This window comes from Anser brachyrhynchus (genome assembly GCF_964034855.1).
Source record: "Anser brachyrhynchus genome assembly, chromosome: 1".
NCBI lineage: Eukaryota > Metazoa > Chordata > Aves > Anseriformes > Anatidae > Anser > Anser brachyrhynchus.
The window spans coordinates 156,307,955-156,452,133 of NC_137694.1; the positions used below are offsets into that span (position 1 = coordinate 156,307,955).

A 144,179-nucleotide genomic window follows, 5' to 3' on the forward strand; every position below is an offset into this window, starting at 1 on the left:
TGTCTCTAAGCTTGCTGTGTGATCTCCTGGGCACGTAACTCCTCTGCTGTGCTGCTCTCCCAGGAGGAACGAGTACCTAACGGGGATGACCTGTCAGTATGAAACCCTCCGAGACGTGGGCACGACAAGAGGACGGGGCATAATGCAGTCCCCCCTGGTGGTTACCCGTCTGTGAGCCGCCCCAGCAGGCAGGTGCAGGCAGAAAGGGCACGAAATGACTGTTTGGGGCTAAATCCATGCCCAAACCTCTGCTCTGAGCGGGGTGCATGCAGTGGGCACGGATGCTGGTACTGCGGTCAGCGGGTTCGCGGCCTGCAGCAGGAGAAGAGCATGGGCTCCCTCATCAAACACCGGCGTGTCGTGAACCAAGGGACCACACTTAGCCAGTGGTTTCTTGAACATGCAACTAAGTAAAAAGATAAAAATGATAACAATAAAAAATTACAAGTTTTTAAAAGACTACCTCTGTTTCTTTTGGCCGTTTTTGTAGCCCCATGTTGTCAGAGTCACGTCACAAGAAAGGAAAGGCCCGACTCGTCTTTCACTTTAAAATGCTTCTTTTTATTTCAGTGGTTGTACATTGGGTGAATGAATTTTAACGTCACAACAGAAATAGAATGGCTATTTAACAGACCACTAGTAGTTATATGCTGGAAAAGAGCAAATGGAGGGGTTTCTCCAACGGTTACCGAAGTATTCATTGTAAGCGTTGTCAATTATACTGTATGAGAGAGGCAAACAAAAAGGTATTTTGGTGAGGTGCTGTATCATTTGAAGAAAATAAACACTGAGGCATCTCAAGTAACTTGAAACTACGCCTCAGCTACAGTATTCACTGTCTCTGTGTTGGCCCATCTCATGGTTCTTTTAGGGGGGTTTATTTGTGTGTTTTTTGTGTGTTTTTTTATTTTTTTTTAATTAAACAAAGCATTTAAAATTTAACCATTTTCATTAGACTTTTTTAAAATATAAACAAAGTTTTGGCAAATAATATTTATACAGAAAAATAGTTTTAGATCTTCCCAAATTTTGAAATAGTCTATAAAATTACTTTATAAATAAATAAAATGCAGAATCTGTTGTACACGTATTTGCACATCTCTGTAATTGCCTCCTTACTGTTAGCATAGGTTTGTACTTGTACAGTTTTTAGGAATATTACAAAGTCATAAAGTCGGAAAGTGGATCTCTTATTAAAAATACATTTTCTCTTTTTGTCTGTCAGTTTATCTGGATGAAAGACCTGATGTATCTGAAGCTTCGTCATCCATGGGCAAAAAATAGTAGTATTGGATTAATTGTAAAAAACATAGAATAACAGTTATTTTGAAACATAAAAAGTTCACACAAAACAATGTCTTGAAGAGTTATCTACATAAAATATTTAAACAACATGGATAATTTACCATTTAGTATTGTACAATAAGCTACCCAAATGCCTAAATTAACTATTATAAAAAAATAAAAACAACTTTGACAGATATAGGCAAGTTGCAGTGTCAACTACCTAGTTATAATGACTGAGAAAGTCTACAAATATTAGTGTTTTAATAGTATATCATGGTGATACCTTAACTGCTAAAGTAACAAGTTAAGATACATTATTTTTCCACAAATTAAAACTAACGCAACGTTACAAGCACTATGTTAATTTTACAATCGAATTGTGATTATTTTTTTTCTGTCGGATGATCAAATCTCCAGCTTTATATATAAATAGATAGTAATTAGACATTGGACAAACAAGATTTAGCCTGGAAAATAATTTCCAAGACAAATAATTATATGGTTAGTGCCTTCAGTCGTTCAGAACAGGCAGTGCTGCCAAAGTTTAAAATAGTTTACAATCAATCTGAAGAGGTTAAGTTAAAATACTGCAATCACTAATAATGTCCACATAGAAAACTTATGCTGCAAACAATTATACATAATATCCACTTACAACAGCTGTCTTGTTTTTTAAACAATAATTTAAAAACTATGTAATTTCTGTGATACATGTGCAACATATAAAATGTGAAATATGAAATATTTGGTACAATAGTGCTTGAAACAAATCTCAAATCAAACAAATGAAATTTTAATTATACATATATAATTACCTTGTAAATCAACAAAGTATTTAAAAAAGTAAACAACATTAAAATCTGCTTCATCCATATATATGTATGTATGTATATATAATATGTATATAATTGTATTAAAGATATCTTCATACTTTTGTGACATAAAATATGTTTTTAAAGAAAAAACAATTAAAAGAACTATTTTTTCTCCATTCTAATCTGGTTACAATCTTATAATCCAATTAAAAAAAATGCAAATACAGTAATGATTTATTAAACTGAATCTCATTCTACATTCTTAGTGTTCAGTTAATAACCTAGATTAAAGTCACTTATGAAGTCTCAGTGACTAAACTGAATTTTAATTAAATTAGAGTATCATACAAATCTCTTCACCTACATCCTTCTTCTTCTCCTTTTCTTTTGTTAGTTTGGTCTTTTCGTTTGATTTTTACATTTATAGAAGTTACTTCTTAAGAGCTCGGATCTTTTTGGTAACGTGACTATGAGTTTGAGAAATTATTCGCTTCCGGTAAGATTGACTGTTGGCATCAGGCTCACTTTCATCAAGTCTGATGTGACAAAATTTAGGCACTTCTGCAAAGTTTCTTTTAAAAACATTATAAATATACTTGTAAAATAATATTTTCAAGACTTTGTTCTTTTGGGGACTGAAAGGGGTATGAAGCTCATACTGTGCAAAATTTTTAACTTTTTTTTTTCTGCTATTCTGCTATGACTCAAATGCAACTTCTCCATACAAGTCAAACACCAACTATGTGCATCTAAAGAATTTGTGCTTTACTTTGGATTTCTGGCTAAAAATTTTAGACTGGCAGGGTGATGTGCAGGATACCGGGCTTTGTTTCACTTCCTTTGTCTTGGAGTTAACTTGCTGCGGGAGCAAAACCAAGATTTTTTAACCAAGAAGAAAAACCCCAATCGTAATCTGGGTTAAAATCAAACCTGCAACTGGCATAAGTTTTTAGCCAATACAAATTAATTATTGCTGAGCTTGAAAGATTCATGAACACTGAATCTCCCAAGACTAACTTAATTGGACCATTTCCATTAGGTATAGTTATGGAGAAAAGACAATATTTGCAAGAATTAAACTATGTTTTTAAAAATCTTCAAAACTAAATGTTACCCTTTATGTCTTGAAACATCACAGCTGGTATCAGGTAGTTAACTATTTTAGGTCGGAGTATAGTAAGCATACCATATTTAATATTCATATATGACATAGCAGCACTAGCTTTTTAGAGTTTGTGATTTGTCCGTAAGAACAAATTCTTTACTTAGCATGCAGTTTGTGGCAATTCTAGAGAGGAGGAGACAGGATAGTATGTACAGTAGCCGTGCTTGGCCATCCGCAGGGAGGCTTCTTGACACTCCGTCCCATTCCTGCTGATTACTTCAGGATTATCTGTGGAGAGAAAGGAAAGTGTGATGGTGCTTCCAGGCGGCACTTCGAAGAGCGGGTCACCGGAACGGGTGGCACCGGCCTGACTAAATCCACCTCGTACGAGACGGCCTCCCGTATCCTTAACGCTGGGCGGGAGGCCTGTGCGTTTCACAAACCTGCTCGTCACATCCTCCAGTGTGTGAGGACACACGAAGGGGACGTTTTAGGTATCAAAATATCAGAAGGGGGCCACCACGCCAGCTGGAGGACGGCCCTGTGAGGTGCCCCTGCCTCCCCGGCTCGGTGCCTCGTGAGGAGGCTGGGGAGGGCATCGGGGCCTGCTGCCCTTCGGCAGCCCCCATCCCCAGTCAGGGACAGCAAGGGGCAGAGGTGGAGGCAGGGCCACTCACCGCTATCAAGCCAAAAAAAAAATAAAAATACATATATATTTATGTGTGTACTGGGCTGGATGTTTTCAACACGCTAAAGTGCCTTTTTAACGCGTTTTTAGCGACTGCTAATTTCCTAACAAATTATCTTCAGGTCAGCGAGCCGAGAGCTTCTTCATGCTTCCTTACAGCAGGAGGTCCAGGGGGATGGTCGTAATGGCACCTCTGCGCGCCCGGCTGGTCACTAACCTTGCTGGTTTGCCTCCGCCGTGTCTGAAACTAAGGGTGAGGCAACCATTTTGCAGCTGCAAGCTCTCTCGCTTCCAATGCTGCGATGGTTAAATGCAGGATGTGCCCAGCACTCTTCCAAAACGTGAAGGCAACTGACTCAACCAGCTGGCAGTTTTGGGAAATGACCTGCATTTCCATCATCTGCCATACAAATGGCTATCAGTGGAAGGGATGTCAGAGACAAGGGGTGTGATCTTTTACCGTGCCATTGCTAATCTGTACTCCAGACCTAAGCACAAGTCAAGGAATTGGAGTGCATCGCTTGCTCTTCCTGTTTAATTTGGCACTTGACACATTTTTGAGCTGTATTTGCAGGTAGTATGCAAGGCAGGCATGACAGCACTTTGACCTACTTGTGTATTATGCAGACAGACCGCTGCTCAATGCAATATTTATTTTAAAAGGAGAAGAAAAAAAAAATGATGTTTTGAAAATAACTTCAGCAACATACTACCTCTGACATACAGAAAAGAAACACGCTCAGCGCTGCGTGGAAGGCACTTGCTGTAGGCACCCCCGCGACCACATCGAACGCACCTCACAACCCCTGCACCAGCGAGGAGGGCTTCGCTTTCGGTACAGCACCTAAAGCCGTAGCCCCCTCCATCACTACGTGCTCTCTGTACTCAGCTCCCTGACCCCATATGACTTGCTGGCATGCCTAAAAGTAATCTTTGATTGCTGCTGATAATCCGGTGACACTCGAAGCCCCATTGTAATGATACTGTACAAACACCTGCCAGCTCCAAGGGGCTGAACGCCTAAATACGCCATTCATACGACAAGGACATAGATTTTTAATGACTTCCACTCATTGTGGGTTTGTTGGCTTATCGTCTATCTTCTGTTTCCTTTTGAAATAACAAAGAAATACCTTTGCTGAAATAATAAAGCCCTGCCTGTGATAATCCTGGTCCATCTACAGCACTGTGATTTGGCAGTGAGTACAAAGAACAGAGCCGTGCTGGAAACAAGAAGTGACCAACGTTATCAGCACTGGTATTTTTAGCATGTTACAGCCCAACACGTCAATGTAATTAATAAAGCAGCTTTATCTATACTGGGTTAGCCATAATCACACAAATGTGTTCAAGGGATCCTAACATCGGTTTTAATGGAACATAACCTGAACTCTACTCAGTTTAAAAAAAAAATAGGATTTCAGATACTGCAGCTGCCTACCTCTCCTGACAATTTTTGAGGGGACAGGACTTGTATTTTTCTATAACTTTTTTCTCCTTGTTTCAGAAATACTCAGAGAAAAGATAGAGAGAGATCCTTGCGGTTTGTAGAGAGATGTCCTGAAAGGTCAAACAAGCCTGATGCTCCCAGCTCCTCCAAAATATGGGACAGATGAGGCAGAGGGCTGTAACCTGGGAGAAGGGCTGGGCTGTCCCTGGCAGTGTGATTGACCTGGGTGCAATTCACGGGGGGCTCTCGGCAGTGCGAAAGAGCAGGGACCCCTTCCCTGCACCACTCGGGGAAGTAGCAGAGACCAGGCAAGGACTTCCACCATCGCCTCCCTACTCCTGCCATTTCTCCCCATCTCTCAACACTCAGGGAACAGCGAAGACAAGATGAACACTTTCCTTTTGTGTCCTGCTTATGTGGTGGTGGGTGCAGGAGGAGCAGACAGCAGCTGGAGCCCTCCCCACCGCGCTCCTCTGCAGCCCGTTCCTACCACGTCTTCCTCGCCGCCCCACCACACACGCAGGGGATGTAACTAGGGCATGTTGCACCTTGGCTATTTCTAGTGCACGTAGGAGTCCTCCTAGGAAAAAAACTCAAGTCTCTCCTTCAGAAGAAGCTTCTCCAGCACAGGGACGCAGAATAGAGGAGCTACGTTTCTTTTTTAACCTTAGCCACAAAGTGTAAAATGCATCCCATAGTCTTTAATTATATCTTCACACCCTATTTCTCTAAAGATATCACAACTCCACCACAGCTACATACACGTGTAGCAGCTTCTGCAACTGTTTTTTTATTCTTCCTTCTTTTTTTTTCCACCGTGTCTGACAGAGAAACATAAAATGCTAAGCTACTTTACATGGAAAATACACTGTGAACCTCTCCCGTTTAATCTACAAACGAAGTAATAAACTGTGATGGAACATGTAAGCTATCTAAGTCTGCATCACTGCTAATTGCTCCATGCTAATTGCACGCTGAAAAAGAAGAAATTGTACAGACCACACCAACCAAAGGACATCCCTGCAAACACTTATTACAGACTCTCTACTCATTACTCGCAAGGAGATCCAACAACCTTCATGCTCCCTGTTTGAAGGATTACGTCTCATGTGCACATCCACACGACTCACTACCTTTGCTGTGATACTACTAGATTCATTAAACTTCACAGCAACTTGATAGAGTGCATCTGACCATAGTAAATGTAAACAACAACAAAAAACCTGAAAAATAAAGACTACACAATGAGCGCGTTTGTGTGTGTGCACGCCACGCTCCATGTACAAAGGTCTACAAGCCAAGCGTGGGAAGCACTTTGTCATGGATAAGACATATCAATGTCTGCAGGACTGGGTACAGACGTGCCAGAAAACAGACTTTCTGCGACTGCAGTAACAGAGCTAATCACTATTTCTAGCAAAAGCAGAATGGCCCGGCACTTACAATCTGGAATAGTAATGCACAGAAGATTTAATAACAGCAAAGGGCATTTTTTTCTGAGGCAACTGCAGACACAGAGTACTCTCTGCACTGCCTTCTCACTTGGTACCTGCTTGAAGTGCCAGAAAGATTGCCTCTCTGTAGACTAAAATCACTAACACAGCACCAGTGTTAGTTACTAGACCTCGCTGAAATGAGTATATACAGAGGGTGAACCTAAATTTCTGCTTTCTAACTAAGGAAGGGTTTGCTTTTCCAAAATTTCCAGCTGTAAAAAGTGTCTTTTTCACCTCCCAAATGTCAAGACTTTCTTTCTCTCTTTTCTATTATTATTATTTTTAATGTTTATAGACCTTCGGGAGCTCTGAATGGCCACAGCGGTCACTGAGCCCACTGTGCAGTACACAACACCCATAAATTCAGCCAGGGCAACCCTGGTTACTCCCAAGGGTGATACACTCCTGCCGTGTGCTCCATGGGAATGGCAACCAGGAGTTGTTACTGCCAGTGGCCTCAGCTTCTCGCCAAAGCGCTGGCCCACAGCTCCACGTCAGCGGGCAGTTCCCTCAGAACCCCGCAGAGAAGGCTGTGACTGGTTACTGTTTCAAGATTTACAGGGTAAAACTGAGAATTCGTTTTAAATTAAGGTGGCAATTCCACCTTTGTGAACTCTTTTCTGACCCCTAGGTTACTCTGTGCACTGTGCCACTTGGCACGGCTCACATAATTACCTGAATTCCCGAGAACCACGACTGGGTACTACTGATTTCATGCACACAACTCATGGAATTTCTCTCTGTGTTAAATTGTTTCCAGTTCCGGATTTATCATGAAATGATGAACACAGAAAATTTACCTTTCTGCATGATTTCGGAGTACAAGAATCTTGTTCAATTTAGAGACCTGTCACAGTGGATCAGCTTGAAAACGAGACTTGGCATCAGTCTTCGAAATTTTGCTCTTTAAGGAGTTTTGAGGCAATTTCTCCAAATTACACTTTGCTCTGTAAGCGTTAATACATTCTAAGGTGGGATTTAAGATCATACGTGACCTCCACATTGCAAAGTGTTTATCCCTCTAAAAATGAACTCGTAATGTAGTAACATTTTTAGACTACTCAGCCTTTCATTTTTAGAGCAATGTAGTATTAGGAGTTCTTTGTAGGCAAGACTCATCTCAGATGATTTCAGACATGGCAAGCCTCAGCTGGTCACCCTGTTTTACATCTTGCTAGCCTACCTCAGGCAACTTATCTTAGCATGAGACAAATTATAAACTCGTGATGCTTCTTGTCCTCCACCCAATGTTAAGAGTCTGTGGCAAGCAGTTCACACCGAGGTATTTAACTCGTAGACACCTGCGTCAGGGCAGATGACTCCTACCACGGTGACATTTTGTATTTTCATGTTTTTCACACTAGTAGCAGAATGGTCAGATATAAGTAGGGTATACATTAAAAACGACAGATATTTTCAGACAGCCTGCTCATATCAGGCTGTCTTATAACTTCTCTCACTTTCTAAAAATAAAGCTAACACCTAGTATTTCTTCCCTTTGACGTGAAACCCAAGACTATTTATATTTCTCCGCGCCTTTGGGAAGTGCCACCATCTCTTTATTTTTCATTTTCTCTTAGAATGCTCTTTTGTGGTATGTGCCTTGTTCTTTGTCTTCCAAATGAATGTCTCTTTTTTTCTCAACCAAAAGTGGAAACGGAAGAGTTTCAGCCTGACTGGCTGAAAAGATTCAGACATTTACTGAGAGTAATCCCCATCGTATCAGTTATGCTTGGTCATGTATAATTTTTATGTAACCTTGTAGATGGATTTTTTTTTTTTACCTCTTATTTCTCCATGGCTGCAGCAGCAGCACCTCCAGGGAGCACCAAATGGAGCCATTCAATGCCCCGCTCCGGGACTCCCACCAGTGCTCCCCATGGGCTGTAATCCCCCGTGGGAAGTCTCTTCCTGACTTACTGTCTGGATGTCATAGCTCTTGTCACTGTCACGAGAGCATCCGTTCCTTGTCTCGACCAAATACATCTATGTACATGCTGATGCATCCGTCTAACCTCAGGCTTGCCTCGCTGACCTGTCCATTTTCAAGCCTACACATTCTCTCCAATGGGAAATTTACCATCCAGCGCAGAGAAAACTGCACATTGTCACAGCCAGAATGAAAAAACACAGACCACACATCCCTGCAAGCCAGTTCTGTCCAGTTCCTTTGGGTAAGATAACATGGCAATGCTTTTTCAGTGTGAATTCAAAGGGTCAGATACGGCGACAAACATAAGCTTTGTTCTTACGGCTCCAGAAGGAGTAAGGAAAACATGTTATGAGCTTCTCAAATCTGCATACTTATTATATTTAGTTCCTTTTGTAAGGAAAAACAGGAGTTGACTCTTATAAATAGTAAAGATCAATTTCTCATTAAAACAAGATTACAGGTTTTCACTTTTTTATTCCTGATTTATGCATTTTGGGCAAAAAATGTGAACTCTCTTATAGTTGCTAATAGGCCTTTGGAAGCAGCAGAGGGTCAGATGTCCATGCTGAGGTGAACACAACTGCTAGCATATTTTCACTCCAACAGGGACAAGCTGTTGGTCATCGGGGTGTTACAAAGCTGACAAAGACTTTGTCTGAACTTAGCTTTTCATGATGCTCTAAAGAAAAGATCAAGGCAACTATGGGATCCCCAAAGGGCTCAAGGGTTCAGCAGCATCATTCCTCTCATTTAATACTCAGTCCAAAAGGAGAGTCCAAACACACCGGTGCTGCCAACTTCTTAGCATGCTTATGAGCTTTGATAGGTATTTATTCAAATAATACTTTATAATATTTAAGTACAACAAAATAGGTATTTACTCACTTCAGTGAAATAGGACTAGTTGCTTTTAAAATGAAAGCAATCTGGTTTTATTTATTCTTCTTTAAAGTAATTAATAATGCAGTACTTGAAATTGATCCTAACACACTCTTAACACATTCTACCAAAATCTATTTTAACTAATCATGCAGGCAACAGACAGACTACCTAGAAAATGAGAAAATTACTGCTGTAATATTTTAGGAGCCCCCATAGAGTGACTGTTTTGAATGGCCACTCAATGCTACCCTTTAGCAGACCTGAGCTACTGCAATCATTTGTGTTTTTCACTTCCTATTTTTAGGTCATTGTCCTTATCTTCTCGATCTTTAGAAACTGTCATAATGGGCTTGCACAGAGGAACTGAGAGCACAAAGGAGTGAAAGACCAAACGAAGCTGTGAGAAATGCGCACTATGGGATGTGCACGTTCCTCTTGTAGGAATATGGGCACCCTTCTTCAAACCTGTGTTTTCTTAGTTGTCCTCATCCAGCAATTCTTTTTTTTTTTTACTTTTTTTTTTTTTTACAGAACCTGCTTTATATTTTCCTCCTACATGCCATGCATGCCCATGTCACCCAAGATGAGCCTACCACTACAAGGCGAACACTGCCACAGCAGGCAGAGCTGGGCTAGCCCTTCTCCAGGCTCCTCAGCAGTAAAAGCTGGCGTTCGATTCAGATTCCCTTCAAAGCAAGAGATGCTCCACTGCTACATCCAGAACTTCTCTTGAACACAGAAAGGCATCAAATTCACATTTTCTTCATCAAGGTTCCTGACAAGACATGACACTTATAATAGGATATATATATTTCAGTTACTGAACTTTTTGTTGGTTTTATAAAACTCGCTATAGTTATCTCTGAGGAGAACGTTCCTGACTTTTGCCTACTTAGAGTCTCCTTAATTCTTTTTCTTATCTGAATACTCTCATATTTCCCTGTCCACGGCAGGGAGGTTGGAACTAGATGATCTTTAGAGGTTCCTTCCAACACAAACCATTCTATGATTCTACACAAACATACCTACATATTCTTGTGTGGCACTGCACGTAATATTGTGCCAAAAGTGAAGGCTGTCAAAGTTAACCAACCTCTGCCTGTAGCCAAAAGACATGGCAGGTACAATAAATAAATAAGTAACTAAGTAAGTAAATAAATAAATAAAGTCAAGCAATGTTTCCACTGCAGTTATGTGGGCAGCCTCCTGCACACTCAAAGCCAAAAAGTGGCATTTCTGGTGTGCAAAATGCTCATCCAATAAATCACATGCTAAGATAAAAATATGGTATTAGTATATTTCAAGGGCAAATAGCTGCAGCAGCTGTAGATGTACAGGCACAATTATTTCAAAGAGCAGAATCCCAAGCAAGTAGTACATCTGGAGCTCTGCACTGCACTGTCTTGTTAAAATTTTATGATGGAAAAAAACAGACTCACAAGAGCTGTGCATACATGCTAAGAACAATGAGACTAACTCATTTTTTCCCCAAATGCCTACAAAATCACTTGACCTCAGAAAAAAAATTTCCTATGTTTAAATAATAAATAGATGCCCCAAAAGACTTTTACTCAACTTGTCAAAGTATCATTTGTTGAATTATTAAAAGAAAGAGCACAAAGGAAAGTTATATCAAATGTAACTCCATTGTATTAATTTCAATACTATGAAAGTTAAAACAGTCTATAACAGGAAAGGGAACTATGTCTAGATTTTTGTTATATAAAAGAAATGTGTTCGCCTTTGCTTAATGCTCACGTTATGTGATACTGCCATCTAGCAGGCGACCAGGGGAAGCCAGGCTTCAGTCTCTACAGCGGTGGGAGGGAATTACTGAAAAAAACAAATCGATTTTTCATGTCTTCCCACTTGTTTCTTGTGTATGAGCATGTGATATAAAACTCTGCGAGTAAGACTGCCAGAAGTCTTCATTATCTACACAGAACAGCAGTCTATCCAAACTGAGGAGACAAAAAAAATATTAAAAGTAAAATGAAGACTTGGTTAAATTTTGCATGAGATTTAAAAAAGAGTTCCTTTAAATTTTCCAAGGTAAATTTTTGCGTTTGCTTCTTTGCTGACTTATGGTTTAAGAAAACATATTTTGCCACATATTTTGTAATGTCAGTTGTTTCAAGGCAATTCAAAGGGTCTTTTCTTGACGCTGCTTGAGATTTGTTGCGGGTTTTAAGATTGAAAACTCTCACTTCTTGAGTCTGAAAACTGTTCATTCTTGAAGTTACAGCTACTTATATGTAACTTGGTCTTCAGACATTAAAACTTGATCGAATTGAGGCTTGTGATTCTTGGGTGTCTAGCATGAAATAGGCAGCAGCAGTTTCAATTTGCCTTTCATACTGTGACACAATATTGCTATTCCAATACCTTCCCTGGAGAAATTACTCTTCAATATCTTCATGTTCAATGATAGTTTAGGAAAAAACAAATCTCCCTGCAAACCACTAAATGCACCTGTTGCTGCTACACATCAGAAAGGAAAGAAATGGAAAATTTTAACCATTCCCCCCAAATGTGTTTGGGATCAGGACTTGTTCCTGTGCCACTCCAGACGCAGCCAACCCAGCCGAGTTAATTGGTCAGCCTTCAAGAGCGTGATTTCAGCAGATGCTCAGAGTGCAGCACGCTCGGTGTTGCCCACTTAAATTTCAAAGCTGGAGTGCTTGGAGCAGCATTTTGGAACCATCTTCACACTTTCTGGAGGCTCATTTTGCCAGCCAGGTGTGGGCACTCAGTGCCCTTTCACATGCAGCCTGAGGGCCAGGTGAGATGTCCATCCTGCATCCCAGATGCTAAAGCTCGCTGGTACCTCCACGTAGGCTCACCAGAAGCCCAGCGCTGTTCTGACCAGGGCTCACTCGCTGCAAGCATCTCCTCTGATAATGAGGCTGAGAAAAGAACCTGCTCTTCTGCCTCTGTGGGTTTTTTTTGGACTTTTTCATGCCCAAATGGCCCTTTATGCTGTTAGAGCAGAATTTTTTATGGGAACATTTAACTTGGGACTTTCTGGAATTTTTAGACCAAAACTTTCAGCCAAAAAATTTTTAGATACCACTACTTCATAGTGACTCTCAGTTGCAATGTTATATCCTGGCACTAAAGATGTAAATAAAATCTGTTTCCCCTTCCCACCTTCCTTCTTAAAGTTTGCTTTTAACAATCAAAAAAAGGACGTTTCCAGATTTCCAACTCACTTTTCCCACCATATTGTTGCTCTTCTCCTTGTTTACACATTCAGCAGGTCTCCACAAGGAGCGAAGGGAACAGGAGACAGAAAAAGACAGAAAAAGCCTTTTCACTCCTCAGCAGCTCTGACGACAGCCATCTGCCCCACCAGGCTGCTTCCTGGGGTGAAATGCGCAGCCTGGAGAAAACACCCTTTTTGGGGACACAGGGCTCTATTTGCAAGAGGGAGCAACTGCCACTCCGTGCTTTGCTCTACGCAGAGGAAGAAATTTGCTTGCATGGGGCTGAGTAGGTGCCACAGGATATTTTGGTCTAATGGCAATCTGCCTTTTCGGGCAGCCCCACACCAATCCTGGCCAAGAGAGGTGTTTTCATGCTGTACTTCCCTGCTCCCCTCGTGCCCAAGAGAGCTGCCGCTCAGGGCTCCTCAAATCCCCACAAAATATTTGGCACATTAGCACAGTGTTAATGACTTTTTGAATCTAGGCAAACATTTTAATTGTTCTCGTTTGCGGTACTTGAATGTAACATAACCATTTTTATTTTCGCTTCTTTGTATTTTTACAGATTTTCACAAAACTGAAGGCCACCAAACGATTTCATAATTAATATTTGCATAATTGCCACCTAATTTAGTGTGAACACTGATGCATAATTTAAAACAGCTGTGCTAGATAATCACAAGCCTTAGCATGAGACAGCCTGTTGATCTTGTAATTCTTTTCAGACATGGCTTATAAGTATTTAGTTTTTCTACTAGATCTACCTTTTAATTTCTCTTCCTTGGCTAAAGCTCACGTAACCAGCAGAATTGTGACTAAGTAATATCTCTAACCAGTATTCTCTGTAATTCTCTTTTTATATGGTCAGTCTTTGGCCCATTTTCATTGCTGTAGAAAATAAAGGCTTGTTCTGTTCTGTACCAAAGTGATGTGAGCAAAACTATCTTATTTAAAGCAATTTGGAAACTGGTGATCGCCTTGTAGTAACCAGCAACTAAATAAGCACTCACAGAGTTTGAGGACACAGATTAAAACATAAATGCTGGTGTCTAAACTCCCATCACAGTCAATGGTGTGCTACAATCTTGTCAGTCAGTCAGTGGAGCCTGGGGATCACTTCATGTGATCGTCTGCTACAGGCTCAGTTCATTTGCTCACCAGGCTTTGACTACTTTGGGCTAAGGTCTCCTCCCTGTGGTCCAGCTGCATATTCAGAAGCGGGCAGATTTGCCTGTAGGTCCTGTATGGTATCTGCCAAGCCTGTCTTGGATAACCTAGACATTCAAGGTTATCTTAGGACAATCTTAAATGTCAGTAGGCACATGTTTAGGCAAGCGAATCAAGGCCTGTGCACCTTCAGGAGGGTGAGCCAGGCTGTTCTCCAGACTGGGCTGATAATCTTTGCTGCCTACTACAGGCGCTTAAACTTCCAGCTTGCATGTAGACACGTATACTCAGATATCAACTCTTAGCTGTCCTTATTTCAGACTCGATCCTAACCTTTAATCCTTGTAGGACTCAGAAATGTGTGTTTGTAATGTAAATGAAGCAGTAGTAAGGCTTTCTACTTGGAAACTAAAGCAAAACAAACAGAAAACAACAAACCAAACTGAAAGAAAACAAAACAACCAAACAACAACAACAAAACCAGCTGTAAGTATGCTGGCATTATTCAAAACTGGGATTCAGTACCAGAATTTAGTATAGCACTTCTCTCAGGTAATAAATATCAGGACAGATTGTCCTCTTTGGGGTCTGATGGCCACCTGTGAGTGAAGCTGAGCGGGGAACAGTTGATCTGCTTGCTCAGGTACTATCTGGTCCACTGTCTGGTCCCACCATCTACATGAGTAATAATTAAAAGTTTTGTTAAAAATATCTGAAGTGTATATTTACACAGGATTACTGTATTAGTGTTTTAAATAAGGTGTTTACATTTCTCTGCCCACATGCATGCACTAGAGGGAGCTAGTACCAAACCGTCCATTTATGTCCCCTGATGTTACTGAGTTACTCCATAGTTTTTGGAACTTTTTTGGTTCCATCCTGCAAGACAATGCTGTCAACATCCCAAAACACCTAAGTTCATTAAGCCTGAAGTAAGGTGAAGCAGCTTCAGCTTCCAGCACCATTCTGGTGGGAATGGCTGGAGCAGTTGTGTACAGGGGAAGAGGAAAAGGGGAAGGAGTGAGTTACAGAGAGCTCTCCTCTCTAGCTGCTCATACTCCCAGACTCCTCACATAGCTCTCAAAGCCCACCTGCCTTTCTTTGGAAAACCCAAGTGGGGCAGAAGTCCCCGCTCACTCCCCTTTCATCAGTCCTGGCAGCTACAGTAAGTGGGGTGTTCCCTTCATGAGATTCCCACATGCAGTGAGTGGTGACACCAACAGATCTTGTATGAAACGAGTCTGTTTTTTATCAGGACTGAGCCAGAGATTCTCCTCTCCTCTGAAGTACACTAAAAGAAAATTATTTTGGGTTTAAAACATCATTTCTATAATCAGGAAACACGAGAGACTCCCAATTTTTCTGTGTATTCTTAACTGGGTCTCCCTGCATGTATGCATTATGATATAGCTTTTAATTCTACACTGTCTTCTCTTGTGCCTCATCCACACTCATACTGATCACAAAACACAGAGAGCTGCTGGCTGAGAGTGAATGACTGTGAACGGGCCAGCGCAGGCCCGTTTTGCACCCTGTTACTAATGTTATTTTCAGAGAGGAACAATCTATAGAAGACATGAGACACAGCTCATCTTCTTTCAGAGTACAAACTGACAGCATGTACTATATAATTTTCTGGACCCTACAGAGTTGTTAGTTTTTTTCAGCTGTCACCTGAGCAACTCCATGGCGTTTGGGATGTTGATGTTTCCTCCCACTGGTGCTTCTAGGACACCTGGATCATCAGACTCAACACAAGGAAGTACAGCAATCTTTCCCCAGGCTCGAATATTAAGCCAAAAGGTATTAAGCGAAATGATTAATCACTGCTGTGACTCTCCTTTCATGCCTGGCGTTGTGAGGAGAAGCCATGGGAGCAGAAAAGGAATGGTGTGAAGGCTGCAGGTTGATTAAAAAAGTGCAGTAGATATGCTGGAAGGAGGAAACTGTATCCCACAGAGAAGTAAAGAGGCTGCAGTGTGGCGCAGACCAGAAAAGGAAATTTTATCTAGATGGGAATAAAGATGTCCACTTCTGAAATACACAAGAGAATTTAAACCCACACAAGAGGACACAAACAAAGGACATGATGACCATGAACTAAGTCTTAACAGATGAACTCAAGTAAACTACCTGCTGCTTCTGTGTTTCTTGGGCTAGAGAAACACCAAGGGTTAGGAACACAGTTACTACATGGCCTCTCCCAGTGTAGTGTGTTCTTCAACTCTTAGGAAGGTGTAAATAAACAGCAAAGTTGGAGCCTTGCCTCTTATAAAGAAGTAACTACTCCTCCTTTCCCTGCTTTCACATATTTTAAAAGTAGCTTTTAAAGGTTTACAGCGGCTAAAACAAATACAGGAGTGAGAAGAAGAGAGTGATGGCACACTGCAGAAGCCAATAAGAAAACCTGCTGGGGTGGGACTCATCCCCTCTAACTGTGGTGGTGCAGAGCTTCAGTTGCTCATCTAACCTCCTTCCACAGCCAACAGAAAGAGGCAGGACCCTCCAAGGCAACTTATCTTGCTCCAACAAGGACTTTAGAAAAGCAGATGAACTGGATGCCGAGCTTCCAAATGGCTGAAGTCAAACAAGTGGAAACCCATCCCTGTGTTAAACCATCCTTTAATTTCAGCATGGAATTATATGTATACAGAGAGAGAGAGACATACACGCAACTAAATAAATACAAACAGACACTTTTACAACTACTGTTATATTTAAAATGCTCTAATCCACCAACGCAAACAAAATCTGCATTGGGAAAGGAGGGGCTCTGCCTGCTGTCCTGCTAGGTGAGAAAATGCACCGAGGCACACCTCAGTCTCCAGAGCAGCACAAGTTACTCGTGTGAAAGTAACCCCTGTAAAAAGGCCTCCGACTGCTTACTGCTCTTTCTGTAGGTGCCTATATCTTTGACTTCGGCCACAGCCAGCACCTCTGGTGCTCAGAGGGCGCAGGAGTCCGTGGCTGCCTTCCCACCGCCTTCCTTGGACACCTCCTCCACAGCAGTGCATGGTGACTCCCTCCCCCAAAACAGCCCAATTTTCTCATTTTCCATTCCCAAGTGCCACTCTGGGATCATATCACTGCCCTGGGTACCACCAAGCAGACACTGTTCTGTGCTCCCTACCAAGAACCTGTGATCCCACACACCCGCAGGCTCTTTGGCCTACCCAGCCAGAGCGTCGGCCTGCTACGTTACCACACCGCCTGCTACATTACCATACTGCCTGCTACATTACCACACCCTGAAAAGCAGGAGGGAAGGACGGTTAAATGCATCATGTGCCCGATACGCCTTCCTCCTCGTCCTCATCGTGTGCCTTCTTCATTAAAACACGCCAGCTCTCAGAAAGGAGCGCACAAAATGACAACCCTCTCTTGATGAAAACGCTAGAAGCACAAACATCACAGTCGTGGTAAACAAGCCTTTCAAAAAAATGAAGAGAAGAGAAAATGGACCAGTTTGTGTTTCTTTCAGAAAGTAGGGTGTATTTCAGAGGTAGTATATTTTTCCTAGATCATTATAAATTCTTACAGCAAAATCTGTTTTTCTGCGAGATATTTAACCCGTTTTGGGACTTCAAAAAAAGAAAAAATAAATAAACCTGCTAGTATAACATTATTAAGCAAAACATTTTCATGAATTTCCTCATAATTCCTTGGCAGGTGGAGGGAATCACTCAACGGGTGTGCGTTTCTGCTAGGTCTGCAGCAGCATGTTGGTCTGACCGGGAGCAACACAAGGGGAGGCATGCTTGGGACACAGCCCTTTTCTTTCTTTTGGCTTCTTGCTCTCTTTGCAGCTTGACCTCTCCAGACCTGAGGGAAAACGGGGCATCCCAGCTCTTTCGTGGAAGTGCCCGAGTGTGGTCACAAAGCAAGGAAAAAGCCAGGGCTGAGCCTCTGTGGAGTGAAGGGAAGAATCAATGCTGCTCACGGGGAGCAGCAATAGATACACCTCCCTATGGAGCAGGTCCTGCTGGAGGAGGGGGGGAGACCCTAGCGGAATGAAAACTGCCATTAACGTAACAAACCGCAGAAGAAAAGGAGAAAGTATCATCTTGCCTAGTCTGTCTCCGCCAATAATCCTGGGGAATTGCTGAAATAATGTCCTTCCTTAGGGAAATACTATTTCCAGGTCAAAGATATTCTTTCGAACATAAAGCAGACACAGTCATGAATACCTCGAGGATTGTTTTGATCACTAGCATTTACAGAAAACATTCAGGTTTTTTTCCTCTCATTTTTTTTTTTAGCTGCCTTGTTCCGCTTGTTATTTCAGACAGCTTCCATGCTTACGAATTAGTGACTTCCACACACTGCATGGTGAAGGTTACATTAACACACCTGAATATTTGGAATCTGTGATGGTCTTCATTTGAACTTAAAGAGTTAATAACAGACTATTTTAAGCAGTCCAGTACTACTGTGATTCTAACTTCAGCTGGGTTAATTACACAATAATTAGGTACAAACATCGCAACACAAAACACAGCTACATCATTATTTGCAACAAATGTTAACTCTAAATAAGTGCAACCTGTCCCACAAACACTTGCTATAAACGACTTAAAAATAAAAGTAAAAATTTGATGGGGTAAACACAGAGAAAAAAAAAAATTCTCCGGGAGAATTTTTTTTGTTAAAAAAATAAAAGTAAATAAAAATCTCAGCACTCATTTAGAGTTCGGGATCTTGTGAAAGAAAGCTTTAAAAGGAGCAAACCTGATTTGCTGTGGCTGTTGCGGCGAAGGGAACACTTGTTGCAGGAGTTGTTGCTGCAGAGACAGTGGCGGCCGTAGCGTTGTGCATCATGGGTACTTTCAGGAGGGGAACCATGGAAGCAATGAACAGGAGGGTGCAGCATTATGGTAAGAGAAGTGGTATTTTTGGCATGGTGAATATCAAGAGCAGCAAGCCATCGTCATGGGTTAAACCAGCAGATGGCATGCAATCACAGTGCAAAGCGAGAAAGCGTGGCGGAGAAATAAAAAAAAAGGGAAAATAGCTTATTACAAGTACAATTAAAGGAAGGTTGTCAACACAATCGGCGATTCCCAGAAAAAAAAAAGAGCAAGGAACATTGAAAATGCAGATGTTATCTCAAAGAATGGGATAACTTATGTAATAAGCAAGGCCTCTGCCAAAATAGCCTGGTACCTGAGAATTGTTACAGGGATGATTTTTTTTCTCCCCAGTGTTGCCATAATGCACTCCAAACTAAAAGTCTACTAAAAAACGAGAGTGTTTGGAACTGGGAAGGAAAATGGTAACTGTTTATCTTAATTTTTAAACAGAATTAAAACCAAATTATTTTCATGCATCTTCATATTTAAGTAAGCCAGATACTCGCTGTCTTCCTTTATAATCCAATTTATGCATTTTTTTCTACTAGCACTGCATAACTGCTAGACTTTATCAGAGTTAAATTGCCATCTGCTTTGAGGCAAAAATCAGAAGAAGGATAATAATCATTTTCCTGATTTAAATACTATTTTGATCTAAAAAAGCAAGGTCAATTTTGTGAAAGTTGCTGCTTTTGCTCATTTTAAGAATGAATTTTAATCAGCACCTTCATGAGAGAATACTAACTTCATGTTTTAAAGACTTAGTGCTTTAACTGCTTATCTGAGTAGTCCCACAGAAAAAATCACTGGGATCGGGCTACAGAATAGAAGGAAGATTACTCTTCCATCTTAAAGTCTGTTGCGCTGGACTTCAATTTTGCATGCCCCAAATGTTCATTCCAAATGTATTTCAAGGAAGAGTAAGATTCAGATCATGGGTTTCAACAGACCCTTTGTGGATCAAAGCACACATTTCTGGGAAACGCTGATAAAACTTTCTAACACACAGCAAAAAGGAGAAATAGGCACACCACTATGAAACTTTAAAACACTGATGAAACTTGCTGGCTTTTCCAGTATTTTATGATTTTATAGTACTAGACAATATAAAATATAAAGAGAAATAAAACTTTGAAAACTGAAAAGCAGACTGGAATTCATGATATTATGCTTTTGCAGTGTAGTTGTTATAGCAGGTGGTATCACATCTAAACTGCAGCTTCTTCTACAAATCTAAATACTGCACAAAGTCAACCAGAAGGACAAGTGAACCTTTAATTCTAATCATTGTCTAAATCTCGCCTAGGATTTTTGAAACAAGTGAATATACATCATATACATTATAAAAGAGATCAATAAAGAAATTTGGAACCTACCAATACTGGTAGCGGGTGTCATGCACAAAACTGACCCTGCGTGTCATGCAATGATAGGTGAAAAAAGTGGATAAAGGGAAGAAACAGGTTAGCTGTTTAGAGTTAACATTCAAAGTGAGATTCAAGCATAACCACAGATAAGTACGTTAGTTAAATGAAAGTTTAAGGTCATTCATAGTTTTGCTTTAACACTAAAAATGTGATTATGTTCATATTAAATTCCTACTTGGGTATACTATATGATTTTTGGCATGTTTCTGTGTGCACACAAGATACTTCATAAGCTCTTTCATTCAGTACTTTTACCCTTTCGTTTAGTACTACTGCAGCAACAGGTTTTTTGTTTACAGAAACATCTACGATTAAATATCACATTACTTGGCAATTTTAGAACTCACTGCATAATTCAGCGAGCTTAATGCTGCACAGATTCATCGACTTTTTGTGCAGCAGAGAAAAAAGTTAAAATGGAAGTACCCAACATCACTCTGCAGAAACTTTGTCAAATTTACGTTTAATGTTAACATACATGTTCTTAATGCAAGGCATGAAGCAGAGAGGAGTTTCTGACCAGCGAAAACACTACTGGGACAGTCCCCAAGCTAAACACATGTAAGTGTGTATGTACCCTTGCAGCAAAAGGTGGCATAGGCTTTGGTGCTGAGTCCACCTTTAGCCTTTCTAAAAAGACCAAATGAAAAGAAAAATAAAGAATCGATCAAACAAACAAACAAAAAACAACAACGTGTTTTCAGTACAGTGCATATTGCAAGCTGGTGAAGGTGAGGAGGCAAGGAGACTACCACCACATACACACATATTTGATATAAAATCAAATATGCTTCCTGTATTCCTGTTTAATTATTACAGCAGCCTCTTCCCCGCCCATCACAGCAGCAGCAGCGTAACTATGAATGACCTTACCAAAGAACAACCCCCAGAGAACACACACAGTTCCTAGTCTAGCGGCCATAAAAACGCTAACGAACAGCGATGGGAGGAGAGAGAAGATCTGTTGTTTTTGAGATCATTCACCAGACAAGAAGGAGAGGCGATGAAGCAATCAAACTGATGTAAAACATGGGAAGTGCAAAAATTTGGAGGTAAGCCATGCTAAGTGAAGCCCCACACGTTTTATTAGGGGAGCAAGTGGTTAAGAAAGCAGAGAGGTTATATAAAACAATTACGTTTTATATATATTCCAGCAGCAAAACTTGTCTTAAAAGTTAACTTTTTTAACACACACGAACACACACACAAGGAACACATTTGAAAATTATACCAGTTCAGAAAATATCACATCATCATTTAAAACCCAACAGATAATGTCATGCATTGCTCCTTAGGGCCAGGTGACATGACAGGCCTCGCACCCACCAAATCCAACCTCCTCTTGGACTTCCCCGGAAACACGGGAATATTGGATAAAGCGTCTTTAACAAAAAGCACAATACACCCACTCATACAGAGCGGGTTCCCTCTTTCTAGCCTCCTCCCACACCTCTCTCCTCTCTCTAATGCCCTGATGGTGTTCACAAAGAGCAGGAGGTTCAACACCTTGAGAAAGGCTTTCCACCCCGGGCCTGGGCTCCGTCTGCTTTGTTATCCCTCCCTCTCTATCTTTTTGAGCGCTTGTTTTGGGCTTGCCAACAATCCGGCCCTTAAGGTTTGGTTCCAAGATAGACCCTTTCTACCATCAGAAATTTATAAGGTACTACTGTAATTACAGCCATTAGCCAGAAAGAGGGATGGACAATAAATGGCACAAAGAATGAGCTACTTAAGGAAGCACGAGCACTCAAAAAATATGGAAAATATCCAAATGCTATTTCACTGAAAAAAAGTTTAAACTACTTTATTTTGCATAGTTAATTTAAATTCTATGGCAGTTCCTTACAATAGTGATAAGCTCTGAAAGGGAGTGCTTACGAGAAGGAGTAATGCATATCAGTACAAATTGTTAGGGTTATGATATACAATAAATTTCTACATCGTTAAGCACAGGGCAGTCTTCCATTCATGTCCAAATAGGCAGTCTCACAATTTTTTTCAAATACTCCCATAAATGTCTGTATGTTTTCTGCCACAGATATTCTGGTGCACGAGTGTGCTAAAAATACAGCATTCTATAACTTGCTATTATCAACACAGGGGCAGGCTCCAAGGTTGTTACTCAGGCCTTATAGCAAAATCTCATGAAGTCAATGCCATCTGTGTTTGTTTTCATCCTCTGAGACATACGGGGATGCTGATAGATCGGGCAATCCTCGCGTGTTGTGTCTCATTCCGTTATAACCAGCATTATTTCTATAAACTAAAATAACATTGCTGAAATGCTAAGTGCGTTTGCAAACACGTTTTAAAGGATTCTGACCGTTCTCCATGATCACGTTCTGATACCAGAACATGATATTTGTCAACCGCTGACCACATCACATTGTTCCTTAGAGAGGATGTTCAGCTGCAGAAAGTTTGGAGTAGGGGAGACCGACATAATTTAAGAGATTCTGGTGTCACTGTTTATGCAAATACCAAGTGCATTCCTTCTTTCATGGTGTTGAGGAGGAGCCCCAGCACCAGCACCGTGGTGCAGCTCAAGCCTCTGGATGGTCGGATCTCACAGACTTCTGCTCACTGACATGCAAAGCGCGTCCTCTCACCTTTGGCTCGCCCAGACGAAGAACTACAACCTCAGCTATTAGCTGCAAATGCTAGGAAAAGTACTGGTAGCGTGTCAAAAGGAAGGCTATGAAAACAAACCTGATGCCTCCAAGCCCCTTTAGTGCCGAGGCGGGGAGCAATTTGTTTTGAGGCTGCTCCTGTGCAGGTATGAGCAGAAGGCCCGTGCTGGTGCACCCGTTCTCACCCTGCTGCAGAGCAGCAACGGAGGGGCCATGAAGGGACACACGTGGCATCTCCGAAGCCCTACGCTTTTCCCAGCATTTTCCCAGCAGTGTTTTGCCCTCTCATTCCCTGAGAAAGCTCTAGCAGGTGAAGTCAAAATACAGCCAAATCGATGTAAGAAAAAAGGGCGAACTGTGGGCGATGATGAAGGAGGCTATGAAAATGGAAAGCAGCCTAACGGCGTGCCGGGATTTCAGCTTGAACCCTCACACTTTGCAGAAGGAATTAAACCAGCGTGGAAATAACTATGCAGGCCTCATCTCAAGCAGGGCGGGGAGCATAATAAAACCTTTCCTTAAGCGCAACTGGCTGACGTAGAGGCTACCCTACACAACCTGGGGTCAGTGCGGGTGCAACATACCTGTCGGGATAAACGCTGCATGTTGCTGCAACTGAGCATTGGCAAGAGCCTGTTGGTAGTGCAAGACACTGGGATTGAAAACGGCACTGGCACCATTGCTTTTTTCAAGTGCTTGTCTCTTTGGTAAAGGGTGAAGAACACCAGGAGGAAAGGCCTGTGAATAAGAAAGTTAGTTAAAATGGCGTAATTTCTAAGGCATTGTCTGCAACATATACAAAAGTACAAAAACTTATTATTTTTAAAGCGGCTAAAGATGCCTTGCCATGCATATTAACTCAAAGCACAGCAATGTAAAATGAGTGAAATTTTGTTATTGATAGCAAAAGCATGGTACTATTAACCTAAAACTGTAGCAGCACAACTACTGAAAAGAAAGGCCTTTAAAGCAACGAAAATGGCATTTCCTTTAAATAGGCTTTCAAATATTATAGGGAGAAAAAACCACTTGTGTTTCATTGCCAAGTATGTTCTTTTAATTTAAGTATTGTTTCCTATTATTATATAGATTAATGGATTATGTTAAGCGTTTTCAATTACAAAAGCAGTTTTATCTCAATTCGACTTTTTATGAGGAGGTATTTAAAAATGAAACCATGTTAGGAACCAAACTAAATCGTCTGCGTTTATTACGTATGAGAATGAGATGGATAAATACGGTACCGAGTTTCCGGTAAATTAAGAGTATGTGAAATCATTTCCGGTTGATGTTCAAAAGAAAGCGGTACAAATTTCATTAGTTGCTTCTCCGAAAAAAAAAAAAAAAAAAAAAAGAAAAAAAAAAAAAGCTACATGCAAAGCAAAAGGTGAAAGGTCAAAGTACCAGGTCTACAGTTGCTTCGAGAGGTCGCTTCATTGCTTTGGCAGTCGACTGAGTCTTTTAATAACAGGCAGCGAGCACATGATGGCAGTGGGCCAATGGGAGTCAAGCGAATTAACATACAGGTAAACAGCAAGCAGAGGTGCGTCATGGGAACGGCATTGCATTGTGGATAGGTGAGAAGGAAAAAAATATTCTGAATGCAATATACAACATACAAAAAACACTAGGCATGCACAACAACAAAAATGTCTTCTAAAGAAATGAATATTACACTTTCGAATTAGTACTGAAGCAAAAACGCATCTACTATACCTTAGTTAAAAGCATATAAGAGAGTAAAATATAGATGTTTGAAATTCAGGAAAGTTGAGTAAAACAGCAGCTTGCAGACACTATTAAGCATTTATAAACACTTCACAGAGATGCAGAGAGTTTTAAGGATACTCCTACAAGAATTTCTGATAAGTTAGTTGAGTCAAATTTGCGAACAAAATCAATTTCGAACACTGAATTTTCAAATCAAAAGCACTAGGGAAAGTTGTAATGCATTACAAACGCTACCGATGCTTGAGCTTGCAAGGTGAGGGTCTTAGGTAATGAAACCACATAATTCAGTGAGTTTGGGATTCAAAACGAGAGGTTCTCCTCTTCCAATACAGAATATATAATACGTCTTACACTAACTTATCATTAATTCCTTATTTTTTCCCTACAAATGGGTCATTTTTGTAGATTTTTTTTTCCTTGTGACTTACCACATTACATTGAGAGGAAAAAAACAGCCTTTCAAAATTTAAAACATATTTTCTAAATTTCACTACAACCTTCAGTACCAGCTTGGGGAGCAGGGAGTGAAAACACTGCTCCCAGCTTAAAAGTGAACATTAAAGTATGACTTACGATACTAGTTCAACATTATTAAAAATTTTTAGAGAAAATATGTAGGCATAGTGCATAGACATATAAATTTATGTATATTTTCATTGTAAGATTAAACCTATGGCTGATAGGATGACATTCTTTAAATTTTTTTCATATAAAATATTACTTTTGAGTTTTGTAGTGCAAATAATGTTTACAAACCTTCAGAAAGAATGGACAATTTACTTATAAATCAGATTTTTTCATTTTTTTACAAGCATATGCTGATATTTAGCTTTTTTTAGGATACGCCAATTATGTCCATCTTGATATCAGTATGTGGAAATGTGGAACAAAAGTATAAAAAAGAGGACAAGGCACAAAACACCTACAAATAGCTTATGGTCATGGTATTAGCTGGTGCAAAGAGAGTATTTTGCAGGATAGCCCTTGCTTTCCTCATTCACAGCTCTGTTGCAGCTACGTTGCACGAAGGTTCCCTTGGCTCCCTCCTCAACTCTCCTGCAGCACATTTCTGGATTTTATATATCTAATCTACAGGATCTGCCCATCTGTCTGGGTCAAGACCTGGATATAACAAGAAACACCTGATGCCAAGTGAGGATGTGGATAGCCTTCTTGCATCTAAGCATGGTGCTGTGCTGTGCCGCTGACGTGTGGTACCCACCACGGGGGACATCGCTCCGCTAAACTAACACAGCCTCAGACCCACTCTGCATCCACTACCGATGGAAGTCTACATGGAGGTGAAGTATTACAACTGAATTTAGCTTTATGTGATGATGAAGCCCATAAATTCAAACCAACATCAATAAGAGTAGAGCATTTCAGTTAATTACCTTTATTATCCCAAACCAGGTATTATCCGATCTCACTTGTTTACTTATTATCTCTGTATTTCTGATTGGCTTTCTCTACCTCTTCTCCATGCCCTTTTGCCCTTATCTCCCTACCTTGAGGCTTTTTGCTGGCTTTCTTCTCATCTTCCATATCAAGTTCAACCCAAAAGCTTTAAATTGGTCTGTTTCTAGACCTTCAACCTCGTTTCCATGTAGTCTCCCCCTCTTTTCAAGCTTTTAGACTGCCTATCCGCTCCTCTCTCCCACCTTTATGTTTCATCTTGTCCTGATGGTAAAAGCTTCTTTTGATTCTTTCTGTTCTGTCAGCTAAACTCCTCAACATTTAAGCTCCTAGACAACTAACAACCAAAAATAAACAGTTACAGACTGGATAGAAAAATGCTATGGAAAGCAAATAAAGATAATAATAAAAATTATCAAACACTCTGAGGCATAATATTTTTCTGCTGTATGTCACATCTGTATGCTATAATGCATCCTGGAATATGAGCAAGATACACACAACTGCACGGGTGAGGAAGGAGTTTCTAACTAAACTTAAACGTAAAGAAGAGAAGCACACAAGAAGTGAAGAGATGACCCATAGTGGCACTGCCTCAGCATGCAGGGATGGTTTAGGAGAGTCAAATCTCACCTGGAGTTGAATCTGGCAAGAGACATGAAAGATGATAAGAAGGGCTTCTACAGGTACATCAGCAGCAAAAGGAAGACTGAGGAAAATGTAGACTGCTGCTGAATGGGGCAGGTGACCTGGTAGCACAAGACACAGAAAAGGCTGAGGTATGAACGTCTGCTTCACCTCAGTCTTTACTGGTAAGACTGGCCTATGGGAATCACGGGTCCTTGAGAACAGTGCGGAAGTCTGGAGTTAGGAAGATTTACCCTTGTTGGAAGAGGATCAGGTTAGGGAACATTTAAACAAACTGGATGTCCACAGGACCTGATAAGATGTACCTATGGGTGCTGAAGGAGCTGGCCAATGTCACTGAGAGGTCACTCTTAATTATCTTTGAAACGTCATTATGACTGGGGGAAGTTCTGAAAAGTGAAAGAAACTAAAATGACACTCCTATCTGCAAAAAGGGAAAGAAGGGAATGACAGGTCAGTCAGCCTTACCTCAATGTCTGGGAGGGTGATGAAGCAAATCCTCCTGAAAACTATCTCCAAACACATGAAAGCCAAGAAATTGATGGGGACTAGCCAGCACAGATTTATGAAGTGGAAATTGTGCTTAACCAACCTGATAGCCTTCTACGAGACTGGCTTGGTAGATGAGGAGAGAGCAATGCATGTTGTTTATCTTGACTTCGGGAAGGTTTTCTACACTGTCTCCCATTTCAATTTCACAGACAAACTTGTTTAGTACAGGCTAAATAAGTAGAAAGACTGAGGTGGATTGAAAGTTGTCTCAACTGCTTAGGATCAAAGGGTTGTGATCAGCAACATAAAGTCCAGCTTGAGTCCAGTCAACAGTGGTATAAAACTGGGAGGAGTGATTGATATATTAGACGGTTGTGTTGCCATTCAGAGGGACCTGGACAGGTTGGAGAAATGGGCATGGAAGAAACTCATGTTCAATAAAGGGAAATAACACATGAAGCACCTGGGGAAGAACAGCCACAGCCAGCAGTATGTGCTGGGGGCCACCCAGCTGGAAAGCAGCTTAGCAGAAAAGCTCCCTGGGGTCCTGGTGGACACCAAGCTGAACATGAGTCTGCACTGTGTCCTCGCAGAAAAGGCAGCCAACAGTGTTTTGGGCTGCTGTGTCCTGGGCTGCAGCGGGAAGAGCATCACGATCAGGTTATCCTTCCCTTCTACCCAGCTCTGGCGAGGCCACATATGCCTTGCTATGTCCAGGTCTGGGCTCCCAGTGCAAGAAAGAAATGGACATACTAGAAGAAGTCCGGTAGAGGGCCCCAAAGGTGATGGAGGGACTGAAGCATCTCTCATATGAGCAAACGTTGAGAGACCTTGGACTGTTCAGAAGAAAAGATGCAGGGGGGTTTCAACAGCATGTATAATAAAATACAGGAGTAAAGATGGAGCCAGGCTCTTCAGTAGTGCCCAGTGACAAGATAAGAGGCAATGAGAACAAACTGAAATACAGGAGATTTTGTTTTAATATAACTTAAAAAAAAATACTGTAAGCATGATTTTATCATGGAATGTGTTGCCAAAAGAAGTTGTAGAGTCTCCATCCTTGGAGACATTCAAAAGCCAACTAGGCATGATCCTGGACAGTCTGCTCTAGCTCATCCTATTAGAGCTGGGAAGGTGGACTAGACAGTCTCCACAGGTCCCTTCCAACCTCAGCTATCAATTCACATTTTAATTTAGGCTGTACATTATTCTGTGACTTTCCATGCTCTCTGATGCTCCACATGAATACCTGCAGCTCCCTGAGTACAATGATGGATGACTATCTTTTAATGAGCTTCGGATTTACGCTGTATGTGGTTTATAGCCTCTGTCACAGTGTCTTTCTCCTTTCTTTTTAGTTCATATTATGAGGGTCACCTAAGACATCCGAGGAAAATCTCCTAAACTTTAGTGTACAGAAATACAGGCAGGGTATTTTCTGGTACCAGACTGCAAGCTTCATTGACCTTCAATGGTCTTACAAGTTCTGCCTCCAGTGCTGTAACCCTATCCACAATGCTCACCTACAAGAATACCCTCTGGACCAGAGCAATGCAGACAATTCCCCCAGGAAGGAAAACCTCTTAGACACAGTTCATCCTGGGAGCAACCTCCAAGTGAGTCCTATAGCTAAGCATTCATATCTCTGCCTTATTTTTTCGCTCTAGATCCAATTAAGTATTCTTGTTCATTCTTGGGTAGCCTTGGAGGCATGTGTCTTTTCTACCACTTTTTTGTTGTTGTCATTCTGGTGGTTTTTCATTCACTTTATCTGATTGTTTCAAGTCTACATTAAATAAAAAAAAAATAGTTGTATTGAAAAGAATCTTTTCCGTTTCATAGTCTAAATATTCCATGAAAATATTTTGTATATATTTTTCTGCAAAAAGTTACCCTGAATTACAGGTCCCAGTCTTCTTCCTCCATGACATTAGAATGCTAACATTTCAGTTCTGTCTTTCCAAAGATGCTTCATCTTGCTTTGAGGCTAATGCAACTCCAATTATGGCTTATTTAAAATCACAGGATATCTATCCAACCATTACTGAAGCGCAAAAAAAACGAATCCCCTCATCTCTCTCCTTTCTTCTTTAGTATTCTGTCTAGAAATATTACATCCTCTAAATGGTCAATAAATATTGCACAATAGAAGCTAATTAGAATAAAAATACAATCTCCTCTGCTTTAATTTCCAGATGGTATTCAATTTCCGCAAGCACAAGAAAGTTTAACTAAAAATCATCATGTGTGAAACAGTAACTGGGAAACTATACGAGAAAGAATTTACAACTTAAGAAATTTTCTTCTGTTTGGAGGTTTACTTTCTTGCATAACTTATCCTTCGTTCCTCAAAAAGTCTGGTCTTTGCTCATTTGCTAAATACAATAGCTTGGGGTAGTTATATACTGTACTGTATTGTGTTTCTGGTAGGCTCCTTACCCAGAGAATAACTGTATTGTCTGTCACTATTGTATGCACTGCCCACAAGTCCACAAACCACATCTGCTTAATTATTCCTCCAGTGCCAGCAATGAGGACAACGATTCTTTGATTTACTGCCAGCAATTTTGTCTCCCAAGACAAATCCTGCATGCTCGATTTATTTAACTTTATCAATACCACTTTACTTAAATTTAACAACTTTCCTGGTAGCAACCATAAGAGATAACCAATACTGGTAAATGGATGGGCTGACTTGTCTGAACAGCTTTCAGTAAGAGCTTAACATTTCTGAAAATAGAAAAGACCTCAATCTTTTTTTTTTTCTGGCTATACTCTGCTTTTTCTTAACTATTCCCATTTTAGTTACCTGCTTTTTAACACCATTATTCTAATAGAAAATAAAAAGGTATCATAGAGAGATTCAAGTAACTTGCCTTGTCGTGGGAAGGTAAAAAAGGTCTCTTAGCATGAGACTCATCTCCCCTAACCAAAGTTCAAAAAAATACAGTCAACACTTCATAGGCAGTGGGGAAAGATCTACAGAGGACAATCCTTCCTCATCCTGTAGTGGTGGTCAGAATGAACAGCACAGATGAATATACAGGTTTTTCTCCACTGCCTCTGAGGTGGGACCAATGTGTCTGGGTTAGGCTCAGGTATCTAACTGAATGACATCTTAATATAGGTCCCTCTTCTACAAGCAACCTCTGAAGCAAAAAACGTCTCGTTGCTTTTCTTCCTTTTCTTCCGAATTTCCACAACTATATCTGTTTGTATATCTGTTTTCAGAGCTAAACCAGCATATCCGCCCCTGTTTTCCAATGGACACTGAACAATTTTATTTCTGTTTGGAAATACAAGGGGCAAATTTAACATATAATCAAGGCAGAGAACAGAAGTGGTATAGAGTGTCATTTGCTTCACTGTCTTGAATAGAAATACAGCATTCAAATACGGGAATGAAGAAAAAGAGCACTTCCTCCCATCAAGCAATACTAGCAATTTTATCAATTCTTATATTTTTACCAAAAAAAAAAAAAAAGCAAAAGGGAAAAAGAAAGTATAAGCAAACAGCATTAAATTGAAGCAAAATAGGCATCAAAGAGCTTCTGTCAAGAAAAGCAGCCATATATGCCAGCACTTACCATCACAGTCGCAGCTGCCGCAGCTGCCTGGGCTGCCACTGCAGCCTGGTTGGCTTGGTGTTGCGCCGCTTTGATTTTGGCCTGCAAATGTGCAGGAGGGTGAAAATACTTGCATTTCTCCCTCATGCAACGACCTTTTATGTAATCCATACACACGGTTACGGTGTTGTCGTTTGTGTCAATCATTGTGCTGTCTGCCGGATGTGCAAAGCGGCAATCAGTCTCTCCACGCGCACAGTTGCCCCGCTGGAACTCCCTGCACACCTACGTGCAAAACAACACTGGTTGCAACCCGAAACGGCAGGGAGAGCCCATGCCCCCCCAGAAAGGACCATCCCCTTCCCCGGTGACATCAGTGAATCCGATTTAATAAACCCGTTATCTTCTTCTGGGAGAGGGAAATGCATCTATTTTACCCTTGCGCTTTGGGCTCCTCGGGTAGCTTTGTGTTATGGTGGCTAAATGGACATGGAACAGAAACATTCCCAAATGTCTCTCCTTTTCCGGCTTAGAAAACAGCTGGGAAGGATTCTTACTGAAGAAACTGCCCCTGCTAAACTAGCTGAGGCTCACAAAATGTTCAGTCCCTTTCTAACTGTAGTTTATATTCTTGCAACTCCACTGCTAGGGAAGCAGTTCCTCTTGCTGATACTGGGGAAGAGAGTCTACAAACAAAGTGGAGAGCCTCCTTAAAAAAATAATTAAATGGACAGAATGGACAAGCTGATTTTTCTAAGGAGAAATGTCCTGTAGACTACTTGGGCCACAGATTCCACTGAGCTTGGCCATGCAGGGATCCACCAGCTCCAAGGAGGCTCTGCACATCACTGCGGGCTTGCCTGCTCAGTCTGCTCCAGGGTTTGTAACATTCAACACCTCCATCAGTAGCTCAAGGCTAAAAAATTCCCCTATTACTGATTAATAAAAATCAGGACCAAATTAATACTGCAGGACAGAGTTAATACTGCAATGAATATGTGCTTGCTAGGTATTTCACCAAAACATACCTTTACGGGCATGCAAACCTGAGGTGTATTTGAAGAGATGAAGTTTAAGAAAGATGAAACTTCATGTTGATTTCTGTGTATTAAATTTCAGGAAATGCACTACCTTATAAATGTATTTAGTTACCATTGGCTGCAAGTGTAGGAATTCTGTCTAGTTATGATGTCTACACTTTGAGCAACTATATTTAAGCATAGTTTCTAAAATAATGCTTTTTCTCCTCCAGGAGCTTCGCTACAGCCTGACAGAGAATTGCATTTCTAGTCATGGTGGTGCCCACAATACCTCCAGTTTATCAGTCCTGAGGAGTTTCTGAGTAGCAGTTGAACCAGGGACTGAAACCGGTGGACTTCCAGGAACAATGACAGGCGGCGTGGGTAGGATCTCGGTCGGTACTAAGCCAACTCCTGGTGTTACTGGCGTTAGGTAAGGAGCAAAGCTAATAGCCGTGTTCGTTCCTATTGTGGGACCCACTGGAAATGTGGGCTGCAAAATGAAAACACAGACCAAGATGAAAAAACCCTTAATCAAGAGCTTATTAGTTGTCTTTTGCATGTTCTCCCTGGCGCCGATTCATTTTCTTAATCAAAAAATTTCAAGCAGCTGGCAAAACACACAGCATATTCTCTTCTTTTAATCACGTAACACATTCCAGCTGCATACTAGGAACTGCACATTGTAGCTCTGCTGTTGGAAAAGAGGCTGCCATTGCAAAGCAAGTCCCACTGTGAACCTGAATCTCTACGGAGGTCCAGCTTATATTGCAGGCTTATTTACACATCAAAAAGTTGAAACAACATAACTTTATTGCTTTTTCTCAATACCTGCTTTCCTTTGAAAACGGGCTATTTTTTCAAAGTACCAAATTTCACAGGTGAAGCATTATTAACTATATTAAATCAATATTTCTAGTAAGACTATAAATAATGAACTCTTTGGCATGTAACTTCCATCTCTTTGCATACTGTATTCAGCCACCTCCTGCAATTGTAAGAGTTGCTACGGCTCACACATCAAAAAGTCTCACCTTTCCAAATGTTTGTGTGCTCAGCTGTCACCAGTGGCAAGCAGAATAAATATTATAATCTCAGCTGGACACAATATTTAGAAAGGGATTACTCAGCCTTAGCTTGAGTTCATCTTACAAAAAAAAAGGGTTGATTGGAAGGAATGATAAGGGTCTAAAAATCTGTTTCATGCCTCCCTAGAGCAAATCAGTGAAGTCAAAACCAAAAGAAAGAGCACTTGTGTAACGTTAAAACCCAGCCCTACCAAGGCAGAATAGTGGGTTTGTCACCACCAGCTCCAAGGGGGGTGGAAGCAGAACATCACCATGGTCAGACCACGGTCATGACTGGCAAGTGATTTAGTTCTGCAGAGATGATGTTTACTCCAAAGAGTGAAGCTATAATGATAAATAATTATAAATGCAAAACTCTGCAGGAATAGTACAAATCTGACATTAGCTTTGTCACAAATTACGTCCCTGAGTAAGCCAGCAGCTAGAAACGAACCATGGAATAGCTAGAGAAGAACTTATGAAGACTTAAAAACACTTAATGAAAGAGGAAAGTCTTTCTCATCAAGGTGGCCCGCATACCCTTGGCTGGAGAAGGGAAGCCAACAACACAAATTATGCAGAAAATATGCAAGAGAAAGCACACAAGCTAGGAGGTTTACTTCTAGTTTTTGTTTGTTTGTTGTTTTTTTACTAAATTATAACTGAGTTTCAGTTAGTACAAGAAGATGCTTAGAGCAGCACATTAGCCAAGATAGCCAACTGTATGGAAATGGCATCTATTTGCCCTAGAGAGTTAGAAGTGAATAATGCTCTGTTTTTACCAGAGATCAAAACTGCTCAATATCAAATAGCATGGTTTATATGCCAAGTGTGAGCTAAATTATTTCGAGCATAATAATGAAGATTTATATGAAACAATGGTTCAACTATTTTAGGGACAGTATGCGTTATGTAAAATATAAATACCATCTTTGTATCAGATACAATTTTAAGAATAAATCTACATGTCAAATGACTTCTATGGAATTTTCATCTACATTTTATCCATTTGGTCAAGGCTGAGTCATCTTAATCAGGCAATTTATGCATGACAGAGAAATAAAACTCTCCACGTTTATCACAGCCATCAGTACAGAAGGCATTAGTTCAATGAGATTGTAAAGTTCAAATGATAAAATGAGTGAGTAGTAAAAAGCATGATTTTGCCATTTCCAATTTTTATTCATAATACCAAGAAGTGGAATTATTTTATTATTCCATGAAAACTTTTTTTGGTGAAAACTTAAGCAGTAGAAAATCAGGAAATATCAAAACACGTTATGACGATATATCAAGATACATCTTCCATACATACTGAAAGCTGATAAACATGTACCTGAAACTCAGGGACTCCTGACACCCATTTTTGCTCATGCCTTCCACCTTATGGCAGATGCGTCAAGTGTAAAACCAGGCATCTGGGGTCAGTTAATGTGACCAAATACAGATGTCCTAACCTGAGATGCTTATACTTATCTCCTTTGACAGTCCGTGGAAAGACAAAGGCACTTAAAAGAAACCAGACCATATAATCTGAATGCAGATTTCTGAAACAATGTAGATTTCTGAAACAAGTAATTAGAAGTGCCTATTTCTTTTGATAAACTATCAAAGGATTTGGGAAGCCCAGCACAAAATTTGATAGCAATGCTCTAGACGCCTCAAGTTAGAGAAAGAAATCTCACTCCAGTGCCTTACAGTGGGCATTCAATTTGAGAAAATATCATTAGCCACCATATGTGAAAAGTCTTGTTCAGATTTCGTGTCTTTGGAACTCTGGTGCAACGAAGAGCTGAACTGCAAAGGCAGCCCACAGCAATTGATCATTTTCATGTATAGGCCAAAGTCGCTGCTTGTTCCTGCAGGACACTATTGTTATGTCACCTGCTGGATTTGAAGTGTTCCAGGTACCATATGAATTACCTTAAAATAAAACACTGAGTTTGTAGGTGGACGTATCATCAGTTCTTATTTTGGAACACTTCAGATTATAAGAGAGAAAGAAATCATTACCCAGAACGACATTACCCTTTTTTCCTGGTACTGGGATTAAATACTGTTTGAAGCCACTCAAATTCACAGGCTCCTGAGAGAGGAACTCTGCAGTCCTACTCAAATAACTTACTAACAAATTATTATTATACAACTTTACACCTCCAGAGATATTATAGGTAAAATCCTTGCAAGTCTAGACAAAACCTAACAAGAACTGAATGAAGGGAAAAAAAAAAAAAGAGGGAGAAAAAAAAGCAAGTGAGTCTAGGATAAAAAAAGGTATCAAATCTCCAGCAACACTCCTTCATCTCTTCAAATGCAAATATAAATTAAAATATTTCTAGCATCTCAGTAGTTCCCTAAATCAACAGATGGTGATTATTCTTATTGATACTACTTCAGAGAGCTTTTGTGGGTCAATATAGTCTTCTACCTTAACTTACTTACCAATAACACCACCAGAGAAATAAACTTACCACTGGCTGTAGTGGTGTTCCTGGAAACATAAACTGCATTTGCTGGGCAAGCATTGCTGCTGCAGTTTTTTGTTGGATTAAGTTGTTCCTGCCATTGATTTCCAGTTGAGTTTTTAAATGCGTTGGTGGATGAAGGTACTTGCAGTTCTCCCTTGTACAACGACCCTGGAAAAAGAAGTCACACTAATTGGTCTATTGCTTTTGATGATAGCTTAATGCCCTGCAGCACGATATTACACCACAAGCTAAGCGAGCAGTAATGAAATGCAGGGTGTTTCCTGGGAACCGTGTAGCAGGCTGGGAGGAGCTGATGGCCTTGAGCTCTGCCTCAGCCCACTGCCTCTGACTGATTGTTAAGGGTATTAAGCCACGGACAAGGAGAAAGGCTTTGAAAGTTGTTGATGGCGCTTTCATTGTTAAGTACAGATCACTGCTGGACAATTAATAGTCTGAGTATTATCCAGGCTGCCTGAATTGCCTCTCATGGTATCTTGGCTTGGGTACCCAGTGTTACCATACAATAAATGTTTTTATGAATTACATTACATTATGAATAATAAATTTAAACCTCCTTTAAGAGAAATACTTCTTGTAAGTACATTATATTAAAGAATAACTGTGTGGCAACTCTCTGCTTGTGTTCTCTTGTACATTCATGCTTATTACAGTCCACTGCCTTCTGGCCTCCTGTTTTTATTACATCAAATATAACTTTGCCTCCTGTTTTTATTGCATCAAGTAAAACTTTGAACTATTTCCATTCAGGTATAAAATAACAGAAGTCGAGTCGGTATTTTTGGAGCCTAGATTTAGTAGCAGTGCATGGGGCTAAATCTGAAGGTGCACAGCAAAAGGAGACAGCCTGAAGACAGAGGTTTTAGACAGCTATGAGATAGTACAGACAACAGAAGATGGATTATTTTGGAAAGTTGGTGGTGGTGGGCAGCCATCCTTGAGGTGATTCGTGTTGGAGGAGATGGGTGTGGAGCACACCTCCACAAGGACTGACTGCACGCTGGCCAAAGTGTAGGCTGAGCAGCGTTAAGAAGCAGATGCATTTTCCCCCAGAAAGGGAACCGTAGGGTGCACTAGCAGGTTGTGTATCTGCCTCTGCAGCCGCAGGGCCGGACTTAGTGAGATCGGCTCTTTGACAACATGGCTCATAAATTGTCACGAAGTTTTGAGAGCTGTGACCGGAGGACCTAGAGCATTAGTCAAACTCGATGTGACACACTCAACTTGGAGAAACAAGTTTCCAAATTGAGACCTTTTTTAGAAGTGCTTCTTAAACTTTCCATTCTCTGGTATGAGCACTTTGTAATGCGTTGCCAGACAGGAATACCCTCCTATAGCCTCGAGAACATTAAGATCCCTGTGAGAGAACATCACACAGTACACACGTACTCGGATGCCGCGTATGTGTACGCGCACACACACTTTTTCCTACAAAACCCTCAGTATGCTCTGGATGTCCCAGAACGGCAGTATTAATGTCACACTTTCTACTCACACACTGAAATGCTCCTGGTTCCACCTCTAATCTGCGATAAGGACTTAATAGCTACCTGTGCAGGAGAACATTAAACACGTCTAGGAATGCTCTCCAGCACCGAGGCCAAGGGGAATGCAGACAGCTATTTCCACGCCATTAAACCACGGAGAACAGCCCTTACCTGGTGCTAACACCAGAACTACTCCTGGATACTGTCTGTGACTGTGCTGAATGGCAGAGGCCAAAAGGAGTTCGAGAAAGCTAAAAATTTCAGCATATAGACAGCCACGCCTCAGTGCCCAGGAACATTACTCGGTGCTGCTTAGACGTGCTGCTATAGGTGCAGCCATTTTCGGGACAGTGTGCTCTTCCTTCTCACTTCCACGAGTCACTAATTCCGGGGGTTTTAATTATGCACACAAAAGGAAAGTCACTTTGTCAGCTGGCATAAGGAGAACCAAAAGTCGTCACGATTCACCTTGGACAAAGCAAGAGGCAGGCTCTTCCATTCATGGGGTAATAACGCTGTCGCCTCTACAATGTTAAATGGGAACATGCTTACCCGTGAGCGCGGCAACGAGCTTGTGCTTTTATGTTGCCTGATGAGGATTTCCTGATTAAGACATTTTTAACTGAGACCTATTTAACCTTAATCTAATTTGTATGTAACCTTAATCTAATTTGTATGTAAATGGTTCATAGAGCAAATGTGAAAACGAAAACAACAAAATAAAATCACGTAAATCTATCTGATGGAAATATCTACCGATGCAAATGAAAGTGATCCTCAATTAAGGAGTAAGAGTAACTCTCGTCTGCAGTGGCTTTTGAAGTACCTCAACTTTGAAGTAAGCCTGCAATGAGCACACCACTACCAGCTCCGAAAGCACATGGCTAGCATGTACCATCACTTCAAGCTCTGCAAAGCAACCCACAGAGCACAAAAGACTAGTTATTTCAGAAAACTTTCCAAAGTAATCCAAGCACATAAAAATTTACTCTGTTCCCTGAAGTTATTAATGTGTGTGCCCCATTTACTAGTTTTTTCGAGCTCTTGGTTAGCAATGAACTGGTGTAGCCCTGTCACGCTGCTATAGACGCACTGTAAACAGATCAAGCCTTGTTAGAATGAAATGACCCAAAATAAATGGCAATGGAATGAGCACTGAAAATAGTGAGCGGATGAATCCAGTCCTAGCTACCAAAACAAAGTAAATTCTGAGACCCAGGTTGGGGGAAAATGCCTGGAAGTGACTTTTCATTTCTTTGGCGAGAAATGCTCCGTGCCCCTATGAACTGCTGATGGGAACAGTTTCAGAGCAGAACTGGGCTGATTCCCAACAACTGATCAATGCAAGACTGAAAATTCAAACTTGTGGTATCACCTCAGTCAAATGTGACCCTGGGTTTTTTGTTTATTGAAATGCCAAAACCAAAGTCCAACCGAGATGATAGCAACACACCAACCCAACAGCAGAACAAAGCACTGCGCACGAAGTGCTGGAGTATTCAACTTGTTGGGTTTACAATAAAGGCCTACTTCAGATCCTTGCAGAAATATTACTGCAGTAGCAGGCCACCTCAAAACAAATAGAGAGGCAAAACTGAGTGCTTTGACTTCAGGGTGCATCAATACCAAGCCTCTGGAGCGAGGCTTGGTTCATCACAGTAGCTCAGGAGCTGCTCCACAGACTGCCTGGTGCACAGCAGCACTAACTGCGTTTGAAGGATGAGGCAGGCAGGCAGCAGGGAAAATCCTTGCTTCACACAACTTTTAACCCACTCCCACATGAGTCAGAGTTCTGAAACAGGGTGTGCAGACAGATTGATTTGAAACTTGGGCCCTAGAAACTGCTTTCACCCATGAAGTGAAGGTTATCAACATGCACATCACAAGCAGTTGCTCAATTCCCATACAATTTCTCTTGAAAAGCTCACTCGCAGTGAGCTGTCTCCCTACCTGTAATTGATAGTAACGATGAATGGATCTCAGATTAGGTTCCCAGTGCTCTGTTACTCCCTCCCCTCATCCGGGATGCATGGCACCTACCTCTGACCTCCCCTTTTTCTTGCTTGGCTCTCTACAGCTAGCCTAGCTGTACATGACACTTCAGGCAGGTAATGGAAAGTTTTAGCAGAAGCACTACTTTTCTACTGCTAATCACGCGGACCGAGGACATGCTGTGGCTCGTGCCTGGGGCGTGCCACAGGTTTGTTCCCGTAAGGAAGTGGGAGGCAGAAGGGATGCACGTGGGGAGCTGGGAACTCAACAGGGCTCAAAGGGCCCAGGTGCAGCAAGGAGAGACTCTGCTCCCATGGGGTCAATGGTCTTGAGAGCAGCTACCTGCCTGGTTTGGTACCAAACACATGTCCCTTAATGAGCTGTGGCACACCACTGACTTCTTCTGAAATCAATAGATTTCCCTAAAAAGACCAATAGGTAGTTTGCCTAAAACCAGTGGCACAAAATGGCCCAGAGACTGGAGTATATTAAAAAGCCAGGAATTATAATTTTAAAATAAGCAAAAAGAAGTAAGTGCAGAAGTAAACCACCTTAACTGTGCATATTAAAATACCAAGAACCCATTTCCTGTCTGCAGATTGTATAGCCACATCTCTTTATTTAATATTTTATAAATCCGCAGCTTTTTTCAGTATTTTACCCTTGCTTTAATAGTAACAAAAATAATAATAATTCATCCAGGCCCAGGCTGGGAATTGCCTATGCATAATAATGAGTTAGTTTTTACCTACTAAAATTACCTTTATCTCTCATAAAAATAAGATGCTTGAATTTTATTATATATATAAAAAAGGCAAAATAATGTGTCTTTTATCTTTTAAGCTGAGAATCAACTAATACACCCACAAACATTTTGCTTGCCTACTGAAGGCTGCTTTTAAGGCAGGGGTCAGTACATATTCTTAGCATGCTTAGCATAAAAGCCCAGTAGTGAATGGAACAGCCCCAATCTGTACAGTCAATCCAAAACTCCTGTGAGGTACTTTTCTGCAGCATTTTTTTTCTTTTTTTTTTTTTTTTTTTCTAAAGTAGGCCCTAATTCAGGTTGGAACGGACTTTGAGAGGCCCCCAGTCCAAGCTGCTCAGAACAGACAGGGTCAGCCCTGAGGTCAGACCAGTCAGGTCTTGAAAATCTCCATGGATGGAGACTGCACAACCCCTCTGAGCATCCCGCTCAACTGCTTGGCTGTCCTCAAGATGAGGAAGTTTCTCCCTACGTTCAGTCTGAACCTGCTGCGTTTTGGCTTACGTTGAGTGTCCTGCGTCCTGCCACCATGCACGGCTGTAAGGAGCTGGGCTGCACCTTCGTGGTGGTTTTACTCGGGTGGGCGGCCAAGCTCCACCACAACCGCTCTCTCACTCCCCCTCCTCAAAGAGGAACGGGGAGAAAATACGATGAAAAGGGCTCTAGGGTTGACATAAGGACAAGGAGATCGCACAGTAATTATCGTGACGGGCAAAACAGACTCAGCATAGGGAGTCAGTAAGATTTATTACCTATTACTAACAAGCTAGAGAAGTGAGAAACAAAGGAAAGAAACCAAAAGCACCTTCCCCCATCCACCCTCTTCCACCTCCTCCCCCCGAGCAGCGTAGGGGAACGGGGGAATGGGGGCTATGGTCAGTCTGTAGCGCTTCTCTGCCACTCCTTCTCGGTCACTCTCGTCCCCTGTGCTGCGGGGTCCCTCCCACGGGATGCAGTCCTTGCTGAACTGATCCGGCGTGGGCTGCCCACAGGCAGCAGCTCTTCAGAAACTGATCCAGATATGGGTCCGTACCACGGGGTCCATCCCTCAGGAGCAAACTGCTCCAGCCTGGATCCCCCACGGGCAGCAGCTCCTGCCAGGTCACCTGCTCCTGTGTGGTCTCCTCTCCACGGGCTACAGGTCCGGCCCGGAATCTGCTCCAGCAGGGGTCTTCCACAGGCCGCAGCCTCCGTCGCTGCAGGTTCATCTGCTCCACCGTGGTCTCCTCCACGGGCTGCAGCGTGGAACCCTGCTCCGCCGTGGTACTCCATGGGCTGCAGAGGGACAGTCTGCTTCACCATGGTCCTCACCACAGGCCGCAGGGGACTTCTGCTCCGGCGCCTGGAGCACCTCTCCCCCTCCTTCTTCACTGACCTTGGCGCCTGCAAGGCTGTTCCTCACCCCTCTCACTCTCCCAGCTGCTGTGTGGCTCAGCATTTTTTTCCCTGTCTTAAATATGCTCTCATAGAGACGCAAAACAACATCACTTACTGGCTCAGCTCTGGTCAGCAGTGGGGCCCTTACCAAACATGGGGCAGCTTCTAGATCCTTCTCACAGAAGCCACCCCTATGGCCCCCTGCTACCAAAACCTTGCCACGTAAACCCACTACAACCTTCCAGACACCCCCTTGTCAGTACTGAAGGCGCTCTACCAGGAGGAGCATCGTTACACATTCGTTATGTTTAGAAGACAGGCTACCCGACGAGGAGCAGAAACGGGGAGGCCTGCTTTCTTGCAGATCCCTTTTTCCCATCCCTCTCCCCAAGATACGTCCAGTTGCCCCCATATATACCATATCTCCCTAAGCTCCCAGATCCCTTCTGTACCCCACGGCCGTCCCTCCCTTTTTCCCCCTTTCCCCCAGCACCCTCCCACCTCTCCTGACTATAGACTGGCACACAGGTCGCGCAATAAATATAACTTGCTCAAGCTGTGCATGTCCTAAACAGCCAGCCAAAACGTGCATGTGGCTGGCAGGCCACACTCGTGAGCGGCTCAATTTATACTGTAGCCTTTTCCTTAACGGGGCAGTAATTTGGATCCCTGTCTTCCACCCAGACACAGATTTTTGCCTAAGCAGCGAGAACTCTTTCATATCAAGTGATACGTGTTTGAGATGTCTGCTTCTGGCAAAGCGGCCTGAAATTGGCCAGGGTGTTCGAAAGTTATTAGGGTGCAAAGCTGACGCTGACAAAAATACAGAGAGTGCAATTATGCCAGATCTGCTTCCTTAAGAAAATGAGTTCAAACTAACAAATGCAGATGAAATTGTGTGATCTCTAAGGATTAAATATGCAACTTCAAGAAAAAAAATGTTTATGACATTCAAGATGAATGGGTTTAGAAGATATTTGAGCAACTTGTTCTACAAAGGTCAAAAAATTTTCTGGTTTCCAGCTGGACACTCATCGATCCCAACATTTCCTGGAGTTAGAAAAACCACACCAAAAAAAATCAACAAAATCAACCAAGCAAAAAAAAATCTCCTCATGCTACAATCACCTCTCCAACAGAAATAAATAAATAAATAAATATGTAATTCCGTATCGTAAAGCTTCAGCAAACTTTCCACACACTTGTGAAGATCAGATCAAACTCCAACTATATGCATTTGCAACTGTGGGCATGCCAGTCAACAAGACATCACCTGCTCTTGATATTGATATTAGATACCTGAAGATATTACATGCTGTTCAGAGCTTGGCTGAGTAAGAGCTATCACTGGCCCCTGTCTGGGATGGTGGCAGCACATGGCAAGAATAGCCACAGAGACAGCAATGTCAGCAGCTGTGGAGGTACCTAAGCCATAAATACTTCTCTGGAAGAGTTTCTGGTGACAGTAACTTCTTTTCCTTTGGGATTCTTCTTCAGCAGCCCCTTGGCAAATTCTGGTTGGGAATGAGTGTGTCCTCACCCAATCAATTTAACAATTTCACCATTGCATAAATAAGGAAGTTCTCATTTCCAATGATCTTGGGCTCTGTAGGGCCAAACAACAGACCCAGTAAATATGAAGACAGGGTATTTTTAGATGACCAAAATACAGGGGCTTATGCTCCTGTCCACAGACAGTGATATATTCAGTTCAAATGTTATTTTTCAAGTGCAGAAATACCATAAAGGAATAAAAATTAAAACAAAACAAAACAAAACAACAACAAAAAAACAAACAAACAAGGTTTGTATATTCACTGAGGTATGCAGAGAAGGATGATTCCTCTTGTTCTCTAGGACTTGCATTTCCTTATTTCCCCCTATATACTTTACTACATGAGAGCTCAAATACCAACAGCCCATTCAACACTCAAGATCAAGGAAAAATACTAAACTTCAGTTTGGACTGAGTTAAAAAGTATTTTCCATCCAGCATCACAATGTTGGGATTCAATTCTCCTGTGCAGGTTTAGCTGCTTCCCAAGTTCTCAAAGAAAGTAAAAAAACAGACGCCTCATTAAAGTATTCCCTTTTTATCTGCTGTGAATACATACCACCTCACACGATCTATAGGACTTTACATGCCTGCAGAGTTAAGCCTATGTGCAAGGACTTAGGGGATTTAGTTAAGTCTTGGGAGTGAGTAGTCATTGATTTTTAAAGATATAACTTAGCATTTAATTTATTCTTTAATGTATATAAAAAAGCTTCAAATGATTTTTGAATTTTGCATTTCATATTGAAAGTATGTTGACTTGCAAATATGCATGCGTATGAAAACATGATTCCTATAGCCTAAGTAGAATTGTATCTAATTTTCTACAAATAATGGAGATCAGCATAGAATCTTATATTTTGAAAATGAGACATAAGTGAACTATCTGAAAGAAAAAAATTAAAAAGACCAAACTGTGCTAGTAACAGAAATATGAAGCTTTTGATTGAGAGTTCAAACACCTGAAATTTCACTTGTTGCCAATACACCTTAGGACATGGACAAAATTTATTTCAAAAAAACTGAACTAAACAACAACAACAACAAAAAAGCATCTCATATATCACACCTAAAATATCAGAGCTGTTAGATCTGCCCCTCCCAAAAAACCTCAAAATTTTGTAGAGAAATTAATTCCTTATTTCTAAAGCTACCTTGCAAGTCCACCCACCGAAGTTAGTGAGTGTGCATACATATTTATACGCACCTACACATATCCACTTTAAGAAAAAGTAGAAGGCAAATTCAGCTTCTCACTTGAAAGTAGAAAAGGAAATGAATGTAAAAAAATCTCAGGTGACTTTAGCTTGATTCATTTTCCGAAAACTAAAGAAAACCCATTAGCTACTCTTCTAATTACTTCAATTATTTGTAAGAAACTAAAAGCTGGTAGAATAAAAACGATCATTTTATTCATAAAGAGCTAGAACTGCCTGTAACTGACATTAAAAAAAACTCAAGAAAAATTGAGGTCTTATAAAAAGATGGAATGTCTAAATGATGTAAGAGTCCTAACACTGAAGACTTAATAGGAGATATTTATTTAAATGGAAAAAGACAAAATGTTCTACTGGAGAGCACATTTGCAATGCACAAAGAGCTCTGAGTCTCTCAAGATGCTCTTTCAAACACATGTTGAGAAGGATGGCTACAGAGAATGGTTTAATAATTTGCCTTGCAATATCAAGGGAATTGTACTCAATATTAAATTGCTCAGACGCATATGAAATTTTAAGTCGTTTGACAAACATCCTTGAGATTAACAAATAAGACAAAGAAAATTCAGACAAAGAAACAACAGTTTACATTAATAACATTTTATTTCTGTGTTTACTGACTCAAACATGAATTGAGAATAATCAGGAAATAAAGATTATTTCTTCCCCAATTACATAGACTCTTCTTTTTTTTTTTTTTTTCCTCCTTGATTTCCCCCGTTCATTGGCACTCAAAATCTAAACGAGTTATTTTTACCTCAGCTTCATGCTTGGCTACCAGCACTGATGAATATATCACAGGCAACTATGGACAAGCCTTGAAATTCATCTTTGCTCTAATGCACGTAGGCAATGTCCATGGAATACAGACAAGCCAATGTGCAGTACAGGGGAAAACTCCTATGGAACTAGCATCAAGGAAGCAGGTGGAAGTGTAACCTTGTTTAGCTAAAATTTCCCAAATGTACTGCTTTTATTACATCAGTGGCAAGGCTCTTCACAGGATACGAAGCCACCTTGTGTGGGGCTCTTTTCAAAGGCCCTAAACCTTTACGGAGTCTTGGTATCTGCTGAGCAGAGAGCATTACACACACATAACTGATGACCGGGCAGTTCCAGTGCACCCACTCATTACAAAGATCGACTGTTTTTCAGACAGAAAAGAACTGTATAAATCCTGGGTGGGACCACATGGCAATTCAGGGTGACGTGGATTTTTTTTGCTGGCAAACGACATGCTCCACTGTTAAGTTCAACTTGACTGAACTGAACCGAAAATCTCAGGAAGAGGCGATTTTCTTCAACTTTTCTCACTATCTCCAGAGCAGAAACAAATAGCTGTTGCAGAAGTAATGCCAGTAAAGAAAGACAAGTTGTTTGACTGCAGATCATCTGGCAAGAGAAAAGGCAATAGAGGCGTAGAGAAGACTAGCATATATCATGTTCTGACCAAACAAGAAAATGAGCACGGCATGGCGCCGCTCCCTGACAGACCTCCTTCCTCACCTCCTTTACAATCCGCATAAAAGCTTTCAAATAGACGTATGCTTACTTTAACACAATCCTGCTCATATGAACAGGAGTGAGTTTAAACTCCAAGCTGTGCTTTACCTTGGTGTGGAAACACCATTTGGCAGTGAAAATGTAGGCAAAGGTAACTGCAGTACTGACAGCCATCGCCCTGAGACACCTTATTTTTCTCTCAGTGGCCTGTGGAGGAAAGACAAAATGTCTTCAACATTCATACAACGTGCCTTCTGCAATAACCAGGTTAGAAAAGAAAGAGCGAGCAGTCAGTAGCGAGAACAGGGCTTTGCCATCAGGATGGCTGCAAGCCTCAGCAACGTAGCAAGGATCTTAACATGCCTCAGAAAAAGCCATAAAGGCAGTTATATGGCATTTGAAAGGAGCAGGAGAAATACGTCAGCGATGAGGAGTGGTCTGTGACCAGACCACAACAAAATGGGGGGAGAGTGCTGTAAAGCCAACCACCTTACTCACGTACAGTGAGTCACCTGTCCGAGGGAACCTTGAGAAGATGCTTCATTTGGCAGCTGCAGTGAATCACGGAGATTTGGAAAAGGCACATCAGTGTGATTTGGCTCCTACGTACCAAGGGAGTCAGCTGCTGCGTTAGGAAGAAGGATGGGCCCATTGTATATGGAGCAGGCAACAACCTCGGCCACAAAGGTTTCACAGCCCCCAGCTCTCAAACCAGATGACTCCATGGGACCCAGCAGAGTGAGCTGCTAGGTGGGTGACCACCCCCTGGACGCTGATCTACTGCTGATGAGTCCCTCTGCTGCTCGGTACACGGACCGCCTTTCAGCCCAGCTCTGTCACCCCGTGCCACCCCACGGCAGCAGGTCTCCCAGGCAGTGGCTTCCCTACGTGTGCACGTGCACTTACTAACAGGCTGTGGCCCCAAGTCCAGCTGGGGTTTGCTAGGCACTCTGAAGACACAACACGGAAAGCTTCTCTCCCCTTGGGGGTTTCATGCTTTCTTGGCTGATCACTCTACAAACAAAAGGAAAAACCTACAGCCTAGTTAAATATACTGATAGCCTAGCACACATTACATAATTGCAGAGGTGAAAAGTACACTATCTTGTCTCTGTGCAGAAGGAAGAGTGTTTACTAGCCCTTAATGACAGTGCAGGAGCCACAGCTGTGTTATTAATAAATCATAGGCTTCGCTCCTGGGACGCACCAGCGAGGCTGGAACCTGACACAAGTTCCCAGTGCATTGGAAAGCTGCTGAAAACACACTGAAATTTCTTGGTGTTTTAGAAACACCATGTATTTGTATTAAAAAGCACAGATTAAGGAGAAAAGAAAAAAAAAAAAAGAAAAAAACTCCTAAAATTGAAATGGAAATATGCTTGCATTTCCAAAAAAGAATCACACACAAAATCCCTCATACTACCCATCACCACATGAAAAGCCACAAACAAATAATCAAGGTGAGATTAAAAGCCACTGTACTGCCGTAGGACCGCTTACAGAGAACAACTTCCACCAAGTGTGCCTGACCTGAAAAGCAGAAGGTAAGCAGGCGCCTTTCCTAGCCTTTGCCGTACCTAGTCTGTGTTCCTTCTCTTCTTGGAACTGGCTTTCTTAACATCAGTGATAAATTTCCAGCTTTTCTTGAAGTTTGGCACACCTCAGATTTCCGTGTTTAGGGAATGGAGAAACCAGCACTACTAGCAGGAAGGGTAATAAGATCCCTTCCCCTGAAGCAGCAGGGTGCGAGCGTTATTAATGTGAATTACCCAGAGAATCAACGCTCCAGACCAGCTTAAAAATCAGGGGGAGGAGGGTGGCAGGAGGTCCAGAAACTCAAGCAAGAGGCAAGAATGAACCCCTGACATCCCAGTAAATGAAACAAAAACAACAAATCTTTCATTTTTGTCGAAGGGATCCTTGTCCCCTCCTCTCTGTATTAGGAAACTTCCAGAAGATCTAACAAAGCCTAGCAAGAAGTAGAAAGCCGTTGCATTTATCTCAAATGGTAGCTTATAGAATTAGGAGCTAAATCATGGTTATGAGAAAAGATAAGACATATTAGGATGTCTTATTACCTTATTTGAATGTTATATTCATCTAAGTACCAGAATATGTGATTGTGGTCTTGAAAGTGCTTATAACTTCTCAATGCTCTGTTGAAGGAGCAGATAATTACTCTTTTCCTTAAGACAGATTCAGTGACAACTAAATAAAATTCTAGGTTAATCTCAAATTAAAATATTGCCTCTAGGTTTTCCAAAGCATATATCCGTGGCTCTCAGAGGAACGTACACACTACATACCGATCATTATACTGCAACTACATTGTCAGTGTACACTGATGTCGATGGCGTGTTACTTCATCAGTGTCATGAGCAGATGTGGTGATACCAACCTCAATTACATGATCACATCTACTTTTTCACACAGCCTTCTTTCCCATACGCTGAATAGGCAGTCTAATAGTACATATATATATACACATATATATATGTATACTGTAAGTCACATTCGTCTCTCCCTTGTCCTGAATGCAATATATCCATTTCCATAGGGCTGGCCCTAGAGGATCACTTTATGAATGGCTCCGTTAAAATTATTAATGGGTTTCTCGGTCTCCTTGTGAGATTAGACAGCATTACTCCGAGATTAGACTGCATTACTCCCACTCTACACAGAACAAACGGAGACCAAATATGGCTAAAATGCTGAGAAATGTCTGCGGTTTTTGGCTGCGGATCTCTGTCCTCCTTTCGCTTTGCAGTTGTGCCCACTTGGCACGTACAGGTGGCTTCAGCAGACTCCTATGGCGCTTGATTTTTTGGAGTCCAACCCCAATTTTTGGAGTCCAAGCCCAGTTTTGGGCCGTTACTCTCCATCCTCCAGAGGAGCGGTGAACATCTGACCAGGAGGCCACGTCCTCCCACTCTGCCCCTGCCTGCCTCACTCGCTGAGCCGGTGTCCTCTGGATGGACACCTCAGCTTCTCCACACGCCGGCCCCTCTCCAGAAAGCCGTCTGTGATGTGCACGCACCAAGGCAGAGGAGAACACACACTGTTGTTAGGTGAACAACACGTCTCCAACACGTTTTCCTCAACTCTTGGCTCCCACCCACCTCATGTGGGCAAACAGCCGCTGTGCCCCAGCTCTGCCCTTCCTCTGCCTTTCCTCACCGCCAGCCTCCTCTGGCCTCGCTTCTTCCCGGCTTCGTATGCTTGTGTTTTTAATGTCCATGCTTTTCCTTTGCTCTACACAAGGAGGGCAATCACGGGGAGCACCGAGAACAGAGGGGAACAGACGGAGCAAACACAGAGACAGTTGTGCTCGAAGTCCTGCTCTGAAGCAAGCTCAGAGTCTGTCTGATCTGGATGCCAACCCGTACAAAGCCTCTGCTAGGCATACATAAAAAGAGAGTTTTCACACTTGCAAAATGACCAAATTTGGGTGAAATTTCACTAAAATAGCATAAGGCAAATTACTGGTATCAGAACAACCCTTCTGCTGCGAGATCTCATGTTTCTGCTGTAAACAATGGGAAAATAATTTTATTATTGAACTAGTTTTAAGAAACACTTAAGAAGGAAAAACAAGGTATTTACCTCTCAGCTGTTTCTCAAAAATGGTTGAAGTGTTTCACCAAAACTGTAAATAAACACTGAGTCAGCTAATGTTTCAGCCCAGGTGATTACATTCTGACTTACAAACCTCAGAAAAGGAGGATATCATATGGAAAGTGGTGGGCAAGATTAAATCCAGGTGATGACAACGGCACAGCGTTGGTAATAAAACACTCATACGTGCTTTATTAACACACCCAACCAAAGGCTAATGATTGCACGCGCTCCAAGCACTTCTGAGAAACAAAATTATTTAAACATGACTGTAAACAAAACATTTGGTAACATTTTAAAAGTTTAAAAGGACCATTTGTCCAGAAATGCTTTAATGCAAGTAAGCCATTACACATCACAGCTAATGCATTCCATTGACAGAATAATGAGTTGCCAACCAGTGTTCTGAAGAATATAATGCCTTTAAGCATGTAAGCACCATTCCAGTGCAAACTCTCTGATATATTTTAAGTTCCATCTAAAGTTATCACGTACTGGTGCACAAAGTCTTTCCAATGTGAAAGCAAACGGTCTATGCAGCAAGAAAGTCATGACCATTTGACTTAAGCAAGGACTTCTCTGAGTTTCCTTCAACATTTTGTAGATGGTATCTTCACACCCTAACTCTTAACACGTAAAAGCAGTTCAACAAGTATTGACAGGCTGTATTAGGAGATCTGCCAGGAAATGTGCAAACCCACTTGGATAAATGAATCACCTTGGTGACTTGTCCTTCCTTCCCCTTAACGTTTCTACAGGAGACAAGCAGGTTCTCCGTGTGAAGCTGGCAAACTGACAGCTTTCAGTGTCTTCCTCCTGGAAGCCCTCGCAGTTTTGCACCACTCTCATCTGTTTCTTGGGAGAAACTACCACAAGGTCTCAAATACTGTTCTCCAAACAGGAAGTCAGAGGACCACATAATTTATGACTTTTCCTTGTGAGTAAAGTGTTTCCACTGTCTGCACTGTATCTGAGCAGCAGTCACAAGGCGAAGACTCCCATCAAACATCTTTTTGTCAAAATGTTCCCCTTTGGGTGCCAAGGAGGAAGAGACAGATGCAGTCAGAAATGGGGGGGCAGCCAAGGCTCCTGTCAGTGCTTTTTATGTCAAAGTGGCAATAACGACCGAATGAGAAACTCCAGGTGAAGATTACACCGCCTGTGGTTGACCGGCCTTCTCCCCCTTCTGCTCTTGAGCAGGACTGAAGAGGTCAGAAGTACCAAGAACTTTCCCCTCTAGATCAGGCAGGAGAAGACAACAACCGAGGACCTAAAACTGCACACAGAATTTAACAAGTTGTTCGTCTCACCACCTGGCTTCATGGCATGGCCAAACCATGTTTTTTGCATTTGCTGGAGAATCATTCATCACAGCTACATTGTGGTCAGAAAGGACTGCAGCTGAAATACTCTTTATAAATGTCGAAAGGCTGAAGAACACATTAAACTAAAACTCCACAAACCAAAACAAAGTTTTATGGTGGAAAAAATACATAGTGATCTCATGCTTTTCACAAGAGTCGTTCTTTCAAAGCCAGGAACCATGAAGTACTTGTTTCTGTTTTCTATTTTTATTTGTCTGATACGCACATCATAAAGTGATTAAAATTGCTATAGCACTTCAAATTAGATCTGAAGGGCACCCAAGTTAAAATGTAGTATGGTATGAAATGTTAATCATAATTGAAACAATCACGATTCAGATTTTTCCCGAAGCCTTTGTAATTGCAAACAGTCTGGAAAAGAAGTATTTAGATGGCTAAATCAGTGTTTTTTCCCACCCTGCTGCTTTCCGGTGAAGAAAAATTGTGATGGATGAGTACCATTCATCAGGAGAAATAGCCAAAATATGAGATCACTAACCAGCAGCTAGACAGGGTTTAACCAACTCCTTTGTTTAATCACTGGGGATTCAACGTCTGGATGGAGAGAAGGAGCGAGGGAGTTTGGACAACTCAATGAATTTAACACTAGCATATTAAAAAAATAAAAGGTTTTAAACAGCCTGTAGCACCCAGCAACATCTATTGTAGTTTCCCAGCACAGCATAGAGACAACTCTCTCAAAAAACAGTGACTCTGTGATGGTTGGCATAAGTAGCACTGAGAACTTTTTTGCCGTGTTAGGAAGGCAAAGACTATAGTCAGGCTTTCTTTGGCAAATGTAAAACAAAACTATGCCCAAAAGATACAGCTCCTGATACAAGCAGTCATTTACCTCCTACCAGTGATTCACAAGGCAGACTACAAAATATCACTCTTCAGACTATTAAATCCCTACATTATACTGCTTAGGAAATAAATAAAACAATGAAAGCAAAAAGAAAAGTTGACTTTCACATGTATTTTTGCATCTTCAAGCCAGTTGTAATGGGACATATGGTGATTTATAGGGCTAAGTGTCAGGATATCCATAAATACAGTATGGAAACTTAAAACTCATTAGGAATTCTCTGGAAGACCTAAGACCCAGAAGGCAATCAAAGGCAAAGCTCCGTCTCCAACCAAAAGTCAGATAGATAACAAGCACACAGGGAAAAGGTGTGGGTGGTTGGGAGCACTGCACTCATCTTCCCTCATCTGTAGGCAGGCCATATACTACAGGATATGTGGATTATGTATAGGCAGAGCAACTACATACAGAAAGTGAGATTTTTATAAGGGGGCCTCCATACCTTTAAAGACATGGGCTTTGATGCAGAGATTGTTTTGGGGATGAGTTGAACATGAATTGTCATCATTAGCTTTACAATCATTTAATTCTATCTGTTTTTGTAGATTTTTAGACCCCTTATTGCAGATTGATTAGAAATATCTTGCTTTCCTACAGCAGGTCAAGTGGCATATAGTAAATAATCTCCATCTTCCTTGGCAAATAACGTCATTAGAAAGGAACAAACTGCCAATGCGGAAAATGTCTTTTAATGAATTTTAAATAGACACCAAGAATATGTCAATGCTGTTAGCATTTTTAAAGAAAATTGTCTCCTCCAGTAGACGTCACTAGGCTTTTTATGTATTTCACTTTACCATCCCACACTGAAACTCCAGTGTTTCATCAGTAAGTATTTATCTGAGTTCTCAGCAACGTTAGTCCCGGGCTCGAAGTTTCAGTGAATAGAGAATTCCAAATGAGCTTTAAATGTCAGCTCTGGTTTGAGAAGAAGAAATGTAGTGAATTTTAAAGGTACTGAGACCTCAGTAGAAGGTTCATCATATGCACAGCCACTCACCATACTGTAGACCACACTTTATTAGTTTTCCCATGCTGTAATCCTGAGAACAATGAAGCAGAAACAGCAAAAAATAGGGATGCATGCCTCAAGGATTTCCTTGGCTGGTTGTATTTAACAAATAAGTGTTCAGTTTTAACTAGTTAAGGGACATTTGATTAGCATATCATAGCAAAATCAAAGAAAAGGTAAGAACTATGAAAAACCTTTTCAAGCATCAAACAGAAATAAAACAAACTTATAAATAGTGTTGCCTGCAAGCAAACAATTTCTGGAATGTACTGGGGAAAGCAAAGGAAAATCCCACAACAAAAGAGATTGCAAAAGCCAACCCAGTTTAACAAGTGGAATGACCAGTTTGGAGACTACAGGGAAACAATGCAAAAACGAAGGCCTGTTATACAAAGGATTTTTCTCAGCATTTACCAAACAAAACCCCAATATAAAGACCACTCACGAGGTAATTAAATATGGCGCTTTAGAAACACAAAGCCTTAGAGAGTTGTTAACTACTCATGAAATACTAGAATTAATGAGAAACTGAAGGTGTCTCAGAGTAAAGCTGAACGATTTCAGATAGATTTTAATATATTCAACTTGCTGTGAGCGAGTGAGTGAAATTAGACCAGAATCCTAAACAAACTACGCTGGATTGCAGTCGGGAAATGTTAAGCTACTTGAGTACCAGACAACATGTTATATATCATCAAACAGCTGTCTGCCAATTTATCATGTACCACTTGTAGACACACAAAAAGCTGATAACACTATGAAGGCCTCTAAAAACATGGCTCTAATGCTTTAAATCTACCTTTTATGACTGCTATTAAAAACAAACTCACACAAACACTACGAGACCCTAGATTTCTAATGAAGTGTTCTTCTGATCTCTGACTGCAGCTAAGAGGACAACTACAGCCTCGCTACGATGGAAACGTGACGGTTGTCACTGCTCTCCAACAGTCTAAAAATCCTTAACATTGCTAGGGAAGTAAGAGTAAATGAGCATTTGCCTGTCTGGGAATGGCCCAAGCCAACACCATGGCTTGTTGATCCAAGCAGGGAGTTGCCTACAGTGGCTGTGTGAGCACCTGAGCTGATGGCTACCACACCACACTCGACAGCAATATTCAGTGCCCCCAGTTCCATTCCCTTTTCCCAATCGGACTGGGTTGGCTGTGAGTAGCTGTACCATGAGATGTGGGATTGCTGGTGCTGCCTACAAGCCAGTGCCCAGCACTGAGGTCCCAACAGAAAAGACAGCAAAGAACCCAATCCAACCCAATTTAAGGGTCTTCAGATAAATATCGTCTTCCTTTTGGAAAAGTAACGTATACAAAATAAACTGCATCTGATTTTTTTTTTTTTAATTTTTGTTCATGTTCACTAATAGATTAGGGGCTAACACAAGTATTCGTACGTTTCTTTAGCTGCCCTAAATAAATGCATATTCCAGAAGTTTAAATTTTCCTTTGTTTAAAGCTAAAACAAACATGCTGGCATTCCTTAAGATCAAAGTCCTTCAAGGAGAGTGGAGTCAGATAAAAATATATTGCTTGTTGGCTAGTTCACCATTGCTGGAGGAGGGAAAACTGGTGTTCCAAGTATTCCTAAATACTGCTAGGACATATTTAGGACAGATATTCAGCCAACTTTAACTAACTCCTGAGCAACAAGTCAACAAAGCCCAGTAGCTGTAAATGCTCTGCCAATTTAAAATTTAAAAATATGGGTCAAGGTTCTCAAACTTTCTAGATCCCTTTAAAAACATAAAAAGAGTGTACAGTTAGAGGGTGAATGCATCAAATGGCAAAATTAAAAAAAAAAAAAGTATGTGAAACAGTAACCTCAGGGAAAATAATTATATCAGATTATAGTGCATTTAATTATAAAACCAGTTCTGATGATCAATTTAGTAAGTGGGCAAAAGCACAGTAAAAGTAAATTAAAAGTCCACCTTTGATGTCCAAATGTAGAATTTGGTTGAAAATACTGTGAATTCAAATCCTAATACTAAGAAAACAGGAAAGCTTTCACCTTTACGTATGGCCACGTAAGCAGGTAGGATTAATTAATGCCCAGGAACCTTTGAAGACCTCAGTATGAGGTGAACCTTGTAAGCCTATCTTCATTAGTCCACTGTCATTAATAACAGTATTTCTATGATTCCCAGCCAAGCCTGGGCTCCCTGCAGCACACCACAACACTGTTACTGACTTCGGTGGCATATGAAGTACTAAAGAAACAAGCACAGTGAGGCAATTGATTTAAAAACAAAAAACAAAAAACTAACTTTTTTATGCTATGTATTCAAAGGAATAAAATATTCATGGATCAAAATGAATTACTGATAAAATATAGAGAAATTTATTTCTAAAATCTCTACAGTTTTGATACGATATTATGGAATTTGGAAAACTTTCCAGTTCTTCCCTATTTCCTTTCCAGAGCAGTGGCAACAACAGCTACCAAGTCTTGGGCAGACTTTGTTCCCATCTGGCACCCTTTTTTTCCCTCCACAGTGCAAGCTGGGACAGTTTCCCTCTTTGCCTGCTGTTGGAGTCCTCTGGCTATTCTCCTCCTCAAATACGCAGACTTTCTGCAAGTTGCAAACTTCACTGCAACACATGACAACTGACTCTGCGCTCTGCAGAAGGTTACAGTTAGGAACACTTCTGCAATTACTTAGATGAGCTGTTGTACACCTCTGAATTTGGCTTTATATTCTCAAGAGTAAACCACAGACTCCACTTCTTGAGAGCCACTGCAGCTGCATAGAAGTAAATAAATAAAAATCACTTTTTCTGACAAATGATTCAGCATTTAAGAAAATAAAAACAGCTGTACTGTGTTAAACCAAGGGCCATCCAGCCCAGTATCCTGTTTCCAAAAGCAGTCAGCAGCAGATGCCTAGGGAGTAGTATAAGAACAAGGAAACCATTTAATGATATATATTGAAAATATTTTTCACATATCCTTGATGGAAAACAGAGACGGAATTTTGACAGAAAGGGGGAAAAAAAGCAAAAGAAAACAAAGAGCCCAACACACATACCCTTTGCGAAAGCATGAAACATTCCTTTCAAAATAAAAAGAGAATTGAGGGGAAGATAAATCTTATGATTTCTCTTTTTTTTTCTTTTCTTCTTTTTTTTAGAAAAAAAGCCCACAGGAGCAAGGCAAAGCCAAAATCTCACTTGCTGTGCACCGAAACAGTGTAAGCACATACTGATGCACGTTGCTGACCAGATAATTTTTAAGAACCCTTGACTGTGAGTGTTAAAGTCTTTTCTCTTGCAAAATGGTCATCATGGAAACATACAGCCAGGTATTTATGTCACAATATCACAGCTGAGAGTTCCCAGAATATTTAAATCAATGGATTAAAAAAAAATAATGCTTCAAAAAGTACATGCATCAGATGGAGGGAAAGCCTGTTCCACTTAATTCCCCAGACAGTGGAACTGTCAGCATTAAATCAGCATACTGGAAACAGGCAAAATTTAGAAAGGTGCAGAAAATCTGGGGACAGTGAAATGCCCCATGAAATCAATTAGAGGTTTATTATAGGCTTAGTAGGACACAGTATCAGTTCCAGGAGAAGTCATCTGTGAGGGCATAGGCTGGAGGGGCTATGAAGTCACAGATGCAGAAACCAACCACTTTGATTACGCTGTTAAGCTTCATATCTCCGGGACACCAGATCTGTGTTTTTCAGAAGCTCCAGATAAGCTAGCGAAATGTGCTGATGACTCAAACTCTGCTGGCAATAGGAAGATAGAAGAATCAGGGTATGGCAGAAGACGATGACCTTGAAATCTGGATAATAAGAACCAGTATGAAGGAACAAATTATTTCCAACCAGCAGCATGAACTCTGCACATCAGTTCAGACACAAATAGGTAGTTGTCCAGCTGTCACCTGGGGATGGAGTTGGCCGTGCCTGAGGAGAACATCATGGATGCTTTGATCAACCACTGACTGATGGTGGAGACATCAGTGTGACAAAACTGTGAAAAAGGCAAACACAGCCCCAAGGAAATATCAAACAAGGACAGTCTAGGAGAGGCAGCAAGCTTCTGTGGTAAAAGCTTTTTCTCTCATGGTGAATGCCTACTTGCAATGCTGTGCGTGCTTCTGGTCACCAGAGTTCAAGAAAGATGGATCTGGTCTGGAGCAGGCATGGGTAAGGGCTGCCAGTGTGATTCAAGGAAATAAAAGCCTGTCTTACAAGCAAAGAAATAGAGCATGGTGTTTTTTTGGCTTACTAAAACAAGGGCTGAGGAGGGATATGACTGTCTTCAGTGAATGTCCCCAGAGAGGTTGGGATGGCATGGGAGGGATAATGGGAAAAGGCAATGCAGTTGCTTAAGCTACAAATTAACAGTGGCATTCAACTAAACAGAGGTAAACTAGCAGTGAATAAATCCACACTGAAGATGAGAAGAATGCATATGAGGAGTGAGACTCTAGGAAAGTCTTGTGATGGAAGCAGAAAAAATTCCTCCCAAAAAACTCAACCCATTTTTAGGATGGAGATTAGTGATTTACCCACTGAAGAGGTGACATGGCTGCCTGTGATAAAAAATGGCACAGGAATGTCTGACTTACACAGCCCCCTCAGAACTATATTTCTAACCTGTCGCTAATACAGTAGGTATTAGCTAATGTACAGGAATGGTGTCAGGGATTCAGAAGCAGAAGCCCTTGTTCAATAGGGAACTCAAAGCACTGGTCATAAAACACTGCAGCCTCACCTCGAGTTCTGTGTGCAGTTTTGGGTGCTACAATATACAGATGTAAAGCAGACAGAGAGTGTCCAAAGGAGGGCTACAAAGATGGTGAAGGGTCTGGAGGGCAAGATGTATGAGGAGCGGCTGAGGTCCCTTGGTTTGTTCAGCCCAGAGCAGAGCAGGCTGAGGGGAGGCCTCATGGCGGCCTGCAGCTCCCTCACGAGGGGAGCGGAGGGGCAGGCGCTGAGCTCTGCTCTCTGGGGACAGCGACAGGACCCGAGGGAACGGCATGGAGCTGGGACAGGGGAGGGTCAGGCTGGGTGTTAGGGAAAGGTTCTGCACCCAGAGGGTGGTCGGGCACTGGGACAGGCTCCCCAGGGCAGTGGTCATGGCACCGAGCCTGTCGGAGTTCAAGAAGCATTTGGAAAATGCTTTCAGACATAGTTTGATTTTGGGGTGGTCCTGTGTGGAGCCAGGAGTGGGACTTGATGATCCTTGTAGATCACTTCCAACTCAGGATATTCTACTACTCTATGATACTTCATGCCTTTCAAATGACAGTTTTTATAGCTAGAGAAAGCCTCATCAAAGGAGTACACTTCTCCACTCAGAAGTTAAGAGAAGATCACATCAAGCTTCAGCAGATGACCTAATGTGAAAACAAAAATACTGTGTGCTTTACAGGTTTTGAGAATCTCTGGAGTGGTGTTCTTTTCAAAAAAAGCTGGAAACAAAGTCTCATTCCTTATGGGAGCAGGCATTAGTCTCTTCCAGTCTCTTGCCCACTCCTTGCAAAGCCCTTGGGCACAGCGCGTGGCTATCGGTGTGGCTGGAGGCTGCCGGGCAATGTCTCTTGCACAACCTGCCTCCATTTTGGGGAGCCCGAATTTAAACACCAGGACCACCAGGCCAAAAGGGAGAGATTTATCCTTAGGTACTAGGTCTAGAGGACCTAAATAAATGACGCATCTTCCCCCGAGAGTCTGTATCCTCATGTACACTTCAATCACCAAGCTCCTGGAGGTAGACAAAGATCCCTCCGTAATTTTGAGTATAAATTTCTTCTCTGAGCTGCAGAAGAAATCAACACAGCTCTTAATTCCTCTTAATTCTACCACTTCAAACTAATCTAACAGTTTTTTGGGTGTCAGGAACCCACAGGTAAATTGCTATTTGATTTGATAAATTGCCACTGCATTCTGGATCCACCAACACTAGTGCTAAATATTCTGCATGTGTGTGTGTGTGTGTATATATATATATACCTATTTATATAGGTGATGTATGTATTCACAGATTCCTATGTGAACAGTAAGTTGTACTACAGACACAACCTCTCCCAGTTATTTTTAAATGTTAATTTTTTTGACCAGTGAGAATGACAGGTATGATCTGTATTTCCAAGACACTTTATAGTTTTTTATAAATATGACCCAATATTTATAACACCTCTTGTGTGAACAGAAGTTTGTGGTTTTTTTTTTCCAGCTACGTTAGTTATTATTATCTCTCTCTTCTAACCTTGAACAGCTTATTCATTTCTCCTACTTCTAAAAGACAAAAATATAAGTTTAAAAAAAAAAACACAAACAAAAAAAAAACAAAAAAGAAAACAGTTGCATTCCTTTCACAAAGGGGAAAACAAAGGCAAAAATGTGTTAAACAATTTGTGTTAAATAGCACATCAAGTCAGACGCCACCATTTAAATAAACATCTTCTAATATCCAAGGTTATCTATTTGTTATCCAGTAGAGATCTGCTATGAAGCAAGTGGTTACTGTGACTTGTAGCCCCAAGACTGTCATTATTTCAGCTCAGGACAGGCAGACACAAATATTTGGTACATAGTAGTGTGTCTAAATATACATATAAAGATTGCTATCTTGAAAAGATTCTGATTCACCACTCACTAATGTTAAGGTCATAGTAGATCTGTAACTATGAAAAGGTTTTCAAATATTGTAAATTGTACACAGATATTAACAGAGGTCTGCAATGCATTATCAGACAAATGCTGCCTTGTAAAGGTCACAGAAAAAAAACCAAATCGCTTTAGGAAATTTTAACTAAATAAAATAATTAAGTTACTGCATTTATACTGATAAGTTATGGATATCTATTTAAACCAGGGTCTTAACTGCATCCAGTATGCGCATAAAAAATGCAAAGTCAAAACCATATCAAACTAATCCATTCTTATAGTGATCCTACAGGTGCCATATCAGAAAGCTTCAGCCCTGCCTTCAAATCATTTAAGGTCTTTTATTATTTTTCTTTGTCTACAGCTGTACAGCAAATTTTTATTCTGCATGATAATGCTGTTCTCCCAGTCACTCTGAATTAAGCACCCGAGCCAGAGAACACATGATAGTGTCTGAACATCCTCTTAACAATTTTGGCATTCCTGTACTCTCTGTGCCTACTAGTTTTTACCCTCGTTCCAGAAAACAATCAGTTTGGGGGAAGATTCTTCCATGCTTTGCGCAACAACAGCACGCAGTTCTACCCACGTCTTTCCCCTTTCTACATGTTTACATTATTCTTACAAACGCCACTGAAAAATCAGTAGTGTTTTCCACAAGGTGCTGTCCTCTCTGTGGTCTTGTGGTGTCCGCAGCAACGCAGCACACCAGGGTCAGGTGCTCAGCATATGTGCCACCTCGGACGTGCCATTCTCCTCCTTTGGGCTGCTCTGCTCAAATCTCATCTCAAGTCATAAAGCTGTCTACAACCACAAGCATGCTGGGATCAACAAAATCTGCCAGGTATATCAGTTAATTAACTTCTGTTGAACTGAGCTAAAAATCAATTTGCCATCATTTCTCTATGGCCTCTAAAGAAGCAACATATTTATTAACTTCTTGCACCACCTTTCCATTTGATATTTCCAAGTCTATATCAGTAAGTAAACACACTAAATAGAAGTTGGCCATGTATAGGAATATTTTATGAATTTACTGACCTTCACTTGCTGCCTAATTAGCCAGCAATACCGTTTCTCGTTTCACATAAGAAACTGGCTGGCTGTTTTTACACCTCCAATTTTTGTGTGCACCGCCGAGGTAAACAGATGCTTTATAGCAAATCAATGCACACCATGATACAATTGACAGAGATCACAGGAGATCTTTCCGCAACATCCAGGATTTAAAGGCAAATAACAAACTAGAAAGAACAGCCATATTCAAATACCTAATAATAAATTCCTGTGCTCATTAAACACATTACATACATCATAACAGCTGGCATGCTGAAATATCCAATAAAGGAAAACCTGCCTACAGTATTGTTGATGCTTTAGGGAAAGCTGGCTACATGTATTTTTTATAATAGTGCTTGTTTAAAAGACCATCTATGCATGGAAGGACTTTTGCTGCACTGCAGAAATGTCAAGTTTGGGGGAAGAAAGTTGTTACACAAACATCTCTTAGGACAGTCCTGAGTAATGTCAAAGACCAGCTTACACATGCGCTGGGACACAGAAAAAGCCTTTGGGACTGCGGCTCTTAAAACAAAGTAGGATGCTAAGAGCTCAGGACAAAATGGCATATGGTTCTTATATAAAAGTACTGCCACCCCTTCTCCCAGTGCTCCCAGGACACTTTCTTTCTTTCCCTCTCTCTCTTTTTTTTTTTAATCAATTGTCTGCCTAAAGTAAAACTGCACAAAGAAACCTAGCAGTAGAGATAGTCACCACAAACTCCCTCCTCCCAAAGGAGCTCTAACCACTAAATCTATAGAGTTACACCTTCTCTTGCTTTCTCTTGCTGTCTTTTATAAATTCGTGCTTCCTACACAATAGCCAGCTTCAGAGAGGTGCGTTAATGCTGACCTTCCCCACCTACCATATGGGATCCTTTCGTTGCCTTGTACAACCATCTAAAATAAGACCTACGCCTGCCTTCCTAATGGAAATTTCCTTCTTGCAGAAGAAAAAGAAGTAACGGTAAGTACCAATGACTCAATAAGATATATCTGGTATTTGAAAAGGTCAAAAAAGGAAAATACCATGAAAACCACACTTTAAAAGTATGCGGAGGCTAAAGTTTAGAGGGAACAACTGCAAACAGTCCTCTACAACAGCTGCTTCTCAGTAAAAAGGCTCCTAGCATCATTAAACAGGTAGTTCTATGAGTGCCGGGACAAATGATGGCAGGAGTTTTACACCTTTGACTGCAAATCCCCAAACCTGACTCAGTTGTAGTTAACTGAGTTTCAAGGATCTCCTGTACTCTGGAACTTTAAGGACGCTTCCACCAACCCCCTTTCTTTTGTTTGGGATGGTTTACTGGTCTCTCCTTCTCTGTCCCACCTTCTATTTGACTCCCTATTTTCACAGAACTTGTAGGAACTTAATTATTCTTGAGACTATGATCTCTTTGTCAAACTTGGCTGAATTTGGCCACTGGGTTCAAAAGTGAGTGGGGGAGGAGGGAAAGAGAGGCAGTCTGATTGCATAAGCCTCATTTCCTCAAGAATCCAGGCTACAAACAATTATAGCCAGAAGGTTCAATTAAAGAAAGAGAACCGTAGACTTTCCCCGCACTTCTAACACAGACTGGTTCATGCATACTAATCAGCCAACACTGCTCTCACTGAAGCAATGAGAGTTTTGCAGCAAATTAATATTCATATTGATTTATACTGAGGACTGTCGAAGGGAGGAACTTCAACAGCATAAACATGTTTAGCACACTGCACAAAATCACCTTTACACAAGCTCTGTAATTTACAGATGCACAAAGATGCCGTAACTCCGCATCCATATCCACGTACCTCCATCTGTGCACACGCAAATCCCATGTCTTCACTTTTAGTACCACTGACGTACATTGTATGACTAGCACTATGAAGCACATAGGTAGGGCAAGATGCCTGTAGGGAAGAATCTGCATTTTTCGTGACATTATGTAAAACCCCTACCTTAGGAAAATCATCATTAAGATGGTCTTTGAAAAGTAAATAGTTCTTCTTGTTTTGGATTAGAAGCCGGCTATGTGTTGCTACTTCTGATGGTACTTGACACATGGCCACATCGATGACAAACATGAAGTGATGGAAGATTAAGCTTCCAGGGAGTGGGGCTTGTTTTTTTAAGCTTTCTTGATTTTTTAAATGCATAGACCACGTCCTGGTTAATTTCTAGTTTTAAGATCTTCATTAAGAAGAAGTCAATTTAAATTTGCAAAAGATTGCCCATCTTTTTATTTTTAAATAGACTCGAGTTCACTGTCATAAAATCCCTTTGCCTAGAAGGATTTTCCTTCTTGTCATAGATAGCAAACGAGCCTAGTTACATGGGTTACATTTATTTCAAGTTAATGACTTTACATTAGCTGATAGCATTACTAATAGCGAACTATAAAGTACATGCTGAAAACGTTCCTCCCCTGCTTGCTCTCCACGCCAGCATTCTTCTGCTAGAAAAGACGTTTTCTTCTGGGTTTAGCCTATACACTGATTTTCCTCTCAGCCAGGTCATCGCTGTGAAAAATACATTGTCCACCTTTTTACTCAAGGCAGTTGGCAACACAGTCCCCAGTTAGTACAGCAGCTAATGCTGCCTCCTGAGAAGGGCTTCAGTCAGTTGCCATAGAGAAGTCGGCAGGACCATTTGGAGCACCCTGGGACATCCTGGACTTATGCGCAGTGCCAGCAGATATGACACACTCCTCTGACATGTCACTGGAAAGCCACCAAGAACACTCTAGGGCATTGTAAATGGCACGAGATACCCCTGTTTGGGCAACTGAATCAAGCCCAAAGACTCGGGTCCTATCCACTGCAAACAAATATGCGTTAATTTTAAAGTAATGACCTAATCTAGAAAGTGTTCTTAGAAAAAAAACGGCATTAATATCTCTTGACTTTCACATCTAGCTAGGAAAGTCAGCTTTTGTGAAGTTGTTTACTTGGCTGGGGGTGGGTGCCAGGAGAACTGTTTGACAACAGGCACTGGGGCTTATTCTAGTGCCTGACGTGCTGGATTTTCTTTCTTGGCTTGCTGTGAACCAGCAGAGCACATCCCAGCAGCTCAGTTAGCTTCTCAGTCACAGCAAAACTGTTCTTCTCTCCATTAGGTATCGTCACAGATGCCACCAGACTGACACTCGGAAAGACAACACATAAAATGTGGTACATGAACCCATTCAGAGATGGATCTTCACTGGAGAGAGTTCAACTCAAGGTCCCAGTTGAATTTCAAACAAAATAAATAAATCTGTTTTTTATGAAGTTCAAAAGCTGTCTGACCTATGGCACACGGAGGTGAAGTAGAAGCAGCACACCTGATGGGCTGCTAGCCCAAGCCATCCAGCCAGCTGCAATGACAGCGTACACATAGACTCCCTCTCATTTAAGCCACAGGAATCTGGGAGGAAGCGAGGGCTGAGAACTTGTAATGCCTCGTGAGAAAGGGTATATTTACACTGTGGTGACTGCACTCAGCCATCTTTCAGTTAGCAGCATGGCACCACGCAGGGCAGCAGTGTGCTGCAATGTGTGAGCTTGCAGGTTCACAGCTGCCTACAGGAAGCAGGATGGCCCTGTTGGCACGTTGAGCCATCAGTGTTTCACGGATGCAGCTACCTCTGTCATGTGTGCTGTTTTCCACTGATCATCTACTTTTTTTTTTTTCTATTCACAGCTCAATGATTTGTCTTTCCAAGCATTGGGGCCACCTGACTTTTGGGACATTGTTCACAACACCTTGCCCTGTGGCTCCTGGTCAAAGTAGATGAGAAGACTGCTTCTTTTCTCCATTATTATTTTTTTCCTTGTCTTGACCGGTCAAGACCTTGCAGGAATCTAATCCTGCATGGCACAGTATGCTGCCACCCACCAGAAACAACATATCAGTGTGGAAGAAAACAGACACTAACAGCTTCCTCTTGAATTTTAGTTTTGGGACTGGTACCTCACACCAGGCTTTCAGTACTGTGTTCCAACATCTCCAAAACCATAACAGCTTTCCTTTTCTTGCAGTGGGTTTCCAGTGCAATCCACCTCCTCAGAAACAAGGTGCCAGTCTTTGTGTGAGATGTGAGGTGGGAGAGCAGGATGGCTGTCAAATGGACTTGCAGATAAACTAATCAAGTCCTTTCTGAGCGTTTGCTATTAAAAATGTCTTTCCAGCCCTGTGGATGACTTTGACTAATAGGAACATGGGTCTTGACTCTGCTAGGTTTTTACATCATGAAGGTCCCTGCATCTGAACACAACCCTGCCTTTTGTATTCATGATGCAGTCTAAGTATAACAGCTTGGGAAGAACAGCTGATGCCTGAGCTGAGAGAAAGCTGCATACACAGGGCCAAGAGAATTAAAAAAGAGCCTGGAAAGAAAGCAGGACCACCTGCCAGAAAAATAAAGGAGTAGGTGGGAAGACCTGGAGAGAGCAAGCCTGTAGGAACAGTGACCTGAGTTAATAGGGAGCGTGGGGGAGGAGTGGGCAGCAAGCAATTGCTCTTGTGTTCAAAATCCTAGTGATGGGATGAGTCAGAGACTCTGATTGAATTTTGCCTTCACTACACCCACAGACTGGTTATTATAAAGCTTAGGGGAGCATGGGTTGGTGCAGCAACAAAAACTACAGAGAATCGGTGGGCATATGAAGGACCCTCGAGAGCACGAGAATCTGAAGAGCATCTGCCAAATACTGTGCCCTTCCACACAATGTTTCCTGCAGCTCTAACCAGCCTGCCTAGCTGCTCTTCTTCATGCAGACTGAGACTGATAACTGAGTGGCAGCTGTATCTGAGGTAAAGGGATGCAGCACAACTACCTGGGAATGGTCTTTGTGGGTCTCTGCTGGGGCTTCTGGAAGCAGCAAGCTTCAGGAGTTAACTCCACCCAGCGTGGTCAGTGCCCAGGAACTACTAAAAGAGTAACACAGGTCCCTCAGGACAACACGATTCAAGAAGATATATTTGTATTACATCTTTCAGCTACTGTTCTTTAACTGTTTTCTTCGTCTTCAACCATTACTGCTCTTATTGCTCATTCTCCTCCGCAGGCCAGGGGCCAGAGGACCTGCTCAGCAAGTTCTACCACACCGACCGCAGCAAAAAGCTGCTGGTAAACACCCACTCGCTCACTTTGGGCAGCCGTAACGGGCCAAAGGAGGCACGAACTGTTGTGACAGGTCTCCCAAATGCAAAAGGCTTCTGCTCTGATCGCAACAGGGCCCTGCACTGAGCAGCTTGATGGGAAAGAGGGGGCCCCACACCTTCAGAGGGAAGGAGGGTCTGGGTAGCTCAGTTACCAAACACCCAGCTTGGCTGTCCTTTGAGAACAGAACGCATTTCAAGTTGAAGCAAAGTGCCTGAACTTAAAAGTTTGACAGGTTTAGTGGCTACAGAGGGTAATAGTGATGGTCATGATAGCTTCATGCTCACAGCATTGCCACTAGGAGAGCAAACAAGCAAACAAAAGGCCTGAGGGAGACACCCCGTTTTTCTACAGGACAGAAATACTGTCTACACAGTGCACAGGTTCAACATCTCTCTGTTTCCCATAGCTCCAGTCCGGGGCAGCCATTTCATGGCAGAAGCAGTGGTGACAGGCTTGGACTTGCTGCTCCGAGTTGTCGTGCTACTGCTGCCCCTCTGCCCAGGCCTGCACAACAGGCCGGGGCTCCTGCAGGCCGTGGGGCCAAGCTACACCTCTGGACTTTGCTCTGAAGCCAACGAGAAACGTTCCCCTTTCTCTCTCTCCAGGGAGAGAGAGGCAAAGTCTAGCAAAGGAGAGGGCCCCTTCCACAGAGAATGATTGTCCAAGGTGTTTTTTTTAAAAAAAAAAAAAAAAAGAAATGCTAAACACTGTATCACTTCAGGTGAAGGCTTGTTTGAGTCTCTTCTCACCAATTCATGGTCAGCCAAGTTCATGGATCTTTAAGTGTGTCTGCAGAGTGCTTCAGCTCGCTGGGTTTTAACCGTGCCTTTAGTTAAGCCAGCACAGCTAGCACAAACACAGCTAGGTGAACACAGGGGAAGGAGGCAAAGAGAAAAAAAAGGAAGTGTTTAAGGAGCTTGTGTATGCTGGGAGGACTGCAGGAGAAAATAGGAATACAGAGGGTTTTGCAGAAAACAAACAAGAACAGATGATTGACAAGGCAGGAAATAACTGCAAGCCCCTGAACTCAGAGATAAAGGGCACCTCCAGAAAGAGATTTTCCTTTCTTAAACTCCATTGTACTTCAATGACACTAGATTTTGCTGCCTACATTCATAGTTTCACATTACATTTAATGCAGTTCTTCTCATTTCCTATGGACCAGCTCAAACAAGTTGCATGGCTGCATGACTACTTGAACAAAGATTAAGAAAATGGAGTTAGGTGTGATAGGATACAGGACTGGATGTAGCCATCTCTTTCTGTAGCAGCTCACAGTTGCACGGGTTGGGTATAACATGAAGCCATGCCCACAGCATCAGGAAAAAGGGCAACATAATTTCACACAACATTTCATCCCCTGCACTTTATTCCAAGCCATTAAATTCCCATGCCCCCAAAAAGCAGGGCCTTCATGAAGCATACCTGTCCCAGGAAGCAGATTTAAAATAATGTGTCTTCTCTCATTCTTTTGAGCTCACTGGGGAGAAACATGACCCTTCCAGAGGGAAGTCAGGGGGAAAAACTAAATTAGATTAATCCTAAGGATAATTCTCAGCAGGTTCTCTTCTGCTGTTCCAGTACAAGAACTGTGGGTTATCAAGTGAAACCAGGAGGTTTGAGATGAATGGCAGAAGACAGTTTCCACACTGTGTGTAAGGAAGTTATGGAAACCCTTGCTGCAGCATGTTGTGGGTGCTGAAGGTGTGCATGGTTCAAAAAAGAGAGGAAAAACCCAGGGGAAAGATGTTCCCTGAGAGCTATCAGGTACAGCCACATCGTGTCTGGCTGCCAAAGTCTCTGAGCAGCAGCCCACTGGCAGCTAGGACAGCACCCCAGGAAGCCTTGCATGCTTGCACACCTCCTCCTATATATGCACTACTGGCCCTTACTGGACACAGGGTGGTCACAGCTATTCCGACCACAGAGGGAGCCCACAGAATTAATTCTCAGGATGCTAAAACTGGCCATGATCAACACTTTCTCTTCATGCCCACACTTCTCTGCAATTCAGAGACAGGAAAGCTTCTGCCAGGTGTTCCCAGCTACCTGTAGCTTTTTGGGCTTTTAGGAGTGAAAACATTTGTGAACAAGAAGTGATATGACTGAACTCATTGCTCCGCCTTCTATATGGATAACGCATCCATCAGCAGGAATAAGAGACCTGGATTCTGAATCCTCCACCTGAATGGTTTTGGGCTGCAATTTCCACTTCCTCAGATCCTAAATCTACTCCATCCAACCGGAATTAGGTCACTATGCAGCAAAGCAGGCAAAATTCATGGGCCCGTAAGGAACAAGTGATGCTGTCGCCCAGGAGAAATGAGTTTGCCCATTTCAGTCACTCTTCCCCTGTTCCCACCACCTATAGGCACAGCCCTTGAACTCACCTTGTCTTCAAAGAGAGTCACACCACATAACTGTGTGATAGGCAGAAATTCAGCCAGCTAAAACACTACGAACACTCATTTAAATGTCTTCTGGTACAGACAAAATTAGACAGTCCCCTCTGCCTACGGTGCACACTTAGAATCTGTCCAGACTGCCTCAACTGCAAAGTGAGAGCAGGTATCATCGACCCCACAGTGTGATATGATCCTTATTCCTTGACATTTGTAAAACATTTAGAGATCCCCAAAAGAACCACAGAAATGCAAATGACTAGCTAGTGTATCCTAACCCTAAGATCACTCAGCCTGCTCAGTTTACAAGGGCTTTTTTCCCCCCCTTTTTCTAAATAAAACTGGAGTCCATCTTAAACAGATTCTTTTCAGTTCCAGATATTTCAACAAAGTGGATGTTCCTAAAATTTCTTTTTTTTCCTGGAACCCTTTTAACTTGATAAACAGGTCTCTCTGTACAGCTTTCAATTACCTTTTATTCTGTACTGCCAAATGAGACCAGATAGGCATGTTCTTAAAAGGCTTTCATGAAAATGCAAATGAACAGTTCACACTAGTCTGCTGGCTCAATAAATAGAACAGTTCAATGTATTTATACACTAGTAAATAGATTAGAAAAATACAGAAAAATCCATCTTTAGCCATAGAGATGCTTTCATTCTCTTGTCATCACCATGAAATTTGCAATGACAGTATCTTTAAGATACCCCCTCTGTTGTCTATACTAGCTTAGACAATGCATCCTTCTAGTAGCTAACTAGCAGAAAGGATATAAATCTGAGTCAAGAGAAATCAGACCATAATTTAAAAGCTAGACTAGCCTGAGAATGTGAGAATCAGCTCTTGCTGAAATGCACATGAACATATTTTTTTATCTGCCAAGCTTCTCCCCTCTCCCCCTCACAGACATCACTATTCATTTTAATATATGTTTTTTAAATACAGCAAAGTTCTGCATGTTCTTGGCCCTGAGATTAGATTATATATTAATATTCCTTTGAAAGGATTTTGTTCTTTACCACTAGCAAAACTAGAAAGTCCTGAAAACAGGTTTGCTTACAGTGTTGAACTTGGAGGACTCTGCATGTGATATATGAAGTGTTACACATCCAGGTTCTTCACTTTTAAAGAATTATGCTACTTGAACTGAGAGAGAAGTATGAAAACATAAACAGAGGAGTTCCTGAAACTGAAAATTCCCCTTAAACAGGCCTCTTCACAGACCTAAAACCACTGCAGCATCCAAATGGGAACTTGTAAGGGGAAGCAAACAGCCCCAGAAAGGCTTCAGGAAGGTTTAAGGCAGCAGATGAGGCTCTGGTTCTAGCAGTGCTTCCTCACCAGCTCCCTGCTTTCCATCCACCGGCAATGCTCTGGGCTTCGTCATGTAAGTATGCTTTAATCCGTGTCAGGCACAGGCAAATGGATTAGCTGGGAGCCACTTTCATCCTGACATTAAGTTAGCAGGAGCCACTTGCCTGGTTCAATTTCGGGTGTCGCATCGGCTGGCAGAGCTGTGGAGGGCTCCTGTCGGTGGGAGTCCAGGTGCTGGAGGCAACGCTGTGAGGGGTTAATGGGTGCTTATCTGCCAGCTGCTGTATCAGCACCAACAGGATTACCAGGAATGATCCCCTACACACTCCTAACCCCCCAAAGTGCCCTCTTTAAGCCAGGGCAGGCTCTGTCTCTCACCAAGCAGAGGAACAAACACCGAGCCCTATCTCAGAGGTCCATGTGGCAGGACCTGGCATTGGCAAGTTTCTGGCCTGAATTTGAACCAGACTCATTAGTTGTTAGCTATTTCTGTCTAGCCTGGAGCATTGTACAGATGAAGGATAGTCAGAGCCTAGACAGTCTTCAACAGTGAGCATTTTGGATCCTCGAAACTGTAATCGGTTTGAGGGGCTGTTGTTGCAACTTCTGCTGGGTTTAAAGTCAAGTATTACAAGGACAGGTATTCAGAGCCAAAAATCCCTTTTGAGTTAAAAGCAAACACTCTTCATTAAATTTTGTTGACCTTTTACTTGGAACCAGTAGACCTACAAATATACTCCTTTAATACAGGAAAGCTTTGATTCTGATGCAATCACATTACTCTTGAAGCCAGGGACTAAGGCCACAGCACTATCGGTGACAGAAGTAATCCAGTGCTCTGCTGGTCCCCTGTAGCTGCTGCTGCCACACAGCCCTTCTCCCCTCTGTCAGCAGCAACTACAACACCAACAACTTCGTTTTAACCACAATCAATTTCCCAGCCTGGTGTACTGCACAGCCACAAGACGGTGGTGGTAGCCCAAAGGAGGATGTGGTGTGGCACTGAGGCGAGTGGCCCCGACTGGGATTATTTCCTTTCTTAACACTAGCTTTTACTACCTTTGACCGACCATGAGGCTAAGGGCAAAGTCAGAGTAAAGGTGCTTCTGGCAGATAAGGACACCACAATTCCTCTTCTGTCCCAGGAACCCGGAAGGAAGAACACGGCAGAAGGCTGCACGTCCCTCCCCCAAACAGGGACCCTTACGGTATGTGGTTAAAGGAGAGCCAGTCTGAGTGCTCTGTCTTGTGTTTGACTGATTTCTTATGCAGCTGCAGTAACTACTAGGCACCACATAAATGTAATACATACCTCAACATTAGACTTAAAAAAAATCTGCTCCTTCCCTAGGTAGGAAGATGTTTATTCAAGGACCCTTAACTTACTAATTTATTTTTACAGCAGGTACACTGAGCCAAGACAGTAAAAGTGCTAAATCTCCAAAGCTCTAAATATTATGTAAATAAACTCTAAATAATTGTCCACATTAAAGTGTGGTTCAGTGTTCAGCAAGGAAAACAGTTCTTGTTTTCTTTTAATTAAATTCTGATTTTATCTATAACTCCAGACTGTTTGTTTATTTTCATAACTGCTATCCCGCCTGTTGAATTCCAAAGCGTTATTCTGAAACTGTATGATTAACACCAGCACTGCAGAAAGCCACACATCAGACAGATTTATGTGACTAATGACACAAGTCTCTCAACCGGCAGCATAAACGAATTGCGCTACCCGGCCCCGTTCTTGCTGTATATGCACCAATTTCCAAACACCCTTCGGAATAACGCAGATAATGGCTGCAAGGATGTGAGCTGACAGAGCCCTGCACTTGGAACAATTTCTGAAAGCTTTCCGTGTACAGGAGGTCAGGCACCACACGCTGGTGCACAGCTCTGCCTGATGCTCTGGAGACCTTGTCAGCCTGCCCGCAGCAGTCGGTGGAAGGAAACCCGAGCCTCCAACTCTGTGCCTTCAGGCCACAGTTTGGCTTCTTGGTCTGATCTCATCTTTACCTGCAATTTCATCAAATGGACTTGAGAAGCACGGCACAGGAGGCACGGGTACCTGCTCCCTTCTGCCAGCTGCTCGGGGGTGATGCCACGGAGCAGGGGGCAGGACAGGGCTGCTCGGCCTCGGCCACCAACACCAGGTTTGAGAGCGCCAAGCCATCAGAGCTGGCGACCTACTGCACGAGAACAAAGCACACTCGCTTACTTTGACTGCATTTTTTAAATGGTTTTGGACTTCCTCCCGCTGAGCGATGAGGCTGGTTGTCAGTGAGTTACCCACAGAGATCCCTCAGGATCTCTCTTCGCCGCGTTATTAGCTTTGGCTACAACACAAGTTTCGATTCTTGGGTGGTGATCATCCCGGCACAAAAGCCTCCAGCCCGAATAACTGGCACCTCAGCCACAAACATCCTGTGCTGTCAGGGGAGGCAATGGGGACTGGGAGCGGCACTGGCACTGGGGTGAGTCAGGCAGCACTGGCATGCTTCGCCACCTCCACTTCGGCCAGGAAGATGCAGCAGCAGCTTCTTGCCCTACAAACCAGCCGCTTGGCCAACCCTACCACCCCAGGGTGGACTGAGCCCCTTCACCCCGTGTCCAGCCTCCTGCCCAGCAGAGAAAGCAGCACAGCACAACGGGGCTTCTTGTTGCAGCAAAACCTGATGTGAGCAGGGCAGCTTCATAAAACGGGCTCCCTTTCCGCCCCCCTAATAGGAGGGGACATAGACTCAAAGGTTTTATGTTGGCTGGGTTTTTCTCCAGTTCTGTTTGTCTGCATGGCTACTAGGGTGGTTGTACTTCTAGACTTTGAAATTAAGAATTGCTTTGGCAGGGATTTGCCTCGCTGCCAAGTTCTATATTGTTTAAAAACTCTTTTGGTAGGGGAATCGGAAGTGCCTAAGACTGATTTTCCTCTCACATTAATCCCTTGCTTCCAGGGCTATAGGGACGAACCACAAATTCTTGTACTGTGATTGAGGTTTGATGTCAGAAATGAAGGATTAAGCCACAGTCTGACCAATTCAAAATCTAACAGTTCTATCAACAAACAAACAAAGCCTTAGTTTAAAATTAAATCTCTTTGGCAGCCCATAAAGTATTTCTCGAGTCTCTACAAAGGGTAAAAAATTGCATCTGAAAAAATTCTACTGACTTGCTTATTTTCTGTAAAAGCTACTTATTGCCCATTTGCTGCAGATGCTAGCCTGCCTGCTTAAGAAAAAAAAAAATATCCCATTGGCAAGCGACCAATATACTAGAACATCTACAAAGAAGCTGTTACAGTTTATCGTGCAGTAATCCATGGATTAAGGTCATTAATAGCACTCGATGACATACTGTGATGACTCCAAAGGTGCTGTTCTGGCTTGTAGGATATACGGAACGTAAACCCCTCTCAAATATTTCCACTAAGTCACCTTCTTCTAAATCTTTAGAAGAAGAGAAAAAATGAGAAAACCCAGAAAAAAGGAGATGCCTAGTACAGTGTTTTGCACTGCACACACAAAAAAAGAATGTAAAATGAAACTAAAGTAACGTTTTTAAACAGCACAATTTTCTTCTCATTCACACTGATGTTTGCATAATAGGAGTTCTTGGTGAGTAACTTAAATTTTGAATTACAGAGCCAAATTTGAAAAACAGGTCAAGACATTCTCCCGTGACCAAAAGACAAAGCAATTAGTAAAACTTTTAAAATAAAATCTCATATGGTTAACTTTCCCTGTGCATTATTTACATGCAAAAAAAAGTATTTTCCTTCTGTTTACATGAGAATACAAACATTTCTTCACAGAAAACACTGTGTACTCCCCAAATCCCATGGGGTTATTAAAAGTCCTTTCTACAGTACAAAGTATTTTTGCAAAACTTTTTAAATAGTTCTCTAAAGCTTGCTTGATGTCATTAGCAAGTCAGAAGAAGTTGATTGCCTATCAATATAATTGCTAATTTTTCTCCAAGGGAGAGAAACCCCTCACTTTGTTCTGAACTTATGTGGCTACATGCACTATCAATATATGTAATAAGAAATGCTATTCATTTATCTTAGAGTCCACAACACCATGGGTAAACCATCTGTTGTGTCTAAACTGATGGACAGGCTTTTCTTACTTCTGTTGATTTAAATGAAAATGTCCTTTTTTAATATCATTTGCCTCATTAGCACACTGATAATGGCCCAGTACTCTGCCACCATGTATCTTCGTTTGCAGTGAAACAATGGCAATTCATAAAATGTACTCGGGTGACTACAGTTGTCATACAAGCTGTAAGCAATCCTGTATCCCCCAGTTATAGGACATTTTAGTAAACAACATACTGACACTGGAAAAGAAAAATCCTTAGAAAGAAATCTTTTCAAAGCTTCAATAAATAAAAGTTAAGACAAATAACATTTGTATTAACACACCTCTTACCAAGAACAAATTACTTTCTGATTAGCTGTAACTCAATTTCATTTTTTTGCTTTCAACACAATATATTAGTATTTTCACTACACATGCAATTTTCTTCCTTACCTTTAAGGAATCAAAGCAGGCAATAACTCTTCCATTTTCAACCTGGCAACTTTTAGGGGGATGTGCAAATTTGCATTCTTCATCAGAGCGTGAACAAGTTCCCCTCTGAAACTGCCTGCACACTTCTAACGTTAGCCATTTTGTATCTCTTACAGGAGCAACATTCAAAGCCATGATGAAAAGCTGAATTAGAACTTGTAAACTGCTGTCAAGTGAATTATGCCAAAGAAATTTCCAAAACTACTGACGAAAGGAGGGGGAGAAAAAAAAAAACACCAAAAAATAATTCCGATTGAAAAGAAAGTTAAAAAAATAAAGTGGGGGACGATTAATGATGTCCGACTCACACAACACAGAATAAACAGAGAAAGTTTATCAGCAAGCAGTCACTCATCAATCATTAAGTCCCACTTGTAGACTTTTGGCTGCAAATGACCATGCTCAGTAGCATTTCTGTCCGTAAAACGTGTGGGTCTGCTGATTGTATCACTGATGCACCGGTTTCAAGCACAGGTCCTTCAATGCAATGGCACTCCTTGATGGAATACTAGCTTGCTGCAGGTCGCTTGCTGGTATTGATTACACAAGAAAAGCAATGCAGTCATTTGTTTGTGTCCCACTAATAATAATTCTTCTTCCTGTTTTTACGGTGAGTTCAGTTTCCCATCAATTAATTGGCAAATCAAGACAGTTGAGGTATCTTCTGCCACGGGTAAGGTCAAGGCAACGTCTAGCTGGCAAAGACAGTATTTTGAAAACACAGGCGTAGCAGTCCTCTCTCATAAAAGTGACTTCACAAAGGCACTTTTTAAATCACTGACCTGACAAAACAAATACAATATCAGTTCACATTCAGCTCATTCACATCAACATTATGAGATCTATCATCACTTCTTATCAGGTATTATAAATATACTGCCAATACTCGCTTCTATTTCTTTTTCCAGAGAAAATCAGCATCCTTCATGAAGCAGTGCATGACAAGGGAATAGCCAGTTGAAACACGTACTGCAGTAATATTCTAGGCAGCAATCCAAAAGTTGGGAATGATTTAAATAGATGAATGTGGCAGACACAATAATTAGGCATGCTGGTTGTGAAACAATTCAATCTAATGTGCTTAGTCTCCAAAACAATATACAAGAACCAGTTTCCATTAATTTATCATTTGGCCCTTCAGATTGTATTATTATATTAGAAACTGCTACTTTTTATTTGTTCTTCCTTAGAAATGAAGATGGTAATATTCTGTTCAGATTTCTCATCTCTCTCCCTCTGTTTCTCTACAACAAAGAAATCCCAAAGAACTGTCATCCCAAAATTACAGGAAAAAAAAAACACAAAAACTTACACCTCCAGAAAATAGCATGAGTTTCCCTGTTATGCTAAAGGTTGTTTCAGAAAGGCTTCATGAAAGGGCTCACTACTCTAAGTCATCATCCTCTAATGAGTTATTTCTAGTATGAAGCAGCCTCTATCTGAAATTTTCTTTGATTAAATTGGCTTTCATTTACCTTTACAAATACATGGTTCAGCATCAAAATAAAAGGCTTTTAAATATGGAACTTAAGCTATTTTACGACTATAAAATACCCAGGATATTTTACAGCTAAACAGGTTTGAAAATCAAAGGGTTAGATGTTATAAACAATTTTTAATAAATGACTATATTATACGCAGACGGTGAAACCATGGCCATGATGTTTCCTCCTGTTCAGCTTCAAAGGAACACACAAACTTCCCTTTGCAGATACCAGCCAGAAACAGTTGATGGATTATTTTTATGCAAGAAGAATAAAGAAAGAAGGAAGACTGGAATAAGTGATGTTTTAAAATGCAGCAATAAAAATAGCTCTAAAAACACTGACAGCTTTCCCATGCCAGAATAATTACCATCCTGTGCTTGGATTCATCCTATTTAATTGGAGTTGGGATTGCTAGTAATGCGAGTAAGAATTACTCACACACGGTTTCAGGAACAGATCCCAGTTCTGACTTCCAAGTCTTCATATCAAAAGGCTCTTCTATTGCTTAGTAATGCTACCAAAAAGGATTTCACTATGTGACTGATACCTGCAACAGAATTTGCTACTACTATCATTAATACAGGTAAAGCAATGCTAATTGCCTGAAAATTCAGTTTCAAATCAAACATGTAATAAGATGTGTCTGGATGATACTTAGGTAGCCTTAGAATTAGTACATTTTAAATTAGTACGTTTAGAGTTAGTATATTTTAAAAGTTACCCAACTGTAGCACTGTATAGGATATGAATTAAATATTCATTTAATCAAATATTCTATTGATGTTGTCCCACAGCATCGATGAAGAGTGAGGTTAAGCTGAAAATGTACAAAATGGTGAGAAAATACTCCTAAATGATTAAAAGGAAAGAGGGGAGGAAAGAAAAGGAGAGCCTTTCCAAAAAACCCTGTTGAGCAGACGGCTTGCTGGGCCGATGATGTAGCTGGCTAAATGCAAAAGAGAAAATATTCCTTCTAGAGCCACCCATTCAAATTCAGAAATGCCAGCAATGGTTTTCAGTAACATATGTAGGAGACAGACTGAAATTTTAGGAAAAGGGTAAATGTTAAACTGCACACTGCTCACAATCACAAGTAGTAATACTCTGCTGCACTGCATACTACTAAAAATGACAAAGTCATTTCTCACGTAGTAGGTGTGAAGACTGAAGAAAAACAGACTTTACGCATGGTAGCAATGCAAACAGCCTACATTATATAAATGGCCGTAGCCATGGTTTTTAAAAAAATGAGCACAACAGAATCCCATACAAGATTCATGAGACTGCAGCAAGAACTAACACCACAAAGCGTATGGGGTGGGGGAGTAGAGAGGAGAAGAGGAGTGAAGCACAACCTCATCATACTTTCTATCTCCTTAATATATCAACATCCTAATGGAGAATTTCTAAAGAAAGGGGAGCTTGAAAAGTTTTTCTCATAAATTCGTATCTTGTCAAAAATAACGATACTATCTGACATCTAAAGAAGCACTGAGGACGAACAAAGAAGTGCTGCTTGGAAAGCTGGAGTTTGAGAGGGAAGTAATACAAGAAGAAGGGAGAGAATATACAAACTGAAATAAAAACCACTATAGGAGGAAACAAGGAATGTAGGAGTTCCAGACGTGAGGCAAGAGCTCAAGAGGAGGAAAATATGGGAATAGAAAGAATGAAAATAAAATGGTTGGTTATGGAAAGGGGATAGAGAGGGAGGGAGAGGAAGAAAGGGAGGGGCTTTACGGGAAGTGACCAAAAAATGAGATGGGTGTGAATGAAAGATTGAGGGAGAAAAAGGGAGAAGGAATTTTAGAAGGAAGGCAAAAGAGAATATGGTTATGGGGGCAAATCCAGTGGTTTTGGTAAACAGATGGAAGTAAATGAGGGAAAGAAACAGAGGATTTATGAAAGACATTGCAATAAAATAATAATAGTAAAAAAGCCCCCATAAAATACCTCTCAGGCCACAAGCCATTACTAACCTCACAGCCCACTCTGACCATGTGTGTTGCAGAGCCCACCCATATGGAGAACACTGGGGCCCCCAGCAAGTGTGAACTCTGCTGTTCTTTCCACCCCTTCTAACTTTGATTTGCATCCCACAATACCAGCAAAGCCAGCTGTCCTGCTAAAGCAATGGGACCTCACCAGACTACAGACTCAGCAGTAACTGGGTCCCTTACCCAGGCAGAAAGGTTTGCTTTTTTGGTTTGCTCTGGGGTTTCATCTAGTTTTTGTTCGTTTGTTTGTCTGTTAATAAATAATTAAATAATAATAAATTATTAAATAGTTATTTAAGTAATTAAATAAATTCATGGACATTTATTTGGAAAAGCTACATGGCTTTAGATACCTCCTTTCAGATGCCTTTTGCAGAAAGCTATCAAGGTGTAGAAGAGTAGGAGGCTTCTGCCAATCTCATGTTCTGAGACAGCAGGAAAGAGTCTTTTAGACTTCTGTTTTAAATCTCAAAATCCTTTCTCCTTTTCCAAGTAGGCAAAGAAGGCTTCCCAGTAAAATAATAAAATAATACTAATAAAATCCCTTTAAGTATCAGCATGGCAAAGCACTCAGGAGCTAGGAGCCCCCAAAGAAGGTTTTAATTCTGAGCTTGCACACCAAGCAGCCAGCAGCTTTTGGAGTTTCAAGCGAGCACAAAACCCTGCCCTGTTATAAACCAGTGGATCGCTCAGCTGGAAAATAGGAGCTCTTGCTCGACACAAAATATGGGCTGCTCTGGTTTTACTTATCTGACAGATTATGTAGTGATGGATTATGTAGTATCTGTGTAATGGAGAAGCTGAGGCTTCCTGGACATGATATTTTCATGCTTCAGCTGATACTGTGTAGCAACGAGCTAAGACTTCATCTTCAAAGAGTTACCTCTGCAGGTAATTGTCATTTGTAGGCAGCTGCGAACAGGCTGTCGCGTAAAATTAGATGTTAACCATAACCATCACTAACTTCACGCTCCACAATGCAAGTTCGCAAGCTAGCAACAATGTCTAAGCCGCGTATTGCTCTCAGATTCCCATGATGTTCAGTCAGTTCCAGATATTTGTCCGGGACGTAAACTAATCCATAAGAAATAATACCCTCAGCGTAGCCTCCACCTTCAGTTTGGACTTACTAGTTTCAAGCCAGCTATTTTACTTGGGACAGGCGTCCCAGGACATTCCATTAAATCCAAACACAAGCCAAGAGGTTTCTGCCTCCATGAAGCCATTGGCACTGCTGGCCAGCAGCACCTTGCTGCTATGGTCAGCTGCTCCTGCCAACATCAAAGTGCTGTTCTACCAGAAAAGCTTCAAATTCCATTTGAAGAGAGACAAAAAAATGAAATCTGGATGCACACGCACACCCATTCTTTCCCCCTCAAAAAGCCTATGAGTCAAAAAGACTCAAAACCTATGGAAAGATTCCATGTGTAAACCTAATATGTAAGGCAGTCTTCTATATAAAGCAGAACCAGATTGACTTGAATATCTTGTATATTCATAATGGAAATACAGATATTCAAAGTCTGGCAGCTACTGAACGTGACCTCTCACCCTTAAAACCGGGAAAAGGTATCCAAACCCCATGAAGCCATACATCATACTTGCAGCTGCACTGTGGACTCCATTTTCAAAGCACTCAGGACACTGCCACACAGCCAGGGGACACTGGCAGGCACTTCAGTCCAAAGGATGGTGGGACTGCACTTCAGCTTTTCACCTACTCCTCACTGTTACATTCTTTTAAATGTCATTTTTTCCATTATTTGTGCTTTAAATAGCATTCAAGGCCTCCAAACCGAGTAGGAGCTGCATATCAAGTGACCGCCACAAACCCACGAGCACACGCCAGCATCATTTAAATGCCACCTACCTGCTGTTTCCTTGACCCACCCCGAACTGCCTTCTCTTGTTCTCCCTCAGGCTCTCTACCAAGAGGCTCAAGAAAGCAAGGCTGTGCTAAAACTGGACATAAAGCTCCACGCAACAGTGTGCTGGTCTGGTATACTCTCTCAATGAGTTCAAGTTTGTTAATAGCCTTTCAAAAGTTGACTTTGTTCCAGCAGATTTTCCGATAAGTCACCAACTGCCCATTCATACCACTTCACATTACGTGCTGGATCAGCTACGATCTGCCTCCCTAGACAAAGAACAGAGCTGAAAGAGCAGCAAAAAGCAGCCACAAGCCTTGCCTCACCCATGCTGACTAACTCCATAGAAACATGCCCATGCCTCACACCTGCTGGACAACTGGGACAGGGCCGGTGCTGACGGGCCTGGCACCATGGGCTGCATCCCTGCTCCCTTCCCCACACTCCACCTGCCCTATCTGCTGCAGCAGGTCTGGCTCTTAGTTGCAAGGTCGTGTATTTATTTATAAAGCCCTATCAGAAAGAACAGGCTCCCCATCCCTGGAAAGCAAGGCCGATCGAGTCAGCCCACTGGTTTAAGCCTCACTGTGCAAAATCACCCGTTAACCAACAGAGGATCTTATTTCAAAAGATGCTACCGTGAATGGAAGATAGTTATCCTACAGACGAGCAATATGTCAGTCAGCATGCTTGTTAATCACATTTCAATAAATCACATTCTCAACGACAGAACATGCAAGAAATTTTTGTTTGGTAGATAAACTTTTCTCACTCCATTGGCCCACCAGATTAGGAAAGAGGACTAGAAAGTGATAGTCAACACAGAGGTATCATTCATCAGTGAGCACAATGCCAGTTTCGTGTCCTTGCGAACCAATCTCTAACGCCTCATTCATATTTTTGATATGTAACCCAATATTAGAGTATCTAGTAAGACAGGACAATGTATCATAGAGTAATGTCTTAGCATAGGTCAGTAAAATTAAAGTATTAGAAACAGAAGCAGGCTACTGGCTCTTTTCTGAACTATTGTGAAGTCACAGAAATAATATTCACTACATTCAAGAAACAAGAGAAAAAAAAAGAAAAACTTTCATGACACATCATCTGTTCTTTGATGGAAAACATGAATGGAAAACCTTTCTGCCACCATAGCATTTTAAGAAAAAAACATTCAATTATAGCAGAAAGTGATTAAGACGTTTTCTTCAACAAATTTCATATGTTATTTTGAACATTTCTTTAATCATTTACAGTGTTCCCCCCCACACTTTTTTTTTTTTAAGATATTGAGCAGCTTCCATTTTTCATTGAACAAGCCATTATTGCTCAAACGAGGAAGAAAACACAACTGTCCCATCAGGGAGGTAGCCCAGTGCCTTGAGCAGATAGGTGGCTTGGAGCCAAAACCACTAAAACTCTAATGCCAGTTCCTGTATTAATTTGACCTGAACTTTACTGAATCAAATGTGCCCTGACTTACAAAAGACCCATTATTTATGTTATTTGCTTGACTTGGAGATAACTGTTGCAACACCTCTCCTTGTCTGTTATACAACCAGAGATGAACACTCACCAACTGTAATTCAAATGGTAAACCTGCCAAGAGTCGATCCTAACTCTTTTACTTAAGCTGACAGAAGTCCAGGGACAGGTTAGAAAATGTCAGTCTGGTTTATTTGAACTGAGCATGACCTCTAAATATCAGTTTTGCTAAATGAGCCACAATCTCCTCGCCAAGATCACTAATGTGCCGTGTTGATCCTTCTGCTGCGCTGCGGTTCAGGTTTTCAGTGTGCTCCACGCTATTTACAGTATAGCTCTGAGCTTCTTATAAAAACCTGTCGGTGTGCTTTGAAGCTGGCTTTACGATATAACAACACTAATGTCCTTTGTCCTCTGGGAAACAGGTGAGGAAAGTGTGCTGCCAGCTGTGAAACAACAGCCACAGCTCAGGACCTTTTCAGCGGTCCCCTGCACTACTTTGGTAATGGACCATGAAATATTTCTGCTGAAGTTCAAGCCTGTAGGTGACTGGAACCCACGAGAGTATTTTCTAACATCAAAGCGCTTAGAAGTCATGCTGATAAAACTAAAGCTCATTATGCTTCAGTTAGAACGCAATTGCAGAAAACAGTTTTCCCTTCTTCCAGCAAACATTTTTTTGGTTTTTACAATTACTTTCATCCTGCTCCACTGAACCTTCACCTCCCTTCTTGGTCTGCATCTTCTCTCACAGTCCGTAACTTAAACACTTCTTGTTTTCAAGTCCAATGAAAAGTTTTCATCCTCTAGCTGTATGAATTTCATACATAAAATCCTGCTCCCACCTTGACAAGAGGGTTAAAGCAATTTCTGTTTCTGTGCTTCTGTGAGCAGAATTAATCATCCCTGGCAGCAATGACGTTATCACTTGGCCTCTTGTGAACACCAATGTTTTGCTTTTGGCAGAGTGCACCATGTAACAGCTATTAATCAAACCTGATTCCCCAGGGAAGGGTACCCCAGTACATTAGGAGGTCCTGCACACACGGCCACAGACATGCATTACAGTTTTTCAGGACTGTAAAAATATTTATAGAAGAGTGTTTGCATATACTCTGAATTTTTTTTTATAGTCCTGGACTGGCATGGAGGGAATCCATGATCAAGTGACTGTTCTCACCTGCCAAAGGACCAAACAACATGCTGTTACAAAGGAGCACAACTTAAAAGAGCTCAGGCTTCTGTGAGTTTTCTATTTTCTGTACTCCAGTTTCACACTAAGTCCAGAAGACAGAACTTAGGAAGGTATTTATTTATGTGACAAACAGTATCCCTTTCCAGTGAAAGACAGGGACAGTTCTGAATGAACCAATAACTCCATGTAAATTTAGAACCTGCAAGCTGAAAATACATATAAGACTGCCAATAGCATTATTAATAATATATTTCAACAAATTACCCAGCTCTGGAAAGCTGTACGGCACATCCAAACAAAGCTCTGGAGGAGAATGTAGCAAGAGCACTACCTAATGCTATTAACTACGACTGCCTCTTAAGCAGTAAATCCATTGTGATGTACAGATTCCTGCACAACCTCCAGGAAGCACCACTGTCCTTAGATACCTTCATCTCTGGGCCATTTTCTCCATTTCCCTTTTAACTGAGAACAGGACACTAAAGTACATGAGGCTGACTTTTACAGGTCAGTTGAAATATCCATCTAGCGCAATATCTTGTCTCCTACCATGGCCAAATACCAGACATCTACTGAAGATTATGAAAACAGGGCAGGCAAGAGTGTGGTAATTGCCAGGAATATACTCCCACCTCCAGCATCCTAAGACTGATGCCTTTGTATTTCATAGGTCTTGCTTGATTTTTCTTCCATGGATTTGCCCACTCCCTTTTTGAATGCTGCTCTGTTAGCGGTGTCTTTCATCACGTGCATGAGAAGTGGGAGGGAATCTGACTGGTTTGCAACTGTTGACAAAAGATTGGCATCTCTGGAGAGGAGAGTGGATATGGAAGGAAACACATCATCATGTTTGAAAGCAGCAAATGTAGCTGGGGAGTAAGGTGGCTAACAAAAAAAACCCACAACCAACCAACCAACCAACCAAACCCCACCACCACGAACAAAAAACCCTTTACTGTGTTATTACTGTCTTTTTACTACCCCTGAATGTATTAAACCAGAAGAGAAGATGTCCACTTTCCTTCCACCCAAAGTGGAGCTTTGAGAGAAGTGCTTTTAAAACCCATCAGCACAGGAAGAAACACCAAGATCCCTTCCTCTGCATCCCAAGCTCCATAACCTAAAAATAGGCCTAAAAGCAATGCTATGTTAACAATCCAACAGGGAATTGGAGAGAATAAGGAAAACCCAAGAGCATGCCCAAAAGATCCAAAGTTTGGCTCGCTGATTGTGCCCTGCCCTAACCTAAACATTTCACAACAATCTCAAACACGTTTTGAAGGCAACTCATCACAACAGGGAAGTACTTACAGCAGGAAAAATAAATATCATCTGGAGTGTCTTTGCTACTCGAAGGGTTGCCCAGGCAATCCTTTGTCAGCGCCCATTTTAACACAAGTATTCAATTCCCCTTTCTCTCTTCGTTAGTGGCATGCATGTAACAAACAAAGCCAATTTTATTTACTTCCAAAAAATAAAAATAAAAAAATCACAAGGCTGAACAGATGCAAGATTTTTACTTCTTACATATTTCATGGGACAAACTGCATAGATGGATTAAATGTGTATGTCAAAATACTTTACATCTTATGGCAGTTAGAAACACGGAACAGTGACCTAACCTTGATGTCTATGGAGTATCAGACTTATCAAGTACCTTCAAAGGCAATTCTATTATATCTTCTTCAAACAATGAATGTTATGACAACATTCAGACAGTGAAGGTTTTGAATAATCTAAGCTGAAACCTTTCACTTAAAAGCCATTTTTCAAAGACCCCTCCTGGTCAAAAAGAAAAGATTTTTTTTCACATGGGCCCAAAGTATGGGGGGGGAAAAAGTATTAAATAAGTTCATTAGTCTCTTCTGAACGTAGCCTGCCTTTTTTTTTTTTTTTTTTTTAGCATAAAGATTATCTTTGGTCCTCCAGGATGAATAAAGGAAATATCTAATCATGATCAATGTGAAAATGACAGTAAAAGACCTTTTCTTTTCAAAATTCGTGTCATTTATTTGTCCACATTAAAAAATAATCAGAGGCTACCTGTGTTGTATTTGACAATACATAATAGAAATTTACATTTAAATAAATTTGCATTTATGAATTACTACTCTGTTGTCAGTGTATAATGAGTTCAAAGAGAGAATGCTCTTCCTCAAAAATTGGTTTTGCAACTGATAGCAAAGAAACAAAGAAGAGCTTTTCTCAGGGTACTTGCAAGTTCTGGTGAATTTCTGTTTTCCAGGAAATCCTGAAAATCTCTATTTAATCCTGAAGCAAAAGGAAGGAGTTATAACTGGAACAACTGTGCATCAACTGTCTGCAGGTACCACCTCTGATAGTAAACATTTGTCTTTTTTTTTTCTCTGATCTCCAGGATGATGAATTTGGGGGTTGATATGCAGTACTGACCTTCGTTTTTGCCTGAGCTCTGATTAGGAAGTGCTGACCCAATAAAAATGGGTCATTTTGATCTTGGTCCAAAAATCTCATCACCTGTTGGCATTTGAAGACAGTTACTTTTTAACCCAGTTTCATTGTAGGAAAAAAAAAAAGAAAAACAAACAAACAAACATATATATTTACATAAGTAATGGGAGATAAAGTACTTAAAACAATGGACAAGAAGGATACACAGGAGGAAGCTGAGGAAGTTCACTGGCCAGGAACAAAGCCATCAGGTAAATTTGTACTGTTTTCTGCCATGTGCATAGTTTAACTGTCTAAAACAGGAAAGGGGAACACTGTATGAGAAGATGGTGTTTGAGACTGCCTAAGGAACCTGAAGGTGCTGAAGTCCATGGGACTTGATGAGAAGATCCTGAGGGAACTGGCAGATTCAGTTGCTATGCCACTATCCATCATACTCGAGAAGCTGTGGCAGTCTGGTGAAATTGGCAGGGATGCCACCCACTAGATGAGGTTGCCCAGGGCCTCACCCAACCTGGTCTTGAACACCTCCAGGGATGGGGCATCCACAAACTCTCTGGGCAACCACTACCTCTCTGATCTATGTCAGTGACATGGACAGCGGGATCGAGTGCACCCTCAGCAAGTTTGCCAACAACAACATGGACAGGCTTGAGAGGTGGTTCAGTGAGAACCTCATGAATTTCAACAAGGCCAAGTGCAAGGTCTTGCACCTGGGTTGGGGCAATCCCAGGCACAGATACAAGCTGGACAGAGAATGGACTGAAAGCAGCCCTGAGAACGACTCGGGGGTGTTGGTTGATCGGAAACTCAACACAAGCCAGCAACATGCACTTGCAGCCCAGGATATGGTTAGCTTTCTGGGGCGCATCAGAGGTGTGGCCAGCAGCTTTGTGGGAGGTGATTCTCCCCCTCTACTCTGCTCTTGTGAGACCCTACCTGGAGCCCTGTGTTCAGTTCTGGAGCCTCCAACACAAGAAGGACATGGACGTTTCTAGAACAACATGGATTAGAACGAGTCCAGAGGAGGGCCACGAGGATGATCAAAGGGCTGTGGAGCACCTCTCCTACAAAGACAGGCTGAAGGAGCTGAGATTGTTTAGCCTGGAGAAGAAAAGGCTCTGGGATGACCTTATACTGGCCTTCCAGTACCTAAAGGGGTTCTACAGAAAAGACATGGAGGGACTCTTTGTCATGGAGTGTGGTGATGGGACAAGGGAGAATGGCTTTAAACTGAAAGAGGGTAGACTTAGATTAGATTTCAGAAGAAATTCTTCACTGTGAGGGTGGTGAGGCACTGAACAGGCTGCCCAGAGAAGCTGTGGGTGCCCCATCCCTGGAGGTGTTCAAGGCCAGGCTGGATGGGGCTTTGGGCAACCTGGTCTGGTGGGAGGTGTCCCTGCCCATGGCAGGGGGTTGGAACTGGGTGGTCTTTAAGGTGCCTCCCAAAACACACCGTTCTGTGATAAACAACATTAAGATTTCCAAAAGGAAACAAAGCTTGTTGTAAAAACGACTTTAAATGTATAGTCTTCCTTTTCATTTCTGCTGGCTTCCAAGTTGAAACGGGCATGGATACAGGTGGGAGCACTGACTGGATAGGCAGTGCCAATCCTAGGCTATTTAGTTTCTAAACCGTGCTTCAAAACAGATCGCAAATTTTTATCAATATTGAAATGAAAATCCATCTCTATTTTAACTCAGCTATTTTATATGGAAATAGAGCAATAGGAAAAAGTCCTTCCTACTCTAACTAGGATTTGTTGAAAACTTTCCTGAAGGAAGTCTCAGTATCTCAATGCTTCCTTAGACTGAAAGGGGAAAATATCAGGGGAAAAAAGTAAAAGTATTTTTAGCAATATTGAAACAATTCCATCTGAACACTTTATTTTCATATGGCTGAACCATTTTATCGTAACTTAAATGTTATCATGGACAAGCACACAGTTACTCAGGAACACATCATAAATTTTGTTTTGATATGAAAGTTGAATAAGAGTTCTTTCATCCTATCAAAACAAGGAGCTGCAGTATGTTTTCAGTGAAAATTTCCACTGAACACATTTCCCAGAAATGTTTTGATGGAGCACTTTTCCAGACCTTTGCCTACTATCTCTGCTTACCTGTAACTGCAGAGATTTCTCTCTCCTGCTGGGAACTGCTAAGCGCAGCCTGGTGTTCCTGAGTATTTCCGAACAATGGATATGCTACTGACACTAAGTACAAGCAACTGGCTTTTGGCAAGAGCGCGCTTTCTCCTCAAATTGCAGAAGAAGATTTGGACTGTTTAAAATAACTCTAAACAGTTTTGGCCTTTTCAAAGGTTTAATTCGTTTGTTGTACTTCAAACTTAGTCACAAACGGCTATTAAAATCAATATTTTGGTTTACACTCTGTTTTGTACTGCCTTGCATAACTTCTGTGTAAAACTGTAATGCAAAAAAAAAAAAATCCTTTAAACTTGTGTAACTCTCACCTTGATAGACAGCACTGTTTTTAAAAGGTACCATTTTTTCCTAGCATTTCTTTCCCTGAAGAATATTTTCTGTGTGACAAGGTCAACAAATAGCACAAAAAATATTCTGGATTTGGTCAATTAAACAACACCAAAAACATCACTCAGAGATAAAATCCTGTCCATTTATAAACATAAAAAATGGACTGCTGTGATTATGCTTACACATTTCTATCTCAGAAAACAACTTTGCAAAAATGACTTAACAGATTTCTCTCTTGAATGCACTTTATTTTTATGCAATGTTTTCTTAGCTTGTAAATAAGAGATTTTATCTCTTCTAACCTCCAGCCTGTATATACACAGGCCTGTGACACTTGATAGGAGTTCTTCTCATTTCATACACCATTTCCAGGACATAGCAAGTAGGACATAAAATCAAACCAGACCAGGAAAAAAAAAAAAAAAAAGAACAAGTCAACCAGCTCCCTCTCAGTCAAAATTATGCCCTCAAGTAATCCTGTGCAACTTTGTGTGCTGCAAAGTATACATTACCAATATTTGGATTTTACAGAGATAGCTACTCTATTACAACACATAGACTTTAGAAATCCTGAAAAACTATTTGAAGTGTCCTTCTCCAGGTTTATCCCTCTGTCCATCATCTGAAATAGCAGTAACCATGGAACCACTTTACAGGAACTGAACAGAATTGCCCGTCCACTACCAAAAAATAAGCACTATTGTACTTCGAAAAGTCAGAAAAGGTAGAGACTAAAGGTATAATGGTATTATAGTTTCATGTAGCTGGATTTTTTTTTTAGAAATAAAGCTCACTTAATTTATATCTTCAGTTAAGTTTTTTTTTTTAAAATTTATTATAATTTTGTAATGTTAGGTGAAATCCACAATTTAAGGCCTCTCTTTTTTTTTTTTTCCTTCTCTGGCTTTATTATTGCCACATGCTCACTTGATGAGCAAGGTCTCTATGAAAACTCTGAAGAATCTAAATTTCATAAGGGAAGCACTGAAGTCAATAAAGGCACACAAATACAAACGTTTAGTATTTTTAAATGAGAAGAGCAGAAACTTGTCTGCTGTTTCTGAAGTTCTACTTTCAGGCAATCGTTTTTACCTCCAGATGAAGTACTCTAAAGATGAAAACCATCACATTTACCTTCCCCTCCAGCGACAAGTATGTTAACTTTTTGGTGTCTGAAGGCCAAGAAGGCTGAGATACAGCTACGTATCTTTACGAAAGCAGACCATTGCTACTAAGGCAGATTTAATTTCATTTATCTTTAAGAAAATAACTTATATTGATTCCTCTCACAGGAATCCTCAAGTTCAAGGATCTACTATGCTATTCTACTGCAGCATAGCTAACTCTCACCCATTTCACTGGAAGCCTTAAAGCATCGAGTGCATTTCATAAAGCCTTATCACCTACAAACATGTTTACAAGAGCTGTTTTTAATAAAAAGTACAAATCTGACAGCTGTGGGTAAGAGTTAAAAAAACCACAACTCCTAAAAAGCTCAGAATTAAGCAAAATGAAAGCAAATGAGTCTGTCATCTTTGTAACCTGATGATTTTTGTGGGACTTAACTCTCATGATGATATGAATGTTATGGATGTCAAACAAAATTTAATTAAAAGAGGTAGCTAAAAATGCAAAGTACTTGCAGATGGCATGAAGACTGAAGTCAGCAGAAGTTCTGGGTCAATAAACTCTCTGAAAGGCCCCCAAACTCAGCAAGTTCACATGGTTAAATAGCGCCCTTTTACTTATCTGCTACAAGTTTTGTAATGCAGGAGTTTACTAACAGTTGTCCTCCTCTGCTGTGCAATCTATCCATAAACATTGAAAGAGAGTTTGCTGTTAACATTATATACTGTGAAATCGTTCCTGGAGCTAACTGTGAGGAGTTATGAAAGTACCTCATGATAATGAGTACACTCTATGACAAAATGACATAAGAATTTAACATAAGAACAGACAAAATAATGTAGTGGAGGGAAAAAAAAAACACAACAAAAGTAATAAATAACACACATATAACACCAAGTTCAAACAAGACACTACTACAGAGGAAAGATATTGTGGGCTCCCTCATCTCAGAGGGGTGGCAACTGAGATGGGAAAGAGAGGGACAAGATCAACAGCACCGTCAGCATTACGAAAAGGCTACTAAACACAATGGCTCAGATGGAAACTTCTCCTCAGAACGTCCCTAACCCCTGGTGACTAAAAGCTGAAGTCACATGCCTGTCAAGGTATGCATTCCTGTCCTCAACTTACCCCTTTGCCTTCTCCGCTTTGGGACCGCAACTCCTTACACGCAGCCTAGTTCTGCAACTAGGGCTGGCAACAGATCCGTGGGGACACGCTGATCCTCAAGCCCTCCCATGAGAAAGTCAACACTCTCATCTCTTATTTCAAACACAGATTTCAGAGACCGTGGACTCGTGCCACCTATCTTCAGGCACATAAATGCGTCACCGGTGACTGAAAAACACAATATCCTTAGTCGCCCTCGGTGCCAAAGGAGAGGTGGGTACCTCCAAAGAATGATTCAGAGCGTAAAGGCATGGCTTTACCTCCTGGAGGTACCACAAAGCTACAGACCGTCCTTTGCAGAAAAATCCCCACAGGGAATGGCAGCGCGGGCCACATGCTCTGCTCTGCATGGGAAGCACGCAGCAGCTTGGGAAGGCAAAAAACTGGCAGAAGTGGGCATTTGTTCTCAGGCCATGCTCCTTCACCCTTCATCTGTTGGGCCCTGCTCCTCAAGAGACAGGGGAGAGAAGGGAGGACAGACAGAGAGTGGAAAAACAACGGGAGAGAGAGAAGGGGGGCTGGATCCCTCATGGTCTACTAGAGTGCAACCACTTCCAGCTCCATGGGTGAAGCCCAGGTCTGTGAGATGGATTTAATTCCAGGTATCGCTCTCCACCTTCCCCCCACGAGATGGATGCTGTGGCTTCTTACCACTTCGGACGTTTTATACCGAGGATTAAGCTGCTGGCGTGTCCCCTGCCGGCGTTTCCACTTCAAAGAGCTGCGGCTGTGGATTGCAAAGCCTTTGAAAGTGGCCTCACCGCACAAAGTCCTGAGCATTAAATGAGGTCTTAAAAAAAATAAAAGCACAACAAGGTAAAAAGAAAAAAATGCTGGCTTTCTAAACACTTCAGTGTAGCTATTTTCAAAGGCTTTCATGCCTTGCTCGCTGTGGCAAAGAAAATCTCCTTTTTTTTTTTTTTTTGGCATTTCCCTATCCTTCAAAATGATGGAAATAAAGCAACCCAGACTGGAAGCATGCCCCAGGATTAGCAGAGGGGAACTGAAATACACAAGGGACCTGAAAAAATACCCGTGAAGCAAAAAAGTTTTTAAATGCATGTTCTACCGCTCCAGGACAGCGGCGCACCGTGCTGCCGGCGCATGTTTAGCATCTCAATAAGGACTGCAGCACTGCAAGCGGTAGCGCAAGCGGCCCACACACAAGTGTCCTCTGGCACGGAAACCTCACGACGGAGAAAGGTCTGCTCAAAACCACCGTCACCGCCAAGCTCCTGTTCGCCTCGCAGCTCCCCGCCTCGCTCCTCGGGCCGCAGAGAGCAATTCTTCGTCCCCGCTTTGCGATGGCGTTCGGCCAGCAGCCCACCTTCACCGGCTTGGGGACCTCCTGCCTTGGAGCCCCTTTTGGGCTGTGGGTGGAGGGAGGCAAGGTAGGAAAATCAATATTGCTCTTCGCAGAGCAGTAAGAGGCAGGGAAAATGCGCTACCAGTGAACGCAGCTGCCAGGGAAATCCCATAATTGTAATGGCAACCTTTTAAATAAATAAAATGCAAGGCTCTGCTGAAGTCCTGAATCATTAACTGGGCACCCTCGTACACATGTGCCAGCTACCGATGTGGGATGGGAAGGATAGCCATAGGTGTCTGTTTACAAACCAGTGCAGTTGTAGGAGTGAAATATTTATGTAGCTGCTGATAACAGCACCAAAAAAAAACACACCTAAAAAGGGAGAATGAGTAAGGAAACAAAAAATGGACTAAAACTCGGCTTTGGTATTCTACAGGGCAGTCACTTCCCCCACCTCAACGTCAAGCAGAGTCTCCTACTGATTGCTGCCAGCTGAATGCGTTAAAAGCAGAAAACCAACACACTTCAATTCATTTACTGAAAATCATATTCCAAGCTCCTGAAAGTAAGTGGAAATCTTATCTTGCCACTTTCCAATTTAAGGTTAGTTTTGGACTAAGTTCCAGACACTGCCCAAAATAAGTGCCGTATAAAATACTTGCCGTAAAATAAAAAATCACAACAGATTCAGAAAATGGGGGGAAGGGAGGTGCGATTTCAAGACTTTTGGTATACACACCTGAAGCTTGAAAACAGCATTTGAAAAAGGATAAAAATCCTCAGTTTCTGAAGAAAAAAAAAATCAGCCTGGATAGGAGAGAACCTTAGATGGAGGTGAAAAAAATATTTGCTAGACCTATCTCGTAAAAATGATCACACCCAATAAACATTGAAAATTTGCCTTCGGAATCCTCAAAAAGTGGGAAAAAAAAGCACTTCAGAGTCTGAGCTTCCTTACATAAAACTCTAGAGGGAAAACATGTCTGTATTTTTCCTTACCTGTATTCTCTAATTCTTCCTATTGTTCAAAGTGCTGTACTCTCTGCAGGAGGAAAGATTTCACCACCATATGAACCTTCCTACCACTCATGTCTCTGCTTACAAGTTCAAAAATGTGCACTACCCAGACATTCTTCAAATGGCATGCATCATCCACTCAGAAACGTCTAAAAATTATTGATCTAACGCAGATAAAAGAGTAATAGACTCTGATAAAAGCCATCTGTTCCTACTTGATTGATTTCTTCATCCAAGAACCGCAGCAGTAAAACCCTCCTGTCTCATTATGTATTTCTTTGTATTTCAAAAATCACAACAATGTAAGATGATAATTTTATGTGTATTACATGTTTGTTTGCATACATCTACATATGAAAATAGGAGGGAAGGAAAAAAACGTGCGTGTCTCTTTCATTTACCAGAAGTACAGCTGAGCTCTGAATTGTCAGGTTCACGGTGTCACAAGCCCACCAGACCCTTTGCCAGACTTACACCTCCAGGAATCCTACAGGTGTTCCGTAACAGCAGCCAGCTGAACACTGGCATCTCTCAACAGCCTTAGTAAGAAGCGCTAGCACAAAAAGCCCTCTGCGTACTTTGTATTTCTTTGCATTAGTGACAAGGATTTTTACATTTAATCTCCTGGCGGGTACGCTCTTGAATTTTCAGTCCCAAACTTTCCTTTTTTAGCGTGCCCAAAATACTGAACTAAAAATTTTATCTACCTTATTATAGATATAGATACACACACATACATGGGGAGATTAAGACATCGGCAAGTTCTAGGAAGATGATGCGTCATTGCTTTCTCCTCAAGCATCTTCTACCCCAAACAGAGCTGAAAAGTTTGTTTTTAAAAGGAGACTTTGGGCTCCATACATCAATAACCAACAACTGTCACTGCATAATCTGTAAGATTAGTTTAATTAGTCAGGCAGATAATACTACTATTATTTGAACTAGTTTTCACCACTGACACCCTCTTAAAATGAGTTTTATTTTCCTCAGGCTATCGTTTCAGCCTTCACAGACAGGTTACATAGCACTAGTTCACACTAGTTAACCATAACACATTATGCTAAACACAACACATCAAATTAGCTTCGCAACCAAAGGCTGGAAACTGGTTTTAAAAAGCAAACATACTAATAAATTCTAAAGCAAGAGATTATATTCTCTTTTGCTAGGATTGTGTGAAGAGCTGTGTTTTTACTCACAAAGAAAGTAGAAAGTCATTGAGCTTTAAAAAAAAGCATTTCTTCTCTGAAAGATAAAGAGTCCTTAAAGTCAAAGAAATTTCCAGTAACTCTGAGAGCAAGATATCATTAATAGCTGTTATTTGAAATTTAAACCTTAGCAATGTGTCTCGCTAACAATTTAAGAAATAAAACCATATGTGGAATTACTAATGAGGAATTTAATTTGAACACTAAGTCTTTTTCTCATCTCTCAGTACTATAAAAAGTGAACATTTTACAGAGCTTTTTACAAATAAACACAGTGCAGCTTATTCCTGACATACTTGCGAGCAACAGAGAATAACATTCATCCACAGCTGAGATGACTTACCAGACCTGAGTGCCTGAAATTCTATATAATATTAGTAGCTATTTTTCTTGCTCAGAAAAAAATATTTTTAGCATATGGTTATTTTAGAGTTTTGTGAAATACATGCTTACAAGTGAAGAACTTGATCTCCCTTTATAAACAATCTGTAATCACACCCTATACTCCAGGACTAGTAAGTCACTAATAAATACTATCTTAGGAAAATGAAAAAACTAATTTAATACTGAGTAATTTATACCCTGAAAAAAAGACAGACTGAACACAGTAAGATATTACTGCACAAATAGCTCTGATGAAATCCGCAGAGAAATTAAGCAGAAAAGATATTAAATGAAAAGAGGTACCAGAATCTGGCCCAAAATAATTTTATTACCAACTATTTACATAAGAACATAAATTCAGAGTATTTATTACCATCTCTGCCCTCCAAGATGAAAACCCACCATAAAAAAAGCGTACCTTGAACAGGCAAGATTTTTCTTTAAATCCCTTTGTTGACTGATTGTGTATTGCACCTGGTCTGTTGTTACAAGCTGTTTGACTGAGTGATAAATGCAAGTTTTCACTTTGGCAGTTAGACATAAGAATGATAATTCTATATAGTGCCATCTCAAAGACAAAAAAAAAAACAGCCACTTAAATCATCTGAAAAAGGCAGTCTAGAAAAATGAGGCTGAAATTTTTTCTGTGTCAAAGCTGTGCATGAAAATAGTTTTATTTGCAAAAGTAAAAAAAACCTCATACTTCATAACATGAATAAGATTATTTGACTTCTAATTATCAATCTTTGCTTCACATGCGTAGCATACTGTGTACACAAACACTACATTTGAACATTCACAGCAACAGCGAAATGTACATATTCATACTCCATTAATAATAATGTTCTACATCCTGACATATGTTTCTCTTGTTAGCAGCTTGAAATCCTCAGAAGACACACGAGGTTGCTATAACTTAGAAGAGCACGGTGTTTGTAAATTACTGATTCATAAACTGAAGATGTGCCAGCATCCCAGCTCCAGGTCTTCAGCAAGCATTTAGCCAGGTAACAAGGAACTCGAATCAACCTCCTCAGAACAAAGTCATTTGTGAGGAGCTGGGTGACGACATCAGAAGTTTTGAGCCCATGTCCTGTACCTCTCCTTGAAAAGGTGAGGGATGAATGGGGTGGGACAAGGTGGAAACTTGGTCTAGCTATTTAATGCAAGCCATTAAAAATTAGCTTAAATTGAAAGGTTTCTTTTTTTTTTTTTTAAACACCATTTAAAGTTATCTGCTCAGTAAAAGGTTCATTTACCTTATTTCTTCTTGGAGACATTGATCTTCAGTCCTCCTTAGCTCACACACTTGATTTTTTTTTACCCACATCTTATCTGAATACAAATATTTATATATAGTGTTCAAGGGTATTATTGTTTCACCAACTGTTAATCTTCCTAAAGAAGCTTTTCTTTTATTTTTTAAACTTTGTTATGTATTATGATGATACTGCTATCAACACAGCTGAAGACAGCATGGTAATTTGGGTAGCTAATTGGGTGGGATCCTGACTGGTACTGAGCGCCGTCAGTGCATATGGCAGTCTAAGAAAGTTGAAGAGGTTTTAGCACGTCACAGGATGAGGCAATGTCCTCAGACCCTTCCAGCAATACAATGGTAAAGTTTGCTTCCAACACCTAACAAGTAATAACAATGAATAATAATTCTATCCTTCCAAAATTTTATGGACTTCTGTCTAAATAATCCTTTTCCTACTCTCCAGAGCACTTAACATAAATCTTCTCCGTTGCTTCCCGAGGCTCCTCCTCAGCAAGAAAGTTGATGCGTCTCAGCAGTGAAATCATTGCTGCGAAAGCCAGCCTGCTCATTAAATTATTCTGCTAGCTGTGTGTTCTCTCATTAAAAATGCATAAAGATCAGATAATTGCAGTACGTACTATTAACCTTGTTTTCCTTGTTTTCACGTAAAGGTCCTGTTTTGTTGCCGAGACAAAGACCTGGAAATGGCAGGGGAAATGCTCGACTGAACTACAATACGAAAAACTCTAACAGCTTGCCTTCGGGAACACAAGGAATCACTGCGCAGTCTAAAATGCCTAGACTTTTGTAATGGAGTAAAATACTGTAATCTCACCGTGCAGCTCCTTCAAGCCCCAGGCAGACCGTCCTGGCTTTAGTTAAAGCCTCCGATAGGGAATTATTTATAAGAGCCATTCTAATTCACATAAATCTTCAAACATATCTGCTATAAACTTCGCAGATTTCCAAGGTTGACTCATTCTCTTTATTAGAGCTGGCAAGCACTGCCAGGCGGCAGCCCAGCTAAAAATCCAATTAGGGTGCCGTACTTCTGAAACACACTGACCTATTTCTTTATTTTTGCTCGCGTTATTTTTAATATGCATATACTCACAGTCTATTTCTGAAAAGAGCTGCTTATGTTGTGACTGAACTCCCCTGGAAAACAAGTTAGCATAAAATCCGCATACTGCGCCCCGACAGCAGGTATTTGCCGGAGAAATCTTGTTTCCCCGACTCCCCCAGGCAACACATACGGTATGCAGCACACTGCAGCAAACTCTTTAAACATTCAATAAAAGACAATGATCCTCCTACCTTGTTCAGCTCTGTCTATTCGGCACATTTCCAACGGGAACAGAAACCTCTGCTACCAACAAACAGCCGCACCTTTCCCGTTCCATCATTGCGATGAATAATTTTCCCACAAAACGCTTAGCAGTGTCCCCCCCCCCCCCTTTTTTTTTTTTGGCTCTCGGGAAGCCCTGTGCCTTATCGGGGGATTTTTCCCTCAGATGATGAAGCAAAGACACAGCCTAAACTCTGTTGCTGAAGGACTGCAGCCCTTCCTTCTCCCAGAGCCCTCCCAGCATATGGCAGCCAATCACACCCCGCATCGTCAGCCCTGCCGCTCTCGCACCGACTGTATCGGGGTGATTGACACAGCAACACAGCGCTTCCAACGTGTAAAAACAATGCGTCCATACTGATGAACCGGGAATCTCCCTCGCCCAGGAAAGGAGTTGTGCTGGCGAGGAGGTAAAGCGATCCCCTCCATGAAATACCACATGCGGCAAACGCAAGCGACTCCCTTCCCCTCCATCGCCGCGACAGCTCGGCGATGTTTTTGCACGAGGGTTTTAGGAGCTTTTGCTGGGCATAAACGCGTGCACAAACAGCACTGGTGAAATCGTAGAACTGCAGCGATGCTGTTTTGTTTGTAAAGGTTTGCCGTGCATCTCAAGGCAAATAATCCGCCCCTTATTTTAACGTGCAGCCAACACGCACTCCGATTCAGACTGTGATGTTCTCCTTTTAATTCTGCACAACCCTACTGTGCAGTGTCTGCATTTAACGGCGACATATACACAATCGCTTTCATAATATTTGAGACCAATTGTCATGGACCACAGGTATGGGATGCTCCTCGACAAAGACACGATCTATCTGATGACGTTTTAATAGCCTTGGCAGAAAAAACACATAAGCAGCCCCCAAACTGTGGTACATGCTCACAACTGATGTTCGTTAGCATTGAGGTTCAGGCGTAAGGACTATGAAACCAGTTGCCATTTTCAAGCCAAACTGTGGGCAGATCGATACACTCGTTACACAAGGTCTGGTGTCAGTCAATTTGCTCACAGTTTTTGCTGGAGTTTTAACTAAGAGAGCAAGGCAGCAAAGGATTATCGAACAAGAGTTGCAATTAAGAAAAAATACAAAAATGAGCTTAACCAGAAAGTCAATCTTTATCCAGAAGGGGATAAAGATTGCCGCGCAGTACTACTTTAGACAGCAGTTTATGCAATTCAATCCATTATATAAAAATGCGTAAAATCTATTTAAATTCCACTAAAACTTTAAAAATATGAATAGACAAGAGGAAAACAAAGCCCTCATTCAACCGGCAGTTCCGTCCCAAGGTCCCATTGTTTCCTATCGCCTGTTTTGCATATTAGAAAGGACGCTTTCCAAAATCCATTACCCTGCCATCCTGCAAGCAAACACTCTCCTTCGGGCTTCACCACCTCCCAACCAATTTATTAGGGTCTCCCCCTCCCTGGCACCACCACCACCCCCGGCTCAGCCCCCTGGCCCACTGCCACCGGTGTCCCCACCATCTGACCGTGACGCACTCCTCCGTCCCTTCGCAGCTCCCCCTCCTTCAAGTTTCTGCTGGCTCCAGCCTAGGAGACTCCTACAAGGCAGCCCTCCCTCTCTGCTGAATCACCCCTTCCATTCTGAGCTTTTAACAACAACAAAAAACCCTAAATAATTGGTACCGAAGAGTCTCAGAAGAACCCCGGAGACGGGTCACACGGCTGGCCTGCTCCATCTATTATCGAGGTGGCCCAGTGCATCTCGTTGGTATTTTCCACATTCCCCTGATTCTGTCAAACTCAAACTGCCTGTGTTAAAATTTTCCATGCTGGACATCTGCTGCAGGATTTATTTATTTGTCTGCCAAAACGCAGTTTGCCCATTTCTGAGACAGGCTAGACAAAAACACGTTGCTCTGCCGTTCTCACAACCGACTGAACTGGGGAACTCTGCTCCCCCCACTCGCCCTTGACAGGGCTGTCTTGAAATTTGGCACAGTGCTGATCCCTCACTTTATTATTTACTTTGTTATTTATTTACTTTAATTTTTAAAGGCTATTCTTATGAAAATAAGAATAGCTATTTTGCTATTCTTATGAAAACATCTTTGTGTCAGACAAAGCTCTAGGACCTACCAGCTGATACACCTTCCTATTTTTCTTTTTGAGCTCTGCAACGTAAATCACAGAAAATGTTCTGCAGCAAGCATCCACCACCTCCTCCGTACGTGGCTGGAAAGGCACCAACCCCACAGCGCGACTGAGCATGTAATGGGCTCAAGTTACAGGAGATTAGCAGGATTTCCCCTGTAACTGCTGCTCCCATCTGCCAAAGACCAGACATTGGAAGTGACAGCAGGAAGACAACCTCGCCTGTTGCTTTCGTGACCCTTCGGCTGATGCCCCACGGATGTGCAGGAGACAGACTCTTCATACAGCACCACAGTAGGGTGTGAGAAAGGTCAAGGGGACCAAAACATGGCACAAAGCTGGGCAGGAGAGGAGAGGTCTCAATTAGAGGAAGGGGAGGAAGAGAAAAGCAAGAGCCAGAGCCTGGGAATCCTGGGTCTGGTTGAGCAAAAGGTTAAAACAAGGAAGCAAAGTGTCTCAGCAGGATGAGGAGCTGGAGAGAGCGGCCAGCACAGGGAACCAGCGGGTCCAGCATGGCCAGGAGCTGAGAGATGTTACCAAGGGAAGGACAGAAGACTGATGAAGCCCAATGGCCCCACAGCACCACACAGGGTCCAAGGATGAGGATGTGCAGCGCAGACACCACCATTCTGCCCACACAGGGGCTAGCCCTGCGCTGTGGAAAGGCAGGCCAGCCATGTTGCTCAGCTTGGTGCCAGCACCCTGTCCCCTGCCCTCTCCTGCCCAGCAGGACACACAGCCACGGTCCCCCTTTCTCAGTGAACCAACGTGGCAACACACATCAAGAACTTTGGTGAGGGGTTAGTTTGCTTCTGAGAAGGAAACTTCCAAATTACTTCAAAAAAAATAAAAAATAAAAAAAAAATAACTAAATCCAGACAAGTTACCAGCACAAAGCCCAGAAGCACTGGGCTTCACCACTGCCTGCACAGCTTTATTTCAGCGGCACTGCTCCACAGCACAGACACGTTGACCACGCCACCATTTCCAGGTGTGGGACAGGCTGTGCTGTAGGAACAAACCAGGCCCACGCTGAGCAACAGCTCTGAGCAAGAGGCAGGCTGAGGGAGCTGAGGTTGTTCAGCCGGGAGAAGAGGTCCGGGAAGATCTTACAGCGGCCTTCCAGTACCTAAAGGAAGCCTACAGGAAAGCTGGAGAGGGACTCTTTGTCAGGGAGTCTGGCAATGGGTCAAGGGGGAATAGCTTTAAACTAAAAGAGGGTAGATTTAGATTAGATTTCAGAAGAAATTCTTCACTCAGAGGGTGTTGAAGCACTGGCACAGGCTGCCCAGAGAAGCTGTGGATGCTCCATCCCTGGAGGTGTTCAAGGCCAGGCTGGATGGGGCTTTGAGCAACCCGGTCTGGTGGGAGGTGTCCCTGCCCATGGCAAGGGGGTTGGGACTGGATGGTCTTTAAGATCCCTTCCAACCCAAACCATTCTATGGTGATCCTCTTAAATTATGTAAGCAAAACTAGCAGCTACATGCTCACCTGGTTCCTCGTATAGATGATTATATTTTAGTTCCTCCCTTGTCAAATTATCAGAATCCTCTCAAATCACTAAGGTGTGCTGAAAATAAATGGTCGTAGGTGTCAGCCCCTCAGCTAAGCCCCATCAAAAAGCTCAAGAGAAAATACATAATCTTTCTAAAAAAATGGTGTTTGAGTAGCATGCAGCAAGTAAGGCATGAGTTCACGGACTGAAGGAAAAAAAAATATACTTAAAAATACCTGCTCTGTACATTGAGCAAGGAGTTCCAGAGTGACTGATCTGAAGTTGAGATGTGCCCATCCAATCATGCATTTTCCACATTAGTTACAAAGAAAAAGGACAGGATTTCATTTTTCAGGCCTCCTTACACATTCTATTATATATTTAACTGCAATATGACAAAATCTTACAGAAGCAGAGAAACTCAGATGTCAAACTGAGAGAAGAAAAACAAATAAAGGTACATTCTGAACACAGAAATGCCATCTGCTCTGTTTGAGAGCTTCCTGTAATTAATGGTTCAAGGTAAAAACACTGCTGAAGGTGAGTCTTACACGCAATTTTCTGAAGGTTGTAGATATAACTTTTGCAGAAAATTGGACAACTTTGGAAGTAATAAAGTAGCAGTAAACTGGAATGAGCAAAATGTACATTTTTCTTTTTGCCTTCTTTACTCTTGAATGATAGCTATTAGATCTAATCCTTGAAACAACAAAAAATCTTGATTTAAACAGAGTTATGCAAGTATGGACTATAGATATCACTAGCATTTAAAGCGCCAAGCAACTTACATGATACTGAGTACACCAGAAAGATGATTTTCAGCCCTGCATAAATGACCTATGGCAACAGTGACATTTCGGTGAGTTCAGCAATGGGGAAAAGAACTTCAAAACTATTTCTTGTGTCAGTAATAGACTCTTCCCCTAGTAACTTCCCACAACTGCTACTACCAGCAAAATTCAAGCTATGGTCTGAATGACAGCAGAAAGAAAATTCAAGGCAGCTGCCAAGAGTTTAAATCTAGACACCTAGACCGATTCATGCACAATGCTACTGATGCCAGCCTTTGCAAAATCCCTCACTATTTCTGAGATAGTGGGGCTGAAGCGATGGTAGAAATCCTTCTAAGTTACAAAAATAAGATCTCCAGCACTGCCAAAATTCAAGTTACTGACCACAATTAGGCATGATGTTCTGAAAGGATGCTGCTAAATTGAATTTGTTTTTTAAAAATATGCTTATAAGAACTCTAAGTCCAGGATTTCAAATGCTTTAACTTTCTAGTACCTAGACATCCCAACTTCCTCCTAACCTAGAAAATCTTGAAATTGATCATACACAGACAAGAAAACAGACTGTTCTAGTTTCACCATCTATGCCGAGAGAAATATGAAACAAAAAGACAGAAGCAAGCACTTTAATTCAAAGTCAGAAGTTAGGATTCACCTTACCAAACCTGAGGTGGCTCCTGAAGGCCTTCTAAATCTCCTCTCTCCACCCGCTGGTTGCACAGGGAATTTAAGCCATGTCTATATTATGAGATCCAACTGCATGGGTTCAGGCTCGCACCCTGCCTGCATCCTGACTTTATTTCGGGATGACACCACATCCCCATCAGGAAGAAAACTGAGTATGCATGCACCCTTCCTTCTCACGGTGGTTGCATTTGGGACGGGTAATGAACATGCCAGCCAGAAGAAGCTGCAGCACACTCCAACCAGGTTTTATAGCTGAACATTTGAGACATGTATCCTGGGTGCACCGCAGAGCCAAGCTGCCTCTGGATGTAGCCTTATGTGCTTAGCTTGAAATATATGTGGCCAAATATAAACAACCACATCTCAATGAGTCACCCTACTCCCCCTCTCTCTTTATAGTCACTTGAGAGAAATAGGCATTTGTAGGCTGTGATTCATCTTAACCCGAAGTAGATATTCTAAGAGATTCGTCCATATCCTAAAAATGGCTTTCTATTGATTACCTGAGATGGCCACCCTTCTATTAACTCCTTTGTTAAACATATAAAAGGTGAGATCTTACTATAGAAGAATCTTTATTAGGAACTTAAGAATTTAGACTCTTAAGATACATTGCTGGATAGTACTTTTCATTTTCAAATTAACTTAAAGTAACTAAAGACATAAGCATATAGTTTAAGAACACATATTTTCACAATGCACAGTTACAGCTTTGGTGTAAATCCTCAGCTTGCTATAAGCATGTTCCAGTTATGTTGCTATATAAGCTACATAAGCTTGTTCTCTAAGCTATGCCGAATATGTTCCAGTTTTTTTTTTTTCCCCTGACTGAACATCATCAGTCCTTGAACACCCTCACGCTTTCTTCCTCTGAACAACTGACTGACACCAAATTAACCTAAGAGGAGTCAGACTAGGTTCTTCTTTCTGATTTTCTCTTTGGTTTTCAGGGGAGGATTTTAGGAGAGGGAAGACTGGTAAAACAACTGACTTCTTGCTGGCTTTATCTGTATAAGCTAGGAAATACACACTGGCAAAATAATAAGGCAGGTAAAATAAACTGTCAAATGACCTTCATTAACTAGCTCTTAGAATGTAGTCTTACACAAAAGTTTCATCAGAAACATTCATGACAGCTATAAAAGCTGTTTGCAGTTATCTGAAACACCAAATCACAGAAGCATTAAAACAGTGACATCAAAACTGTAGTCACCCGAACTCTGATATCTAGTGCCTTCTTAGACTTCCTAGGGAGTTCCCGTCGGGCTACAGTGTCAACTGCTGAAAGACTGAGCCATTGGTATGGCCTGGGTTGTATCTGCCAGCCCTATGCAGATATCTCAGATGTAAAATGGTCCTGTGTCATTTCTGATGCCATATATTTAGGTATCTAAACCCATCCAAAAACGTACACAATATCCTCAATACACATCAGAACAGAACCTTCCAACTTTTTTTAGCAACATGTCCAGTTAAGAAGAAATAAAAAGTCTTCCGTCTGGATACCGAAGACTTACAGAAACAATGCAAAGGTGTAAACCGCCGCTGTTCAGTACTACCTAAATTATCTTTAGTGAGACCACTGGGTATTGGGAAGTTCTTCCATTGCTGATAAAAACATGCTCCTTCCTCCTCAGATCCTTCCATGACTAATTTCCTCCATAGCTATTGTTCTGGCCTCAGATTTGGAGTAGCTCCCGTTCAAACCTACAACAGGAGGAAACCACTTGATAAATCACCTTGTCAGAGAACCTACTAACCTCATCCCAAAGCCACATGGACATAGGAAAAACCCCTTGTGCTTCAGGGAGCATAGGTGGAGGACGCATATACTAAACTGCCTCTTATCCTGAGAAGCTAGAATTTGCTGGCTTCCTGTAACAGCCAACCTACCAGGCTGTTAAAACAGGAACAAGATTTGTCCTCTAAAAAGTTCCTAATTAACACAAATAATATTTCATATAATTACCTGAAAAAATTATTCTGATTACATTTTCTGCAGGTAAAACAAGTATTTTTTAATCTTCTATGAAGCTTCAGTTATCAGCCTCTAACATAACCCAGATCCTGCTTATAATTCAAGTAATGGCTGCAAATGATAAATTTTCTGACCAGTGATGTAATGAGAACTCTTTAATTATCCTTTAAATCCAAGAGCTCTACTTTATTACTCCATTATAAACCCAAGGGGAAAAAGATGCCACCGAAACTAAGCTGCATTTTGGTTATCCCCATCTTCAATTAGTACAAAAATATTTCAACTCACTCTAATTGGTTAAAATTATTCTATTGTTTTTGCACCCTACTGCGACGTAGGTGCAAAATATCCCATTGCTATTTAGCAGGTGACGCTAGCTGCCGTTTCCCTACAAGCTGCCACTTAACAGCATGAGCCCGTAGGGTAGACGCTCAGGGGCATGCAGCAAAATCAGCAAGCAATCTCCACTGTAAGCAGAGAAAATAAGCTCCAGGAGACTTCAGAGAGAATGAGAAGCAATTGAATAATTTTTGTTTTATAAAATCGGTAAGAGCAGGATTGAGTCCCTCACCTTTTTACAGCAATTAATGACCCGCACACGTACAAGTAGAGGACTCCATGTAATTAACAAAGCATTACTTTGGCAAGGAGGATACGCCTGGAGTATGTAAGTACAGGGTTTTATTTCTTTCTGTGAAGTATGGATGACAGGTAGGAGAAAGCTATGCCAAGTGAACTGCTGGCAAGCAACTAGTCTTTTGGTTAGCAGGCAGCTCTGTTTTGTGAAGTCTATGAGTTTGTGTTCACATAGGCAAGCTTTTCTTTAAACATCAGAATTACATGCATTCAAACAGTAATGAGTTTTACACCAAATTTCAATTTTCACCTCAAAAAAGGTTGATTTGTTTCAGCTTGCTGTATGGTTACTGTGAAGCACCAAGAATGCTTTCATTTGTATAATGTTTTAAAACATTACATGTGGTTCTTTGCCTGGTTATTCTGCCACATAACACTATATAAATATACATGATCTTGGACCTTCATTTTTTCTGATGTCACATTAAGCTAACAGAAACCAAGAAAATAAATAGCTGTATACAGAGGAAGAAACAAGAATTGCTTTCACTCAGGAAAAATAAGCAAACAAGGAGTAATGAAGGGCAAGAAACAAGGTCCTCTAGCAGAAGCACTAGGTGTGGGATAAAATGGCATCCAAAAGCCTAATCTCTGATGACAGTATGGCTCCAGCAGCATACTTCCAGATTTAATCCCACCACCTCAAAAATGAAGTAAATTGCAGAAAGAATGCCTCAAAATCAAAATGCACACAGTATTTCATTCACTAGAGGTCCACAGACAGAAAGGAGAGTTTATTTGTAGGGAAAACTCTGTAAGTGGATAGCATCCAGCTTTCTAACGCTGTGCACTTTACTGCTTCAGTATCTTACTCTGACTCTCTTCTCTTCCTCTCTCAGAAAAAATAAAATAAAAAATTGACAGAGCCATTCATTTGGCTATTCCCCCTAGTACCAACTCGAATAACGATTAAATATTAGCACTAATACATATTAGTAGAGGCAAAATGAGATTAGAAGGTATCCTGTCTGCTACTTTCGGCTTATAGGGAGTACTAGGTAAAGGGGACTGCAGAGGAAAAGTGCAGGATGAAGATTATGTAGATCCTTTGCTGCAGTCGGTATACAGTCTTATGAACTTAAGATCTTGAGGCCAGTTCCACCACAGTCCACCTGCCCTCTCTGTGATCGCTGTGGCACCTCATCCTGTGAAGCCAGCTTTGGCAGGCCCATGACTTGGGGTTTGACTGTTCGGGCAGCATTAAGCACATAAGGATTTCTGCCCTCCTATCAGGGCTGGGTGAGAAAAAAGAAGCCTATTGAGAGGGGTTACCTACTCTAGCCTCCAACTGAAAACAAAACCAGCACCACCAGCAGACCAGTTCAGCTGTTGCACTGTCTCGATGAGTCCTGAGAAGCTCTGGGGACAGGTATTGGCCTCTCTGGAGGACCTGCCACAGTGCTGCACTATCCTCCCAATGTCCAACCTGAATCTACAAAGCAAAAACATGTTGCCATTGCCCTTCACTGTCATCAGGCTCTACTTAGGAGAGTTTGGCTTTAATATCTTCATAATCATATCCTTGAGTAGCTGTAAGCAGCTACTGAGCTGTCCTTTAGCCTTGTTAGCCGACTCAAACCCCCCAGCTCCCTCAGCCCAGGCCGCTGTTCATAATGGTAGCTCCATACTGGATCTAGACACGGCAACAGCTCTTCGTCTGAGCTGGACGTAGCACCTTGGACAAAAGCGGTGAAGGTATGCTCAGTTCCCAATGGGTGAACTACAGAAATGTTAGCTTTATCTCTTTCATAGGATCATTAAGGTTGGAAAAGACCTTCAAGATCATCTGGTCCTTTACTTTTGGCAGCATGTACAAGGGAATACCACTCAAGTGTTTTTTGCATTTGCTTCTTTTGATTCTTCTTTGAACTGCTGGCAGAAGGATAGGTTGAAAGCCCTGGTTCCTGCACAGAAAGGTCCACAGAATTTTGGGCCCTGCTATTTCTGTCCTCTCAGATATTGTATGTATTGAGCGCACTTCCATTTTACAAAGATATCTACCACCAAGCCACACTATCTCATCAAAACCCTTCCAGCTACTGAAAGACAACTGAACAACAAAGAAGTGAAGCTATTAGTGCTTGCTTTCTAGATGAATCCTTTATACATCCTTCAGAAACCAAGATTTGATGCAGACATTGCTAGTTATGGCCACGTCCAAACATTTCTTTCTGAGACAACATAACCTGAAGTGTATTGACAGCTCTAAAAAAAATCCTTTAAGAATATCCCATTTTTTCAGTCTACTCCTTTTTTCAGTCTTTTATGCGGAAAGCAACAAATAATAACAACCCCTTGACAAATTTCTGCTGATGTAAACAAAGCAGAACTACAGCAGTTTTAATCATTCCTCCAGTTCAGAAAACTCATTGTCTCAACCCCCAAAGCCTTGTGCACAGCATCCCACAAACTGACATCATCCCCGTTCCCAGTTTGTTTCCAGACTTCCTCCACTAGGGACTCGGCAGCAGCAGGGACCAGCCCTAGCAGGATTGGCACCGCTGGTAGGGCTGCAAGAAAAAGGGCTTCAATCATCTCTGAAATTTTTAAAGAAGCATGAGGTAAACTCTCTAGAAAGCGAGGACAATGCCGTGCTAATCCTCCTGTCAGCCCTCGGGCCATCACCACAATTCAGACTACCAACCCACCCTGCTGCCTCACCAGGGAGGAGTACTGAGCTCCACCCAGCTCTGGCCTCCAGTTATTGCCACGCCATTAGTCAAGACGCTGCTTTACAGCTCAGAAAGCGTATTGATTTTTCTTCCCCCTTCCTCTAATTCATGGCAGTAAGGACAGGTTATGTCAAGAAAATGTCGGACTGAAGCCACTCGCAATACCTCGCTCTGCTGGATTGCGCCCTAATTATACCATCACAGATATTAAGCCCTCACCTTTCATGTCCACGCTCACCACTGCTTGCACAGGATGCATTGCCAGGTCTAACCATTCCCAAAATTCGTCAGTTTGTAGCTCCAGAAAGAATACCAGGGTAACCACACTTCTCCTGTGGCATCTAGCAATCCATATGACAGAGTCCACTACCATGGACTAAAAAAGTATAAACTGGAATAGACGGTTCAAGAAATTTGGAAAAGAGCCAGAGAAATCAGATATCTTCTAAAAGCTGTAAGTAGCATGAGAAATACAGTCCACCACAAACAGGAAGCAAAGAGCATAAAGCATTATGAAATTAAGTGAATGAATTGAGTAACATAAGACCTATCTCTAACTGCCAACAGGCAATACAGATTCTCAAGAGTGAAATACCTGATTGGAATTGCATCACCCAGAGCTGTCTACAGGAGATCTAAATCCTACGTCTTTTTTTCCCCCTCATGATGCTAAGTCAAAGACTCAAGGCACAAACAGATGGCAGGAAGCACTTTATTCACCTGTTCTGCAAATATGAAACCTAAGGTCTTTTTAGTAAGGCATTTTTATTATATTTCACTAATCTGGAAAGCTAAAGTTAACATTTATTCACTTAAAGGCTACAATAGATGAACAGATTTAGGAAGGCTAACGCTAATACCTTGTAATGGAAGGTAGCAAAACGTACCAGAATGGTAAATCTAGGGAATTTCAGCAAGTATATTGACAAGGCTAAACATGCTAAGTCTCCAGAATTCATCTTTTCATGTTTTGTATGAAAAGCCAATTTCCTCATGGTTCCCTTGACACCTTCACAGGTCACCTCTGGTCCAACCTGCAGAGCTGGCTGTATTGTGGACCTGACAGAGAAGTTAAAGATTAAGAATATCACAACATTTTGGAAAACGCACCTCCTCATTCAAGCAAGTGGAATAACTCCCAGTTAATTGGGAACTACAGAAAGCCATAGTAGAGCAAAGGCTGAAAAACTCCAAAATCTTGTACAGTTCACAAAATGCCAGCATGACAAGGGCTTGAGTGCTCAGGGAACTGTTAACTGGTGCCACTAGCACTGATCATAAAACACAGTCAAAACTCAATAACCACTGCTCCAGTAGCATAACCCAAAATCACCTTGATATTTTTGACTATTTCTCATATACACACATAGGACAGAAGTTCCAGATTTTAGGAGAGCAAATAATGGCCAAGTAACCAATTCATCAAAGCTTATGCTAAGGCCATTGATGCTCAGAGCCTATAACGTCCATATAAACTTAGAGCACTGCAGGGAAATGTCCTACTTCATAAAAACCTTGTGCACGCTTTGAAACCCCTTTCAGCTAACAAGAACACACTTCACCCATACCCACTAACACCTCACTCACAAACCAAGCTGAGTACATTTTGACATCCCTGTTCTTCAAAACATGTTTTCTTCCAAGACCTGTGAATTCAACCCACACTCTTTCCAGACTTAAACCATTAACAAAATACTCACAAGTTCCCTTCCTCCTTGAAAATGTAAAAATCTTGCCACACTCCTGAGCTAGCGCCACATCTCCCTTTCCCGAGAAAGGTCAGTAACAAAGCCAACTATCAGCTCGCCTAATTGAGCCTAAAGATATGGACCAGGGACACCAAACTAAAGAGAGGGCCCGGACCTTCCTGCACATCTAATGAGTTCCTATTGGAGGATATGCAGGTTCATACATACTCAGCCTCCCAGACCTCCTTCGGATTCCATCAGGCATGAAATATTTGTCACCAGAGGGTGGGGACACCTCACAAGAGTCCACAAACTATGATAAAGTCTGTGTCCTTTCTGAATAAGCTAGGAGCAATTGAAAAGAAGCAGCAATATAATTTGGTAGCAGTGGGAAACTGCTCCACCGGCCCTCGGCCTTCCTCGGTGGAGACCTACAAAGCTCAATACTCTCCGTGCTGCTTTCCAACATCAGCATCAAACCAGCAAGTGAACACGTCAGAAACAGTCTCTAGTTCTTCCAATATGGTGACAACAAGACCTATTTATCTTTCAGCACAAACAGCTGCGGCACTGTCAAAACGACCTGCTGCTGAGGAGCGGCTGAAGTTAAATTGAATTGAAGTTAAATCTAAACCTGGAATTCACCAGCGAGCAAAGGAAAACACTTGAGAGTCTGCAGCCACCTACAGACTCTGGTTTTGTTGCTTTAAGATACATGATCCCAACTGGTCATAGGTCAGAAGTATTTCTGGACTTTACACTGACATTATACTTTCATACTGAAACATTACTCAATGACAGCATTGCTGTCTCAGCTCTATCGAGGCAAAGAGTGACCTGTGCCTGCAATAGACTGTAGCAGGCCATGAGGCCTTCCACTCTAGGAAATTTTATTACTCCATAACATGCTGTGTCTTTCCCCAGTAATACAGCTGCAGACCACCACCACAACTCTCATCCTCCTGTCTCCCAGACTGCATCCTCCCAGTGCTCAAAAACTGCCCTGCAGTCTTAAAGCCCTCTGTGGCCTAGGCCCCGGACAGCAAAAGGGCTACCTCGGGCTCCACAGAAAAACAATCCCTGACAATAATTTCCTTCAGTCACCGAGCATGAGCCAAAAATGTTGGTCTGCAACTGCAAGACAGGGATAAACTACTGCATTATCCACCACTTCCAGCTCTTTGAGGATGCCTGCTCTTCCCTCATACCTGTATTTGTTTGAGCCATACCCGACTGCGTTTTTATTCCAAATTTAGTTGAGTGTTTCAGTATCACGTTTCTCTGAAGCTTTGAAGGTGTCAAACCCAGTTATCACAAATAATCCATCCATAATGATCAAGACTGTACAAAAAGCACAGGGGAAATATCAATAGTCTAAAAGGGAGATTATTTTTGTTTTTAAAGGTTTATTCACAAGAAATGAGTGACTAGAAAATGAGAAGTATTTTGATCAACACTTTTCCTGACTTTCACTTCAGTGACATTTTAATGAACACTTTGTAGCTACCTCTACTTACATAAAGTTGCAAATGAATGTGGGAGAGTACTGACGAAAGGTAATAGAGGAAAAAAAAGAAAAGAAAAAAGAAAGAAAATTTCATCAGGCATTTCAATTTATTGGATGCCTATAAAAAATGAATAATAACTCATGTGGGGAAAAGTTATCCAGCAAAGATTTGATTAGTAAAAGACATCTGGAAAGGAGTAATGACTAGACAGAAAGAGTTTGAAATATGATAGAGGGGCATGAGGAAAAATATACTGAGATTTGGAATCCAGTTAGGTTACTTTATAACTCTACAAAGATGAAGGTAGCGTGTTCACATGTGTCCTGAGTACTCACTCCAGCACCACAGAGCTACGAATAAATGGCCAGAACAAAAAAATGTAAAAGAGCAGTAACTGTGATTGTAGCACTGGATGGAGCCATCTGAAGTGATGTTTCTACCCTGATAACAGACAGTATTAAAATACCTTATTCAATAACAAGTTTAATATGGTTCGTGGATCTTTGTTTCTGTTTTTATTGGCAGGTTAAACCAAATTCTGAAACCTTCTAGTAATACCACACTAAGACCTATGGGGGCCTATTAAAAATGGAAAAAAAATAGAAGGTAGTATAAACAAGCAGACTGTTCATTCACCTAGCATAGCACCAGTTTCAGTAAGAACATGCCAAACCTAAATAAATTAGGCTCTATAATTTTACTCATCAGTGTAAGGAGTAAAAATAATCATAAAGCATTGCTGAGATTCCAAGAGCTACCCAGAGGATGCAAAAACATCCAACACCATCACGCAGCAAAAGGAATACCAATTTTGTATGCTTTTCCTTCTTCCTGCCATAAATTGTTAACAGAATTTTTTCCACTGCCTTGTAATTGAGCTTTCAAGCTAAGAAAAAAGCAAGACCAGGAAGGTTCCCAAAGCCGGAGCAGTCACACATCACTGGTCCACCTCACATACCACTTTTGCTATGGTACATGTACTACGGTTTGAGAATCCCTAGGCTAGAAGAAAAGGCAGTCTATTTGGTACTGCATGCTACAATTCTAGAGACTATGCAACTAACAGAGAAGCTACAGACCAGATGTAGTAGACAAGATGAAAATTTCACCCACCAAGTGTTAACAGCAAGTAGACTTTATTTTTAATCTTCTTATGACAACTGTTATTCTGCAAAAGCCAAATTTAAGAAAATGATGCTCAAATGAAGATTTCAGCATCACAATCCCAAACAGACCAATGCCAAAGATTTGGGATTTTGGCAGGTCTACCGAGGTCTAAAAATAGGCCGTTTCTTCAGAGAGGGCCATAAATGATAACGGAGATAAGTTTCAGAGGGAAAGCACGTTGGGGTGACACAAGCCATGTGGCCCACCCACGTATCTGCCCAGCACATAGGGACGACTCCTCTGGTGACATAGGGAAACGTATTCCGAATTTCACCTGCACATAGATGAGCTATAGCACGAGCCAGCAACACGGGCAAGACCCAAAGACTGGCTTGCCCCACGTTGGAGCTCCAGCCAGCATCTGATGAGCAGCACCGGCTGGCGTCCCCAAAACCTCCACAGGATGGAAGGGAGAGGCTGCAGGGCTCTTCCTCAGCTTCACGTACCCTATAAGAGCCTACAAAGCTGACGTTACACAAAAGGGCCTTGTCCACAGCGGGAAGAACGGCATGCTTTCCAGCAGCAGTACCAGCTGTAGTGTGTGTATGCAAACAGCCTTAACACCCAGTGCATTGCAAGTTACAAACTGGCATCGCTGAAGCAATGTTAAAATAAAAACAAACACATAGTCAAAAGACTGTATCAAAGAAGCTTCCCAGCAGTCCTCCACAGTAACTTTAGGGTATTTCCCAGAAGAGTTTAAGCACGTATTTGGCCCTAAAGCCTACTACAGGCACATTTTTCACTTACGTGCACACACACTGGTATGTGCACGCAAGAAGGGAAAAGGCAGGACAGATGGCTAAATCTATGCATATTTACCAAGGTATGAACGCCACGTTAAAATGATAAGCACCGGGCCAAGTCACGTGCTTGAAATTAATCTCACTTCCGCTCCTGCCTGCAAATCCACACTGCTTAAAAAACCTACAAGCCCCAACAAGGTACACCGGCGCGACACGCTCGCTTCAGCGCGCAAATCCCACGTGGCCGTCCTCCGTGGGGGAATTAAAGGCGACCGAGTTGCTCCTTGCTCCTGTTTCAAGCACGCATTCCTGCTGCCGGGCTCACCTCTGAGCAGAAATGCAAATAAGCCTGAGGGAAACAGAAAGGAAAGCGTCTCGAAACAGAAGCCCGTAGGCAACGCTGTCACGGCTCGAAAAATATACGTGTGCGCGTATAGGTGCCGTGTGCGCCCATACGTGCCCATTCCTTGCGTGTGCGGGCTTTCTGCACGCCGCCGGCTGCGGGGAGGACACCCAGCGTGCGTGGCAAGCCCCTGGGGGGCCGCGTCGGCCTCTCGCCCCATCGCCTTCACCGACACGGGTGGGTGCGTGGGTGGGCGGGCGGCTCGGGGCGCGTACCCCAGCACCCTGGAGGGGTTGTGTGTGTGCGGTGGGTGCCGCTCGGGGAAGGTGGCTCCGAGCACCCCCCTTTGCAAAGTCACCCAAACTCGCTGCCGCGCGCCGAGCCCACGGACCCGGGTCCCACGAGGAACACGCGGGGGGGGGAACTGCGGGCGTGGGAGGGAAGGGAGAGGAGAAGGAGGAGAAGGAGGAGGAGGAGGAGAGGCCGGGCAGCGGCCGAGCCGAGCGCTCCCGGGGACATTGGCGACGTCCCCGGGAGAGGGGCTGCGGGGGTGGGGGGGGGGGGAACCCCGCGGGGTGCGGGGCCGCCTTACCTCGGAGCGGGGCCGGGGAGCGGCCGCTTCTCCCAGCCGGGCGGCGGCGCCTCCGCGCAGCGGCTCCTCGCCTCTCCCGCCGCGGCGGCGGCGGCGGCTGCTGCCGGAGGGGCGGCCCCGGCCCGCCCCGGCCCGCCCCCCGGCCCCAGCGCTTCCCCCACGGCCCGAGCGGGGCGGTGCGGGGCGGTGCGGGCTGGGAAGGGGCTCCCCGGCCGCCTGGTCAACCCCTTGCTCAGGCAGGGCTTCCAGGGCAGGCTGACCGGGGCTCTGTGTGGGCTCCGCGGCCGCCTGGTCAACCCTTGCTGCAGCAAGGCTGCCTAGGCCCGCGTCCAGGTGGTTTCTGCAGCTCCCCAAGGAGGAGACCCCACAGCCTCCCGTGGCAGCCTGTGCCTGTGCTCCGTCACAGCACAGAAGTGCTGCCTGGTGTTCAGGTAGCCACACGCTACCACGCTATCTCAGCTGCCCCCTGCTCCAGATGGGAGCCTCATATGAGGAGACCCATGATCTGTTCCCACAGGGCCCCTAAGGAGGCTCTCTGCAAAGTCAGACAAGAAGGGGATAGTCATACACCTCCAGGAGCACCTCTCTAGATGAATTTAAACTGTTGTAGCATCACAATGCAAGGGGAAAAAAAGTAAATCAGAAAGCATCTGCACTCCATTTCAACTAAATTCCTTTAATCTACCCCCGGGGTCTTTTGCAAGGATCGGTTATTGAATTTGCAGGCTTCTGTTCATACACAATGTGTTACATTTTGAGAAAGTCAGTAAACCTTTAGATTCATCCACTTCCTTTTTCCAGAGGCTGAAAAAGGGAGAAAAAGATTTTATTTTTAAAGTAATGAGCAGTGCAATGAATTAATATTTTAAGGCTAATTGGAGATCGGCTCTAACCAGTTTGCTCAAGGTGACCCCGTGAATAAAGGTGTTTGAGTAAAACCAATTAGGAAAAGCATGTTAATATCACTCTGCTTTGAAAGGGAAATACAATGCATAGAATAAATACAAAGATCAGCCAGAGCTGGGGATGCCACCGGGAAGAACCCAGTACAACATGCACCCTCCCCTAGTTGATAGGAGGGAGAATGGCTTTGAAAAGGAGAAAAAATAAAATTAAAAAAAAAAAAAGCAAAATAATAAAATAAAATAAAATAAAATAAAATAAAATAAAATAAAATAAAATAAAATAAAATAAAATAAAATAAAATAAAATAAAATAAAAATAAAATCATCTGCTGCTGCTGCTCCAGCTCATCCCAGTGCTGAGGACTGTCGTCCCCAGGTGCCCAGGAGCAGCACCAGCAAAATCTCTACCAATTCTTTACCTCCATTTGTACAATTTTGGCCTTGGTGAATGGCACTTCTGCAGAAGAAAATAACTAAGGTTGTAAAACATTTTCATGGCACTTTTTTTTTTTTTTCCTTAATCTTCATTACATGAGAGAAGAGAGAACCAAGAAAGACATTGTTAAATACGCAAAAAGCCTCAACAGGATGTTCCATCAATAAGATTTTAGTACACAGCTGACATCATAAAATGCAGGATCTCAGGAGGCCTTCTATTAGGCGTCTATTCAGAGTGAAACAGTATTAAACATATTTCAGGTCAAGTCTAACATGTTTTTTTTGCCATGCTTTTAAAAACCTCAAGTGAAGAGCATATTATCTCTAGGCAAGCTGTTGTGCCCATTAACTGTTTTTGCCTAAGCCTCTCTTTCTGCAAATTAACCCAATTAAATTTTGTCTTCCTCTTGTGGAGGACAACTGATATTATCCTGTTTACAACACTGTTTTGCATATACATCTAAAGGTATGATGAAGTAAATGCTCATGTTTTGCAGATATTTATCATTCTTGTTGGTGTCCTCAAGACACTTGGATGTGATGTCCACAACAGACATTGCAGACCATCCGAGCTTCATTAGTAACGAAAAAAGTAGAACAATTACCTGTGTGTTACGTACAGTGTATTTGCTAATAATCCCTCAATGACATTTCTTTGTGGTGATGACAACTTCACGTTGACTCTTTCTGTACAGGGTGAGCATCAATAGCAGCCTTTCTCAACCGGCTACTCCCTGTATAAATTTCATGCCATTCTAAGCACTTGCCTAGCGCTTGCCCTTATCTTGCTACTTTTGAATCATCCCTCCACCAATTGAGAGTATCTTTTAGTAGCAATAGTTTAACAATGTACGTTCTAAAGTGGCTTATTGATATTAGAACATGGTTCATTAATTTTGCATGTTTCTTAAAAAAAACTCTGAATCAGTTTAATGAGGCTTAGTCAATATTATCTTACTTTGAGAGACGCAGTCTAGAAAATTTATGAGAAAATAAGGCAAATTTAAATACCATTAACTCTTTACTATTTTCAGCTTTTTTATCTCATTTGCCTTATTGCTTTTTATTAATGGCATACCACAAATACTCTCATACCAAACAAGGCATGCGAGTAGGGCCATTAATATTTCACAAAATGCTAAAATCATAACAAGACATTTTGAGTACACTTAAAACAGATCTCTCAATTCTTTTAACAGAGCATGAGATCCATTCTTTTGGTCTCCTACGTATGCTGCCCTGCTGCACCACTGGCACCTCTGGTGCTTACAGTGACAACGATGCCACACACCCAGAGCCCAGGAGGGCAAAGCAGCCAGCCCCCAGAAGGTGACAGAAGACATTAATTTTCCACCAGCAGCCAGTAGTGCCCCCATGTGTCTTCACGCATGAATTTCAAACATTGGGGTTCCAGTAATTTGCTTGAATGTTACGTGACACTAGAAATCTCGCGTGCACAGGCTGTACGCTGTGCAACCCCTTTCTTTGGAGCCCCAAAACAGTTAAAGAATTTCATGCAAGGGAGGATGTATGAAATGAAATAACTTGAGCCTATATTAACATAAGCCATGCTTTTAGTTGAAATACAGTAGGTAACCATAAATATCCAATAGCCTATTCTGGCAAACTTGTAAGTTCAGGCATGAACTCTTGTTCATTGATTTCCAAGACCACCAGTTTAAATAAACATTACAACTTCTTAGTATCTATATGTTCACATGCTGCAGCTAGGGAAAGTTGGCATGCTTTCACTGAAATTATTCCTCTCTATACAAATTGAAATTAAATGGATGTTTTAAAAGCAGTCAAGTGAGTTCAACTCTGTCTCACTTTTTTTGTAAAGAACACAAAAATCACCCGAGTATGAAGTATTCCTATATGTGGACACCTATATATACATACAGAAGCATACTTACAGAAGCATAGCCAGTGCTATACTTTTCTTTCTTTCTTTCTCTTTCTTTCCTTCCTTCCTTCCTTCGTTCCTTCCTTCTTCCTTCCTTCTTTCTTTTTTCTCATTTTTCTTTTTTTTCCTTTTTTCTTTCTTTTTTCTTTTTCTTTTTTTCTTTTTTCTTTTTTCTTTGTTCTTTTTTTATTTTTATTTTTATTTCTTTTTCTTTCTTTCTTTTTCTTTTCTCTCTCCTTTTCTCCTTTTCTCTTTTTCTTTCATGAGAAAACACATGAAAATTACTTATGAACTTATACAAGTTAATAGATTAATTTGCTTATTATTTAATGTTGGAGCATCAGATTTCCATAAACAATTCACCCAAAGTTTGTGTAAAGCAATCACCCAAGGAAAGAAGGTCTGCAAATTTCTTCTTTACAAGTTTTGCAATGCCTTTTTTTCATGCATGTGACGTTAAATTTGTTCGTATGACAATTGGACCATCTGCCCCATCTGTTTGGATTGCTTTTGGAAATAATACTTCAAATACTCTGGCAATATATTTATTAGGAAGTTTCACAGACCTTCAATATTTCAACACTTAAGCCCATAGAGCACAAATAGATTATGGACACCATATGCCATGTGCTGTTAAATTTTATCTAGACACAACCACAGAGAGCCAGCCCAATGACTTTGTTACTCATTTTCAGCAGTCTCAGCAGAAGCTGTCTTATCCTGCAGCAGACTGAGCTTTGCATGCTACGCTCAAAGAAAAGGAGAAATCAGGGTTGACCGAGGGCCCGGTAGAGGCTGGCTTCTTCTTTAATTTGCAGTGGTGCCATATCTCCAGATGACCCCAACAGAAAATGCAAAGGAGATAACTCCCAAAATACAACGGGGCTATTGTGCAACAGAGAGGAGCCTTCCCTTACTATAGCAGCCAACCAGCTGAAGTCCAGACATACAAGATTTTAATACATTCATTGTCTTAATGAAGAGCTACAAATGTAATGAACATGTTCAGGACAACACAGTGCTGGTATTCTTCTGCAAAGGGACATCTTTACACTGCTAGATAGGACAGGCCTTGACTCTCATCCTATGGACAAGTGACACAGTGTGCATTGCATGCACATTGCTGAACCTTCTTCTGTGCCCAGTAAAGCTGGCCGCATCTGTACTGCCTGGTGCGTGTCATTATTCCCTGAGCTCAGGGGATGGTGTTGCCCGTTCTCTTGCTCAGTGTTGTCTGAAAGAGCATTAGTTGCTGTGTAAACTATACCATGTACTAGGTAATCATTGAACAGTAGGGTCCAACACCAACAGTCAACGCTCAGCCCAAACCACTGCCCTGTGCAGTTTACTTGTATACACGTAACTTCATGAACTCCTCAACCAAAAGGAACAGGCAATGCTATGACCATCCACTCTGAAACAAAGCTAAGCTGAGTGTGTTGAGAAGAATTCCAATGAGGTTTTCACATACCTAATAAGCATGGGTCCTCTGCCTTCCCCAGTAACCTATTCCAACAGTCACGTTTGTTGACAACAGGATGTCTCTCATTTCAGGCTTGCTTTTATTCTTCAAACTTCCAGCCACCCAACAATGCGGTACCTTTGATATCCATGTTGCAAAGCCAGCCAGGACTGAGATCTCCCACTTCCTTTTTTCTATAACTAGCAGTCAGTTTAATTCTCTTCAACCTCTGATAAGCTGCATGCACTGCATTTCTCAAGCCTCGCATTGTAAAATTCCTTTCCAAGTCTCCTACTCTATAGATATGGCTAGTATCATCAGAGCCTATGTGTAATAAATTGTATTTGTCTCCTTTAATTTGCCTTTTGTTAGACTGTAACTCTCAATTAGATGATTCAGCCCCATTGGCAAAAAAATACATACTCTTCAATATCTGCCATTATCTGCAAACTTTATCACAATATTTTATGTTGTCTAGACCGTTGATAAAAGTATTGGGAAAAAATCAGTCTCTGGGTAAAAAAAACCTCAGCACAATAACTGTCTTTGTTTATGTCTTTTCATTAGCAGTGACATCTGGAGATCTACCAGTGAGTCAGTTTTTAATCCATGCAATGTTAATTGCATATAATGGATGTTCTCTTAAATCAAAGTGTTACTGTGGTATTGACTAAAATGCTTTGAAGAAATCAATGCTATTATGTGAACACAGTTGTCCTCGGTACACAGAATTATAAACTTCTCAAAGCAAGCTAAGGAGCACAGACAGCCCCCCAGCAACACAACTTCAGTAAGACCTACCTTCTGTGATGCCATGGTGACTTATCTTAATTATATTTTAGCCTCTAATTTTTTTGGATAAGATCACAAATTAGCAATCTCTTTGCTATGGTTATGAATGACATCTGGTATTTATTCAATAGGTCCTTTCAAGCTTGCAAAAACTGAGAAAGTTTTGATAATGCTCCTCTGGAATTTCCCATGACCTGAAGAAATATATTGGTAGCAGCTGAAGACAGGTACTCATCTAGCTCTATGAAAGGCTGAAGCTTAGTTTGAACAGATCCTGCCCTGCTTGCTTTCCTGCAGGTGATTTTTATTCTATTTGCCACTTTCTCATGTGGATACATAATTTCTTTGTTCCAAATACCAAACTGAAATCTATGGAACTATATTTTTTTTTTCATACTCTTTACTCACCATACTTCATGAATACTTAATGTAGGATTCTTCTTTCCTTTTCCACCTAATACTAATTAAAAGAGCCCTTTTACTGCATTTAATCCAGTTGCCCACTAGTATTCCAGCAAGTAACTTCTTTTTTTCTGTCTTGTTACTTTTAATCCCTGTCATTAATTTCTTTTTTTTTTTTCCCACCTGAGTCTTTACAAACTGATTTTATATTTTCTCATTTCCTCATTTCATTTTTTAACCGGGATGGCTTTCTGCCCAGTAAAAGCTTTACATGCTAATTAAATCGTGGCCTTTTACATATCCAACTGGATATCTTTGAACAACTGGCAGCTTCTGTTAACACTTCCTACTTCAAAGCCATGTTTCTGTCCATTATGATGACAATTACTCTAAGCTTTGGGTAATTAGCTCTTTTTGAGTTTCATAGATGGATATTGGTGGCAACATTACATGTTTACGCAAATGGAGTGTAATCAGATTCTAATCAGAAATACATAAACAACAGAGCAACGTTCAGAGTGAAAATTAACTATTCTTTGTCTGTCAAGAGGTCTGATAATGAGTCTTTCCCTTTGGGAGCAGGGCATATTGCATTAAGAAAGTTTAAAAACAATAACCCTTCTCTGTGAAGTTTGTCACTTATTTTTTTTTCCATATGTCCTGTCCAGAAAATGTTTCCTACATGGGATTAACTAATGCTATGTATTTTCTGTGTGATGTTTTATACGTAGTTCATTAGATTAACCATGAAAAAACATGTCATAGGGTAATATCAAAATGTTTTGATAATTTACATACAGAAAAACCTATTTTCTCACCTTTTACTCCATAGCTTTTTGAGGCTAGTAGAGACCATAGAAATAATCCAATCAGACCTGCATTAAAATAGAATCTACATCAAGGCCATATCCTCCTAAACTCATAGTATCAAGAGGTCAAACTGTACTATTTGCTTCAACATTGGCTAAATCTGTGCAAAATTTAATGCTACAGATACTCCTCTAATAGGTAAGATGTAGTTTTAAAATCATATCCTTACTGTTTTTATACAAATCTCCATTGTGCATCTGTTTTAGGCATTGGAACGGGTTGCCCAGGGAAGTGGTGGAGTCACCGTCCCTGGGGGTGTTCAAGGAAAGGTTGGACGTGGTGCTTAGGGACATGGTTTAGTGGGTGACATTGGTAGTAGGGGAATAGTTGGACCAGATGATCTTGGAGGGCTTTTCTTACCTTAATGATTCTATGATTCTATGTTTCTACACATGCTTTTTAATATATCATTTGTGTATGTAAATGTAATCAAACTGTGTAACTGTAGAAAGATAGCATACATGGTTTTAACTGTTGTTAGTTCATCAGCAGAGAAGTTTTCTCAGATTCATTATTAAGGTTTCTAAAGCTCATACTTTACAGCTTCACCTACGTCTATTTAATGATTTACAGGGTGAGAACTACATTGCTGAATGCAGTTTCAACAAAGCACTTAACAGTAAGCATTTGTTTAAGTCTATCACTATTTGTCAGACCACTTCAGTATGTCTTGACGTTCCAGTGGAGCCTTGGTATGTTTAAGTGGCCTGCTGAAGAGAGATGATTTTAAGTATACACTTACAAGTTTGGATTTTTTTTCTGAAATAGAGACTTGTTCTCCCATATAATATATACTGGTGGTGTTTCTCCTACTAAATGTCTGAGAATGATAGCTGTTTAAGAGCTTTGATTTTAAAATTACCTAGGAATAAAATGCAAATATTTTTTAGAATTTGTCCTTTGAAATACAGAACAAAGCACTGAAATATCCATTGGCTCATAGACAGTAGTAAAATTTTAAAATGTGCAAATGACTCTTATAGGGATACACTCAATGAATACTTAACAGATACCTAAAGCTACTGGCACAACTTCACAGAAGTCATGTCAGAGTTTTATACTTATGCAGCACTGCTGCAAATGGATAATGTTTAAATAATTCATTTCCTTATACATGCAATGCATTGATAAGCACAGGTGCCCTACTATGTAGCTGAACCTCAGTAATGGTGTAAAAAAAAAAAGAGTTGAAAATTTCTGGAAACACAGAGGTGCAAAAGTAACATAACCAAGAGTGCAGTTGTGCAGATTCTGACATGAGCCGAAAACGAGAGGCAGCTAATCCATTTAAATGAAAAAAAATCCTGGGAAAAGGGCATGATATAATTGTCCCAACTGCAATGAAGCAGGTTCGCAGCCAGTCAGTACCGAGTGAGTGTCCCAGTTCCGACTGCACCATCTGGATTGTGAATTAGCACAGGCAGGGCAATCGGGGAGCAAGTGCTCGGAGAGACCAGCTAGTAGCTGCAGATGACATGATAAAGTTGTGCAACCCTAGCAGAACATGGGACTGGAACTGAGCAACTGATTAGGGAAAAAACAGAAGGGTTTTTTATTTCAAAATCAATAGAGATAGCAATATGAAGCAAAGTTGCAGATGGGAAAATGATACATGCTTTCACATCTACACTATTCTCCACTAATGTATGATTCATATAAACGTTTTGTTGTGGATAAACTCAAGAGTGCACTACGAAGAAGCAATGTATCTATAGGTTAACTAATAGGGTATCTGGCACTGAATGGGGAAATCCTGTACTTGATATGTTACAAATGGAATAAAATTTATTTGGTATCATGCTATTTTTAATTGTGATCCTGCTACTCTGGACCAAATTTAGAGCATGTGGGGTACAAATAGTATCTTAAATATGCTAAACATATGCTTTTTACACTTAAATGGATGTCTACATTTAAACAAACGTCTACACTGTGTTTTACAAATCCGAATAGTTATGTATACGTTAGGTATGATCCCCAGTATTTTATCTTTGCTTTTTTTTTTCTCTCCTACAACTTACTGAGTGCCCTGGCTTTTAAAACAACATAACTCAAAAGAAGTTAACGGTGGAAGTCCTCTGCCTACCCAGTTTAAAGTCTTCTTTACTTTAAAAACTTAAATAAAGCTTTATATAGGGGAAAAACTTAAAAATGAAGCTGTGAAACATGTTTTACCTGGAAGCACTATGGAAACATGGTACTTCATCAATGAAAGTTCAGTTGCGGTTTGTGATGCTAGGAGAAGGTATGATAGATAGTATATAAATATGTAATATATATTTATCTCAATTTACCTTATGGATAAAACATTTACCTTAATATGTCTACAATGTGGGTGTGGGACTGAACACCAGATTATAAATAAGTAAATGTGGGTGTCCATAAATAAGACAGGTATCTATAGAAAGTGAGTAAATACTGCCAGTGAAGCCCGGGCAGCTGCACAGTTCACCCTAATGTGAGCTACTTACTGAGCTCAAAGCTCTGCTGACTGTGTCAGCCAGAGATTCATTGACTATAATGCAAGCTCACCCAACAAGCTCACATAGACACACCTAGGCTGTGATCTTAGAGAGCTGAGTCCCCCTTGATATCTACACTGTAAGAATCTGTTTGAGGTAATTTACCAATTTTAGACTCCTACTTTAGGAAGAGACAAATGGCATCTTAGAATAATGTCCCTCTGTTGTCTGAAAAAGAAGTCAAGGCAGTTGATGCATAGACAGCTGCATCATGGATATATGAAATTAGGTGAGCTGAAAACAGCTCTTTTTGTCCTTCTGAGTTGTGTTATCTGACTGTGGTCTCCCTTCTCCAGGACTAGCATAGTGTTTGCTTTGCAATAACACTGTGGCAAAATAATTAGCTAAATTTAACATCGCAGTGCATTTCTAAGTAATTAACCTTAGAAACATAGTTAGAATGAGACCGATACATTTCGTGGGTAGGAAAATCTATACATCTCATGGGGAGGGCACAGGAGCATTCAAAGCCCCTGTGACAAGTTGTTAGACTGGGAGATAAACAGCTCTCTGTATCCGTAATTGTACCCAGGCTATCTGGATGGGCTGGTCTCTGCTATTCTAAACCCTCGTGTCTCCAGGCACGACTCCAGAGCGTTTGCAGCATATAAGGTTCTTTGTATGTTTGCGGATTTTACATGTTGGCATTTCAGAACTTGAAAGCACGGTTACTTTATGGCAGCACATCTCAATGGAGCTGGGTTGGGTTCAGATTATATGAGCGTTTCTTTTCCTTTTGGATGGATTTCAAGCTGCATTGGGAAAACCAGCTGCAGCTACAAATTGCAACCATGTGAATTCCTAGGTAATAACAAAGGTCAGTAGGACTTAGCCCTTCTTATTCTGTTATTTTGCCTACCATTATCTACCTTTAAAAGTATCATTTCTGGGGCAGTTGAGTCCTGAATAAAGCAAATTCAGCTCAGTGGAACAATAATACAAAGGAAGAATGGCACCATAGAGAAAATGAGTCAGGCAAAGTGCCTATGAAATCACTGGATAATAAAAAAGTGCTCTGTGTAAAAATTGAGGGGGTTGTTGCAGAACTATTTCTGTTACTGATCTTTCTAATAAATTTGGAAAAACAGGGAATTACATAGAATAATTAACTCAGTGGAAATCTCACCTTTGGGCTTCTATTCCTCATTGCCAAAACCAAGAGCTGGGAAATGGATAAAGTCTTTCCTACCCCCGAATAAAACCACATGCTACCACAGTCTTTTTAAATACTTTAATAGCACTTTATAGCACTTTATAGCACTTTGCCTCTTCAAAGTCCAACATAAGTGCTAGGGATTCAATATAATGTTACACTGAAGTTTAATAGGCTAAGGATTATATTCATTTAAGGGAATGCTATCAAGTCAGACATTACATTAAAGTCCTCTTACTTGTGTTATTGATTAGAACTATCTAAGTTTTCTTCTAAGGCTTAGTGCTATGCCCATTTGCATTGCTCCTATCTACTTTAACACAAGACTAACACCAGTCCTAAAACACCTTATTCCTCTTGCTCTCTCCCTGCCTGAGTCATCTTTGCTTTGCATACTTTGTACCAATACCACAATACAATGTCCCCATACCTTTGGAGAGGCAAAGGCTCTTGTCTTCATAATTTGCACTGAACTTAATGATTTGTATGGAATATATATTAACTGATTGTCTGTCACAACATTCTTTTTATTTTTTTCCTGTCTTTTTATTGTGGATATACCCTTTCTATACTAGAAGATTTTCCTATTCGCTCCTATTGCACCTGCAACAAATACAGTAAAGGTTACTGGTAAATATTACTGCTTTCCAAATACAACTTGTATATAGGTTTCTTGAGATGGTGCCTCATATGTCAGGGAGAAAAGGCTGCAGGAGCACAGTTCCCCTTGGGACAAGACATAAAGGCTGTCTGGATGAGGGCCAAACAGCCTTGGCGCAGACATCCCAGGCATATATACTTAGACCAGCCTGCCTGGACTTAAGAGCAGTCTGAAGCAAAAGGAAGATTTTGTTTCTAGGCCCTGCAACAATGCTAATGAGAAATATGCTAATTCAGAGCCAGAGATGCAGAAAACGATGTTTTTGAGAAAACGCAGCTACTCCAGAGGGAATATGAAAGTGGGTGACAGAGGCTCTGGAAGGAAAGCAGACTTACCCAGATTCCTGTCTAAAGGATGTGAACTGGATCTGTTCTTTTCCTGTATCCAGAGAAGGACGCCACACAAAGATTAGATGAGATGAAAATGCGTTTTGGTTGTTTGCTAAAGAATATCATTTCAAAGTAACATATTATTCAATTTGCTAATAGTTTTCAAATTGTTTTCAGAAGGCTCTTGTCTCATCCCCAATAGAGTTAGTCCCAGTCTCCATGGCATCGATAAAAACTTAAAGACTGTCATGACAGTGAGAGATCGACCTGGAAGATGCAGTACCATCTGATTCCAGTAAAAGGAGAGGAATGCTATGAAATTCCACACCTATCCGAAAAAGGGACAAAGGCCTAGTGCTTAAAAGGCTACACTCATTTGCTCTTCCAAATCACTCTCTGCTGTTTTACTATATTTTATAAAATCATTGCACACCATATGGAATTAAAATAGCATATGGGAACTGGCTCAGAATTCCAGGTTTACACACAATCCTCAGCTGTGTCTTTCAAATTCATGCATATATTTTGGATATCTTCCAAATTATTTTTAAGATCTATTTTCTAAATGACCAAACAAACAATCAATCAAAAAAAAAACAACAAACAAACAAAAAAAATCCCCTTCTATATGGTTCTTCAGGATTTTTTTTTTGTCTGATGGATTTATTTTTTATTCCAAGACACAAGATTAGAATCTTATGTCCCTTTTTGGCTTATAACAGTCTCTAGAAAATCATCAGTACCATTTTGTCTTTGTATTTAAATCTCCACCCAAAAGATTTCCTCTGATAATCTCATTAACAGTATTGAAAGCAGCTCCCATAAATCCATATGTTTGCACTCTTGCAGATAATGTTGAAGACCCTGACATGAGTTTTGCAGCTGTGTATCTACACTGTAATGCTCCCAGCATATCCTTCAACAAACACATACAGAGAGCCTTAATAATATTACTGATCCTTTATAATGATGTTTTTCGGACAAACAGAAGTGGATGCCTGTGAGCATTTCAGCATCCCAAAGAGACACACAAATGAAGCCTTCTGTGCAAGTTCTTATTTTTTAGCAGATAGATCCAGACAGAAACAACAGAGAAAGGGATAGATTGGGACACATCATTTTTTGGTGCTGGGATTCCTTACAAGAAGAGCTGTGGTTTCTCAGTCTTCTTCGAATTGTCTCCTGGAGAATGTGAATTGGCAATGAGCTGTGATTGATATTACATTTGCATTATTTACAACTCTTTAAAAGGCAGATTTAAATTATTCTTTTAGTTACTATGGCAATCTAGGAGACCTCTTCAGCCTCCAGCTTTTCTGAGTAAGGAATGAACTGTTGCTTCAAAACTCTTTAAATATTGCTAAAGAAGATTATTTGTGATTTATATATTTATTTGTTTTAATATTTTTTTTTTATGCTCATTTGGCTGGTAACACATCAGATTGCTGTCATCTGGAGTGGTAACTTCAACATATTAGTTCTGGCATCAGTTCTGCAGACAGCATGGGTTAAAGATTCTCATACCACTTATCTTCATATGTAATGATGTAAACTTAGGTTTGTCCAATATCAGGTCATAAATGCACTCCATTAATAATAAAATATGAGGTAAAAGTTGGAATTTATTTTATTATAATGTTACACAGACTTTTTTATTATTTTCTTGTCTTCATTGAAGGTTTTACATTGAAGGTAACATCTGAAGTACCCTTACAGATGCCCTTTTTCTGATGAGACTTATGAGAAGTGCTTATTACTACTACCTCCAAACTTCACTGAATAGTACTAAACCTTGGTAAAATGTTTTAAAATAATGCTTTATTAGTCAATTTTCATGCAACCTGAATGCAAAGAGGTGAGAGACTGGGAGAGCCCTGGGGCCTGAGATCTTAACTCACAGAGAAAGTACAATACTGAAGAAGTGCAGTACTGCAGTTTTGCTTAATTTGTCCCACTATTCAGTCCAAACCTCAAACAGAAGCCATAGCAAGCTTAAGAAGGCACTTCTATCACTACACCTTTCCACTTGCCTACTGTCCAAATACTTCAGTTCTTTGTGGTGTTCTTTCTGGTGGAAGTGTGATGGGAGAGTTTTATGATACACACACAAGTCTTCAGGGAAACCAGACTGATATCGCCTCAACTGTTTTAGGAAATAGTGATCCTGATGATAAGAGATCTCAGTCACTGTTGACCTGGATTTAATTTGAATCACAGATCAAAGGATTAGCTTTAAACTTGATTTATACTAGCCCTTTTTATATCTGAATGTCAGTGGATTTAAGTAATATTCTTTTCATCCTTGGCATGACTCTGTGTTGATTGGAAGCCACAATTTTAATTAAAACACATATTTTATAATTTTCTACTGCTGCATTTTCCCTACGTTTGTAAAGGTAGAGGCACTTAAGTATTCAGGGGATTTAAGCAGGCTTTGCATTCAAATCACTTTCTTTGTCCAACCTCCTGTACACACTGCAGTGAAAATGTCACAAAAATATAACGTTGAGTTTGTGTAAACAATCATGTTGCGGTGGTAACCGCCATCTCAGGGCTTCTGTTAGATTAACTTGGTTCTCTGGCTTTTAAATCCATTACGTGTGCAGCAACACAATGCAAGTAAAATTCATATTGACAGAATTCATGCTTCTTTCCAGAAGAAGGCATTGAAACAAAACTTTTGGATTTTTCCACCTCATGATAGTTCATTCGTCAATTTCAAGCTACTTTTAAGTACTCTTTAAAGAGAATGCTGACTAATAACACTGGTTTTAAGTTACATGAATTGTATACGTCTTGTTGATGTAAAGGAAACACTGAGCAAGTCAACGAATATAACTAGAAAATGAATTCGACTGTGTCTACATCGACATTTTGGCTTGGGCTATTAAAGCAGTTTTGAATCAAATTCCCCAGTTGTTCGCACTTACTGCATGTTGTTGCATAAAAGGAATGGGTTTTGTATACACAAACTAGATTTCTTTCAGAGAAACTGAATCTCAAACATCATACCAGGTGCTCCCCAAATGTGCTCCATCCCCAAGAGGGGTCCAAACCACAGTGCCCAAAACAAACTTCAGACAGTTTCTAACCACATGTGTGCCAGAGGCATTTGGTCCATAACACTAGATTAGACCTAGCCTGAGTCAAAACTCCTGACCACATTTATTGAAGATGTAGAAGGCCAGACATCTAACAGAAGATCTATTGATCCACTCCTAATGCATCAAATGACTGGCTGACGTGCCGGTTTTCTCTGCCTCAGTTTTGCCTGTGTGTGTGTAAGCCTGGTGCAGCCGGGAGGGATGTGTCTGCAGGTTTTTTGCAAACCGTTGTGCAAACCTGTGAGCTGAGGCAGCTATTGCTGTGGCTGAGTGAACCACAGCTACTAAACCTCGCTGCGAGATTGCTGATCATCGCACTAACGTCGCTGCATGGCTTCTGTGCAGCTCAGCGTGCAGGCCAGCTCCTGTCTGCCCACCAAAGGCCGCACGCCCATCCTCGGGGCGCTGCTCCACATGTGCTGAGCGTGATTCTGCACAGAGCTTCCTTGCGAGCAGGAAGACGCTCTGGGGAGATAACCCAAACACGCTGCTCCCAGGCGCAGGGCCTGTTCCGGTGCCCCTCGGAGGAATGTTCTAATGATGGCATGCAAAATTATACAACGCTATCAGATTTCAGCCAAATCAGGACCATAGGTCACGTACTACACAGAGATGTCTGGAAAACAGATGCTCCTCATAGCTCTGGTTATCTAAATGTAGGCGGCTGATTGCTTTTTTCACGTTCGTAAACAGAAATCATGGGAAATCTTCAGAGAAGAGATTAAAATAATCGTGACTGCAGTGGGTCCAGGAGGTCCAAGGATGTTTTGCAAGCACATTTAAAAATCTAGCAGCTCTGAAGCTGCAATGAATACTTGACACAGAGTCACTTCTGTCAACATACATAACGTTTCCCTTACTGTTCCTGACGAGATACTCAGAATACATTTCTGAAGCTTATTTTTAAGCCTGTTTGTGGACTACTTTCAGCGACTCAGTTTTACAAAACAGTCCTAACAAGAAGCACACAGTATAGCTTTTCATAACAATATACTTCCTATTCCACTTTTTTATAGGTACTTTATAGTCCACCCATCTTATCACATAAAAGGAAAAACACCTTTATTACTGAGAACCAGCTTTCATATGAAATAGTATAACACAATACTTTTCTGCTAGGTAGAAAAATGAATCGTTCCCTGTTAAAAACTCTGTTTTCATCTCAATCTTTTCACTTTATCAACCAAACTGAAGATGAGCAAATTTCAAACATATGTTCAGTATTTCAGCTAAATATCCACCAGTGTGTTTGAAAAAGCCAAGCTTCAAACAGGCAGAAAGATAGTTTTTTTCTCTCTTGACACAACTTTGAAGAACACTTATGAGAAGATCCACTCACTTGGTCAGAGAACATTTTAGTAAACAGAAATGGCAGTTCAAGCATACTTTTAAGCCCTAAATTGTAATGCCCAGCATTAAACGTTCTGCCACCTCTAAAGCATGCAAAAGAGCTCCACTTTTTTTTCTTCCAGTTAGTTCAGCTGCTTGCCTGTACTCATCTTTCCCTCTCTTATCAGGCTTAGAAACTACACAAGACTAATTTCTGTAACAGCATGTTCAAAAAGTAGCATTATCCCTCAGGGTAGGGAGGACTGGATGGCCAAGCAGCAAAAGTTGCTTCTGCAAGAAGATTTATAAAAATAAAGTAAATGAAAGAAAAGTCAAGAAATGAATAAACTCTCTTTAAATATAGTTTCTGAATGTAACCTTGAATGTATTCGTGCTACATAGAATTGATCTTACTGCTATAACAAGTGAACACAAGAAAAGAAAGGAAAAGCTTAAGTTCATAAATCCTGACTGTCCTAGACTGAGAAAAGTCATCTTCATTGTTCTAGAGAGGTTCACTGAAGCTGTTGTCACCAGCCAAAGATTCAAATCCATCATATGGCTCAAGGCATTTTAAGATGTACAGAAGCAGAAATGTCACTGTCAATGTAGTTTGCTCCAGTACAACTCAATGGGTGAAAAAAAAGAGAGTTAGTTGTGGATATAAAAGGGACATCTGCCCTCAACAATTCTTCAAACACACTTGATGTGCAGATGTAAGCACTCTCTGCTTTGGAGAACTAGTCTTAAATCAGCCAAAATACTCCTTCCTGGAGTCACGGAAAAATTAATACCACCTAGTCCTAATGTGACCAACTGGACTCCTTTGTGTAGTTCTGCCCACCCATGGTTACGAGAGAGGAGTTTAGGTTTCAATAGTTGCAAATGATATTCAGATAATCCGGGGAATGTAGAACTTGTTTCACAACAGGAAGCTAAAAGGCTTTGGATTGCTTAGTCTAGCAAAAAGGTGACTATGAGGGAATATGATTCATGTCATATGCCTGGGTTTGTTCCAAACTGTGTAAATTCTGACCAGCTGGTCAGTACACATGTGCTAGCAGGCTAGCGGGCAAGCCAAACAGATCAAAGTCATGCTGGAGCCTTTCCAACAGTGGCCTGCTGGTGTGGGCCTGTCTTGTCTACCTAGCAAAACTTTTAGTTTCGTAAAACTCATAAAAACTTAATAACTCAACTTTCAATCCCTCTGTCAAAGCCAGCTGAAACTGAGTAATGTCTTCAAAAGATACTGAGGTGAGAGCAGACTGAAATGCACTAACCAACAGGCAGATAGACAGAACCAATAGTTTCTTAGTAAACCAGGCAAAAAATGACAGCTGTGGAAACCTTATTGAAACTGTATAATGACAGTAAACATTACTTAAACAAGAAAACAATGGTGAGACAAAGAGGCAAGAGATATTTGCATTGAATAAGCCAAGAGAGAAAACAGCTCTTTTGCTACTTTGATCAGCACTAGCACTGTATTATGTTCTGGTCATCTCTTTTTAACACAGACAGACTGCAAGTAGGAACAGCTACATTAACAACTACAATAAACAGCATACTGTAACATTATCTTAAATTACAACAATCATAGTTTAAGGAATTGCAATGAGAAAAAAAAACCAGCAATCTGGTTGTGAATCTGGTTGCAACACAGTCTGCAATTATAGGCACCATGTTTTAACGTCAAAACACTTATTTTAAGAGCTCTGGTTCACTAAGGTATCTGTACAGAGAGATGGGTGTCTGTGAAAACCTCCACCCCTTTACTTCTTAAACCTTTTTACTTCTTAAACCTCCACCCCTTTACTTCTTAAGCCTTTGCTTTGGGAGAGGTGATTCAACAGACATCTAAAATTGATGTACAAGTCAAATATTCAGGAGGCGTGGATTGAAAATCATCCTTACAGTAACGTATGTTCTCAAGCACCATTTTGTTGTTGTTGCTGTTGTTTTGGTTTGGTTTGTTTGGAATCAATACCTTACTGATTGCAAGAAAACACTTACGTTCCTTATGTTTTATATGTACACTGTAAACAACATTGTTTCCTGGTCCCCTGTATTGTAAAGTGTAAATCCCTCCCACATACATTCAACCCTTCAACATCCCACTGCTACCTTTTGATTTAGTTAGGAAGTTGGCCTGGAAAGTTTATAGAATGATCAAATAGATTTAACTTTCAGCTGCTGTCATTCATGAGTTTGCACAAGAAATTGTTGTCTTTTCCTCCCTTGAATGTCAGGAGGGAATTTAATTCTTTTTCTGTGACATTTATATCCAGGAAGAAAGTCAGGAGAGTCCAAAGACCACCAGAGTGGAAGGACTCGTAGTCCAGAATTAAATTATATTTGAAATACTCAAACGTTGTCTTTTACTTATGGTTTATAATCAAAAAAACCCCATTGGTGCAACTTTCTGTTAGTAGCCAGGGCTTAATTAGCACTAGGCATTGATTACAATGGGTTGTGAAGCATACAGACAGATTTTCTGGGTGGGCTGAAAGCAATGAGAAATGGGAAAAGAACTTTCTGTGAGGAGGACGGGAGATGGTCCTGTGCCACCTGCAACAGCAGGACTGCCAGGTGGGGTGGCTGCTATAACATTTGTGTAGAGCAGCATGGCTTCTGAGACACATGCACACCATGGGAGAGAAGAGCTGATGAAAGTAAGAATGCAGGGGATCTCATGCCACTTGTGTTCAGCTGCAAGGAGGAGAGCTGCATCACGTCAATCGGCTGGGTGATGCGTGCAGCACTCCAGGTGGCTAGGAGACCCCTTCTCCCAAATCCCAGTGGCAGCATCTCTGCCTTGATGCTGTCAGGAGCAGTGCAAAGTCCAGATGTCGGGAGCTGTCTAGTGACCCTTGTCATCTGAGTTTCCACCAGAAAACATGAGAATAGTGAAAAAACAGTGAATAGTGAAATTATGTTTGTTTGGCAAACATGTCCCCATGAAGAAACCATCAGGAGATACAGAACTGCAGCTCGACAGAATTTTTACAGAGGTGGGGACTTCTTTTCCACATCTTAACTCCTCAAATAAGGAGAGAGAAAAGAGGAAACAACAACAGCAACAACAACAACAACACACACACAGGAAGGAAATGAACAAACAAACAAAACTCACAGCCCATACCCTAGCCTTTTCTCTCCTTTTTTTGTTCAGCCCACTGGTACAGAGAGGAGTGTGGCTTTTTATTCTGTGCTGTTTTGCATCTAGTTCTCCACAGGAAGCCTGCCTAATCTAACAACTCCCTCCGACTGACTCCAGGCCAGTAACTGGGTCTTTGTAGGAAGATCAGTGAGCTGCTGAAAAGCCCTGCTGAACTGGACCATGTTTCAAGATCAGAGCAACATAACTAAGGAACAGTTTTCCAAGAGAACACAATATATTTCAAGGAATATAAGGTATTTAATACTTACGGTGGCCTAGCTCTTGTGTAAGGTGTTAGAGTGTATGCGTCTTTGGGATGGACTGGATAATCCAACATAATGGAAAGCTTTCACTACTAGCATCTGTAACAACATTTCCATATCAGGCATATTTGACAATGATCTTTACTTGCTGTATTTTGGATTAGTTGTCCAAGTGATAGCTTTTCCAGGTATTAGCAGACAAAATAATAACAGCTTATTACTGTAGTCAGCAGCAGGCATAAACAGCAGGAGACATTAATTATAACCTTTTTGGTTTACAACTGCAGAGACCACCATTAAACAAAAAAACAAAACAACAAAAAAAACCAACTAACAAACAAAAATCACACACACACACACACACATACAAAAGATAACTCTTCACTATCAAAGCTTCATTTCCTACCAAAAAGTGATGTAACAAAGGAAATAATGTTGAGATCATGCTGCACTTGTTTTTTATGAAGTACAGAGGCAATCTGAAAAAAAAAAAAAAAAGATAGTTATATTTGAAATTCTGGTGTACAATATGTGGAGAACAAAAGGGATGGTCAAGTAAGATGTACCCATAAAAACTGAGCACAGGAAGAAGGAAAGGACTTACTCAGGTTAAGTGTTTTACTGTCTATTAATAGTGACAAGTCCCAGGTAAACTTGACAAATGCATAGATGGCACAAAGGAAAAAGTATTGCTTCCCATCTCTCCTAAAACACCAGAAGAAAGTAGCCATATTATCTTTTTCTTGGTGTAGACTGACATCAACTCTTCTTTGCCTTAATTGCATTTTCTAATTTTCATTATTGCATTTATACATCTGATGTTTATGTTACAAATATTTCACACCTTATTGCAGGGAAGGCTTCCATATGGGTAGAGATTTTTGGTATCAAATAAATTCATAGCAGTTGAAGTAGTGCTACAGTCATTAAAAGCATAAAGTTCTCTATCTGTATCCTGCTTTCCAACATTATTACTATGTCTGTGATTAGGCAATTTTAGTCAAGCTTTAGGAAGAGGCAATAAGAAAGTATTAGCTCTGAAGTCTCCCTCAGAAAGATATGGATTAGGGAATCCTCTCTCAAAAGGAGATGTGATTGAAGCTGAGGTTATAAGAATACACTAGAAACTTTTAAAAGCAATTGGGAAAGAACTGAACTTGAATTGTGTAATGCAACATTACTCTGGAGATCTTTCAATGCCAAATCTGCATCTTGAAATAATCCTGCAATAATTCTGTTTTAGCAGTTTCATCTATTTCAGATACTCTATTTGTAATCCCAAAGTGGACCAAAGGTGTTTGGTATAAAAAAGCTGCATAGAAGCCATTCAAGAAGGAGCATGCATTAAAAGCAAAATCGTTTATCCTGCAAAAAATCTGACACTGATCCAATTGACCCATCGCAGTATAAACAAATTGTTGCTATACCACATCAGCTTTTCCAAAAACAGACCATGTGATTTATTGGATTGTGTGCTTGTGATCTCACCCTCTTAGGTTTTCAAGGCTAATGATTCTTCATATGCCTATTGTTGGAAGCTTCTAATAGCCTCAGCTATGTATCTGACATTTGATATATACCAAACCAATTCAATTTAACTTTTAATGCAGTGCCCCAACTCTGCTTTTCAACAATATGTAATGTCAACTTGGATCCAAATCAATTTGGATGACAGTTCTTGAAATTCCTCTTCTGGCTGGATTGCAGAATGAAGAGTCCAATGGCACGGAGAGGCACGTACAGAAAGGCACTGGTGTGGTGCAGTCCATGAGGTGTTCAGCTCAGGTGTTGTCAACCTCTTCATTGTAACAGAGACAGAAACTTCTGCCCAAAGCTTGTTCTACCCAAACCTGTCATTCTTAAAATTTCTTAAATGGTTCTTAGCAGCATGAGGTAGTACTGCCACTGAAAGAAGGGCTCCCCAGTCTCCCACATGCTCTACAGCTCATTCCTACCTCTGTACTACTGCCACCCTTTTGTGGACACAGCTGTTGTCACAGCTACATGCTCAGCCAGACAGGAGATCAGGTCAGGCTGTGTATTAGCCTACAGCTCAGTCTGCTCTTGGCGTAGCCACACAAACATGCATGACTCTATAAAGCAGAGAATGAGCAGCTGGGGACTAGTGGGAGCTTATTCTGGCTCAAAGAGTTTCTCAAATTACAGACTTGGCTATGAGCCACACGTGGTGATGGCGACTCAGGCTGGTGAAGTCCTGAAAAATACCCTTAGGAACATTAAAAGGACTTAACCTAGCCAGGTAAATAAGTAGCATAATGGCAGGCTAAGCTCGACATTGCTAGATAATGCATGTGTGAGGGGAAATTTTGAATTATTTGGGATTCTTGTTCAGGAAGGACACCCGCTCACCAGCAGGGACAACTCAATGAAAGGCTTTCTTCAGTATACAACTATATTCAGAAGCAAAACCAGACACTGGAATGCCTGAGAGTGGGGCAGACAAGAGCACCAAAAAATACTATCGAATCATTATCTGAACGGAAGCTTAGCCTCCTCATTGCGAAAGTGATTGTGCCATGGCAAACAGATTACGGTGTTGAGAGGAAGACAAGAATGATTAAGAGTAAAGAAAAAATAAGCATGAATAGATTGAAATGATTGGGATTGTTCATTTTACAAAGCAGACATTTAAAAGAGAGAATGATAATTGTATTTAAAGTACGGAATGGTACAGGCAAAGGTAGATAAAAAGCTGTGTTGAGACAGCTTTGTTCCTTGGCTCAACACAAGACTAGCGAGACATTCAGTGAAATTGTAAGGTAGCAAATTAAACACTGATAAAAAGTACCACTTTTTAGCACAATATGTAATTAGAGGACGTGGTACTGAGGCAGGGGAATTGAGATGTAGGGTGCATGGGGTAATTTGAGGTTGCTAACTCCTCAGTGAAAGAATAAGCTCCTAAGCATGCAGGGTAAGGTAAGAAAGCATGAACTCAGGCAGCTACTACAGTTCGACTGGTTGCCACTGGCTGCTAACCTGCACTAGCTTGCTATCTGTCTGAACTTGTAACCATCCATCTCTTGTTGTGCTGAGGGGTTCTTAATTAGAAAAACAGCAAGATTGCCACCTTTTGAATAGTGTGAGAGGTGTCTATTCAAAGGAAGTCAAATGCATTCTCTTTAAGGGATTAAGTGTATACAAACACACAATCATGTAGAAGGGGATTTCCTTAAAAATAATGGTCTACAAAGGGACTTTCACTGCATGAAGAAGACATGCATTACCATAGGAAATGTCTATGGTGTTTCAGCAGAGAGAAACCATCGCATCTGAAGACATAGGCCAACTTGATGCATCTGACCCTGCGCATGGAGACAAGTGACCCTTCCTGTTTTCCTACCATTGGACAAGCAGTGAAGACCAATACACTAAGTCATCAGAATAAATTAATTTGGAAACAAGATCTAAGGTTGCGTTTGTCAGAGTTAAATATATATATATATATATAATAAAAACATAAAACAGTTCACTGGGGCTGGGAGAAAAGCAACATTCCTGCATTGGGTGCCTTCACCCACTCCTCGCCAAAGGCCGCGCTGTCTCGGGCCTGCCATGTGGTGTGGGTGGTTGGCACCTGAGGTGGCATGGCACCCTCAGCACAGTGTGTTGGGCTGGCTGGTGGGCCAGGATTTTTGTCCCTTCCCTGAGAACAGTGTTGGGAGGTTTCGTGTGAGAGGACATTGGTGGCATGCAGTGGGCTGGTGTCACCGAGCTCCTGGCGGGGTGGCGACCGTAGTCAGAGCCATGGATGTTCCTCAGCACTGTGGTCTTTGAGGCTGTGGCTCGGTGTTACAAAATCCTGCAGATGGTATTAGGAAAATAATGATGTGGTGTGTGGTTTTCTAGTGTGAAATGTGTAGCGCTCAACAGCTCTGAATAAAATTGTCATGCTGTATTTACAGTACAAGATGAGAAGAGGCAGCCATATGATAGTTGGGGTACAACATAAAAACAAGGGATGGGTTTATTTCAGTTTCTTGGAGCTAGCATCTCCTTTGAAAGAAAGAAAAAAGTGAGCAGTTGATGTAATTTTAGTCATGAATTTACTTCCTTAAGTGAAAGCGGGGACCCCAGAGAAGCACTAACAACTACATTGGTTTCTCCCATTGAAGACCCTTCTCTGTCAGCTCTGCCCACTACTTTCCTAAAGCTATTTTCCTCTTTGGTCAGCACGTTCTGTCAGACCAGCCCTTCTTCTACTCCTTCAGTCCCCTCCTTAAGTCCATCCAACAAATTTTTCACCCCGTTGTCTTGTACAAAATCAAATGATGGCAGCAGCTCCTTTGCTTCATTTTGGACTTGCCTGTTGCTAAACCTTTATTCAGCTTAAACATACATATACTGATATCTAGTCTGTTCCTTAACCCAGTTTTTCCTCCTTTTTAATCATCTTTTTTATTTCTATTATGTTATTCTTTTGCTTAGTGAAAGAGTAGATTTATTCAGTCTAGTTATGGTCAGATTTTTGCTTCCCTGTGATACAATTCTGAATATTTTTTTCCAGCTTCTCCTTTTCATCCCATTCTTGCCAGGGATACAGCGGGTCTATGGTGATTTATGTGTATGACATGCAGTGTGGACCCTGACTTTTTTAATTGCCTAAGTATCTTTATTTTTGATAGGTCTTCAGTAAGGCTGAAAACATTTGAAGATCTGGGCTTGGTTATTAGCATAGCCACAGCAGATTATATTACTTGAGTTTGGTTGCAGTTTGTTGACACGATGTCAGAAAACAAGCAGAAGACAAGGCAATCATTTAGTAAAGTCTTTGCAATTTGGTACAGAGCACAACAACTCTCCATAGAAGGTTAGGACCTATTCATCGAAGAGCTAACCAAATCATTTTTGACTAGCAAGGTCAAAAACTCTAGGAAATGAACCAGATAACAATCTAAATTGACAAGGACATTTTTGCTACAGAGATCTGGGGAGCTGTTTGCACAGAACAAGCATCTGCCTGGAAGGCTGCAGAAGATGGGAAGAATATGTTCTGGGGGCTTTATGATGGCAAATCCTTGCCAAAACAGTTATCTGTGCAGTCTTTATAGTATTTGGGGAATAGCAAATCCTTTTAATTTAATCTTTGCCTTGACTGCTGAATTTTACTGTAATCTCTGAACAATATTTTGGTAAAAAGATCACATGTTTACAGACTACTAAGGGGAAGAGTTATACCCAGACTGCGAGCATGTTAGTTACACAGTGTGAGAGGAGAATTGCAGACTTTGCTCTTCAAAGTTAATCAGACCTCACACTTGAGGAGACAGAGAGAGGAGAAGAGACAGCTCGCTTGGTACTAATGGCACCTGTGCCAAGAACAGTTAAGTTGCCTCGAGTTCACAGAAATGTTGGCAGTAACACTGAACAGTGCCTCTATATTTACTGAGTGAAGAGACAAGAGAGAAAACAAGGGGGTAGTAAATCCAAGTGACCTATTTTTAAATGTAGAGGTCATCTCATTCATTTAGTAACAGCTTTTGTTAAGTAATATTAGCTATATAGAAGTGCTCAAAATCGACGTTTTTCTGGACACATTTGTCTCTGAGGAAAGTTGAAGACCTTTTTGGCTCCTAACCTCAATATATGTCCTGTCACTGTTTTGAAGGAGAGCTACAATAAGCTAGTGAAGTCAAGCAGAAAATACTGGGCATAAGTGAGAAAGATATAAAGAAATCCAGTGTTTCTCCACATAGCTAAAATAGACCAACACTGTTCTCTAGTTGGGAAAAAAAAAAAAAAAGGAAAAAAAAAAGCTGCTTGTTACGTCAGCAGAAGGACAAGGCTTGGAATTTACCAGGAGAACCAAAGCAGAGACAAATGTTACATTGCCTAGCTTTTTAATGTCAAAACCAGCTTGCATTCAATAACCGAGTATGAGACTGACCTAATGAGGTAGGTGATAGCCATATTTCAGGTTTAGTGGTTCTCAAGTTAGTAATAGCACTAGAAGAACACAGTTAAGACTGGAGACAACAAGGCTGTTTTTAGAAGCACTAATACTAGGGCATTGATTAGAAATAAAGATGCTGTTCTCAGGTAACGAGTATCTTAGCCAACAAACGTAATTCCCAATGTTTTGAGACAAGAATGGGCATCAGAAGTTAGGTCCAAAAGCTTATTTAGGAGCATGTCTATACTAAGCAAGAAAAAAAAAAAAAGTAGGAACTAACTGCCTGCTCCTTTGGACAGGGAAAAAAGGAAGAGGGAGCCTACAAGAAGTCTAGAAAACTGCAAGCAGGGCTAAGGAAGGAAAAGACCAGCACTGGCAGTTAATGGGGGAAGGAGGAAACATCCGCTAGGGCTGGGGCCAGCCAGTGTCTAGAGGATCTAGAAACCGCTCAACCTGTTGCTTTAGTCCCAAGCAGGACTGCAAGAATACGGAAAAAAGTCCATGCTATCAGCAATCCAACAGCTCATTATACAAACCTCGGCTTACATCTAAGCCAAGGGATACGACCGTGGCTGGTGGCATAACATGCACAAGTTCCACGCATGTGATTGAGACTCTAATCTTGACACCACTTTTTGTGAAAAGAAAATGCTGGCTTTTGATTTTATTTGGAGGAAAGAGAATCCAGTACAGTACTGTCACCCTGACCCTCAGAAAGAAATATTATGGAATGAAAGATTACTTTTATGTGGCATTTTCTTCAGCATAAAACTTGCAATCAAGATTTAAACTATCAGTGACTATATAGATATTTTGGTCTCACTTAAGGCTTTGTAAAAAATCAGCAATGCAGTGATCAATATTTTTGAAGAGACATTAAAGCTGTCTTGATATGTTTGGCATCCTTGGTTTATTGAATTTGAGATTTAAACTAATCCATCAATATTTAGTAATCTGCCATTTACAGCTATTAAACCCTCACATGCATTCATCAGTGGAAACTAATGCTGACTAGTACTGCTAAAAACTGGGTATTGCAATGGAAGCACATGTAACAGATTCTCTTGACCTCAATGAATGTAAAATATTGCTGGAGTTTTAGTAATACCCACTGGGATGCAGAAAAGCATTTCTGCTGGTATGCTAAACTGTTCTGTGATCAATAAAAAGTGTATGAGAACATGAGACTAAATAAATAAAACTGTCCATATAATTAATGTATTCTCTTTGCCGGGAGTACTGCATTGCCCTTCTGTAGCTCTGAACTTCCCTGCTTTCACTGCACTGCTGTAGCCATTTTAGTTTTTTTGTTCTGCCTTCTCCCTTGTAGGTGTTTTGTAGGGTGTCAGGGACAGAGGGGGGAGAGAAACAATATTACATTTTTGTCAAAATTCACTAACCAAACAGATAGATGTAGGCAGAAGTACAAATTCACTAACCAAAACAGATAGATTAGCTCTTACCCATGACCTGCAGTGATAGCAATGTGATGGGATGGAGACCTTGTGCTACCAACAGCCTGGTATTCTCTGCACCTGCTGATTCCAGCTGTCCAGCTCACTGAAACCCAAAGCACTTCTGATGCAGAATCCTAAATGTGCCAAAACCCCATACTATGCAAAATGATGTTTGCCAACCAAAATATTCATGTCCTTTCCCTTCCCCCTTACTTTTCCACTGACACTCCTCAGCCAGTCATGTTTCTAAACCTACGGGCAAAGAGCGAGTGAGTGAACGTGCCCTCACTACTCAGCACATCTACTCCAGAATGATGCTCTTTAATGATATTTTACCTTTGGGCTTTTGGACAGCAGAATGCAGTAAAAATTTGCAGAGTATCAGACCGATGTCGTCACCAAAACAGCTGATTTCCAGTGTGAGTTTAACCAGGTGGAAATGGCTGTGCTTTAACGGAGGCAAAATGGCCAAGTCCAATTATAACATTGGTGCTTATGGATGTAGCAGCCCCACGCTGGTTCAGTGTGGCCCAAGCAGCAGCTGGCTGGGGAGAAATCCCAGCAGCAGGGTGTATGACCAGGAGCAGAGTACGCAGACTTGCAGCACTAAAGGCAGCGCTGGGTTTTCCAAACTTCACTGCTGAAAATCCTTAGGTTTTAGAAACATCCTAGAATAAATACAGTACTTATTCTTCATTCACAGCAGCTACTTTGAAAACTCTTTTACATATCTCTAAATGAATGTATATCCTGCATTAAACATGAAATTATCTACTAACATCTGAAACAAAGGCCACTGAAGAGCTGAAAATACTGTTAATTCACTGTTGAAAATAGTTTGTCAAATCCTAGTATGAGGTCTTCAAAGGTTAAACAGCTATATTTAAAATAATTTGAAGAGATTCATGATTGCTGTGAGTATTCTGGAAGCCCTGGGCATGATGAAAGCTAAAATTTTGCCTTCTTAGTTTTACAGCGTGAAAAAAATATGAATTCTGTCTGTTGCTATCTGTGTGTTTATTTTTGTAGTTATTGTATCACATAAATAGATTCTCTGGGGAGGAAGAGCTGCTATTTTGAAAAGATTTATATCTCTGGCAAACTGAGAGCAAGGGTGGGGAAACAGGGAAGTTTCTGTTACAGGGATTTCAAACTGACTAACTGGGTAACAAAAAATATAACTTGAGAAGATGGAAAATATGTAAGTATTGTACATTAGACTGGACATTACACAGTTTCTTTACTCAATGTCCCATAAAACCAAACCAAACCAACCAACCAACCAAAACCAACAAAACACACCACAAACACTCTTTGGGTTTTGCTTTTGAACCACTATGTTCACAGAGCACGAATGGTGTGGCACTTTTCCCGCAGGAATATCAGGCAGTCAGGGTACACCTACCTGTGCATGCAGTGTGTACACAGGTATGTAAACAATCCCTACTTTCTCAACAGGCCTGTTCTTTCCAGGTGTTTCTGTTCTGCTGAATGTGCTATGTAGTGTGGTAGTTGTACAAGACCTGAAGTGCAAAAGGCCTTGAACTACACAGTGTCAGACCACATATACATTTACTGCAGTCTGTGTCCTCTGATGGATTATTGCATTTCTCCCTCGCTAACCATAGGGAATGGGTGAACGAAGCTTCATTCTTCTCTCTGTTTTAGGACCCAACTTTGGTTTACTGAAAGAGAGCAGAAGTTTATCGTGTATCTCCTGGAAACTCTAGTTCAACATCTAAGTCAATTCCTGCACGTACAAAACTTAGAAAAGTTCATGCCATCTAGTTGAAGGCACATACATGAGGTGCCTCCATTGAAAGCTTAGTCGCCCATGGTCCCTGTGGGGAAGGTGGAGAGAGACAGCCCTCTAGAGGTGTCTCTTTTGCCCTATAGAGTTACTAATTCATTTCTGCAGATGCCACAGAAGGAAACATTATGAATCTGTGTTCTCATTCAAGTATTTCAGTTAAGAACTGAAAACGAAAGAGCGTGAAATTTTCCCAAAGCTCTCAAACAGAAATTCCCTCACCAGGATTTCTGTTTTCCAAGTACTTGAACTATCGCTGCAAGATGTCTTTAGCCACTTTGCAGGTTCCTTTTAGAATCTATTGCAAATACAGGATTTACAGATGCCTTTACCAGCATTCTCAGTCCTAGTCCCCAACTTCAGGACTTTCAAATACATGAGGAGACCTTAGTGACCAGGTCAGGGTAATGTGTGAACAAATATGTTTTTAGGGAACCAGCCAGCCTCATTATAAAGTTTTCCAATGCCAGGGGTGGGGAATGGTGAAATGAAGAAGTATATTATTCTGGATCGCTTTTATCTATTCTGTGTTGTCTATGGCCAGATACTAAAAGACTCTCAATTTAAATTTATGTGTGAATTTCTACCAAAACCTACCTTAGAGACTGAAGCTTAGTTGCCTCTGTATATCATGGCCTGTGGACACTAAGTTTAGGGATATGAAAAGTTTCTGATCTATTTATGAAAGACCATATTTACAGGCATGTAAAAAATGCAGATAAGTTTTGTTTAGTAATAATGATAAATTTTAGTTCTATTTCCTATCTTAATGGTCAACAGTTACTCTTTGTTATTCCTTGTGTGAACAGTGGATCTCACAGAGCAAGACAGATCATAAAAGGCCAGGTGAAAATAATTCGACGTTCATCTTGCACTGATGGAATGGAGCAAGATGTCAAGAATGTGACGCTGAAAAGAAAAAGAATGATAAAAATTGTAAATCTTACCTCAAAGGCTCAGGAAGTTTTTTCCTTCTTTACCAACCTGACTTGAAAGTCCAATTGACTTAGGCTGAAAGTTAGGCTTCGAGATGCCCATGGTGTCTTGAAAAATACAACCTCCATTCTTAAAGTTTTGATAAAGTATTAAAAGCCTTAAAGAAATGTACAAGCATGAAACATTGCCAGATAATTGCTTATTCTGGGAAGGAAATATTGATTTGGGGTATTGCCATGGCCTGGCTACACATAAGTGCTTACTTTAACGTGTTGTACAGTAGAAGAGTGCAGGGGACCGATGCAGTTCTCACTCAAGTCCAGAAAAAACATTACAATGTCTCCGGTGAAAACTGGACAGAGGCCTTGTTTCTGAGATAAGAGGATGGACTTTCTCACCAAAGGTAAAAAGGCAGTCTGAGTTGTAGACAACTTGACTTTAGTTTTTTTCTTTTTGTGGTTTTTCACTTTGTAGCTGCCCTTGTAGGCTTTTATCTATTCTAGGAATCCCATGAGACAAGAACATTCATGCTGATTTTCATGGAATGGACTGAGAAGTTTCCAGAGACTCCGTGAGAAGCACTTTGTGCCTCTGGCTAAAATCTGAAATACAAATCTACAGGAGAATAGGGAATTAGGCTAAGAAAAAAGAAAAGAGAAAAAAAAGAAAGAATGATACAACAGAAAAAAAAAACATGGCAAGAGCAACAAAAAACACAATCTCTGAAGCCATGGGCTATTACATTTTATCCTCTGTAAAGAGTAGAAAGAATTCTACTTAGACATCTCCAGTTGAAAGGCGTGGAGGGACTGGATTGGAAACAGATATTGATGGGTCTAAATAATCACTTTTCTAGAAAAGGGATAGAAAGTTCATCCTGTTCACACTCAGAAAACGACTTACCTAAGGTCGTCATTGGTTTAAGAAGAACCTCATTAGATGTTTATTACTTGAGAAAGAAATCTTACATATACAAAGCTTAAACAAACAAACAAAGTGAAAGATAAATACCGTTTTTATCTATCCACTCATTTCTGAAGGCCTCCATCACAGCAACATCTGAGCATCTATGGATCCCATCCAGTCCTCCAAAACCTCCACAGAACATTCTGGAGTTTCTCTTATTTACTCTTAATGGATACTATTATTTCCTAGCACACATTGTTTCAGAGTGGAGCTTATAACCTCTTCTATGTTGTTACACACACACACACACAGCTGTACATGCACTATATTAGTATTTTGAGAGAACAGTGGAAAGAAAAGTGGTACTACAAAAATGAATGGTGTTACTTTTCCTTTGATCAGATCAAACAGCAAACAGTGTGAATCTGGGTAGACAAAGAAGCTTGTTATTCCATTTTGGGGTGAGATTAACTGCTAAGTAACACTAAAGCTTGCACAATGGTCTAGAAAACTGCTATCAAACTAAAAGGATAATAAAATGTTTTGGACAGAAATCCAAACAATGGTGAATAATGAATATCTAGAGATCTATAATTCTGACAAAGGATTTTCTTTGGGGCTATGTGCTAGTATTACATGCACATACACATGCTGAAAATACTGCAGTACTTGGCATGATTTATGTACTTTATAAAATGCCTCATAGTAGTACAAAAATAGAATTACACCAGGTGCATGACAAACAGACGCTACTTTTAAAAACTCAAGTAAGCCAACTGGAGTAGGAGCCAATGAGAGCAGATGATCAACATATTTATTTTGAAAGCAGCCAGAGTGCCTCAACCTTCTTCAGTCACAACTATCTAAACGAAGTCTCGGTAGCCCCAGATTCAGCTAATCCTGGTTGTGACTCTGGTAGCAGGTGAAAGTTAGAGTCAGTATCTCATTTCTCAGGACGCTCATCTTTGTTTGCCTTCTCTGTCTGTGGCCAGGTAAACATGAGCCTTCCCAAAACCACGGCCTAAGTTCAAGTAACTTGATGTCCAAATTAATACTCAGAGAAATCCACAGATCCTGTACCAGTAGCACCAAGCTCCAGGAACACAAGAAAGTAAGCCAGCGGCACAAAGAAGTGAGTCGATACAAAGCCCAAGGTTTGGGGATGTAATCCTTTTGGTGGAGTTGAAAGATGAATATGACTCCTCCTGTCAGTAGAGTGGGGTCTTTGAAAGAGGTAGATTGCTGCTCTGAATTAAAACTGGACATTCCTTCACAGTAATCTTCTCTAAGCAAAGGAATATATATTTGAATCTTGGGATTCAAATTTTAGGTTTTATTATAAATGCTCAAGAAATAGATGCTAAGATCAAGGAATTTTACCTTGTCAGAGGGAAGTGATTTTACAGAACAGTTCTTTTAAAAAATAGTCTGTGTGGCAAGGAAAATCATCATTATAATATCAGAGTATAGTCAATGGTAGAAAATAGGGGAAGAAGGTAGGCATATAATTGGTGAGAAACAACAATTTCCTATAATTTAATTCTCATACCAGAGTAACTAAGACTCAGCAAAATGGAAATTGTGCTGATGTAAAGCTATCATTATGTAAAGGTTTTAAGGGACAAAGTAAATGTCCTGTCTGGCACCAGCCATAAGGACAATGTACTGTTGGGTCAGTTTGATATCTTGTCTTTCAGAATTTATGGACAGTGAAAGCATTTGCTGATAAACATTTTAGGTGACTAGAAGTGCCTTGTAGAGAATCAAATAACTGCATCGGACAGGATTAGAGGAGAGATTCAGATAGGAAGAGAGAATACTACAAGAAACAAGTAGACATGGAAGTGACACAGGAAAAGCAGCAATCCATGTTTTATGTGAGCAGAGAAAAAAATTGGGACTGTGATAGTCAGATGAAGTATAGGAATCAGACAGCTCTCATGGAAGTATCTAAGCCATGAGGCAGTGATTCTACCTTGAGAACAGGTGAACATGGAGATAAAAAAAGTAGGAAACTGGAAAGAAATACAAAGAAGAGGACTTGTACACAACAGGTAGAGATGCAGAGGTACAGAGAGACTAACAATGCATAAAGCTAACCTTGCTCAGACACTCAGAAAGCAAGATGTTGATGTGCATTTCAGGTCATGTGTTGTGTTGGATATGAGAAAGATATCAAAATGTAGAGCTATTCAATGATGTAGATCTATCCTGGAACTGTGATAGCATACTGCTGTCGATTTGCATTTTAATGAGTCATAATAAAATATAATATGCGGATGTAATCTGTGCACAAATGCTTGAGGAAATGAGAGACTGACTACCAACCATTGCATAATTTCAGCAAGGAGAAGTTATTACCCAATTCAGATGTCAAAACCAGGCAAATAGAGAAGCCTTGGTCCTACTAGGTTAA

General features: G+C 41.2%; 1 protein-coding gene across 19 annotated transcripts; it reads right to left on the reverse strand.

The window, feature by feature from the left end:
• Window positions 1-539: 539 nt before the first annotated feature.
• Window positions 540-111,585, reverse strand: MBNL2 (muscleblind like splicing regulator 2). Of its 19 annotated transcripts, none has more exons than XM_080598903.1 (10): window positions 111,445-111,585; window positions 73,196-74,016; window positions 35,347-35,511; window positions 32,101-32,301; window positions 30,811-31,074; window positions 24,341-24,394; window positions 23,521-23,674; window positions 20,256-20,291; window positions 18,758-18,852; window positions 540-3,495 (listed from the first exon to the last, which is right to left on the reverse strand). In XM_080598903.1, exons 2-10 carry the CDS (start codon window positions 73,367-73,369, stop codon window positions 3,481-3,483), a joined length of 1,158 nt encoding a protein of 385 aa, XP_080455029.1. In that variant the 5' UTR covers window positions 73,370-74,016; window positions 111,445-111,585; the 3' UTR covers window positions 540-3,480. The 19 variants fall into 19 exon arrangements, with proteins under 19 accessions (XP_080455029.1, XP_080455043.1, XP_080455042.1 ...); XM_080598917.1 differs by lacking the exon at window positions 111,445-111,585 and adding an exon at window positions 110,586-110,824; XM_080598916.1 differs by lacking the exon at window positions 111,445-111,585 and adding an exon at window positions 101,674-101,821.
• Between the last annotated feature and the right edge of the window lie 32,594 nt (window positions 111,586-144,179).

Coding starts and splice junctions, on each gene's coding strand:
- MBNL2 (XM_080598903.1), bottom strand. CDS start 73,369: ATGGCTTTGAATGTTGCTCCTGTAAGAGATACAAAATGGCTAACGTTA. Junction 35,512..73,195: donor CCTGCTTTGATTCCTTAAAG/GTAAGGAAGAAA, acceptor TTCTTTTTCCAG/GGTCGTTGTACAAGGGAGAA. Junction 18,853..20,255: donor GACACCCGCTACCAGTATTG/GTAGGTTCCAAA, acceptor CCCTCCTGAAAG/TACCCATGATGCACAACGCT.